Consider the following 144,179-nt stretch of genomic DNA (forward strand, 5'->3'; position numbering starts at 1 on the left):
GATATCATCAAGAATGTTGAGCATTGCAGTTTCAGTGCTACAACCCTTATGGAAGCCTGACTGTAATACATCCAGAAGGCAGAATGAGTCAATGTGTTTGTCTGGTTGGAGCAGGACGCATTTTTCGAGGACTTTGGAAAGAAAAGGTAGATTAGAGATGGGGCGTAGATTGTTAAGGTCGTTAGGGTCAGCAGTAGCATTTTTGAGGATGGGTGAGATTTGGCAAGCTGGAGGGAAACAGGGACACAACCCATGGCCAGGGAGGAGTTGATGATAGTAGTCCAATAAGGAGTGATGGTATGCTTTAAGTCTTGAACGAGGTTGGCGGGGAGTGGGTCCAAGGTATGAGAGGAGGGTTTGAGCTTAGTGATGTTGTTGAGGACTTCTCGCTCGGTAACTGGGCTAAAATAAATCCAAGATGCATTATTTTTGGGCTGTGGGCTAGGAAGGAAAAGATCCCGTGGGTGACCGTGAGCGGGAGAAGTGCAGGATCTAGAGGGGGCGAAGGAGAGAAAGGCGGCATGGGTGGGAGGACATGGAGGGGAGAGATGCACTGCGGGGGTGAGTTAAGGCAAAGGATGCATCAATCTTGGCAATTTTTTCAGTAAAGAAATTTGCAATTTCTTCCCAATTTTCGGGGGTAGCGATCAACTTGGGGATGGCAGAAGCTGATTGTTTTTTGATACTGTTGAATGGGGTCTATTCTTGGCTCGATCGAGTTGAGCACGGAAGAAGGAGGCCTTTTCATTAAGGAAGTATTTTTTGTAATTCCTCCTAGCGGATCTGAGGAGGGCGAGGTTAGAGGGAGAGGGGTGTTGTCTCAAAGAGCGCTCAGTCATTCTAAGTGCGCGTCTTTCCTTGTTGAGCTCAGCATTAAACCAGGATTTGGCTGGGATGTTTTGTTTCAATTTTAATTTGGCTGGGGCAATTTGGTCAATGAGCTCGATGATTGTTTTGTTGCAGTATTCAGTAATATCGTTAGCATTTTGTGAGGGAGGCGAAGTTGAAGTTTAGCTTTAAGTTTAGTCTCCAGTTCGCCCGGGGGAATAAGGTGAAGGTTTCTAGTTAATTTCATCTGGTTAATGTTTTTGGGGGGAGGGTGAGGAGTAATGCTGTTGATCGTGAAGAGGATAAGGTGATGGTCAGACCAATCAATGGGGAAAATGTGCGAGAGGGAGGCTAAATCTTTGCTAGTGATGATGGCATCTATTGTAGGAGAATGGCAAAGTTGAATCAAGTCAGTAACGTCCAGGAGGTCGTTGAGGGTTATAACCGAGGGATCGTTATTATTGTTCCAGTGAATATTGATGTCTCCGAGGAAGATGTTATTGGAGTAGGAAATCGAGGCTTGGGAAAGTAGGTCAGACAGATCATCTACAAAGGGCAGAGGGTCACCAGGGGAATGATAAATATTATGTAGCCGAATAGAGGGCCCCCCTGAACTTTAAGTTCAGCTACCAGGTATTCGAAAGTGGTTTGATCGGAGTTCCTAACAAGTGAGAGTGGGAGATCATTTTCATAAATGATGGCTAGGCCCCCCCCCCTGATTTTGTCAAGCCTATCTTTTCTGAGGATAGAGTAACCAGGGAGGGAGAGCATGTCAAGAAAAGATGAGGAGTGAGCCTTGAGCCAGGTTTCCGTAAGAAAGGCGATGTCAATGGCTTCACTGAGGATGGTCTCCGGGATTTTAGTTGCATGACGTGCAGCCGGTCGACAGTTGATGAGCATCCAGTTAAGGGGTTTGTGGTTGATAACAGGAGAGAATTCAGAGTGGACAGTGGTGAGTTGCGGGGGAGGCCTAGGTGAGCCAGGGGAAATGGGGGTGCGGCTTATCCCCAGGATCACGGGGATAGTGGAGTAAGGTGTAGAAGGATCCATAGTCACAGTGGGTGGTGGAGGAGGCCTGGGCAACCCTCCTGTTACCTCCTGTAAGTTCCACACAGTGGGATTGCTAGGAGGTGTTTGGAGGCCACAGCCCCTTTCTCCACCACTCTGGAAGCGCTCCTTCTGGAACACTGCTGGATGGGGGATGAAATCCACTTTACTCCTGAGGGGCCTTGGGGGCCAAGAAGCCCTCCTGGTAGCTCCTGTAAGTCCTACGCAGGGGAATTCCTGAGCGGTGGTTAGAGGCTCAGCCCCCTTTCTCTACCAGTCTGCAACTGTGACTGCTAGTTAAGAAACCTTAGAAATACACTGGGAAAACACAGGTTTCAGGGAGGTTGCAGTTAATAATTAGTAGTTAGAAAACCTTTGAAATTCACTAACAATAACCACAGGTTTCAGGGATGTTATAGTTAGGCTGACATTTCACTCATACAAAACCTGAGAAATTCAGCCATTCTAGTTACCTGAGCTAACTATAACTCGTGCCCCCTCAATGCACTGCTGATGATATCACATATTAAATCACTCATGACATGGTCAGTGACATCACTGATGACATCTCAAATAACATCACTGATGACATCATCCACAGAGTCTCTGACGCACCCACTCACCCCCTACATAACTTTTCCTACACCCACTGCAACTTCCACACTACCATTCTTGAAATCATTGGCATGCCACACCTGTACTTACAGATCCACTCACTGATTAATAGGTCTACACACACATCCACCCAGTCACCCATACAGCCAAGCATACACCAACTCACTCACTAATGCAGCAACTGATATATGCACTCATACAGCCATATAGCCACACACACTGTCAGTCACTCATAGAGCTACTCACACACCTACTTACCCACCCATAGAGTCAATCAGATAACCATTTACTCCTTTACCTTTTCATACAGATGCTAACATGTAACTAGTGACCCATACAGACACTATCACAATCCATCACTCACACATACAGTCACTGGTATACTCCAACACTTACCTATGCTGTCTTTCATATATCCACTTACTCACCCATATACCACTGACACATCAATTCACTCACCGACAGAGCCACATACCCACTCAGTCACTTATGCAACCCTTCTCTCACACTGGGAAACAGCGTTTACAACGCTGTAAACACAATGCCGTAACTTTACAACACGGTTATTTCAACGACCGCATTGTTACCACGTGTGACTTTATATCGCAAGTCGTATAAATGATTTGCTGTAGGGGGCGTGCAACACCAGGGAATGTGTTGGATTTTAAATCCAACGCCTTCCCTGCTGTTGTACAAACTGGAGTAGGAATAGTAAAAAATACTATTCCTAAGTCCAGCATGCCCCCTACAGCAAGTTGTTGATACAACTTGCGATGTAATGGCAATCATGGTAACACCGCAGTTGTTGTAATGACCACGTTGTAAAGCCATGCATTGTAAACACATGCGTTGCAACGTCACATATTCCTCACACTCACTAACCCATATACTCACTGACTTATGCACTCACTCATCCATGCAGGCAATCATACCCCCCTCTCATCCAATCACACTGACTCTCATACACCCATACAGTTACTCACACAACAAATCAATCACCCATACAGCACTTCACATGTCCACTGACAGACTGATACAGACATTCAGACAACCTAGTCAGTGAGTACCCATTCACAGAGGCACCTAATCACACACCTACTGAAGCATCAAAGTGATGTCACTAACCATGTCATGAGTGATGTAATATGTGACGTAATCAGCAGTGCATTGCCGGGGCATGAGTTATAGTTAGCTCAGCTAACTATCATGGCTGAATTTCTCAGATTTTGTACGAGTGAAATGTCAGTCTAACTATAATGTCCCTGAATCCTGTTTTTTTTCAGTGAATTTATATATAAATGCAAAATCATTTTTTCCCCAAAGGGTTCTGAAAAAGAACCAGCCACTTTGGAATTGTTGCAAAGGTAGTAATTTATTTCAGCGGTACACGTAAGATAACACATTTCAATTCACCGGAGTCTTGGTCACATGACCACAACAGCTTCTCAGGCATCTAAATACTACGTCAGTGTGACGATGCACTTAATGAAAATAGAAAATAGATGCTCATTAGGGTTTTAAAAGTGTGCCACTGATACATAAAATGAGAAAGTATGCGCACAGAGGCAAGATGGCCTCTGAGTAACACTTCGCTCGAGACACTCCTCAGGCCGGACGCCCAGCCACCAAATATCTGTAAGCCGATGCCGCACCAGCATGCTACTGGTGTATTACCTGAAAGTCAAAATTAGAGACACACACCGACACAGCCTCCGTTCTCGGGTAATCTCTGGAAAATGCAGTGAGCCCCCGGCATCTGAGCTATTCACTCAGGCATCCACTATGTCCCTCTGCCTGCAGCAGCTTGTCAAAGATCAGCTGTTCCCCAGAGTGATTTTGACGCTCACGCTCAGTTTGTGGCGCTGAATCATGCTGAACCAAGAACTGCAGTCCTCATCGTTCCCTGCTGCACTATGGAACCTGTGCGGCCGGCAAAGAGAACTTCTGGCCAGATCCGCATTGTCACAGCAGTACATTTTTCATTCAGGTATGACGGTACGCGGTGGGAAAGCTGTGGAAATGAGTAGCTCCCAACCTGCTGTGGCCATAATAACAGCAGCTGTACAGCCCCTCGCGGAAAGAAATGCCATAGAAAATCGTACCAGCAGCAAAAAATGGAAGGTTGCATCGGCAGGGGGTAAAAAGTGGACAAAACTGAAACTATCAAGAAAGCACCTCAAAAGAACTCCTGTAATGTAGAAGGCTGTCAACCACTGATCACTAAACTTTTGGGTCCCACCGGGGAGGTCTGCAAGCGTTGGATGATCAGAAGAAGAGAGATGGGGAGCAAACGGTAGCCGGCACCATGATTACTCCCTTGGCGGAAGCCGTGCCCCGCTTAATGGCAAAACCCGGTGCAGAACATACCTTGGATGCGGGAGATTCTCTCTATACAGACTTCTGCCAAGACCTCATGAACGGTGACAAAATAACTGAAACCAGACAGGCAGTAATCAAAAAAATAAGCTCTCATGGGGATACGGACGTCAGGAATAAAGCAGCAAACACCCCGTGATTACGTGCTAGAGCCCCTGATATGAATGAAAAATTCTACTCACTGACATATGAGTCAGAAATCTCAGACGCAAGCATATCAGCAACTAGTGAGGGAGAAGGGGCTAATTGGAGCAGCAGCTCCGGGTCAGATTATTCATTAAAGCCACAGGGGCAAGGGAAATCTCTAACAAAAAAGGGAAGGAAGAAAGGCCTATGTGAGACCTCCGACGGTGGCAGTATCGGAGATCTGAAATGGGACTATTTGGCCTCACAGCTAACTACTCTAACAAATCAACCAGAAAGATCTAAAGGAAATCTCACAATGGCAAATAATGGAGAGGTATCAGAGATTGGGAAGCAGAACAATCCCTCCCTGTCAATAGTTTTGCAATGAATTAAGAGCTTCCAGGAGGAGGTGAAGATGGACAATCAGAGAGCTTGTTTGGCTGCAAAAAAAACTACATAGGGCGGTTAGAAAAGGAGGCAGAACATGCATGGACATAGCCAAAAGAATGGCTTCCGTTGAAGCCTGGCCCAAAAACTTGGAAAAAGAAGTTGTGGCTCTGAACACACAGAGCGATGCGTATGATTGGATTGTTAAATACATGATGTGGAAAATGGAAGATCAAGAAAATAGGAAAGGTCGTAACAATATATGATTTTTAGAAATCCCAGAGGGGGCCGAAGGGAACGACCCTAGGAAATACATGGTTTCCCTATTGAGAGGTGCCTTTCCGGAGCTGAACACTTGAGACTGGGATAAGGAAATTGAGAGGGTTCACAGGTTTCCTTTAATACCCCAAAGCATTCTTTGAATACCCCTGAATGGCCATCGGCAATGTTGTTATACTTTGGAAATTTTCTGTTGTGACAGGCCCTCTATGACCTACCTTGACCAACAGCTAAGATAGAGTATGAAGGAGTGACCTTTTTCACCAGGCCTGATTTTGCACGTGCCACTGTTGACTGGAGGTGGAGACTTAGGCAACTTTTTTTCCCCTTTTCAACAGCTGGGGGCTGAAGTCTAACTAAAAAATCTAGCCCGATTAAAAGTTGTCTTCAGGGGGGTAACATGTAGCTTTATTTCAGAAACCCAAGCCCAAACGTTAAAGCCCAAGCCCAAATGTTAAAGGAGATTTCTGGTAGATCCGAGAACGGTGTTTAATAGGTCATATAATGGAGTACTATGGCACTTTGGTTAATGATTGTGGTGGTGTCTCAATATGGTGGTGTCTCAAATATGGTGTTGCACTTAATATGACTGGTGGTTGTTCGGCAAATAAGGGAAATACGTGATATATTGTTTTGGGGTGGCAGGTGGAGAAGATTGGAGTAGTAGCGAGGATGGGATTATTTGGATGACATCACACTGGCTCAGACTGAGCCAGGTCACCTCAGGTATAGGTGGTAGGTGGTGGGCGGGGGGAAGGGGTGGGTTTCAGGGGTGTTGGAGGCTGGCAGATGGGAGAGGAATCCAATAAGAATGTTTTTTTTTCTTTTACCTTCGGCTTTTCTCTGTTTTCTTTGCTGTCCTTCTTTTCTCCTTCAGCATGTTTGGAGTAAGGATTGGTTTAGAGACCTTTATCCTCTAAGGGATGGGTAAAAAACATATAGCCACTATCAACATCAGTGGCCTTAATGATCCTAGGAAAAGGCGAAATACTGCGACAGGGTTACATCTACTGAATGCAGATATTGTATGTGTTCAGGAGACTCATATAGAAGGGGCTCAACTGGATCTTTTGAATTTACTAGGATACAGGTTGTTTGGGGGGAATGACACAGAACACCCCGACATGAGGGGTAGCGATTCTGACATGTAATACTAATCTGCAATTTACCCGAACATTAGCCGGCCAATTAGGCCGATGGGCTATAACTGAATGTCGGAAAAGTACTGGAGAATCCTTTACTAGCTGCTCGATCTATGGTAGTATTTTGGATGATCCAGAAGTGTTCGGGCAGGTAAACAGAGAACTTGTAGCCTGGCCTGCCCTGTTGTTCTCTGTGGAGATTTGAATACAAACATACCTGCTAATAAGCAATTGAGCTCTGAAACAAATTGGACATATACTAGCAGGAAACCTAAAGTATTTAGGGCCGTACGGGTGTTATGTAAAGATCATGGGCTAAGCGGTGTATGGAACTGGCAAAATACATTGGATCCTGGTTTTACTTTCTTTTCCATACTACATAAAGTTCATGCCCGACTTGACTTTATGTTAGTATCCTATTGCCTGCTTGATGAATGCATGATAGAGAAAGCACGCGTATACTTTCAGACAACGATCCCTCAGTGGTTGAGATCAAGGGAAATGGCTTTAACCCCAAGGAAAAAATCTGGAGTTTTGAATGAGCCTTCTTAGTTAATGAAGAGTATTGTAATCATATGAGGAGCTGGATCCTGTTGTTCCTGAAAGAAAATGTAGGGAGTTCAGAAATAGATATTGTATGGGATACTTTGAAAGCTGGTATACGAGGGGAAATTCTCAGATACTTTTTGAACCTTAATAAAAGAGGCTAGCAGCAAATATACGACCTACAAATCAAACTGGCTCAAGCAGAGGAGAATTTAGTTAAGACTCTAGAACAGGGTGGAGACTTGGAGGAAGCTCATGCAAAGGTGCCAGTAGCAAAATCCTCTATTCTGCAAGTAATAGCTAAAAATGCTGCAGATAGACTTCGAGTATGGAGCGAGAAAACATATGAATGCAGTGAACAGATTGGGCACCACTTGGCGATGAGAGCTAGGCAAAAAACTACTCAAAACCTAATTCGGGATCCAACTAAGGGGCTAATTACAGATGCAGATAGTATTCAACACACATTTCATCAGTACTATCAAAACCTATATCAGGATGATTTAAAGGGGTACCTCAGAGAGATCAAGTAATATCTGTACTGGACCCCGGTGGAGAAATTTTCCTCAGAAGAATAACAACAGCTAGACGATCTCCCACAATGGATAGAAATTTTACTATGCATTAATAGTCTTCCTAATGGCAAAGCTACAGGCATGGACAGCATACCCGCTGAATTTTATAAACAATTCTTGCAGCAACTTAAAGAATGCATGACTCAGCTGTTTGTCCATGTGTTTAAGGGTGGTAGGCCGCCAAACTCCTGGTCCTCAGCAAAAATGGTAATGTTTAAAAAAAAAAGCCAGCAATAGATCCTAGTTCATATCGCCAGTTAACTTTGATCACTAGTGATACCAAGATCTATTCCAAAATCCTAGCCTCCTGTCTAGTGCCAAATATCTACAAGGTAATCTGAAACCACCAGCATGGATTCATTCCAGGACGGGGGACAATTGATCATATAAGAGGGGTTATCACACTTTTAGATACCTCGACAACACTTAGGAATCCAATGACTTTAATTCTATTGGATACAGAAAACGCCTTTGACAGGGTCTCTTGGCAATTTTTATGGGAGGCCCTGTAAAGGATAGGAATCAAGGAGGGCTTTTTGCAGGCCATTAAGATGTTCTATCACCATCCAACGACCAGGGTCTTTGTCAATGGAGCACTACCATACTCTTTTGTAATAACTAGAGGTGATCCGCCAAGGATGCCAGAGCTCTCCTCTTTTGTTTGCTGTATATATTGACCCTTTTATACGCAAGTTAGAAAACAACAGGGCCATTAAGTGTATTCAGACACAAGGTTGGGAAACAAAAGTATTGGCATATGCTGACCACATTGCCCTTGTGACCCCTGACCCTACAACCGCTCTTCAGGAAGTAGAAGAGGAAGCAGATAGGTTTGGGAGACTTTGTTTAAACCATCTCCATCTGCCATTTTCCAGGCAATGCCATTAGAGTTTTCAACACAATAGCTGAAGAAATTAGAAGACCAATTCTCTCGATTGGATGGGCCTATGCCAAACCAAGAAGAGCTTTTACATTTCTTACATTGCCCAAGGATAGAGGGGGATGGGCTTTACCTAATCTCAGACTTTACTACTGGGCCACCACACTATTGCAAGTCTGATGCTGTTGCAAGAGAAACTGGTTGAAAGGAGCATTGAAGAGTTTCCGACCCCCCTCGAACTCATAATGGAGGAAGAAGACTGGGGATGGCTTTGGCGATATCTAAACGAAAAATCATTATAAAAAAGTTCATTTTAAGACATTACTGGGGGGTTTTAAGTGTTGAAAACACTCCGGAGGTTAATTGGTATAGGCAGGTTTCATTTTTATACACCGCTAACAAAAAACCCAAATCTACCAGGGATTTCTAAGGACCAAACGACTAAAAGATTGGGGGGGAGGGGGTGCAAGCTTGGCTAACCTAGGGTCCTTCGGTTCTCCAGAGGGTTTTGTCTTCGTTGAGGATCTTAAAGAGATGTCTGAGATAGATCGGAGGGATTTCTTCAAATATCTTCAAATAAGGGACTTTTTATCCTAGAAAGGAGGCGGACCGATAGGATTCTCCAGAAATGTTGTAGTTGAGAAATTGGTAGAGAATAGGGATTTGGTAATACGGGTTATCTATAATCTCTTCAACTCATTGATGAAAGATGATTTGGAGCTATGGTGGTTGAAATGGAAAGAGAAAATTGACATTTCGGAGGATATATTCCAGCAATCATATAAAATGGCGCAGAATAGTCTAATTCCTGCTCAGCTACAAGCACAATATTACAAGACCTGTTTTTCTCTCCATTACACCCCACATAAGATTGCTAAATGGGGGAGGGGTAAAGGGACATATTGTCCTTGCTGTGCATTACACCAGACAGACCTGATTCATATTTTTGGTTCCTGTACTATGCTCACGATATATATATAGAGTATATATTGAGGTTCTCACCAGCCGCCGGGGGTAGGCTCTGGGTGGGGTTGGGGGCAAAAAAAAGGGGAAAAATGCAAAATGTTTTTGAACAATTCATGCTTTGCAATCCTTTTTTTCATGACCTTTTGATTCTAACTGATGAATTATTTAATGTATTTATGTATATGAAATACTGTGCAATAAAAAACTATATTTATAAAATAGAGAAAGTATGTGCACAGGGTGAAAAATAATCAATTATATATACAATGGATCTATCAGAAACATATATTAAACATCAGTACATATTAAAATAATCTGCGCTGCTCTATAATTCTTGCAAAAAGGAAAAACTCCATTTACCATAATGCTTTGCAATATTAAATGAAAACAAGTCTATACTGTACATAAGATCTAGGTTCATGGTCTTACCAAATGATTAGGTGGACTGTGGAGTTATGGCAATATTAGTCAAAAAGCCAATTCACGTGGCGATACATGACCGTATGTTCTGGTTATTGAGAAGCTTTGAAAAGGGTCAAGTAGCCTGACACTTTATTTTATATCTCCCTCATGTAGGGATGAGCAATTAGTGTAGATCCATTAAATGGATCCGCAGGAAGTAATAAAAAGATATATCAAAGGAACAGACCATAGTCAATTTGCCTGTAGTAGCTGAACATTCCAAAGAAGAGGTTCCACAATGCTGTTACTTCTTCGTGCAGATTATCCCTGAATCCATGGTGCCCATCGATGGGAAAGTGCCATGTGCAAATCTAAAATTGAAAAAAGATTACATAAATAATTAATTTTCATAATCAAACCACGTCTAATACATCATTGATTAATAGTCTATATACTGAAAATACTAATAAAAAGCAATTGTTGTTGACTCATTGGACCAAGGTTGGACCAAGGGAGAATGGAGAAGGAAAGCTCAAAATAAATATGGGCTAGGGTCAAAAGAAAGAAGAGGCAGATATCATTGAAAAGAAAAACCAAGTCTTTCTTTATTGTTTTATTTATACATGTTTTTAATAATACACAACTGCATATAAAAAATACATTTCTTTGAACACCCCAAGCCTCATGCTTCACAGTGCATCTGCAGTACAGTAATATGGGATTAAAAAGTGAAAAGACAACTACAACAGTCATTAAGCTAACTGTGTGTGGAGAAAAACCGAAAAAAGAAAGAAAAACATGTGGGACGATGAATAACAACAACATAGACTCATAGGTGTGAATGCCCCGGTTACTTACCGGTAATCTTCATTACTCCGAGTCCATGTCTTCCTCACCACAGTAATATACATATGAGCCTCCCGCTCCACACAGAACTCCAAGTTTAAACATCGCTCTAGTCTCCCCTCCCTCCTCCAAGATGGCCCCCAGTGGTTTAGCCAATCCCATAAAGGGACACAGAGAAACCAACCCGACCTGCAAAACTAAGCCGTAGACATGAAGCCACCACCAGGGCCGGGAGGGAAGGGAAACTATACTGTGGCGAGGAAGACATGGACTCAGAGTAATGAAGATTACCGGTAAGTAACCGGGGCATTACCTCCTCGTCCTGTCTTCCTCGCCACAGTAATATACATATGAGCCGATACCAAAGTAATCAGCTTCATGTAAGGAAAGCAGACCACACCAACAGTGCAGCGAAAAACATATTTATTATTCAGAGGCAGATCAACAAAAAGTACAACCTCTCAAGGAACCACCGCAGAAAGAACAGAAGAGGCAAAGGAAACAGAACCCCCACCCCCAACCTGAAGGCGGTAATGGGACATGAAGGTATGTGGGGACGACCAAGTAGCAGCCCTGCAAACATCCTCCATGGACACCCCTTTGAAGGAAGCCCATGACACAGCAACCGAACGAGTGGAACGACCCTGAACAGGAAGGGAAGGAACTTCAGAAACCGAAGCATACTCCAACAAAATGGCCTCCTTAATCCAACGACTGATCATGGAGATGGATGGTTTCAGGCCTGGACGAGACAAACCATAATTCACAAACAAGTTGTCCACCTTACAAAAAGAAGAAGTGCGAGACAAATAAATCAATAAGGCACGACGAACATCCAAGAGGTGCAAAAGCGACCCCTCAGCAGAGGAAGCATCAGGACAAAGAACAGGAAGAACCACCTCAGCAGACCGGTGAGAATAAGAATCCACTTTAGGAACAAACGTAGGATGAGGGCGCAAGACCACACGGTCCGACAAAACCAACAGAAATGGGGCAGAAGGAAGGAAAGCACCCAACTCACCCATACGCCTGGCAGAAGCAATTGCCACAAGAAAAACCACCTTGAGAGTCGAAAACCTCAAGTCCACCGAATCCAAAGGTTCGAAAGGAGCCAACTGCAAGGAACGCAAAACCAAAGGAAGGTCCCAAGGAGGAGGACACATGATAGGACGGGGACGTTGGAAAGAGAGAGACTTAAAAAGTCTAGCAACCAACGGTGAAATAGAAACCAAAGGGAGGACATGAAAAGCCCTAATGGCGGCCCACTGAGCCCGAAGAGTCGAAATGGCCAAGCCCAACACAAAACCATCATTCAAAAAATCCAGAATGCGAGCCGGGCCCAAAGAATCCACCGACAGGTCGTGACCCACACACCCAAGAAGCTAAATTATCCCAGTGCTTTGCGTAGGATTTCAGAGTAGAAGGCCTCAGAGATTGCTGAATGACATCAGCCACAACCATCGAACAACCTCCCCGCATCAAAGAATCCCTCTCAAGAGCCAGGCCCGCAGACCCATGGAACGGAACACAGGCAGAGGAAGAAGAGGACCCATCAGAGGATAAGGCATGAACGGCAAGGCCCATCCCGGAGAGACAGCCAATTCCAACAGTAGGGGATACCAAGGGCGACGCTTCCAACGCGGAGCAATCAGAAGCACAAAGGACCCCTCCCTCTTGATTTTCTGCAACACAGCCGGAATCAGGGGAACAGGTGGAAACGCATACAACAGACCCTTCGGCCAAAGGAACGAAAGAGCGTCCACCCTCCAGGCATCCCGGCAAGGCATAATCGTGCAAAAGCATCCGATCTGGGCATTGTCTCGGGAGGCAAACAGATCCACAATCGGACAGCCAAACATTTTTTATTTTATTTATTAATTTTGAGAGTTTTATATAGTGCGAACAAGATCTTTGCAGATAACAGAGCGCTTTACAAAGGCAGGTGGAAGGGTAAAGGAACAGGGGGCATAGTAGGGAGGAAGATCATCAAGTTCATGTATATAGCAAAATATTACGTATAGTACAGGTATGAGGTAGCAAGGCATAGTTGGAGCGTAGGCCATTAAAACGCTGTAAATAATACAGAATATTATTATTATAAAAAATATTACATATAGTACAGGTATGAGGTAGCAAGGCATAGTTGGAGCGTAGGCCATCAAAACGCTGTGAATCTGCAACCTCCTGAACATCCACCGCGTGAGGGACAAGGACCCATGGAAGGAAACACCCGGCTCAGACAATCCGCCACAGAGTTCTCCGCGCCAGGCAGGTAAATGGCAGACAGGGATTCCAGATGTATCTCCGCCCAAGAACAAATCCGAAGGGCCAGGCAACTGAGGGAGCGAACCCTGCACCCCCCTTGACGGTTCACATAAGACATCACCACCTGATTGTCCGTTCGGATCTGCACATGGTGACCCTGAACAAGATCCGAGAAAGCCAACAGACCCAGAAAGACGGCCTTCAGCTCCTTGTAGTTGGAGGAACATGACAACACCGACCGAGGCCAAACCCCCTGAGTCGTCGAATCCACCATGGTAGCACCCCACCCCACCCCAGCAGGCTGGCATCGGTAGTAACCACGCGGGTGGGAACAACCAGAAAGGGGCGGCCCCTGGAGAGATGATCCTCGACCAGCCACCAATTCAGGACCACCTGAACCTCCTCCGACACAGGAACCAAAACACTCATATCGAGGGAACAGGGGTCCCAATGCGACAAAATGTGGGACACCACCGGGTACATGTGGAGGCAAGCCCACGGCACCGTCATCAAAGACGCCGACATCAGGCCCTGAACCCGCAACCACAGACTCACAGGATGAGAGAGCCCCAACAACAGGGAACGAACTGCAGACATCAGGGACAGAATCCGGGGAGGGGGCAGGAACACCATCCCCAAATGAGTCTTGAACAGAGCCCCAATGAAAGTCAATTCCTGTGCAGGAACCAGGGAGGTCTTCTGTACATTCACGAGGAACTCGTGATGCTCCAGAACATGGCACACCCTCTGGACATGCAACTCCGCCTTAGAAAGAGAAGAAGCAGAAATTAAAATGTCGTCCAGATAAGGAAAAACACAAATGCCCTCCCCATGTAAATGTCCAATAAGAGGAGCCAGAACCTTAGTAAAAATTCTGGGCGAAGAGCAGAGGCCAAAAGGTAATACCTGGAACTGATAATGACGACCCAGGATGCAGAAACAGAGAAACCTCTGAGAATCCGGGTGAACGGGCACATGCAGATAAGCATCTTTACAAGTCTATGGAGGCCAGAAAATCTCCCCGAGAGATCAGAGGAAGGATCACCGGAAGGGAGACCATCTTGAAGGACTGATGAGGCATGAAAGTATTTACCCATTGCAAATCCATCACAGACCTGAGATCCCCTGTGCGTTTTGTCACCAGAAAGAGGATGGAGCAGACCCCCAACCCCAACTGATCCTCGGGTACTGGAACCACGGCCCCCTTCTCAACAAGGGACTCCACACCCTCCAAAAGAGACACGCGCTTCAAAGCGTCTCTGGGATAAGCAGCGGACCTGAAATAGTCTGGGGGAGTTCGGGAAAACCCAAGACGAACACCGTCTGACACCACCTGCAGCACCCACTGATCTGACACAGTCTCGCGCCAAGAATCCATGAAGTAAGTGAGGCGACCCCCAACCGGACCGACACCAGGAGCAATCCAGTCAGGACTTGGATGCGGGAGTGGAGGTGGAAGAAGCACCGGAGAACCGGGATTTATCAAAGGAAGGAGCACCCCGGCCGCGCCCCCTTCCCCGAAAGGGCTGACCAGCACGACCCCTCTTAGAAGGACCAAAAGCCCTCTGAGAACCAAAGGAACGGAAGCGACCAGGCCGCTCAGGATCAAGGAGTTTACGGTCCTCCGCTGTCTTCTTCACCATCTCATCCAAAGGTGAACCAAAAAGCTTAACCCCCGAAAAAGGGATTTTCATCAGGAGACTCTTCTGTGCAGCATCCACCTTCCAGGATCGAAGCCACAATTGATGCCTGGCAGCCACAGAGGACCCAGCTGCAGAAGGAGCGGCCCCCAACGAATCAAAAGACACATCCGAAAGTAGGCGAACCTGCTGCTCCATCATTGCCAGGGTAGAAGAGACATCCTCACCCTGGTCCAACAACTCCGATAGAGACTGAAAATCCTTAAGCAAGGACTGGATCGTGTAAGATGAATAGGCAGCCGCCCAAATGGAAAAATTGGCAGCCGCAAAAGTGCGCTTCACAGCCCCATCAACCTTCCGATTAACAGGGTCAGCAGGAGAAGAATCCTCAGAGACCACAGACCCATGGGACAACATACTGGCCATCAATGAATCCACCTTGACAGAAGAAGGAAGTTTGACAGAGAAGTCCTGCAGAGGATATCGTTTATTCAGGAAACGAGGAAATGAACCTTTGTCCACATCCTTCCATTCAGACTCCAACACCTTCAACACAGATGAATGAAGAGCTATGAATCAGGCTCAGGACGCTGATACTGCGAAAACAAATCACCACAGGAACCACAGATTCAGGGAAAACCAAGTTCCTGCGTATGTGACAAAGGACCTCCTTAAGGTCGGCCCCCTGTACAAAACGACCTTTGACATTAACCTCCTCCTCAGCGTCAGAATCAACAGCAGGAGCATCATCAACACATGCTCTCTTGTCAGGAGGAACAGGCGCCCTGTCATGCAATGCAGCTGCAACGGCAGAATCGATCGTTTTCTGCAACAAAACCATAGAAGGAACAGACATCCCTGAACCCGAGGCCTCCAAAGAGTCAGGAACAGATACATCGGGAGAACCGCCCTCCATTACACCAGCCACGAGCAAAATGCAATAGGATGCGACAGAAACACACCTGAAACCAGTAAATAGGCAACAGGTTGCTAAGTAACCCCAGACACACCCCCTGACACGCCCCCACAGGAAGGACAAAAATCTGGAAGAAACGCGAGCCAACTCTAAAGAGGCCCCCGACAACCATGGAGTCCAGAGGAGGAACCCACAAGTAACCCAGCCAAGACCCCAGGTAAGAGCAAAACAAACACCCGACCGCGTAGAGCCGCAGCATCCGGACTCGCGGACGGGAAGGGCAGAGTCACCGTAAATGCAGGCCATCGCGCCTGCAACACGCGCGCAAGAAAAAACCGCCGCACCGGCAAACATGCCTCCAGAGCAAGCAACGGCAAGAAGGCAAAACATCCGACCGCGCGGATTCCCACAAGCAGGACGCGCGGCCGGAAACGGGGAACACGCACCATAACTCTCCACCCGCTAAGCAGGAAAACAGAGGCGCGGCCCCTCGAAGCGGGAACACAAACCGAACCCGCACTAATAAGCACCCAAGTCCGCTCAGCAGGACAAGGTGCTGGGCAAAAGAAAGGGGGAAAAAAACTAATTAAACATACAACTAACTTCCCCCCAACCAAATACCAAGGCTAAAAGGGGCTGCTAAAGCAAGACCCCAGCCACACTCACCTGACCAGCAGGGGAAGCAGCACTCGGAGAAGTGCAGAAAAAAAGGACAGGTCGGGTTGGTTTCTCTGTGTCCCTTTATGGGATTGGCTAAGCCACTGGGGGCCATCTTGGAGGAGGGAGGGGAGACTAGCGCGATGTTTAAACTTGGAGTTCTGTGTGGAGCCGGAGGCTCATATGTATATTACTGTGGCGAGGAAGACAGGACGAGGAGGTAATGTAATTCTTCACTGTTATTCATCCCATCGTGGAACAAACAACCAGCTTGCAGACTGTATCTCGATTTAAGTCTATGGAGGGACATTACTCTATTACCTCCTCTGGAGTGTTTTCAGCACAGTAACCATGCAGAAGAACTTGGCCTTGGTCCAATCACGTTGGTGTGACTCACGGAAATGCCTGTCTGTATTTCTGGAACGCACTCAATAGCTGTTGGAAACATCACAATGTATTGACACATGGCAAACAACAATTCCGTACTGGTATTTAAGTCTCTGAATGCCGACGCGCTTCGAGGTTAAAACCTCTTCTTCATGGGCAGCTGATCAGAAGTCTCCCAGGGTGCTCTGCGTGCCATTTTGTCTCGTATCTTCCTATAGTGGGCGGTGCTTAGTGCTGATGCATGCTGGTTTCAGTAGTTCCTCATTGAGCAAATCGGACCCTCAGAAAGGTTATGTTTACTGAAATAGTATTAGAATAGGAAGACTTTGGGGCATGGCTCCAGAACTTTGGTACTGAATAATAAAAAACTTCAAACATGTTGGCAGTTCAAGTTTGTTATAATTTTCTCTGTATAAATATTCGATTACATATCTAATTGTATTGCAGATGGTATACATTCTATGCATTTTTGCCTAAGTCCTCAACACCTCTGCAACAAGTTACTTAGGGGCCCATTATGATGTCGGGCAGATTGCCCACGCCAGGCTGGCGGTAGCCACCGCCAGCCTGGCGGGGGCAATCCACCCGACATCCACACTCGTTTTCCCCCCCGCCATATTAGTAGGGCGGGGGGACCTCGGCGGACGGAAAGACCGTCCGCCGCTTTTCCACCCCGGTCGCCTTGGGGCCGGGGCGGAAAAGGAATAATATGGTGGCGGTGTCTATCAGACACTGCGAGCCATATTATGATGGGCGTCTGTAGGTGCCCCTCCGTGGCAGAAAGGCATACGGTCTTCACTCTGGGGGCCCCCTGCGGGCCCCCAGAGTGAAGGAGAGGTGGGGGGTGCACACGGGGGTACCTGTGGTATACCCCTTCATTTGCATTAACAAAGCAGCAGGCACCGCACGGTGCCTGACGCTTTGTTTATGCAAATGCATCAATGCATTTTTAGCATTGTGGCGGGCGGTGCAGAGAGCACCGCCCGCCACAATGCTAAAAATGCAGGATGGGCCCGCCACTCTGGCGGGCACATCCTAATACCCCCCACGGGACCCCCGCCCTTATGGCGGATGGTCCCGAATTCCGACAGGATGGCGGGCGGACAAAGTCCGCCCGTCATCCTAATGAGCCCCTAAGTGTTAAAATACAGTTTGCATAAATAATTCACAAGGAACCAGCCTTGGTGATGCTGTTCATTAATGCGCAATCTACTCGTTCGCTAGTACCTTTCTAAAACTGGGTTCTGGATTGTTTTCATGTCCGTTCATATTTTACTATGCTCCATTTTTAGAGCTGCTTACGGTATTTTAAACTACATTAGGACTAGTAGATGTCCTTCTTTTTTAATGCATAAGGCCTGCCTGATGCTTATTGCAGTGATTTTTGTTCAAGTGGTCTTTCTCCCTTAAAACCTTGTGGTATTCATTCAGCGCCTGGCTGTTCCCTCACTCTCTTTCAATAACAGCTGGTTTCACTTCCGATACAGAAGGATGTGTCTTGATTCAAAGATAAGGCTTGCTGCCTTCATCGCCCACCTTGACTTCAGGTCGAAATCACTGGAGACAGGAGGAGAAGGCAGGCTGAAGAAAACCTCAGTACTTTTCATATTTAAAAACTGAAGATTCCGATTTGTTTTTTCAAAATTAACAGGCGGATCAGGTGTAAAATGGCAGTCGAGAGAAAAAACAGAAATCCAGAAACGGGAAAAACGACCGAAGCAAGCAACAACTTGAAGAAAATTTCCGATTCACTACTAGACGGTTCAGGTCTCCTTATTTTGGATTTTGAACCTTAGGATCAGGAAATGCCTACCTGAACGTCTCTATGGTTCCAAACAACAGGTCGTAGCAGAGGAAGAGTGTTTCACGAATTTCACAAAAAGGGCGCAAAAGGGAGACACACATCCACAGGCAAGGCTCAGCACACAGTAGGGCCAGACACATGGACAGGACGACTATACAATCTCCCTGCTCTACGCTGCTGGTTAAGTAAACATGGGACAGTCAGGCAGTCTGCTACCTCTAGTCAGCCAGAGAGGGTAGAAGGTCATAATTCTGAATACTCTCTCTCTATCTCTCTCTCTCGCTCTCTCTCTCTCTCTCTCTCTCTCTCCCTCTCCCTCTCTCCCCTAACCATCTGGGTGTGAGTTCCCTCAAAGGCTATGCTCCCTAGTAAGGGCTGCTACAAACAGTTTTGTCCAGCAACTGCCATCTAGGTTTCAACCTCGAGGAGTATGATGCTGAAAACAATGCACATTTCGTTGTGTAAGAGACCCATTGGTGGTCCATATTTGCAAACTTAGGGCTACTGCATAGAAGAGTCAATAAGTTCAAGACCGGCAAACTCTATCCTCCTGTGCAAGTCTATGAACCCATGTGAGTGGCGTTGTAATGCCAATGCATTTAGATACAAATTTACTGCTGATCCAGTGCCAGAGAATGCTTGTGAAGTTGCACTCGTCAGCCATTACTTTGCACCAAATCCCTGCCAACATGTACATCAGTAGTGGGAAAACGTCTGTAAACTTAATTTCATCATCTTGCGCAACCATTTTGACATTCAGCATTATTGCATCAAGGAATTTCCTTTACAGTGGGTGAAGATTGTTATAGGAATTGTAAGCAATTTCGGTTCATTCTTTCATTATCCACTCCTTAAAATAATTAAATAGTTTGCTCTAATTTTTTCCTCTTGGCTCATTTGAAGCCCCTTGCCAGCTTTCGCTTCCGCCCTCTGAGACTCAATTAAGACAAGCTTTGGCAAAGCCAATAGGCCTCCTCTAGCCAAGAACTATTGGCTTTGCAAATGTGTTTTAGCCATGTTGTACACCAGTGTGGCTGCTGTTCAGCATGGCGAAAAGTTTGTGATATAGAGGTGAGTGACATGGAGAAGCATAGAGTGGAGTTACATTGAATGGTGTAGAGTTGCATGGAGTGGAGTGGGGTAGAGTGGAGTGGCCTAGAGTGATGTGGTATAAAGTGACATGGCCTAGAGTTGTGTGGCGTGTAATAGACTGCAGTGTCACAGCAATGTACAATGCAGTGGCAGAGATTAGAATGGTGCAGAATAGAATGGCATAGAGTGCAGTGGCATAGAGTACAGCAGCGTAGAGTGCAGTGGCGTAGAGTGCAGAGGTGCTGAGTAGGGTAGAGTGGCATAGAGTGCAGCAGCGTGGAGTAGAGTTGAGTGCAGTTGCATAGTGTGGAGTAGTGAAGTGCTGCAGAGTAGAGTGGCGTTGAGTGCAGTGGCATAGAGTGGACTTATGCAGAGTAAAGTGGCAAAGAGCGTGGTGGCGTAGAATGCAGTAGAATGGTATAGAGTAGAGTGGTGTGAAGTAGAGGGCAATGGCATAGAGTGTAGTGGCATAGAGTACAGTGGTGCCGAGAAGAGTGGCACAGAGTTCAGTGGTGGAGCATCCAATGTTGCAGAGTCAGGTGTTGTAGAGTGCTGTGATGTAGAGTGCATGGCCTAGAATACAGTGAAGTAGAATAGGTTGGCATTTAGAGCAGTGGAGTAGAGTAGAATTGAGCGGTGTAAAGTGCAGTTATATGGAGTACAATGGTGTGGAGTTGAGTGTGCAGAGTGCAGTGGCATAGAATAGAGTGTTACAGAGTAGAGTATACTGGAGTACAGTGCATTGTGCAGTGATGCACAATAGATTGGTGCAGAGTGCGGTGGCTCAGAGTAGAGTGGCATACAGTGCAGTGGTGCAGAGTAGATTAGAGTGGCGTAGAGTAGGTTAGCGTAGAGTATATTGGTGTAGAGTGGAGTTGTACAGAGTAGAGTGGCGTGGCATAGAGTGATATGTCATAGAATGGTGTGGTGTGACATAGACTGCAGTGTCTCAGCATTGTACAATTCAATCGCATAGATTAGAGTGGGGCAGAGTAGAGTGACATAGAGTGCAGTGGCGTAGAGTGAAGTGGTGCAAAGGTGACTGGTGTGCATGTGCAAAATGGGCATGGGTCCACCATGTGGAGAAGTGTGGCTCAGGGGTTAGAGGCAGCAGACCCGGAAGCTGAGATCGGTCCTGGACCAGGGTTCAATTCCCCGCCTCGGCGGGTCTTGGGCTAAAAAATTCCACGGACTCGATAATTCTCGCCCTGGTGCCTCCTCGACTCACGGGTTCACACTCTGCGACTCTGGGCAATAGCTTGCTTAATCTCCACAACGGCCCCTCGCGGCGGGATGCCTGACTTTCACCTTGTGGATACCCTGCTATCTCACAGGGGAATACCAGGAAGGGTTCCCTAAGCAAGCGCCGGGAAACCCACTGCGGGTAGCTGTGCGCTATATAAGCTCAACTACATTTACATTTACATTTACATTAATGAGAGGAGAAGGGTGGGAAAAACATATGAGCAGCATTTCGCACAAAGGGCTGGCTGTTTGGTAATGAAGCAGGATGTAGATTGTGTATTTGGTATGGGTTTGGTGTTTCAGGTGTACATGCCTGGGTGAGGTTTGACTCACCCTAAAGGAAAAGGCCAGAGTGCCCACATAAATAGTGATCATGTTCATTCTACAGTGCCTCGGGAATGTATGCCTGGGGGCTTTTAGCTCCTTGGCCAAGGGTGAAGTCAGCACTGCAGAGCACCGTAGCAGCATGTATAAGCAAGGGGCAGGGTGGGATGACAATCAAAGTGGGAGTAGGTGGGCAGTTCTAAGGTGTGAATGGTGGTAGGTAGTGAGGTTGGATGCCGGAGAGGAGTCTGGCAGCAACATTATTTCCATACTACTGCAGTGGTGCAGAGTAGAGTGGCATAGAGTTTAGTAATGGAGGGTGCAGTGTTGCAGAGTAGAGGGTCGTAGATTGCAGTGGTGTAGAGTAGAGTGTTGTAGAGTGCATGGCCTAGATTAGAGTGGTGTAGAGTAGAGTGGTGTTGAGAGCAGTAGAGCATGATAAAGTGGTGCAGAGTAAAATAGAGTGGTGTAGAGTGCAGTGATATGGAGTGGCATAGAGTGCAGTGGTGTAGAGTGTTGCAGAGTAGAGTATCCTGGAGTAGAGTGTGGTGTGTAGTGGAATAGAGTTCAGAAGAGCAGAGTACAGTGTTGCAGAGGAGAGTGGCATGGAGTAGCGTAGAGTAGAGCTGTACAGTGTTGAGTGCAGTGGCGTGGAGTGGCACAGCATAGATTGCAGTGTTAAAGAGTGCAGTGGCAGAGATGGGAGTAGTGTAGAGTGGAGTTGTGCAAACTGGTGTAGAGTGGCGTAGAATGCAGTGGTGAAGAGTAGTTTGCTTCAGAGTAGAGTGAAGTGATGTAGTGTTGAGGGGTGCACTGTAGAGTGGAGCGATGGAGGGTAGAGTGCAATGGGATAGAGTGTACTGTCATAGTGTCGAGTATGGACAATGAGTGTATTGGTTTAGAGTGCATTGCCATGGAGTGTAGTGACGTAGAGTGAAGTGAAGTGGCATACAGTGCATTGTTGCAGAGTGGAGTGGTGCAGAGTTGAGTGGAGTGGCGTAGAGTGTAGTAGCATAGAGTGGAGTGATGCAAAGTAGAGTAGAGTGCCGTGGTATAGAGTGGAGTGCTGAAGAGTAGAGAGGCATGGAGTGCAGTGGCGTAGAGTGCAGTAGCGTAGAGTGAAGTGATGCAGAGTAGAAGGGCGTAGAGTGAAGTGGCGTAGAGTGCAGTGACATAGAGTGCAGTGGCATACACTGCAGTGGCATACAGTGCAGTGGTGCAGAGGAGAGTGGCATAGAGATCAGTGACAGAGAGTACAGTGTTGCAGAGTATAGTGTCATACAGTACAGTGGTGTAGAGTAGAGAAGTATAGAGTGCATTGACATAGAGTGGTGTTGAGTAGAGTGGTGTTGAGAGCAGTGAGGTAGAGTACAGTGGTTCAGAGCAGTATAGAATGGCTTAGAGTGCATTGACATGGAGTGCAATGGTGTAGAGCAGAGTATAGTAGAGTGCAGTGGCATATGGTACAGTGTTGCAGAGTAGAGTACTGAGTCGTAGAGTGCAGTGGTGCAGAGTGGAGTGGAATAGAGTAGCGAAGAGTAGAGTGGTGCACAGTAGAGTGCAGAAGCATGGAGGGTACAGCATAGATTGCAGTGGTGTAGATTGGAGCGCCATGAAGTGGCGTAGAGTGGAGTGGTGCAGACTGGAGGAGAGTGGCATAAAGTGCAGTGGCATTGAGTGCAGTGAAGTAAAGTAGATTGTTTCAGAGTAGAGTGAAGTGGTGCAGAGTGGTACAGGGTGGAGTGGAGTGATGGAGGGTAGAGTACAGCGGCATAGAGTGCAGTGGCGTAGAGTAGAGTGACATAGCATGCAATGGGGTAGAGTGCAGTGGTACAGACTAGATTATAGTGGCATGGACTGAATTGTCACAGAATGCAGTGGCATACATTGGAGTGGTACAGATTAGAGTGCATTGACATAAAGTATTTTGACATAGAGTGCAGTGGCATAGAGTGAAGTGGCATAGAGTGCAGTGCCATAGAGTGCAGTGTTGCTGAGTAGAATGGCATAGAGTGGAGCGAAATAGAGTAGAGGGGTGCGGAGTAACATGAAGTGGCCTAGACAATGGTGGTGTAGAGTGCAGTGGCAAAGATTGCAGTGCTGGAGAGTAGAGTGGTATAGAGGGTAATAGCATAAAGTAGAGTGGTGCACAGTACAGTAGGGAGGAATAGAGTAGAGAGGTGTAAGTGTAGTGGCGAAGAATGGAGTGGTGCAGAGCCGAGTACAGTGATGCAGAGTGGAGTGGCATAGAGAGGAGCAGTGCAGAGTGGAGTGGAGTGCAGTGGTGCGGAGAGGTGCAGAGAAGAGTCGAGTAGAGTAAAGTGGAGTATAAATGGTGTGGTAGCACATGGCTATTAGAGACAACAACATTTTAATTGAAATGACCATTGTATTTGCACAGACATATCATTTTACTGATTAACATATACATCACACATACAATTATGTGTGGAAATGTGATCACCTAGTGTATTAATTTGTTTTGACCGTATTAAAATATTTGTTACCACACCTCAGAATTACAAAAAACTGTGGTTCATTTGTGCTTTACTAATTATGACATATTCTGAAATATAGGCACAGTTCATTTACAGACAATTAAATGTTGTTGTGTACTACAAAAAAGCCTTTCTTTCACAGCAAGTCACATAAATCGTTTCACTTTGAAGGCAGAGAAGTCAGAGAAAGAAAAGTAAAAACCATGCTCCCTCTAAAGATACAGTTTGACTTTTGACCTCTGTCTTTGAATGCACCACAAATGTTACAAAATGAGTACAAGATTTAAAGGCCTGTTTATAGAAAGTGAGCAATCGGTGGAAGAATAGAGGGTATGCTCCACAGGAAGGACAAACTCAAATTGGAGAGCCTAAAGCAAGTAAAGCGAGCATATAGAAAGCAAGCAAATGTGAGTTACAAACCCCAAAGCCAATACTAAGCTATGGGTGGAACGCATTCCCAGGGAAGGTTTCAGAATGTCTCCAAGATGTCTTTGGCAAATCAGACAGCTGTGCGGTGTGGTAGGCTTCAACCTAAAAAATATGACAGAGGGTGAATAGATCATATTAAAAAAAGAAAATTGCATCAAAATATCCCAGGGTTTTTGTTCTGAGATTCCCTTGGTATAAGTGATAACTAAAGTATTGTAGACAAGACCTGAGCTAGATCTTTAGTGAGTGTGGGACTTATGTTTAAGGAGCAGCTGATGCTTTTAATAAATGAGTTCCAGTTCACGTCCTCCTTTTTTACAATTCACGTCCTCCTTTTTTGTAAATTTTATACGCCACTACGCAGGCGGTGGATAATACCATTACTAAAAAATTGTAAAATTCGCAAATGTCGCCCTGCCTACTTGGTATTACAATTTTTGGAAAATAATCTGATGACCAAATCTATCGCACAGTATCTTAAATTATGTATCAGGCACCGAATGAACTTATGAATTCTGATTGAGAAGCCTCTTTCGATTTAAGATGGACAGCTAAAAAACAAAAAAAAAAAGCGCTCTGAAGACACTGTTTGAAATAGAATGAATGTTTTTTAATATTTTATTGTCTTTTTTATGTACTTTTATGGCTTTCAAAAAAATGGAAACCGAATAAAGATGATTTGATTTGATTTGAGTTCCAGGAGAGGATGTACGAGGCTACGAGGCTGCCCTTCAAGAAGATATTGCACTGCATCCCCAAATGCGATGCAGTGCGCGCAATGAAATTAGTTTTATTTATTTATATGTTTACTTACCTGTAAACCTCCATAATCCATAGTTTACTATGCCAAATTGGAAGGAGAAGCATTGGATTCTATGTAAGATTTGACTGAAGGACTTTGATTCCAGCCGACTCCCAGGACTAGCATGGGTTTCTACAGGGCCAGTTGCAATGCCCCACTTATTACCCCTGAGGAACAGTTAGAGAAGGGACCTGCAGGGGACCCTGGGTGTTTCCCCTGGATTTTCTGTGAACTGGCCCTTGACTCCAATGACAAACAGGTGCCATCAGGAATCCTGGAGGATCTGGGAACGGTGACTTTATCAGGGAGTGTGTTTTTCAGGTTGGCTATAGTGGTGCAGGTCAGGTCTAGTGCAGGGGGGCCTTAGAAACCGAATTCTCTGTAAAAGGTGCTTTCAGAGGCAAGGAGGTTTGAAGAGAAGAATCACGGTAGCTAAGGCTGACCAAAATTAGTCCTATGGGGCCAAGAAATGAGCCCTCAAAGTCCAGAGAGAAAACTGAAAGAATGAGTGCACAGCTTTCCGGCTGATTTCCTTCATCTTGCCCCAGGATGAGCCAGGGCCAGGGTGTAGGTAAAATGTTACATTTTTTTAAATATAATTTTAACCCCTTGGCAATGCTGATTGTTCACTACCTCACTTGCTACAGCCACCTTCCACAAGGACTGGAAACACTCAGAAGTCAACACCCTACTAAAGAAACCATTGGTAGACCCTAGCAACCTCAGAAACTATCAACTGGTCTCCCTGCCCCTGTTCCCTACCAATGTATTCAAAAAATCCATAATCCAACAATACTCCTAACATCTGGAATGGAACCTTCTACTCAACTATTCCCAATCTGGATTCCACAGTCAAATACTGCATCAAGACAGCCCTCATCTCGGCTACCAACAACATCCAAACCCTATTTGCCTGAGGGAGACTGTGGGTCTGATGCTCCTAAACTTCTCGGCAGCATTCGATATGGTCGCCCACCACAAGATCACCACATGGATGCATAATATAGGCATCCAACTAGCCACTCTCAGATGGATCGCCTTTTTCCTCAACACAAAAGTCTGCCTTCCCCCGGAAATCATCTGTGGAGTACCACCTCACTTAGCCCCACCCTATTCAAAACTTATATGACACACTCCTGGCCAGCATTGCCAAAATCCACAGACTCAACATCACATTCCACACAGATGACTCCAAACTCACCATCTCCCTGTCTGAAGACACCACCAACACCAAGACCAACTTCCACAACTGTATGACAGACATCGCCAACTCGATGAAGGACAACTGCCCGAAGCTCAACTCAGACAAGACAGAGGTACTGGTGTTCGGAAACTAAAGTTCCCCATAAGACGCCTCCTGGTGGCCCTCAGTATTCAGACCTACTCACACTGACCACGCTAAAAACCTAGGCATCATTTTGGACAACAAGTTACCATGATGATTCAGGTCAACTTCGTCTCCTCCTCCTTCTTTTTCATCCTCCACATGCTTTGTAAGGTGTTCAAATGTCTATCCGAAAGATCATACAATACCATTGTCCAGGCCCTTATCTCCAGCCGACTGGACTACGGCAACGCTCTCTGCACAGGGCTCGCAGCTCACCTCCTCCAACAACTAAAGATCATACAAAACACCACACCAGAGACGTTCTAGATGTCCCTAGACTAACCCATATCACCCCCTACCTCATGGAACTCAACTGGCTCCCTGTATAGAAAAGATGTCAGTTCATGCTTCTGACCCATGCATACAAGGTCCTACACAACTGCGGGCCTGTCTACTTGAACCACCACCTGAACTTCCATCTGCCTACCAGGCACCTTGGCACCTTGGCTCCACTGACCTTTCTCTAATCCTCACACCCGCATCCTACGTAGCAGATGCTGTGGTTGCTCCTTCTCCTACCTAGAAGTGAAGACATGGAACGATCTACCCTTTCATCTACGGACCTCCCTATCTCTTTCAGAGTTTCGAAAGTTCCTGAAGACCTGGATATTTAACGTATTAACTAGACCGTGCCAGCATCTGGATACCCTAACGAGTGAAAATAAGTGCTCCTCAAATCTACTGATTGATTGATTCATTCATTCATGCCTCACAGACTCCCATCTTCCTTTGGAACCAGTGCACCAACAATAGATACAAAGGATCCCATTCCAGGGTACTATAAGAAGATAAAACCACAGTGAAGATTGCCTGCCCCGCATGTGACATGCTGGCCTGACACCTTCCTGCCCCTAGTGTGAGCAGGGGAAACTGTGTTCCCAAGAGAAAAGAATGCTTTCACCCAGCAGTGTGAAAAGGGCACCGACCCCCTATTTTGCATTTGAATAGAAATGTATCATTGGTTTACGACTGCAAAGATAGACATAGTTTACACTAGGGGTGTGTAAATGCAATTTTTTTAAAATAAAATGTTGCACAATGCAATTAATGTTTTGCAAAGTTAACCTTTTAAAGTAAAATGTGTCTTTTTCATGCCATAAAATATCTCATGAAAAAGCAGTAGGAGACTGGTTTGAGCAGAAAATGTCTCTCAGCAAGACATTTTCTCTACTGACATGTCTCCTACGGGCAAAAAGTGACACAAAAGTGCATAATGCGAATTTTTTTTGAAACGTCACAGATTCATCAGAATGCAAAAATTGGAAATTCTGTGAATTTCTCTGATGTAATTCCAATTTTGCGAGACCTAGAAATGCACAAGGATACCTAAGAAAGAATGAAATATAGAACGGATTAAACATTGCTAAAAAAATATTCGCCCTCCACTGTGTTTTCACAGCCAGTAAATGAAATGGTGTGACCCATTGTCACTATGTGTGTGTGCTCAAGTCATTTCTTGTAGAAACGAAAATTTGTCGTCATTCAATAATTTGCAAATCAGTAATTTTTTGTTATTTCTTCATCAGATTTGGGATTCAACGCATTACAGTTATGGTGCATTTCAGTCCCACATGTATCGTAGCATTGTTCTTTACTACTGTATAACTTGCTAGGACCATATTGTGTCAATTTACTAGTCCATTTATCATTTAACCTCCTAGAAATAATTGTTTAATTCTTTATGTTATTCTTGTTGGCAAAAATGGTGTTACGTGACTGTTTAAATGACTGACTGAACAAGAGTTCTGTCTTACATGCATGGCCAGGGCCTAACTAATGAGGCCCTTCCGGCACCTTTGCGCAGTCGTAACTTCACTTTTTTTTTACGTTCCAGTGGCGCAATGCGCCACATCATATTTATAATTTAGGGACAACAAGGGAACCCAAAGAAGTCAGCAAGGGACCTTGGGAGTCAATATTATATTATAGGACATACCCAGCCGGGCAGAGGTCTAATATTTACTTTTTAAACAATGTAAAGCACAATTTACCAACAATATACAAGGTGGGGCACAAGTTCAGTAGTAAGACAGAACAATATTAGCACCTTCAAAAGTGTAATGGTGCTAGTATTGTTCTGTCTTACTACTGAAACTGTGCAATTAACAGGTTAACAGAACGCTAAGCTTTTGCCTAAAAGCCCTTTTGTTTGTTTCTCCACTTGTCCTTCTTCCCTTATGTCTAATTGTACCTTAAGCTGGGTACAGGCTTGTTCCCCGCCTTGTAAATTGCAGGTAAATTGTGCTTTACATTGTTTAAAAAGTAAATATTAGACCTCTGCCCGGCTGGGTATGTCCTTTTCAATATAGAAACGACTTTGTCTATATTTATTGTTTATATTTCCACGCTTGTAAGGGACCACTGTTGCCTTAATAATACAGCATATTTATAAGGCCAAGTAAAACCACTTTACATCGCTTTTCATGGCCTTATAAATATGTGCCCCTTTACGCAGAAAACTGCGTGAAATGGGTGTTCCATGGGTGTTGCGGTGGGTGTTCCCTCGCAACACCCATGGAACCTGACACATTCCCAGATTAACGAGAAAACATAAACCTGAGAATACGTACAGAACCTAATGTCAACCCAGGGGTGGCATTAGGAAGGCGCAACGAGGAGAAATGTTTTAACTTCTCCTTGTGCATTCCTTTTTAGATCTCGTCTGCGAAAAGCGCACGAAAGCGTGCTCTCGCCGCGAGACTATAGCTGTCGGCTCAGCCGACAACGAGTGGAGACAAGCGATGGCCACGCGCAGATTGAGAAGCATGGCAGTCGGATTCCAAGGCGCGCCTTGGGATTGGGTCGCGCGCGTTGACGCGCGCCTTGGGATTTGGTCGCACGCGTGAGCTTCTACCGTAGACAGCTCACGTCGCGCGGCTTGTTTTTTGTATGTAATTATGCTCTTCTGAGCAACGTGACCCGCTCATGTGACTTACAGCAACTGTTGCTGATAACTTGAGCTGCGCATCAGGTCATCCTGGTGCGCACGCGAGTAACACCGCGGCAGTAGCGGCAGCCGAGGGCTCTGTGGGCGACTGTCAAGAGAGCCATGGAGCCTGTCCCGGCCAGCTTCCTCCTGCAGCCGCCTGTCTTCCATCCGGTAGGGTTAGCGAGCTCTTGGGCACAGACACTGATAATCGCTGTCCGTGCGGTGTGGCATATTTCAGCACCTTTCAGAATGTTGCGACGTCCTGGCAAATCCAGTGTTTTTTGAAATTAATTGAACGATAGTGTTTCAGAGGACTTTGCAATGAAGATCCATGCATATTCAGTAATTGCTTACTACAGAAATTGAGTGCCAGGCGGGCTCTTTTGCTGTTGATATTAATTACGTCGTTGCCCGCCCCATAACCTGCTCCACCCCCTAGAAACTGGTTTGGGAAGTCTCGCCTGTTACACACAGCGCTGGATTCGCCCCCTTACGTTTGTAAATGTTTGAATGTCCCCAAATTCTCTTCTTACTGTAACTTTTCCTACTAGCCATACAGTGTCGAGATAAGGGCAAACTTTCGCCCCCCACATGCCAAAAGACCAGATTCAGGCGTGAGACTCCCGATTTTACGAGCCAAATCGTCACCTCCCAACATATCCCTTTCTTCGTTTAATCTCTACTCGCGAACGACCGCATAGCTGCCAAGTTTATTTATTTATAATCACCGCATGTCTAAGTTCGTTCTTGATTTTGAATGTTAACAGTAGTCGTAGTAGTAGTTTTCTATTTCACATTTGTCTTTTATTTAGTTAGCAAGTTGTTGTTTCCTGGGGCGTGAGGATGGGAGAGGGCTGATGGGAGGACGATGATTTAACACAAAGTGGGGGCATACCACGGGGGACAAATTAGCATAGCCTTTGTGCTATGTCATTGCAGAAAGCTGTCTCACAGAAAGTGATCACATGAAGCCCCTGACTTTAATGGAATGGGTGCTCCCTGATTGTTTAGTATTCGGTTTCCTCATCCAGGAATCCTATCCCTAGTTCTAAATAAGGACTAAAGTTTGCTTGTCTTCATTTATTTGTCCTTGTAAAACGCTTGATTATAGAAATAGAAAGAGCTGTATATAGATACCTGAATCAGTTTACTGGGTGAAAAAATAACAGATTCCAAGGGCCTTACGTAATTTGACCAGATTGTATTTCTTCGTGGTAACTGCAAGGAGATCAGCAAGTTCAACAAGCGGGGATCTTAAGCATAAAAGCCCTTACTGCTCCAGTACATTAAATCTAGGGAGTGTGAGTTGGCAGACCTTAGTTCTCGGACTGGCTGGTGGTCCTTCGATTTTTTTTTTTAGTCACATAGGTGGGCTTGGAGCTCTAGTAGGCCTTTAGCCAAACTCCTTTTAAAGTGGTTCTGTGTTTTGAACTAGCAACCAGTGGAGGGACTCTCAGTAGCAGAAACGGGCCCAAACTTTTTCAGATTAAAGACAAACGGAACTGTCAGGTTGTGTAAATTATGCAGTCTTTTGGGGACTTTATTTTGGAAGGGACCTCAGGTACGCTGAATTGCCAAATTTGAGCTGTGAATCAAATGTTGGCTACTATGACTTTATGCGGAAAAGAGAGGAATAGGAAATGTTCTTGAGCACGGTGTAGCCATCATTAGTTCACCAGATGCTGTATCTCCACATCCAGGGGATTAAATTGGCAGTCGTATCTCTGATGTGTCTTTCTCTTACCACCCAAGGAGTGAAAATCATGGCCCCTTGTTAGGTCTCGTCTGCGAAAAACGCGCGAAAGCGAGCTCTCACTGCAAGAACGATAGTCGTCGGCTCAGCCGACAATGAGTGGAGACAAGATATGGCCACGCGCAGCATTTTGCAATGAGATTAGGTCGCGCGCATGAGCTTCTGCCGTAGACAGCATGGCAGAAAGAATCGGATCACGACGCGCGCCTCGTGAACAGTTCACGTGACTGTCTTAGGAATGCTTTAGGTTTCGGTTTTAGTCAGCGTGCGTGGGAAGGGCAGCGGGGAGCATGGGGAGTCTGCAGAGGGGCGCACGGCGCCGATAAACAGGCAGGCTTCATCCCAGATGCCAGCACGTCCCCACGAGGTAGCGACCACCCTGTTGACATGCACAGAGGAGTCGGAGCCCACCCTGCCAACGCGCACTGGTGAGACAGTTCGCTTCCTGCCAGCTCGTATCCAGTAAGCAGTGCCCCACCAGTTGGCGCACACCAGGAACGCCGTGCACTGTCTGCCCGTGCACGGTAGGCGCGCCGCTCTTCACTCCCGAACTTCAGAATCCGTATTTCTCAGTTTCTCAGTTTCTCGACAGCGACCCTCTGCCTTCAGGTCTCCAGCCTCGTAGTTCAAGGACAGTCTCCTGTTCTCGGGGCCCAGGGCCGGTCTGCCTCTGTGCGCAGTACGAGGCTGGTGTTCCTATGTTCCACTGCTTTAGTGCCTTCCTCATATCTGTACGCTCCTCTTTCGCAGATCTTTAAATATCCCAGGTCTGTTTTCAGTTCCCCTTCCGTGGCGGGCCGTCCCCTGTCTTGGGTTGTCCCCACGTGCTCAATCTCTCTCTCTCTCCTTCCCTCTGTGTGTGCCAATCTGCTCCCAGTGCCTGTGTGACACCTCTCAGCCTCTCTTGTGTGCATTCTTCTGTGCCTCCGGCTGTGTGACCTCTGTGCCTCCCTATGCACTCCTCCTGGACTCTCCTGTATCCTCCTGTGCGCACCTATACACCCCGTCTAAGTCCCTCTGTCTTCCCCAATCTGCCCCATCCCTCGTGTTTCACCTCTCAGCCTTGCTTGTGTGCGTTCCTCTCTGCCTCCGCCGTGTGACCTCTGTGCCTCCCTATGGCCTCCTGTGTCTTCCTGTGTGCTCCTGTACACCCCCTGTCTCCGTACCTCTGTGTGCACCAATCTGCCCCTCCCTCGTGTTGACCCTCTCAGCCTCTCTCGTGTGCAGTTGTCTCTGCCTCCCGCTGTGCGCATCTCTGTGCCTCCCTATGCCCTCCAGTGCTCACCCGTACACCCCATGCCCTTACCTCAATGTCCAAAAATGCCCCCTCCTTTTGCACCTCTCAACCTCTCTAGTGTGAGTTCCTCTCTGCCTCCTCAGTGTTTCCTCTGTGCCTCCCTATGCCTTCCTGTGTCATCCTGTGTGCACCTGTACACCCCACTGTCTCCGTCCCTCTGTGTGCACTAATCTGCCCCATCCCTCGTGTTGACCCTCTCAGCCTCTCTTGTGTACGTTCCTCTCTGCCTCCGCTGTGTGAGCTCTGTGCCTCCCTATGCCCTCCTGGCTCCTCCTGTGTGCTCCTGTACACCCCACTGTCTCCGTCCCTCTGTGTGCACTAATATGCCTCATCCCTCGTGTTGACCCTCTTAGGATCTCTTGTGTGCACTTTTCTCTGCCGCCAGCTGTCCGCACCTCTGTGCCTTCCTATGCCCTCCTGTGTGCTCCTGTACACCCCTGTCTCCGCCCCTCTGTGTGCACCAATCTGCCCCATCCCTCGTGTTGACCCTCTCAGCCTCTCATGTGTGCATTCCGCTCTGCCTCCCGCTGTGCACATCTCTGTGTCTCCCTATGCCCTCCAGTGTGCACTCATACACCCCGTGTCCTTACCTCAATGTGCACCAATCTGCCCCTCCTGTTGCACCTCTGAGCCTCGCTTGCCTGCTCTCCGTCTCCCGCGGTGTGCACCTAGGTGCCTCTGGTGGCCTCCTGTGTACACCTGTACACCCCTCTCTGTTCTTCCTTCTCTGTGCACCAATCTGTCCCCACCTCCGGTTTGTACCTCACAGCCTCTCTTGTATGCATACCTCTATGCCACCGTCTGTGTGCCTTCTGTGCCTCCCGGGGGGCTCCAGTGTGCACCTATACTTCCCTCTCTCTTTCCCTCTGTGTGCATCAATCTGTCTCCCACCCTCGTGTTGCACCTCTTGCCCTCTCTTGTGTACACTCCTCTCGGCCTCCCGCTCTGTGCACCTATGCGCCTTCCTATGTCCACCCGTATACCCCTGTGCCTTTACTTCTATTCGCAAGAATCTGGCCCTCCTGCTGCATCTCTCAGCCTCGCTTGTGTGCACTTGTATCTGCTCTCGCTCTGTGCGCATCTCTGTGCCTCCCTATGCCCTCCAGTGTCCACCCTTACACCCCTGTGTCCTCAACTCTATGTGCAAGAATCTGCCCCTCCTGCTGCACCTCTTAGCCTCGCTTGTGTGCACTCCTCTCTGCCTCCCGCTCTGTGCACCTCTGCGCCTTCCTATGCATTCCTCTGTGCACCTGTACACCCCCTGTCTCCTTCGTGCTGTGTGCATCCATGTGCCTCCCCATCCCCGCTTACACCTCTCAGCTTCTCTTGTGTGCATCCCTCTGCCTCCCCGTGCCCCGCGTTTATGCGTACCTCTGCGCTTCCATTGTTTCATGTGTGCACGTCCCTGCTTCCTTGTGTGTGCACACCTCTATCCCTTCTCTCTGTGCATGTTTCTGTCATAAGAACGGACGTGGTACAGGTAGGCTGTTTTTTATTTATTGATTAGTTTTCACTTTTATATAGCGCAAACTTTACTCGCAGGTATCAGAGCGCTTTAAATCAGCATGCTTATAACAAGCAAGACTAGCACTCTATATTACTGCCAACTTAGCTTAGCATAAGCAACAGCTAACCATTCACAAACAATGTTTATATACCAATTGCAAATTAAAAAATAAATTCATGCAAAGCATTGTCATTTACTGAGCCAGTAACTCAAACTTTAATGCTGCGAGACCTATTGCCTTGGAAATGCTTGTTCTATGTGTGGTTCTGTAGTGTTTTATCTAGGAAACCTGAATCGATATTCCTATTTTATGCCCTTGTCCGGTTATAATCAATAATATCCATACAACGGCATAATAATCATATCCATAATTCAGTCGTAGCACATGCTGTCACATTAAGCAAGGCTACTTCTCCGGCCCCCTAGTAAGCACACCGAGTTCTCTAAACAAAACCAAGCCTCCAGCAACCTGGGAAATCCCCCTTGCTTTTGTTTTGATTTCGTCCTAGAACTCCTGTAAAGCACTGTAAGAATGGCCAGTTCTTAGTGACATCTTTATTGACGTCTTATGTCCAACCTTACGTCAAACCCAGGCACCTTTCAGGTATAAATATACCAACGTTGCCTTAAGCAAACACACGGTGGTGAATCTCGAGCAGAGCAGCTATCTACTTGCCCGAAAGCCCAGCTGATGCGAGAGGCCACGGACACTGCCCCTCCTCTTTGATGCGCTGAGAAAGACGCTGTCTCTTGTAAACGTAAATGTAAGCATATTTGTAGAGCGCGGCTGTCACCCAAAGGGTATCCTGGCGCTTTGACCACAAACATTTCTACAGATGTCAATTACACTGCCCTCAGAAAAAGATAGGTTTTGAGATCCTTTTTAAAAGACGGGAGATCCTGCTTACACCTTAGGGCCAGCGGTAGGGAATTCCAAAGCTTGGCGGCCGTAAAGCTGAATGAGCGGCCGCGCATCCTCACCCTTTTTATCTTGGGTACTGTCACCAAGAAAGCCGAAGAGGATCTCAAAAGTCTGGCAGCAGAGTACCAGGAAAAGAGATCTCGCAGCACGACTGGGTCCAGCCCATGCAAGGCTCTAAAAACCAAGCAAGCAGATTTGAAACAAATCAGTTTTTGAACCGGTAGCCAGTGTAAATCCGAGAGAGCAAGAGAAGACGAAGCAGACCATGGCCGCGAGAGAGCCAATTTAGCTGCCATATTCTGTACCCGCTGTAACTTCATGACTAGGGTGCTGGGGGCCCCCAGAAGCAGTGCGTTACAGTAGTCTAACCTACTGAGGATGATACTACGCACCGCTTCCGTCCTTGCTGAGTGAGGAAGTAGCGGGAGGATCTTCCGCAGCATACGTAACAGCAGCATGCAAGTCGCCGTGGTTTTGTTAACGAAGGCATCCAGCTGGAGACTAGGCCCGAGCAGGAAACCTAAGTTACGGACAGAGTCCGCCGCTGCAACAATTCCTAAGGTAGAAGAAGGCCAGAGCCCTTCTGGCAAAGGACGAGGCGTTCGATCTACAGAGCAAGAAAGAACTTCAGTCTTTGCCCCATTAAACTGTAACGAGTTCTGACGCAACCAATCCGCGGCTGCAGCCATGCATTGGTGAAAAGATTCCAGGGAGACCGCATCTCTGCCCTCGATGGAAAAAATAAGTTGAGTGTCATCGGCATAATTGATGACGGACATGCCGTATGACTTAATCAAACTTATTAGAGGGCGAAGTCCTGCCGAGAAATCCAGCTCCGGCGTTTCCAGCCTACCCTTGCGGGTTGCTGGGATATCGAGTCCTGAGAGAGAGATACCAGACCTCCTGCTTTCTATTACCCAGGTACGGAACTGACTAAACCCTTACAGAGAATTCTTGAGTCAGATTCTTGGCAAAACAAACTTAACTTAAACTGCTACTTACTTACTCCCTCCCATGTATTAGGCTTAGGTCAGGTACACCGGGGTAGGCGTATTTAGAAGCACCAGTTGAGTACGATTAGTCAATGTATATATGTATGTATATATTTTATCTATTTTAAAGTATCATATGGCTAAGAAATCATATTAATGCGTTTACAGTATTATTTTATAATCCTCCTTTTACTGTACGCTCTTTACTTTACCATGAGCATTACAATCGTGGCAATTCATTTCTCGTGTATGAGGAAGAAGACTGCTCAATAAATAACACCTTTTATTGAAAACACCCGTCTCTCTTTTCTCTGCATTCTGGTGAAACTAAGTACGCACATTTGACTGAGTGAAATAGCTGTCTTTTGTTTTCACACGACTCTAGAGATACACTCTTATTCAGGGAGAGCAAAGTTGTCATGTTTTATGGTTGTCAGAAGCTAATCCCTTCTTGTCTTTTCAGGGAGGTTAAACTCCTCCTCGTTTATTCGAGAAAGTTTCTAGTGACCTCTGAGCTAGCTGGCAAACCTTAAGTCTAATATAGTCAGTAGAGACCTAGATAACCTCAGTCCTACGTCTACACTGCTGAATATATTATTCCAATGCGCAGAGCCTATTGGGAATATAGGAACTACACTACATGGCGCCCAACGTTTGGTAAGGCGATAAATCTAACGCAAGACGTTAGAGTAACTCAGTCGTGCTTTTTCATACAGACCCTTTTTCCCGTAAATACTCCAAAAGACGTCTGGAGTGGGTAAAAGGTTAAAAATCCGCCAGAACTTAGTAGGAAGAGATTTCTATGTATAGTTTTTGGTTTAGTCAACGTTGAAGGATACAGTGTTCCAAAAATATTGTGCACCTAATCTTTGTTTCTTTGAAACCTGATCTGCAACAAAAACCTTTCTGTCAGTAAAAATGTCAGAAAATGAAGAAGAAAGGGAGACAGCTAGAATAGCAGCTCGACTCCTAGAGGAAGACACAAGTCTCCTACAGACCGACCCGAATGCTATACTCATCTCGGTCAACATAAGAAAAACTATAACTCTTAAACTTATAGACAATGGACTAACATCGAGAGGTGGTATAGTCGTATTCGTAATTGAGGCACATGAATATCGGCAGACAGAGGTATTCTATTCATGGATAAACTTTCCAGCAGCAAATGCTGTCACACACAAATTCCACTATTACAAAATAGAGGAACCTCCGGATGAATACACTCCTTTCGAGGAGGTGGAAATCCCATTAAAATACCAAGAGCACCTGCTCTGGTTTAAAAGCGCCCTAAAACATAATAATCACATCACCAGGCTCGGTCCACTAGGTAGACCAGGAGCAACGTGGCCGGTTCTAGCCAGCTACACACCACATCCAGACATTGATAAAATGTCAAGCGAAGAACTATTAGTTTAAATAAAAGAATTAACACAGGCATATAGAGAGTTGGTTCAATTGGCAACGGAGGATATAACTTTCCTCCAGAAATTGAAAGAAACAGATATAGCAGAACAACCATTTGAACTTGCCAGAATCATAGAGAAATCCTATGAAGAACTAGGAAGATTTAGTTTGGGTGGGAAACCCGTAAAACCCCAACTAACTGAAAATCCTGAAAAAATATTTACTAAAAATAATCTAAACACTCCAAAAAAGAGCTGGGATGGAAATAAACAATCCACTCCCAAAGATAAGAGATTCCAGTCCAGAGGAAGGTCTCCTCGGCGGAGAGAAAGATCTCCGAACCAAGGACACAAGTCTCCCCAGAGGGAGCCCTCTGAGAAAAGGTACAACCGTAGAAATAGGGATAATCTAAAGAAACCTGATAGATATCAAGATATTGATACACGTCCCTCTCGATCTTTTCAGACTTCCTCACAGAAATCGGAAAGAAAAGGACGGTCAGAACAAAGGGAAGAGCACGTCAAGTCCAAAGACAAAGAACCTGCTCATCAAAGTAAAAAATTACAATTTCCAAGAAAGAAGGTAGCCAGCATTAAAATAATCAAACATGCCGAGGATACTGAGGACACAGCTGAAAAACGGAGAGTGGGCCCAGACAGTGCTAGACAGCGCAGCAGAAGTGACCATAGCTCGCAAGATCCTGATGAATCATCTGGAGACAGTGGACACGAATGAATACATTCAAGTGGAAACTGCAGACAGCAGAGTTAGCAAACGTCATAAAATATACGAGATAACATTACGTATAGAGGGAGATAAGACTAGGAAAATAAGGGGTCAATTTTGGGATAACCTTTCCAAAGGCTATGACATCCTTTTAGCTGAAAAGGACTGGCCACCAGAGTTTGTCAGGGAGTGCCCTTATGGCGAAGAAATGATTATGCCTGCCTTCTCAAATCACATTCCAATTCATAAAAAAATATACACTTGCAAGAAAGTGGGCAGTAGCCCAAGCTCCTGCATTATATAGAAATCATGTAGGATAGGATGAGGAATCTCCTCCACACAAAATCCAATTAAAATGTCAACCAACTGCACAGAGGCAGTACCCAATTAAGCAAGAAGCTAAAAAACAGGTCAGGGAGATCTTAGATCAACTTGAATACCAGGGGTGATTGAAACATGCACCTCACAAATGAACAATCCTTTGTTTCCTGTCTCCAAGCCAGACGATTCATATCGTCTAGTTTTGGACTACAGACACCTTAACTCATGTTGAAAGACATTTGCAGTACAAAACTCACACAGTGCAGCACTAATGAATAACATCGTGCGCAAAAAATACAAAACAACATTAGACATCTCTAATGGATTCTTTTGTCAAAACATTGCACCTGAAAGCAGGTATTTGACCGCTTTCTCAATAATGGGTTCGCAGAAAAATTTCTGTCGACTCTCACAAGGGTTCAAGAATAGCCCAGGATTATTCTCAGCAAGAGTAACAGAGTTACTACAAATGTATGATGATGAGGCATTATCTTATGTCGATGACATCTATCTAACAGATGATGACTTGGATACTGACTTGAAAAGAGTGAACACCATAATACTTGGGTTCGCAGCAGAGGGTTACGAATTCAACTTTAAAAAGTCACGAATTGCCCATCTAACTGTCCTGTTTTTAAGATATGAATTATCAAGTGAAGGCAAAAGCCTAGCAGACAATTTCTTAGAGAAGTGTGCTGTACTCCAAGCACCAAAAACGCTGAGAAACTTACAATCAATACTAGGTTTCCTGAATTTCGGAAGAACTTACATTCTAAATTATGCAGAGAGGGTTAAACCTCTCTATGAATTAATAAAACCAGATTTTAAACCAATCAATTGGACTCAAAAACACACAGAAATTTTGAGATCATTGCAAACAGACATGTTAGCAAAAACAAAATTGCAAACTCGCGATAATACACGCAACCTTGTAATCCGAGTCATCCCAGGAAGATGCGGATTCACGTACCTGACCTCTAATGAGGGAGAAAATTTACCAATAGCATACAAATCACACTTGTACTCACAAGCTGAAAAAACATTCAGTCTTGCGAAAAATGTTGTAAATGCGGTTCAAACAGCTGTAGCAAAAGAAAGAGCCCAGGCCCAAGGCAGACGGATTACTGTTTTAACAGCAGAATCAGCCTTCGAGGCATTAACAAGCCCATGTAATTTAACTACCATGGCATTAGATCCAAAATGGATACAATGGGAGAATTCTCTTGCTACAGAAAAAGTGAAATACTATTTTGACCCGGAAATTAAAAAATTAAAATATCTAACATATGAAAGAGAATATCCCCTGCCAATCGAAATTCTGCCCATACAACTTTACGCCTGTGTAATATATACAGACGGATATGCACAACCCTCAGTTGGGGGAAACAAGCTTATAACGCTACGTGCGAGGTTGTCAAATGCCGGTGGCGCGAAGGTAAATTGAGACCACTGGTAACAATGTCACAATCTGTAAAAGACAATTCAGGTCAACAAACTGAATTAATAGCTTTAAAAATGGCGCTCGACATTGCCGATCGCGAATTCCCGACACTAATAGTGTGGGATTCGCATTCCTGCATCAAATCATACAATAATGACTTGCAGAAATGGGTTCAAAACGGTTACAAAGATGACACAGGTGCCACAATTAAGCAAAAATCGCTTTGGGAACAAGTAGTTCTTGTAAAGAAAGAACTACAAAAGACTCACGTGATACATACACTGAGTCATCAGCGTGATGGCGTTCACGCTGCAGGGAATTCATTGGCTGAGACAGCCACAGCGGAAGCAACTAATCCGGCTTCTGTAGCCACAAAAAAGCGTTCAGAAAAATACATAGACGGGGAAACTATGCTGGCGGTAAAAACGTCTTCAAAAGGCGACTGTGCAGCATTACCCGTGAACTATCCCCTCAATTATACATACATAATCGATGCAAACTCCGTTCCTTTTGCTCGAATCCCTGGAGTGGGGGATAGAGTAATTCCGAACACGAACAGGAGAGTCTTGCTAATAGCAGACGCACACATGGGTGAAGGTCTAGGGCACCAAAGGATCAAAGAATCTCTGACAGAATTACAATCAAAATACTGGTGGCCGGGAATGAGCCTGGATAATCACAAATGTGCAAAAAATTGTGAAAACTGCAACAGAGATCGCAGTGGCGAACCGGCTGAAGTAGTGCCAGAACACCTAATAGAAAGTATAAGGCGATCTATACGCATGATTAAACAGGAAACATGCGTCCCTATGTATATTATTTAAGACTAGATTAACTTAAAATGTAGACCCAGCGCTCGGCTGACGCCAGAACTGTTATAAAAGATTTGCGAGTCTATGTCGGCACATACGCAATTGGCATGCTACATTCTGACCAGGGTCCTGCTTTTAGCTCTCGAGCTTATAAGGAGGCCATGACCAGCATGGGCATTGCATTGCGGTACTCCTGTCCCTTCCATCCTTAGGGAAACGGGATTGTGGAAAGAAAAAACCGAGACATAAAGCAATCTATAACGGCGAGGGTATTAGGTACGGGTGATGGGTGGGTCCAACATTTAACAAGTGTCCAACGTAGTCTTAACAATCTGCCAAGAAATTCTCCAAAAGGTTTCAGTCCGTATGAACTATTGTTCGGGACTAGAATGCACATTCAGGACCTCGATAGTCAGACTTCAGTGGTAGAACAAAAATGCTTTGATATCAAAGATCGTTTGGCTATTTTACAGGACTTAAATGAAACAAGAAAAGACCTGAGCAACGTTAAGCTAAAACAACAGCCAACAGCTACTGAAGAGAAACCACCTGTCCCAGCAAGAACTGTCTGGATTCCAAAGATTGGGGATCTGGTCAGAGAGAAGATCGTGGTGAAGAAGGAATTTGGGCCTTCTTACAGAAAAGCAGTACCTGTCTTAGCTATCAACGGAACAAGATCAGTTGTACTACCACCCCTTACTGGTAAAAAGGAGAACCGAGTTGTATCCATCGACCTGGTAAAACCACAATCATGTGGCCGATAATAAGTAGTAGGCCCAGTGGACTCCCAAGTAATAGCAGAAGACCAAATCTTGCTACAATCCAAGAGGTTCAAACTGAGAGACTAATCACATTTGATAAACCTGCAGTGATTAAAAAGGGACTATGCAATAATGCCATGGAACTTGTGCCTCTTGAAGCCCAAATTGAAACAGTTCATCAAGAAACACCTGTCTACAACGATGTAGCCACAGACTATGCTAATGAAACAAAGAAAATTCCAAAAGCAAATAAAAATCTGGAAGCTATTCCAACAATTGATAGAACTGCATCTGGCTACTTCATCAATTTCGATGACTTTTCTGAGGATCCAAGCGAGCCTGAAGAACAGCCAACAACTAAATCTTTTAAAAACAAAGTAACAGAACTCTTTCATCAACTCAAAGAAACCTATCTGATTTCTCCATGGATTGAATTTTGGATTGTGTTAGGTGTACTTTTCCTCCTGCTTTGGCTCATCATGGTTCTTTGTTTGGGAAAATTCATTGAGGGAAAATATTGTACAATGGACACAGCAAGTCAGAACATCAACTTGGTCCTTAAGCCACACAAGTCATCTCACATCGAGAAAAGAGAACTATCATCCGTGAATGTCACAGCCAATCCAATAACCGGTGGGGTAGCTTGGGACAAAACAGATTACGATATTTATGGCTCCTGAAGTATCCACACCAGTTTAAGATTTCATTGAGTGACTTTGTAAAACCGAGCACATTCTCTGATGATTGGGACTTTGAAAGTATTAATGATATGATGTCAGACTTAGTAATGTCAGCAAAATTTACAGAACATGATTACTTGCAGGGTTCATCTAATTATGAAGACATGTACTGATACAACCATTTTGCACATCACTATTTGCATAAATCTGCTCAACCTAGAAATCTTTTAAACTATAATCAATGGGAACATTGTGCAACTCCACCAAAAGGCAGTTCAAAAACATTTTATGAAAAATTCCCATACTTCTCAGGGTTTAACACAGGTGAAGCAGAAGCCTTTTATTTCAAAATCTTAAATAAGACAGGAATGAAAACAATGCTGACAAACACTAAATGAATCTATTCAGAAGCATTTTATGAACAAATGACTACATTTGTTTTTGATTTTTGGAAAAACAATATTGACACAAAAACCATCTGGGGCACCAAAGATTGGCAGGTCCAAGGTATAGAATCATTATTTAGAGCCTGCATGATCCCAGAACAAATTATATTCTTGAATGATACCATGCAACAGACAACCTGTCTTGGCCTAGCCAAAATTAAAGACTTAAACAAACCGTCTATTCCAAAGCCAACACCTGACAGTAATAGCACTACAGATGTTGAGATAGACGTATCCCATATTTTTCACCAAAACAGAACACATCCTGATTGGAAGAAATGGTTGATCTGGCCCACAGACACAAATAACTGTCAAGATAGATTCCTGAACAAAATACAGGGGTTCAAATTGACCAGGCCAGACCCTAGATACTCCCAGAGACAACATCCAGGGATAGTTACTACATACAGTGTAGGAAAACTCTGCCTCAAATGGCTATAGAAATCCACACTGGCAGAAATTAAGCAACACTTTACTTTACTTAAAGACGGTGCTGACTTGCGTGATTTCATAATGGGACCATGCAAACAGCGTCAAAAACGTTTCATAGCGGCCGGTATATATGCAGCTTACAACGAAGTTTGGAAAGAAACGCAAATTAAAACAGCAGAAAAAATACGGGAAATTGACCGTATTAATTTGGAAAAATCACTTTCTGTTGTGGACAATGGGTTAATGACTCTGTCTTCCAGAATATTTTCACTGGACAGCATTGTATCATCTGCTATAGATCTAATAGAACAGGACTTGTTAATGTTACAACATGGTCAGTGCCAATTACGTTCTATTTTGCAGCTTGGCTGGACGTTACAAAATCTGCGTTCAGGCTACGTGCCTTGGCGTTTAATCAACACAACGTCATTATTCTCTATCTTTAACCTTACTGATAAACAAATCAGCTTGGCACAGAAAGGAGCAGAATATACAATTCTGAGCATTGAAAAACTTGAGAGATTACCATTGACAATGTCAGAACGACCTGTCATTAAATGGATAATACACGGAATAATAACTATTCCGATAACAACTTTCAAATTTAAATTCTGTCAAGAATATATACCAGCAGGCCAGTATGAAAGGTTGGGTAAAGGGTACATTAAGTCATCATGGAAATTACCTGACACACACACATGTTATAGTGAAAAGGTACAGAATGTATTTCTTAGTGGTAATAATTGTAAAAGATCACTAAGTGGTATACTTCTGTGTCAAGGTATTAACTTGCGACGGGGGGCGTGGCTTGGCGCCCGTAGGTGATGGCGGCGCCTGAGTGAGGCTCTGCCGCGACACCGGGAGGCTCGCCTGCTCGAATCCCCGGTTCCTGTCTTCGAAGCCTGAGTCTGACGTCGGAAAGCCTCCGCAATGCTCTGACGCCTTTGTGGCTTTTCAATTCCAGCGGGAGACGACAACACCGACTGCTTTCCTTTTGAGGCGCTCTGCTGCCGCAGCCGCCATTTTGCGGGACCCGAAGCGGAGCGCCATTCTCCCGCTGACGAACGCGTCTTCCTGCCTGCTTCACAGACGCCAGACCCTGGGAAACCCTTGTAACCCTCACGACGCCAGAGTTTATTGCCACACTAAACACAAGCGTCCTACAAGTGAGTTAATGCCTTCATTTTTTTTTTTTTTTTTTTTTTTTTGCGCGGCCGCCACTCTGTTCACCTCGATGTGACAGTGTGTGTAAGCTGACATGCTTATCTCGTCTTATCCACGCCCATTGACTTTGCCTGAATTCTTCTGATGCTTCAGGGTTTTATTCTCTCATGAAGGCTTCCGTCAACTTTAATCAGCGCTTTACTGCACTATAGAGGTGGCAGATTACTTGCCTTCTCTCTTTGCTTGTGCATTTTCCTCATAACTTACTATGACGTCTCAGAGGCTGTACCTTGACTGGATGGCAATTTTACCTTCACTACTGGCTTTTCCAAACAACTTTTATTTATGCTGTGTAATGCGCTTCTTTTGCCAGCTTTGCTAATATGTTTTTGCCCTTCCCGGCTCAGTTCTTGTGCCTTCGTGACCTACCTTCAGTCTACGCATTCTCCTTGAATACGTCTTCAAATTGAGTGCCTCCTCCTCTTATCAACTGTACCTGTTGTGCTCCACACTTAATTAATTTCCTCCACTTATTCATGACTGACACCGCGTAACTGCACCTGCCTTCTATTGACTTTTTCTTGTTACACCCAATGTCCTCCTCTCCTGCTGCCTAGTGCTGTTACTACCCGCTTCCTGTATATTTTCACTTGCTTCCCACGGCTGCTCCTTTTTATGGGGCGATTAAAACATATGTCTCGCCTACCGTCCAAATCGACTACAAAGGTGACTTTTGTGAAGAACTCTAAAGTTTTTTCAGCGCTTTCTCAATTAGAGGATTCCCTCGCTTCGTCTGGATCGGAGGCAGCTATGGATTCATCTTCTCAGCCAACATCAGGGAAAACCACCGTTAAGCGATTGAAATCACACCCTCCTTCGCCACCTAAGTCTTCGACACCTGTCTCTATGGAACTTTTGTTAGAAGAGATTCGATCATTTCGCCCTTTTCTCGAGGAAATTGGATCATTGCGCCCCTTTATGGAGGAAACCAATGCCAAGCTTCAGGTTCTAACAGACAATTGGTCACAAATTGAGACAAGGGTTTCATCAGTTGAGCAGTCTGTTGCATCTTTTCAGGAATCTCAAGCCACAGTTTCTCATCTGTCTTCACAGGTGGGCGCTCTTCAGAAGCAAGTGGAGGAGTTAGAAAATAGAGGAAGGCGTAATAATCTCCGCATTTATGGCTTGGTGGAGGGTCTTGAAGGCTCAGACCCGCCTGCTTTCTTTAAATCTTTCCTTCCCAAGTTGCTCCACCTACCAGAGGGTACAGCGCTCAACATCCAGCGTGCTCATTGTCTTGGCCGACTACCCTCGTCTCCTTCTATGTCACAACGTCCTAGAGGTGTCATTCTCTACTTCTTGGAGTACACCGATCTTTTGAAAGTCCTAGCAGCTGCCAAAGCCCTTCCTAAACTATCATGGTCTGATTCTCCGTTGTTTTTTGCCCAGGACTACGCCAAAGCAACTGCAAACCGTAGAAAAGCTTTTCTAGGCATGAGAGAGGTCCTTCGTTCTATGGGTGCTCGTTATGGCCTGTACCATCCTTGTTTGTTTAAAGTTACCTACAACAACAAAACAACTGCCTACGAGGACCCAGTGAGATTGCAAAGCTTCATTAATGCCCATAAGACCTCTGCCATGGATGCCTCTGGTCCTTCTTCTTATTCCCCTGGCTGATTCGTAAATTTGCCTGTCTTTGCATTATTCTCTTTCTCTCTCCGCATACTTTTTCCTTTCTGATGTTCTTTTGCCTGTTCGATTATTTCATCCCTTGCATTGTACTGTATCGCTGTTGTTTATTTCGCGTTTCTGGCTGACTCTTGGTCTATCTGTCTCTATCTTTTTCTTAAGCTTTGCCGTCATGGTTACTTCTTTTTGATGTCCTTTCGCCTATTTGACTGTTTTTTTTTTTCTTTCTTTCTTTTCTTTTCCTCCTGTTGAATTGTTACATTCCTGATTGGTTCTCTCATGGTCTTTTTATAGTTTGTTGTTTTGTAACACACTTTTGTTTTTCCTTACTTTTCTTTCCACAGGAACCCTTTCTTGTCTGATGAAATTCTCCTGGTTTCCTGCCCAGCCGACCTCAGTTGTGTTGCCTTACCTGTTGGCCCCTTCCCCCCTCGACTTCTTCACTTCTTCTCGTCTTCCTCTTTTTTGTAGGTATGTTCCCCCCATGTTTTTTGTATCTTCTTTGTTTTTTGTTCCTCCCCTCTTCCCCTTCCCTCATAAATCGATTGCCTTCTTTGCTTCCTGATGATGATTTTCTTTTCTCAGGTTGTAATTTCTCCTTTCTCCTTTTTGATCACTTCTTTTCTTTACTTTCTCATCTGCTCTCCTTAGGAACTTTTTTTATTTTATTTCGCCTCCTACTTTTTTTTTTTTTTTTTTTAAATTGTTTTTATTGTTGCAGAAACCAGGAGAATACGCACCGTCATTATTGCACAACGCGGCATCAACATTCTGCCGTTAACAGCCACTCATGCAACTTTTCAAAGAAGCTGTTACTTTTTACAACTAAACCATAAACAGGGTCTAAACAATTGTCAGTTTGCATATCAATAATCAACATTCTCACTGGAGTATAGGTTTCCCTAGGCATTTAACATTGTACAATACCCGACTGGTATCATCCTCATACCTTTTCATCAGGCTCAAACATCCCGCCTCCCCTTACTTCCCTTGTCCCACCCCTACTCCTCCCTTTCATGGTAACTCCTCCTCGTCCCCTTCACTATCAGTCTCTTCATCCTCGGGTAGTGGCTCACATATCTCCCCCCTATATACATTCCACGGTGACCATATTTTATTCCATTTTCGTGGGTTGAGCCTCTGTTGGTAGACTGCCCTTTCAGTAATCATTAGCATGTCCATGTTTCTACTCCATTGAGTCAGGGTCGGGGTAGTGCGTGCTCCCCAGTTCAGTGCTATGTCACGTTTCGCTAGCATCATCCCAATGATTACCCATCCCTTCCCATGTAGTGTGAGGTCTGTCGGCTTCCATACATTCAGTAGGCATACTCTGGGATCAGGGATCACTGAGGTGTTCAATGCCTGGCCCATTGTGCGTGTAATTCTCCGCCAGTAGCCCTGGATATTTGGGCAGTCCCACAATGTATGGAACAGCGTACCCTCCTCCCCACAATTCCTCAGACAGTAGGGGTGCTCAGCCCTCCTGATCCTGTGCAGTGTCGTGCGGGTGTAATAGACCCTATGTAGGACCTTAAATTGTACTAGTCGAAAGCGTGTGGATATACCCGCTTCCTTGGGCGATGCCAGTGCTGCATTCCAGTCAGCCTCATCCAGATCCCCAACCTCTTCCTCCCAACGTTCTTTCAGTTTTACCAGTGGGTCTGGCAAGTTATTGATCAGCTTACGGTATGTGAGTGAGGTAGCACTTGCTTCCATGTAGTCTGTCAGAAGCCGGTCCTCTAACGGAGCCGATTCTGGGATCGCGGTGCCCGGCTCCACCACAGATAGGAGTGCATGTCTGATCTGTATATATCTGTATGTTTCAGTTATCCCCATCTCGTATTGTTCCCTCAGGGCCGCGAAGGAGATCACCCCCTCCCCTGTCCACATGTCCCCCACTGTGGAGATCCCAATGTCGTCCCATTGGTCAAACCCCTTACTACGTCGCAAGTTACCCAGACTCTTGGCATCCCATAGTGGCGTTAGCTTGGTAATCACACCCTCCCATCCCAGTCGCCTCTGAGCTTTATGCCACAGAGTCACCGTGTGTTTGGTCGGGCCTATCAACTTCGTTAATAAACTTTTATTATATAACGGTGCTAGCAGAGTATTTATGCCTAGTTGCCTCCTGTCAGCCATGTACGCGGGATCGTTCTGTGGCGCATGTAGCCACTGATTAATCACTTTAAGGTGCGCTGCCCAGTAGTACAATTCAAGATGTGGGAACGCTATCCCCCCGCTGTACCAGTCCTTTACCAGTTTCGCATGCGCGACCCTGGCCGGTTTATCACCCCACAGTAGGCCTGATACTTGCGCCGCTACCTGTTTGAAAAATGTTTGTGGAACAATAGCCGGCGTGTTTTCTAGGGCATACAGAAAGCGTGGCAGTGCCATCATTTTGAAAAGCGCCGCCCTGCCTAGCAATGTCAATGGGAGGGACTTCCAGTGGCGCACATCTGCCTTGAACCTATCTAGCAGTGGCTTTAGGTTCATGTCTAGGAAGGTCGCATGTTCCCGGGTGATGTGGATCCCCAAGTACTTGAAGGAGAGGGGTTCTATCAGCAACGGGCAGTCTGCCGTCAGGGGCGGTGGGGTGCCATTCAGCATGTAGAGGACTGATTTCGACCAATTAATTTTATATCCTGATGCCGTGCCATGTCTCTCGCATAAGGCCAGTAAGGCCGGTACCCCTTGCTCGAGGTCGGTGAGGTAGACCAACATGTCGTCGGCGTACAGGGAGACCCTGTCTTCCCAGTCGCCTCCCCACCGAATGCCCTTCAGCAGCTGTGTGGTCCTGATGACTGTCGCCAAGGGTTCCAAAACTAGGGCGAATAACAACGGCGAGAGTGGGCATCCCTGCCTCGTGCCTCTCGCTAGCGGGAACTCACTCGATATGTGGCCATTGGCCGTCACTCGTGCCACGGGTTCAGTATATAGGAGCCTGACCCACGATATGAATGTCGTGCCGAAACCCATGTGTGCCAGGACCGCCAGGAGATAGTTCCACTCCACCATGTCAAACGCCATCCTGGCATCCAAGGAGAGCACCGCCGCTTGTTCCTCCAGCAGTGGGGCGCGTGCCATTACGCCGTGAAGCCGGCGAAGGTTCATCGCCGTACTCCTGTGCGGCATAAACCCCGATTGGTCCGGGTGTATCAGGTGCGCCAGCTGCGGCAGCAACCTATTGGCTAACAGTTTCGCCAGGATTTTACTCTCTGCGTTCAGGAGAGATATTGGGCGATATGATCCGCAGTCTTCCGGTGGTTTACCTGGTTTTGGTATCGCTATTATGGTGGCTGTACGCTGATCGGGTGGTAGCCGCCCCTCCCCCAGACACTCTTTGTACATTCGGAGTAGGGGCGTAGACAACGTCTCCGCCATGGTTTTGTACCACTCAATCGGCACCCCATTGGGGCCGAGCGCCTTCCCTGGGTGTAATGCCGTTATCGCCGCCCGTATCTCCTCTGTTGTCAGGTCCGAGTCTAGCTCGTCCCTTTTATCCTGCGGTAAAGTATTAGTATGTATGCCCTCTAGTGACCCCACTGCTATTTCTTGGGTAACTACGAAGTCAGGGGAGTACACTGATTGGAAATACTCCGCCAGTACCTCCACTATCCTTGATGGGCTGGTCTGCATCACTCCGTCAGGGTCCCTCAGCTGCAGAATGGCCTTTTGTCCCCCCCTTTTCTTCTCTAGCCAGGCCAACAGTTTTCCGGCCTTATCGCCCACGTCGTACACCCTGTTCGTTGTTGCTGCCATTGCGTCCGCTGCCCTGCGGCGCTCATGGTCTGCGTGACTCTGTTGACACAGCCGGAGCACGTGCCGCGTGTGGTCGGTCGGGTCTCTCTCATGATTTTGTGTGGCCTGTTCCAGTCGGTCCTCCAGGTCTAGCAGAGTCCGGCGCTTCGTGCGTTTATGGTGTGTTATAGCGGAGACGGCCTGCCCTCGCAGGACCGTCTTGTAAGCTTCCCACAATGTAGTGTGTGAGCGCACTGACCCTGTATTCTCAGCAAAGTAGGACTTAGTGCCCCTTTTTAGTGTTTTGGCTACTGATGGCTCGTGAAGGTAGCATGGGTAGATAGGGTAGATGCGTTTGCGTGCATGTTCATGACTGGAAAGTACCATTGTCAGTGGGGAGTGATCTGAGATCCCTCGTGGATGGATTCTAACTTCGGCTACAGTGAGGAGGCCCCCCCCCATTGTGAGGAGATAATCAATTCTTGATAAGCTGTCATGTACCGCCGAGTAATATGTGTACTGACGGTCCCCGGGGTGAGACTGCCTCCAGACATCCACCAATCCCTGTGCCTCCATGAATTCATGCAGTCGGGAGGGCCCCGGTGTTTGTGTGCGCACCGGGAAGCGATCCATCGTGTTATGTGCCGCTGCGTTGAAGTCGCCCCCTATGATGAGGTCCCCTCCCGGCAGTTCCAGTAGGAAGTTCCCCAGCTCTGGGAGAGCCGTGGTATGCAGTGCCGGTGGGACATAGACTGACACCACATTAAGCGGTCTCCCCTCCCATCTCCCGTGTAGCGCCGCAAAGCGACCCTGTGTATCGATTTTAGTGGATTGGACTATGAATTTTGACGTGCGGTGCATTAAGATCCCCGTACCACGGGACCCTTTGGTAAATTCAGAGTGCACCACCATGCTGTACCCCTTTCTATCCAGGGCCCGTGTCGCTGTGCCCGTTAAATGTGTTTCCTGCAATAAAACCAGAGCAGGATTCAGTCTCTTTATGCCCTGTATCACTAACCCTCTCTTTATTTTATCTCCTAGACCCCTCACATTCCAAGACATAATGTTCAGCGGGATTGCCTGCCCCACAGTATCACCTCCACCCACCATGATTGGACTGATAGTGAGTCGGCATGTCGTGCCATGGTACCTGTACCCTACGCGCTTGCGCCCTGTTTCTTGTGTCCTGACCCTGTAAACGAACCAAAACCCCAACTATTCCCCTCACCCCAACTCCCCCCCTCCCTGCCCTCTTGCTCAACGGACTACGAACTGCCCGCCCCCCCAACTTAGCAGAGTGCCTGATCCCCCCCCATAACATAGTACTTGCTCGCTGGGGCGAAGTACTCTCCGCAGTCGGCGGCCTCCTTCTTGTTCGCGGAGGCCCTCTGCCCAGTGTCCACAGCGGCATTCTCGGTCTGCGGCGATCACTGTCCAATTGTTCAGGTTCCGGGGCTTACTGCTCTCCCTCATTGTCCCCCTCTGGAATACCGCTCAGAGGTGACAACGACTCTTCTTCTCCCCCTGTCGACTGCGTGCCCCGCTGTGACCCACCATTGCGGTGTTTAGACTGTCTGTTTGATCGACGAGGGGCACCTGCCGTCCGCCAGCCCTCCAGCCAATCCTGTGCAGCCTCCGGGGTATCGAAAAACCAAGTCTTATTACCGTCCACCACCCGAAGTTTGGCTGGGAAGAGCATCGAATAAGGGATTTCCCTGGCGCGAAGTTCTTTTTTGACCTCGAAGAATGTTCTCCTTCTCCTCGCTACCTCCGCCGTGTAGTCCGGAAAAAAGGCAATCGTTGCGTTTTGAATCTTGATGGGGGGTGATGTCCTCGCTGCCTGTAGAATGACATCACGATCCCTGAAATTAAAGAGCCGTGCTATGATCGGCCTGGGGTTGGCTCCCGTTTGACGGCGGCCACCAGGGACCCTATGGGCTCTCTCCACAGTGAAGAAGTTCGAGAGTCCCTTAGGTTGTAGGTGCTGCTTGATCAAGTTCTCAACATACAAATCCATTGTCCTTGTGTCTTCCGATTCTGGCACACCTATTATACGGACGTTGTTCCGCCTCGAGCGCCCTTCTTGGTCATCGAGCTTATCTCTCAGTTCCTTATTCTCCTTTGAGATACGTTCCATCGTAATCTGTAGCTCTGAAACATCCTCCACCAGGGCTTTCGTCACAACTTCCATGTTATTCACCTTCTCCGTCATCTTGTGGAAATCCGCCCGGATCAGCGTGATTTCGGTTGAGATGGTCCCCACCGTCGCTTGTACCTGAGTGAGAGCTCGCATGACGTCATCCAGGGTAGCCTTTTTGCCTCCCGTCGCCTCCACTAACTTGCCCCCCTGCGATCTTGCGTCCGGCGGGGGGGTGCCTGGTTTCTCATACGCGAAGCGGTCCAGGCGGGACTGCGTCGCGTTGTTTTTCAGCCCCTTGCCGGCCATCTTGGTCGTGGAGCTGCTCACGTCGAGTTCTGTCTGTTAACTCCCGGTTCTGTAGACTGTTCTGGGGCTACCAGCCTTCCGGGAATAACCGGTCCACAGCCTACTCTCCGCCGTGGCCCCGGGCGCCCCGGCCTGTTATCCCCGGGCTCGTCGTAGGCTCCACAACGTCCCTGCGTGTGAACCCCCTGGCCCGCTGTGTGTGTGGCCGCTGCACTGTGAGTTGCCCCCTCGAGTGGTACGGGACTATTATCTGGCTATGGGTGCGCACCTTCAGCGCCCCCCCAACGCCCGTCGCTGTATGCCTCTGCCTCACCCCCCCGCTGCCTCCGTGGGGCGATCGACACTTCCTGGTGTCCCTGTCCGTATTTGGGGAGTAGAGGTTATGTGGGCTACTCGGTATGTCACTTAGGCCTCAGTGCCCGCCTGTGCCCGCCACACTCACTGTGCGCCTTCCCTCGGCGATCTCCAGCACCCGACCTGCCACTGGGTCCCCGCCGGGTCCACAAGATGGCGGGCCCCGGATCTGATTCCTCCGCTCTGGGCGATTCTGCCCGTCTCCTCCCGTCGCCTGCACCGCCCCCCGCCACTCAGCGCTGGGGTGCCTGGTGTCGCGCTCGGATCTCCCTGAGCCCGTGAAGCTCCGTTGGACGTCTGTGGGTTGCTCCACCGATGCCGTCGCGGGCGGTCGTTTCCGGCGGCTCACTGCCCAGGTTGACTCACTTCCTGTCGGTTCGCCAATTCAGGCAGGTCCCCGGCTCAGGATCTCCACAGGGGCCCACTCTGGGTCTACTCGAGCTCGCCTCTCCGGTCCCGGATTTTGTCCCCGCTTCGCCGTACCTCTGCCGCCCGGTCCTGGGCATCAGTACCTTCCCGCTTGGGAAATAAGTGTGCGGATCACTGGTCGGATATCCTTGGAGGCCGCTTCAGCCGCGGAGCTCTCCCTCTAAGCTGCCGCCATCGTCGGCTGCTGGCCACGCCCCCTCCTACTTTTTAATCTTGGGTTTTTTTTTCACTTGTATATCTATCTTCTTTGCTTTTGCCTTTTTCATATTCCACTCTCTTGTTTCTTTCTTCTGATATTTCTGGTAATTTTTCTTTTCTTTCTTGATTTACTTAACTTTATTGAATGCATTTGTGATTTCTTCCTCCATCAATCTGTTGCCTTAATCTACAACATATGTCTTTAAATTTAATTTATTGGAATGTTAAGGGTATTAATTCTCCAATTAAGCGACAGCGCATTTTATCCCACCTAGCTAAATTAAATATTGATATTGCTTTTCTTCAAGAAACTCACCTCTCTGATATTGAATCTGAAAAGCTTAAAAGGGGATAGGTGGGTGAAGTCTTCTACTCACAAGGTGATGGTAAGCGAAATGGTGTTGCTATTTTATGTCACAGGTCGCTCCCTTTCACAGTTATCTCCCAGGATTCAGATAGTAATGGTAGATGGACTCATGTCAGACTATCGATTAGAGGTGTTCCAATCTCTATTCTTAACGTTTATGGTCCCACAACAGGTGAACCCCTTTTTTGGGCTGAGTTTTCTCCCCACATAACCCAATTCATGGATGATAATTTCATCCTTGCGGGTGATTGTAATCACCCTCTTGATCCCTTCTTGGACAGGAAGTCTGATGCCACTTATATTCCCACTAAACCACATAAGCTATTTACTCAAGCTATTTCACAGCATAAGCTTGTTGACTCTTGGCGTCTATGTAACCCGACTTTACAAGAGTTTACTTTTTACTCGCCCCATCACCGTTCCCAGTCACGACTTGACTATATCTTTGTTTCCCACTCACTTGCCCAAACGCTTCTTGCCGCGGAAATTGGTCCGATATTACTCTCTGATCATGCTCCTGTAGTAGTTAGTCTTGAGGTTCTCCCCAACATTGATGGCCCTCGAAGATGGCGTTTTAATAATGCCCTTCTTCTTGACCCCAAATTTTCCACTTCCTTTTCTACCTTTTTTGATGAATTCTTCCTTTTTAATGATGTCCCTCCAGTTTCAAAACACATTCTTTGGGATGCTTTTAAAGCAGCTGCACGCGACTTTATTATTAATTTTGTCGCTAAGAAGCGTATAATAGCTCGTCAATTTACTAAAACCCTTCTTCAGGACATCAAGAGATTGGAACACGCCTATTTCACTTCACATTCCTCGGATAGTCTGACATCTCTGGTTGCTGCTAAGATCAAATTTAATGAACAGTCTACTAATGATGCCTCTCTATATCTTCTTAAGTCCAGTGCCAAATTTTATGGTGGTAGGAATAAAGCTGGGAAGATTCTTGCTAACTATTTAAAGGTCAAACACAATAAAGTGAACATTGAATCGATCTATGACACTGATGCACGCTTACAGCACAAGGATGCTGATATTCTTACCACTTTTTCCCATTTCTATGAGACCTTATACACTTCCGATACCCACTCCTCCCCCCAATCTCTTGCTCATTTCTTTTCCACCATTCAAACTCCTACTTCTTTTCCTCTTGACCTCTCCTCTTTGGAAACTGATATCTCACAAACAGAACTGATTACCACCCTCCGACGCCTTAAACCCAACAAGGCTCCTGGCCCAGATGGCTTTACTGTAGAGTTCTACCTTCACTTTTCCAAATTATTGATTCCAAAACTCCACTCCCTTCTCCACTCTTTTACTGAATTTGGCTCCTCTTCTGGCACTTTCTCAGATGCACACATTTGTCTAATACCTAAACCCGGGAAGGATGTTCAGCATTGCAAAAATTACAGACCCATTTCCCTAGTTAATATTGACTATAACATTTTTGCCAAATCATTAGCGATCCGACTTGATCATTTGCTCCCCGACCTTTTAGGCGATGAACAAGCAGGGTTTGTTAAAGGTCGTTACATTACTGACAATACTAGACTTCTATTTAACATCTTGACAAAATCCTCCCATCTCCAGCATTCTCTCGCGGCAATAGCCCTAGACGCTGAAAAGGCATTTGATAGGGTTGAATGGCCTTACCTGTTTCATACCCTTGGTTGGTTTGGGTTTAGCCCTAAATTTATTTCCTTAATCTCCTTATTATATTCACGCCCTCGAGCTGCGGTTTATGCTAATGGACGAATATCTCCCTATTTTGACCTTGGTAGAGGTGTTCGCCAAGGATGTCCTCTTTCACCTTTTCTTTTTAACCTAGCTCTAGAACCCTTTTTGTCCAGACTGCACCAAAATCCCAATATTCATGGTTTTCAAACTAAAGATCTCTCCATAAAACTTGCTGCATATGCAGATGATATTTTACTTTTCATTTAGAATCCTGCTGTTTCCGTCCCCGCTTTTTTGGAGGAAGTGCAAACCTATTCCTCCATTTCTGGTTATAAACTTAATCACGACAAATGCGAAATCTTGCCCTTGACAAAGTTCACCTTTAAGCCTGACTTTAGCGCTTCCCACTTCACCTGGAGCTCTTCCCATATTAAATATTTAGGATTGCATATTACCCCTTCCATCCCTGATACCATTTCCCTCTGCCTTACTAAATGTATCCAGAAATTATCCGACCTTACGGCTAAGTGGCATCCTCTTTACTTGTCTTGGTGGGGTCGCTTGGATACTATCAAAATGATGCTTTCTCCTATTGTTCTTTATACCCTTTCCAATATTCCTACTTCCATTCCAGCTAAATTTAAAAAAAAAAATCAATTCAGTTTTATTCTCCTTTTTATGGCATAATAATAAACCTAGAATGTCTCTTGCCAAACTCACCCGTCCTGCATCTGAAGGAGGTGTCAATTATCCTGATTTCCTGGCTTATCATAAGGCTTTTTTATTGCGTCAATCCTCCCTTTGGCTGCAAGATCCTGAGTCTCCTTGCCCTCTAAGGACTAAGGTTGAGCGCCTTTTTCTATCCCCTTTTTCCTTTGCTGAATGTATCTCCTTTTCACGCAAGCCCTCTTCAGTTCTTACTCCCATTCATAAATTCACCCTCAAACTCCTTCTATCTTCTAATCCTTCTCCTCCTACTTGCTTAGCTGACTTTCTTTCTTCCACTATTTGGCACAATAAATACCTTTTACTCCGGGGTAAACCTATTTTCTGGAAATCTTGGAGAACCAAAGGTTTGCTTTGGATTTCACAATTATTTTCACAATCCACTTTTATGCCCTTCCACACTCTTTGCTCCATTTTTGATTTGCCCCCCTCTTTTGCTCCTAAATACCTCCTCCTTAAAACATCAGTCATGGAGGTTTATAACAAGCTTTCCGCATCCACCCCCTCTCCCACTTTACTTGATCCTGTTACTCAACTTCACTCTACTTTACGCACGTTTCCTAAAGCCTCTGTCATCTATAAACACCTTCATACTCCCACACGTCCTAGACCCAAATCCAAGGTGGAAGAGCTCTGGGAGAACGATCTCTCTACATCATGGCCGATTTCTCTTTGGGACAAGATTTGGACAAAAATTCGCAAAAAACTTCTAGGGCTGCATCTCTGACACAATCCATGTTTTTTATTTACAACCGTTTATTGCTCACCCCTTCCACCCTCCACAAACGCTTCCCTACCACATCAGATTCATGTTGGCCTTGCACTTCACCTAATGCTACTTTGTTTCACATGTTGTTTACTTGCAAGGAAGTACATACATTCTGGTTGCGAGTTTGGGCTCAAATTAATGTTATTTTTTCTACTAGTATTCCATTTTCTCCTACCCAGATTTTTTTAGGTAGTTTATCCTCTTATTGGGACAACACCGATTTCAATGTTCGTATTGTTGACTTATTATTGGCTGTTGCATTTCAACAAATTACTGTTAATTGGAAGTCTACATCTTCTATTACTTTCAAAGCATGGTGGTATAATGTTTGTCACAATCATAGACTCGATACTGCTTTTGTTTTTCCTGCCCAGTTGGCAACTAAGCGTGCTGAGTTATGGCTTCCTATTTCATTGTATTTAGATAATTGTACAACTCGCTCCTTTCGTCCCAGACCTGCTCAGCAGGAGGTTTCTAAACCCCCTTGATACCCTTTCTCATTCCTTACGTTTGGTCAACCTGTTTAATTGCACAGTTATATTTGCATTCGTTTTTATTGTACACTTCCTGATACCCAGGATCAGTTTCTTATATTTCGATTTGCTAATTTCACTTTGCATTGTTTCTCCATTATCATTTTTCTGATTCCCCCTCCCTTCCTATCCCTTTATTATTTTCCCTCATAATGTTTCACATGTATCTTGTATTCTTACCTTGTATTACTTTCAATAAACTTATTTTGAACTAAAAAAAAGGTATTAACTTGCATGGGGCCTGTGAGGGGACTTCAAATAACCTTTCATGTCACCAGCATGGCACACCTGCAACTCGAATAGAGCCATTCTTTAGACGGCTTTCTAACAGGAGTTATATTCTAATAGTGGATCACAGATGTTGTGGCATGGTGCCAGGAAAAGCTTATCTAGTTAGCGTTAGTTCCATGGTCACTTGCTGTATGCAAGTATTGTTTCCAAACAGAACTCCAGACAGGGAGGAAAACATTTGGCCATTTTTGAATATCTCTTCTATTCGAATTGATACTTTAAGCAGAATGAAGTCTGTCCTTTTGCAGACAACTGTGCCCTTGACGTCATCAAAAGAAACGTATGATCTGCAAGTCGCAAGGACAACGGCAGAGATACATAACCTTTTATCCGCAAATTGCCCCCTACATTTCGCAGAAATGTTAAGCCAAATCCTAAATATGTCCGATACTGGCGGTATCCCACATATATTTAAGACAATTTTTTCGGGACTGTTAACACCCTTCACAACAGTTCTGGGCATTTTTCCTAATTTTGTCCATTCTGTCTCTGGCGGCCTACCACTCCTGTTGGGAATCGTAGCAGGCATTTTATTTTTGATACTTCTGCTTTGTTATGGCAAGCCAAAACGCAGACAAGACTCCTGCAACAATGGAAGAAACGATCCTAGCTATACGCTATCGGGACCGCATAACTAAAGTCCTTGGATTAGCCCGGCTAAGAGATCTGAATATGACCTGGTTTCTTTCATTCAGACCCATCTAGCAGAATTGTATCTTACCTGTGCTTCGATGTATGCTATGCGGAAAAGAATGCGTGTTGGACGTCTGTCTTACACTACAATCAGCAGTACCATTGGATACAGATACCTTGCTAAGTCCTGTAACGGCTCATGCATCGTGTTGTCCCCAGCGGTTACCAATCCTGATGACGGCATTCGTTGTGACTTCACCACTGCGACTAAAGGGTAGTGAAGTACGAGATGAGAGCAACATCACCCAGGTACGACCTTCTGTGAGCACTGCTGATCCTGTCATCGATGATAGCAATCATGCTCACGACTGCACAGTTGCGGCATTTTCCAACTTGGTCGAACTTTCACCTGAAGCGGTAAACCACTTTTTTGAAAGTCTGTCTGAAATGATGTTTTCCCTCAAACAAAAAGAATAACTTTTAAGCAAACTAGTACACAGCGTTCCCTGAACTCTGAATTCTGCCTTCGACTTTGATAAACAAAAGCTACTGAACATATTTGGAACTATATTTTTTCTCTCTCCCCTGAAAGCGAAATTATTTTTTTTCCAATTCCAAAATATTTACCTTTTTTTTTTGGCACATGTACTCTGCTTGAAGTAGAACTATTCTTAGAGAACAGAGCTTCTATTTTAGGAACTCTAAAGACAATATATCACGTCAGCCTCTAGCACATTTACAGCAACTGTATTTATATGTGATGGAATGGTCTCAACCCTTTTTTTCTGTTTTAAGAGCCATTTCATGTGTAAATTTCGCAAATCATTCATGCCGATATATATGCATCCTTTTTAATGAATGATTACACTGCTTGAAAAGCGTACAGTACCTATAATCATTTTCATGTATTTCGCATACACCATTTCAAATGCAAAAATGTATTTTGGGGTGGGTTGGTATACACATGCACCTTTTATGTTTACTATTGCTTAAGTTTTAGTAATGATGGACATTAATTCGTGGAGTGGGTGTAGTGTTTTATCTAGGAAACCTGAATCGATATTCCTATTTTATGCCCTTGTCCGGTTATAATCAATAATATCCATACAACGGCAAAATAATCATATCCATAATTCAGTCGTAGCACATGCTGTCACATTAAGCAAGGCTACTTCTCCGGCCCCCTAGTAAGCACACCGAGTTCTCTAAACAAAACCAAGCCTCCAGCAACCTGGGAAATCCCCCTTGCTTTTGTTTTGATTTCGTCCTAGCACTCCTGTAAAGCACTGTAAGAACGGCCAGTTCTTAGTGACATCTTTATTGACGTCTTATGTCCAACCTTACGTCAAACCCAGGCACCTTTCAGGTATAAATATACCAACGTTGCCTTAAGCAAACACACGGTGGTGAATCTGGAGCAGAGCAGCTATCTACTTGCCCGAAAGCCCAGATGATGCGAGAGCCCACGGACGCTGCCCCTCCTTTTTGATGCGCTGAGAAAGACGCTGTCTTTTCTCCTGCCGAAAAATCCAGCTACGGTGTTTCCAGCCTACCCTTGCGGGTTGCTGGGATATCGAGTCCTGAGAGAGAGATACCAGACCTCCTGCTTTCTATTACCCAGGTACGGAACTGACTAAACCCTTACAGAGAATTCTTGAGTCAGATTCTTGGCAAAACAAACTTAACTTAAACTGCTACTTACTTACTCCCTCCCATGTATTAGGCTTAGGTCAGGTACACCGGGGTAGGCGTATTTAGAAGCACCAGTTGAGTACGATTAGTCAATGTATATATGTATGTATATATTTTATCTATTTTAAAGTATCATATGGATAAGAAACCATATCAATGCTTTTACAGTATTATTTTATAATCCTCCTTTTACTGTACGCACTTTACTTTACCATGAGCATTACAATCGTGGCAATTCATTTCTCGTGTATGAGGAAGAAGACTGCTCAATAAATAACACCTTTTATTGAAAACACCCGTCTCTCTTTTCTCTGCATTCTGGTGAAACTAAGTACGCACATTTGACTGAGTGAAATAGCTGTCTTTTGTTTTCACACGACTCTAGAGATACACTCTTATTCAGGGAGAGCAAAGTTGTCATGTTTTATGGTTGTCAGAAGCGAATCCCTTCTTGTCTATCCAGGGAGGTTAAACTCCTCCTCGTTTATTCGAGAAAGTTTCTAGTGACCTCTGAGCTAGCTGGCAAACCTTAAGTCTAATATAGTCAGTAGAGACCTAGATAACCTCAGTCCTACGTCTACACTGCTGAATATATTATTCCAATGCGCAGAGCCTATTGGGAATATAGGAACTACACTACAGTTCATTTTGCAGCAAACATAGAAAAAGAAAATCGCCTGAATTGATGGATATTTTTCAGGAAGGAGTCCCTTCCTGCACAAAATCAATCAGCCCCACAACCCAGGCACCCTTGCACCATGCCGCAAGGGTGCCTGAGTTGGCGCACGGCAGACCATTGCGTGCCGGCGCTGGAGAAAAGGATAGGAATGCGCTGTATCACATAGATACAGTGAATTCCTGCCCTTTTGTATTGACGTAGGGCAGCGCAGCAAGAATCCCTTAAGCACTGCCCTATTCCAAAATCCTATCAATGAGACCTTTTACAAGCCCCTTGCGCCACCAGTGCATCACTTTTAATATGGGAAAAAGTGAAGCACCGGCGGCGGGTTCAGGGCTTATTTACAAGCCGTTTGTGCCGCCGTTGCTCACTTTTTCCCATATTAAAAGTGACGCACCGGAGGCGCAAGAGGCTTGTAAATAAGCCCCTCAGTTTTTCATTATAATGCTTCCTTAGAGCCTAAACACTTATTATACAGTGATTTAAGTGTTTATAGGTGTAGTTCACTGTCTCCTACTCTCATATTGCATATCATCATAACTGTTTCATAATACATTAGACTTGTGCTGTCGCTGTTGTATTATCGTTGAAAGTGTTGGTTATTGAGTAGCCTTGATTTTGATTCAATATGGACTGAAAAAATCACACTGACAAAATATTTTTTCTCACACGGACAATCCAGGACATAAACTACAAAGTCGTTTTTGTACAAAATATTACCTTCTGTGGTCTAATGTGGTTCTAGCTTTATTGGGTTTTCACGTATTTCATTTTTTGCCTAGAAAACAAAACCCTGGCTTTTGTCATCCAATATTCCCTCTGGTCACTATAAGCATGAAACAACATGTATTTTCAAGACGCCGATGCGATTTGATGGCTGCAAAAAATATATGTTATTCCTGATCAACTCTTCAGTTTGTAAGAGATCGAACGCGTTTTTTGCAATGATCGTTCGTATTTGATCTCCCATTTATTTCTTTTGTTCTATTGTGAATCAGGAGGCAGGCCTCTTCATTTTTCATCAGTTCATTTTCAGTCTTGGATAGCCTCTTGCAGTGAGCCTTTCCAATGAGTCCTTTATTTCTTTCTCAAATGCATTTACAGTCCTGCAATTACGTTTAATTTTAGTGAGTTCCAAATGGAAGATGCTCATTTTGGTAGTTTTGAATTTGAGCTGGAGGTGGGTAATAGGCTATTGGCTGTTTCCATACCGTGAAATGAAGTATATCAATTATTGTTAACTTTGTAAATTAGTGTATTTTTCCATTTATTGTTATCTTTTTAATGAGGTGATGGTGGGGAGACGCAGCAGCGGTTTCCAGACAGACCTAAAAATGCAGTGTTTGTGGAAAAGTATGTATGTAATTTTTGTCACCTTGATCCCTGTTCCAATTTTTTGGGTTCTCTTACATCCTCTATCAGTTGGTGCTCCACTAATTGTAGGAGTCTTCCTCTACTGAATAGTAAACTGGTAAAAGAACATAGGGTCCCTGTCAGCACTCCCGATATGCAGTCTTGTGTATTACCACCATTTACGCGCAATAAGGACTTCCTGGTGCATATTCTCAAGGAGCTATCGCAGAGTTAACAGCACTTTATCACAGCAAAAGTTGCGATAAACGCTAATGAGATGCAGAGTAGGCGTTCCTGAGCAAAAAGCAGCAACAACACCACTCTGCACCATTCTCAACGACCAGCCACATCAGTGATAAGAACATAAAACATGAGATTAGGCACGTTAGCAGCAGGAAACTAACACCTGATCTGACCTGGTCTAAAGTCGGACCACAGCCTGCACCATGAACAGCAGCCCAGCCCAGAGCCACACCTGAAGAACAACAGATGCCATGGAGCCACTCATCATGCTGCCCGGACACCCAGGAGGGCCACAACACCCACCGCCATCACCCCAGGACCCCCACTCCCTGCCCCCCCAGACAAAGACATGCCACATCGACTACACAGAATCATGTACAAAACATTCCGCCTGATGACGCACAGTCACATCTGGCTACATGCATGTGTCGACACAAAAAATGAGCATCACACATTCACCTTCGAAGCACCAAGTGAAAATGTATTAAAACAAACACAGAACAGAAATGGAGACACTTGGCGACACCCCTCGGGACACTCCGTAGGTCACAGCCTGCATGACAAAAACCATGATGAGGTGTGTCCTGCACACATCAAGGGACAGAGAGAGAGCGAAGAAGAGAGGGGGAGAGAGAGATAGACGGACAGAGAGGGGGAGAGGGAAATAGAAGGACAGAGAGGGGGAGAGAGCGATTGACGGACAGAGAGGGGGAGAGAGAGATAGAGGGACAAATAGGGAGAGAGAGAGAGAGAGACGGACAGAGAGGGGGAGAGAGAGACACAGAGAAAAGAAGAGTGGGACAGGGAGAGAGAGTGCCGACAGTGCGCACCCAGGCCACACTGCTCATCTGCTGCCACTGGTGTGTCTCCAAACACGTGCCGGTATGTAGTGCAGTTCACCAGGTCCCACATCTGAGACAGAACCGCCATCTGAAGTCTAGATACCTGATTGGCAAAGTACATACAATTGCACACAACATCATCGCCTGTCCGCCCCTGTGCACCCTGGCAGCTGCACCTCAGCCCCTCCCAAAGCCCAGCGTTGCATGCCCACCCCTGGGCACCAAGGCAGCTGCACCCCAGCCCCTCCCGCCGCCCAGCAGTGCATGCCCACCCCAGCGCAACCAGGCCTCACTGCTCACCTGTCGCCACCGGCGTGTAGAAATGAGGGCCTACCACGTGCCGGTGCAAGCCCCAAGCCCCGGGCCTGTGGACATGGCACCCTCCACATCATGCATCTCTGCTCCGCAGGCCCCCAGGTCTCACATTTGGTGCTGGGTCTCCATGGCAGAGGATATACCAGTGCATCCAGCATCATTACAGGCCGCACACCCACTCAGCCTCATGGGTACCACTAACTCTGTGATCCAGGAGGCTATGCCACGTGGCGGTAGGGCCGTGCTGCCTGCTGGCTCAGGCCTACACTGCAGTCCAGCAGGGCACACAAAACATGAGCCGTCTGGACCACCGGGACGGGGTATCATTGCAAGCTGCACACCTGCTCAGCACTTAAGGTGCCCCTACCTCAGTGCACCGAAAGTCACCGTCCCGTGGCGGTGTGCCTGTGCCAGCCGCAGTGTATCCGGTGCCACCAAGTCTGTGCCCCGCTAGTCATGGACCCTCTATGATTGGGTATCGTGGTGCGGACGCCATCATGTCACCTCCAAGCCTGCAGAATGTGATGTTGCAGACCCCTGCCTACATGCACACCACACGGATACACCCCGAGAGAGGTTGGAAATGGCATTGTGCGTGTGTTCCCGCCCCTTTTTATTGGCAGGGTCACATGTGCTGTGACGCATGTGCTGGATGGGTGTGGTGTGGTGTGGGTGTAAACCAGCTGTGAGGAAGTGGGTGTGTCATGCTGACACCTAGACCTGTGACCAGCAGATCACTACAGGGAAGAGCTGGAACATGTAGCATTGTTGTCCCCCCCTGGATCATTAGCGTAGTGGGCTGGCCTGGCGTATGCCAGTCCAGCGTAAGGGCTCGAACAATGACCCTGGGTCTTTGAGCGTGGTTCTGTATGGGGCTGGACAAGGAAGGAACTAATGTGTGTATCCCCGTTGTTGCTTCGGCGCCACCCGGACAACATTCGGCAATGTGTCACCCTGTGATCCAAGTCCAACGACATGAGCCACATGGATGTAAGGGGAATTTACTGACCCTACATTCATCAATACTACCACACATGATGAGATTCGGAATGTTTAATGCACATTCAGTGGAGTGTTGCATCTGGACCAGTACAGGGCCATGCATGACCCACATGCGGATGTTGGCCCGTGGAGGGCCAGCCAGAGTCCTTCAGGGAATGACAAGTCCAAACGACGAGGAAGGTTTCAGTCCGCAGTCTGATTGCTGTGTCATTGGCAATCAAACAGGATATGGCAGTCCATTGCGAGGTCCAAGGTGAGTGTTGCAGGGTGAATCGGGGGACAGTGGAAGGTGATGATGCAGAGGGCAGAACTAAGCTGAAACCGGCCATTTGGCGGAGATGAATTCTACTGCCTCCTTCTTACCACGATGGTGCTTTCATCTGCCTCTTCGTCCTCTGCTGTACCATATGCCTCACGTGTGGGTGGTGCTGGCCTTTCTCCAGCACTGTGTGGCAGTGACACCTCAGGGGCCGGAGGTGGAATGTCTGCCGCACTGTGTGGCACTGACACTTCAGGGGGCGGAGATGTGGATGTAGTGGTAGCAGCAGCATGCATCAACACCAGGCCTTGTGGCAGCAATGCCATGAGGATGGTTTTGACATCATGGAGGAATCCAGCTACCACTCGCTGGTGTGCAGCTGTGGTGGCCGCTCTTTCCGCATTGGTCCGCTCCATGGTCTCCATGAGCCTTCGCATTTCCCATCTCCCATCTCCCGGGCGAGCTCGATGAATTCCCTCTGACTAGTCAGTCATTCTTGTCTCAGAGTCAGGACTCTGGTGATGTCAGCCATGGTTTGTTGGAGAGCATGGAGTGGACTGTGGGTGTCTCTGATGGGACTTAGACACCCACGAATGGCATCTAGTTTGTCTGCCATGCGGTCGAAGCCCACCTACACCTGTTCAGCCAGCTGCTCCTGGCATCCCAACACACGGCATTGGAAGGCCATGTGTTCTTCTTGGGGGTCCTGGGAGGCAGCCGTGGTGGTGGGTGCTGCCTGCTATGTGGTCTGTGCAAGGGGTGGGGTGTCCTCTTTGCAGCTTGGCTGCCCTGCTCCTGGAGTTGGGGTGGGAAGGCTGTCAATGAACTCTTGGAGGGCATCAGAGTCGAAGCTGTGGTGGTCCTCTTCGTCATCAGAGAAGAGGGGGTTGGGCTTCTCAGCAGGAGGTGTTGATTGTCCCTCTGCAATGTGAAGGGGAGATGCAGTTTAACAATGTGTTCACATGCGTGTTGTCGTATTGTACATGTTTACATACAGACTGCATGACTGTCTACATCGTGGCTGTTTGGGAGGAGCTGCCTATTTGATGGGGGACAGTGGACATATCGACAACAGACGTGTGTGTGTTTGTACTTGTACATAGTCGTCTCACATTTCCCTGCAATGCCACCTGTGATTGGCCAGCGTCTGCACCCAGTTGGCACCAGTTGTGTCTTGTGTTCTTTTGCTGACCTGTTGCGGTTGTGCCACATTGTTGTCAGTGTTGCTGTGCTCTGCATGTTATGTGTGTATGCTGTATTTCGGGCGGGGTGCTCTGTTTTGCTGCCCCTTAACCCTTTCTTGCAATGTGCATTTGCCTCTGTGCTTATACAGTGCTGAGCTATTGCATACTTGGGTACATTGGTCTCTTGGTGAGAGTTGGGGGTCTGGGGCATTGTTTGTCTGCAGATGTGCTATACTTAATTATGAATGCGTCCCCCCAGTCCCTGGTTTTTACTCACCCCGTTCCTGCTGTGTTTATTCATGTTGCGCAGCGCCAGGTCCCCCGACTCCAGTCACTGTCTCCCCACTGATGACTGTGGACACCATATCCTTCATGTCGTCCAGCTCCTCCTGTGGCACAGGACTCCCACCTCCAGTCTGCATTGCTGCCTTCCGGTTGTTGGCGAGTTTCAGCTTGGTTTTGCGCTTGACGTCACTCCAGCGCCTCTTGACCTTTTCTATTGTCCTCTTCAGCACTCCCACTGCATTCACCTTGTCCACGATGGACTTCCATAGTCCATTTTTGGTTGCCAATGACACGGAGGAGGTGATGAACAGTTGTTGATGGTGTGCGACCACCTCCGTTATCAGGATCTTGTTTTCCTGCGGACTAAACCGCTTCTTCCTACTCTTCTTCTCCTTGGCCTTCCCTGACCCCGAGGTCCCAGGCAGGTCCTCCGGGGGGCTTGTGGGGTTCTGGTTCTCCTCCGTACTTGCTCCGGCAACGTACATTGTGCTTTGCTGTTGTTTGGCATTTGTTTGTCAGTTTTTTTTCTACGTTTATGGTGATTTTTCCCGCCTGGCGCGTGTGACTTCCAGGCCTGGAGCTGGTTTTCGCTGATTTCAGTATTGGGATTGGCCTCATCGCAGTTTTTTTGCATTTGCGTTTCATATTTTTGCAGTGTGGCGTTGATTTTAACGCAGTCAGTTGATGCATTATCTGGAGACTATTGCATGGTACCGCCGTGTTGAGAAAGCTTGGTTAACACAGCGTAATTTTCCCGTGATACACTGCGATGTTGGAAGTTGCATTAAGTAACTTTTGCGATGGTTATCACACGTTCTTGAGAATATGCCCCTCTATGTTTTAAAAGTCTTTTACTTTGTCTCACATTAGTACTCTATTGAGTAAGAGCATGCTGAAACAAAAAATGCACTACAGAGTCTGAAGTCATCAAGGGACAAATTTATCGTAGTGTCGCGTCACCCTTGAGCCATGCAACAAGGCGCAAGGGCAATGAAACACTAAAGTCAGATTTATCAAGCCACACAAGGTCACCTTGCATGGCCCTGAGTGGCTTCATCAATCTAGAGTAACACAACGCAGCGCAAATCACTACGTTGAGCTTCTCTGTCCCCGGGACGTGTTCCAATGGGTTGAGCGTGGGTGTTCCCATGTATCCCACCCATGGATTTTGGCACATTGCCAGATTTACCATTACTGGTAGACCTGGGAATGCATTGAAATGCCATGCCTACCTAGGTGAGGTATAACGCAGAGAAATATGTTCATTTCTCCTCATTTTTTCCACTTTCCTCGTGTGCTGCAGAAAATGCCTCAGATGATTGTTTTTGTGCAGGAAGCTGTATCTTCTAGCCCATAAACAGTCATGCCTGCAACGCAGGCATCCGTGCACTATGGCGCAACAGTGCCTTGATTGGCGCTAGGCAGCACGTGTGCAACAGCAAGGAAAGGACAGGAATACTCTGTATAATATTAAAAACAGTGCATTCCTGCCCTTTCCCTTTCACGCAGAGCAGCGAGGTGGCTTGCTGCACTGCGTGAATTCATGATAAATCAGCCCCCAAATCTGATTACAGCGCTCCCTAAATCATTACCTTAGCAGAGCGAATCTATAAAGCTCATTCCTTTATACACTATTGTGTTCCATGGAATTTACCGGGACCTTTGATTCTTAACATGTTTAATTGTCTTCGCCACTTATACCAACTGCACTTACAGAGCTAATATGAACATTGTAAAATCTTGAGGAACAAATTTGTTAAAGATTTTGCATTGCCCTGCACCACCCAAGAGGACGCAGGGAGATGCAAAAGTGAAAAATTAGATATGTGAAGCCACACAAGGCCACCTTGTGTTGCCCTGCGTGGCTTGGTAAATTGTTCTAGAGTAATGCAAGGCAGTGTAAATCCCGTAGGGAGTCGTACCATGGGTGGAGAGCGGGTGAACCCATGCATTCGCTCATGAATTCTGACACATTTCTAGATTCACCAACACTGGTAGACCCAAGAATGATTCAGAAGTGTATGCCTACTCACCAGAGGTGCAACGAGGAGAAATATCTTTACTTCTCCCTGTTTTATCCTCTTTCTACATGTGCTGATTGTGCAGCATACATAGAAATAGGAAAATGCATCTGATGATTGTTTTTGTGCAATAAGCTGTCTCTTCCTGCATAAAAACAATCCTTTCTTAAAATGCAGGCACCCATGGTGCAAGGGTGCCTGTGTTGGTGCTAGGCAGCACACTGTGTGCCAGTGCAGACAGAGAGCAGGAATGTGCTGTATAATATTAAATACTGTGCACTCCTGCCCTTTCCCTTTCACACAGTGCAGTGCAACAAGGTACCTTGCTGCATTGAGCTGTGTGAAAGTTAAATAAACCTGCACCTTCCCCTGAATTGCAAAATGTTTGGTAACGTTCCGCCCCATGTCCAATTGTTTATGAATCACACATTTAATACAACAATCTTTTATTTTCTGAACATCTGAAAAAATACTAATTTCCTTTCACAGCCTGGAGGGCCATTTTTAATAATAACATTGGGGCATATTTAACAAAGATTTGCTTCGCCCTTGCACCATGCAAGGGCAATGCAAAACATAGAATGATATTTACCAAGCCAAGCAAGGTCACCTTGTGGTGGCCCTGCATGGTTCGGTGAATCTGGAGTAACACAAGGCAGTGGAAGTTTCTGCCTTACATTACTCTGCCCCAGGGAGGCATTTCATGAGTGGAGCAAGGGTGTTCCAACCCATCCGCCCATGGATCTTGGTGCATTCTCAGATGTACCATTGCTGGTAGACCTGGGAAAGAGTCAAAATGCTTTGAGTTCCCAGGTGAGGCAAAACAAGGAGCAATATTTCTATTTCTTCCCGTTTTTATCTCTCTCTACTTGTGCTGTATTCTAGAAAGAGGAAACAATCCTCAGAGGACTGTTTTTGTGTAAAAGTGTGTCCCTTCCTGGGCAAAAACAATCCTCTCTGCAGTGCAGGCACACTTGCACCATGGTGCAAGGGTGCCTACTTTGGGTGCTATCATAAAACAAAACAAAAGCCAATGCTGGAACTCCCTGTTCAACAACCAATATTTTTCAACAATAGCTGCTTTGAATTAAACAAAAACAACTTGCTTTAACTTTAGCACCATGCGGGATTTATTCTCTTTAGTAAAGTTTTTCTTTTTTTATAGCACACTATTTTTCGTGCATGGAAATACACAATACAAAATACAAAGAAATTTTTATATACAATATATACATACAAATTTATAACTCATAAACAACATTTTACAGATTTCATACACACTTGGCCATACAATCATACACAAACCACTCATACAACTGGAAGTAAGAAATAAACAATGAGTCCACGTATCGGTGACGTATTTGATGAAAAACAATTCTTTTCGTGATTTCTAATTCTTAGAGTCTGTTTTAGTCACAGTCACGAAAAGAATTGTTTTTCATCAAATACGTCACCGATACGTGGACTCATTGTTTATTTCTTACTTCCAGTTGTATGAGTGGTTTGTGTATGATTGTATGGCCAAGTGTGTATGAAATCTGTAAAATGTTGTTTATGAGTTATAAATTTGTATGTATATATTGTATATAAAAATTTCTTTGTATTTTGTATTGTGTATTTCCATGCACGAAAAATAGTGTGCTATAAAAAAAGAAAAACTTTACTAAAGAGAATAAATCCCGCATGGTGCTAAAGTTAAAGCAAGTTGTTTTTGTTTAATTCAAAGCAGCTATTGTTGAAAAATATTGGTTGTTGAACAGGGAGTTCCAGCATTGGCTTTTGTTTTGTTTTATGATATTGGTTGGACTCAGCCTTGCTGAGTTAGGAGTCAAGACCCTTCTTTGATTCTTTTACTTTGGGTGCTAGGCAGCAGTTTGTGCGCCATGCAGCAGAGAGCAGAAATGCACCATGGGCCTCATTTATGAGGCTATGCGTCACTTTTACGCCGCCGGTGCGTCACTTTTTGTGACGCACCAGTGGCGTAAAAAATGCGCCTTGTTGAGTCATATTTACAAAGTGACGCATCTAGGTAGATGCGTCACTTTGTAAACCCCTGCGCCACATTATACCGGCGCCAGGTATAATGTATGCAAGGGGGGCGTATTGACGCAAGAAAGGGTCGTAGAAGTGACGCAGTGAAATCTATTAGACTTCACTGCGTCACTTTTAGGACGCCGTTGCGTCAAAATCTTGCGCCTGCCTCCCAGCAAGCGTAAGACTGACGCAGGCCCTTTCACATGGGGCTTGCCCCATGTGAAAGGACGCATTGCTGGAGTTGCGTCACTTTTGTGACACACTCCAGCAATGCGTCACTTTTGCGCTTACAGATACGTCAGAAATACTGACGTATCTGTAACTCCTTGCGACATGATGCGTCATACATTAAATATGACGCATCAGGAATGTCGCAAGGAGGGCGCACTGAGAAGTGACGCATCGCTGCTTTCACGCAGCGATGCGTCATTTCTCATAAATGTGGGCCCATATCCGGATAGAAATGGCACTTCTCTGCTCCTTCACACAAGGCAGCATGGTGTCTGTGCTGCGTTGCGTGAGCTGGTGATACATATTTTCCATAATATTAAAGACGGAGAATATTTTATCATCATCTGCCTTCTTCCCCATGATTGATGCTCGGCGTCTCATCAGGCTTATTGGCTGTACCAATCTGCACTTCAGTCTCAGAGGCATTACCCTGGCCATAATGCTAAATTGTTCTTTGAGTTAATCTGATCAATGCGAATGGGTTAACCGTGAGCCTCCAACGCCAATGTTATTGCGCCCGTTTTGTTTATTGGATCTCATTCACCCAAGGTAAAAAAAGTCCGTCGATTGCTGGAAAGGATACTCTAGGTAATAAAAAAGCAAATATTTGAAGGCCATTTTTGACGATAAATATTCTATGAGCTGTCTTCTGTGCACCTCCATATGATTACTTTCACCTCCATATGATTACTTTCGATTTGAAATATAAAATATTTGATCTGGTACTCAAGGAGAGTGGCACATGTTAAAAAATCTCCTCATGAGAAAGGTTGTTTACTTGCTTAAACTCATCAATGTACTTGGAATGTACCCCTGCATGCTATGCATGGGCATGCACAACATCCTCAGCACTTTCATACAATATGTATGCCCACTTTTTAGGTCTAGCTACAGAATATTTTAATTGTAACCCAGAATTGTACACAAAGAGGGGTTTTCAGTCAGTCAGCCCCCTTATGCTTACTAATGGCTTGTTTGAGTCAGCCACTTGATGAAAAAACAGTCGTTACATGTAGTATAAGACAAGAGGATTATTTAAGTGTCACCACTGAGGAGTTTTTTCATAAAGCTTGTGCGGGTTACATGTTAATCAGTAGTCATTTTAATGAAAACCTATCAACTCAATAAATACCTCGTTTAAATGGCTCACATTGGGGTTACCAACACCTAAACCACTGAGATTGAATATCTTATACCACCCACCTAGCAGCAGACCGCGTTTTAGTGATGGTTTCTTAATTATATCACTGATCAAATCATTCCCTCCTGTGATCAGATTTTTCTTGGTGATTTCATCTATCTCTGGATAAAAGTGGACGGTATACACGCACTCCCTCTGAAATCCTTCCTACTTAGAAACACCCTCCAATTACATTGCACTTTTCCTACCGGCAATAAAGGGTCTATTCTGGATCTAATCTTCATAATAATTTACATAACAAACCATCACTTGCAATTCTCTAAACCTCTCTGGTAGCATGCCTCTGTTTTTCAAAGCAGAGGAGGAAACGGTAATATCTAGAGACTTCAAATACATTAACGAAAAGCATTGACAAAGCGTACATGTGCTGATTTAAAGTACAAATGCACTGCAAACATAGGCATGTAAAAATGCCAGTCAGTCAAATTATCTTTATTCGATTTAGTTAAAAATCATACAAAGAGCATAAAAATATATTATATACAAGTAAAATACAATTAAGGCATGTAAAAATGCGCACAGACTATCCATGGCATGTCTCTGTGCAACCTTCCTCTTTCTGTGCCTCCTGTGACCGTGCACTGCTTTTTATTCCCCAGGCACATACCTTCTCCTCCTATAGGTGTATTGTTTACAGATGCACTGTTCCTAGTCTGTTAATGGCATCGACTGATGGTGTGTTTGCATGAAGACTCTATTCACTTTTCTGGACTGTTTAGACTCCCCTCTACATATAAGCTGAGATTATTGTGCATATTGAGTATGTATTGTAGATGTGCTTCAGGTGGGTCCTCTGCTGTAGACATGCTCATACTTGAATTGCATTAATACTGTTTCCTCCATTGGTCCTAGATTTAGCGGGATGCTCTGTTTTTCACACATTCTTGCAAGAAGGATGTATGACATTACAATGCATGCTTTTACCACGCATGCCTTTACATCGCAGATTTTACAACGTATGCTGTTACAACGCATAGCGCTTAGGGGTGGTGGGTAGTGAATAGTTTAATTTATTATTCCACCTCCAGTCCCCATGGATAGTAGGGAAGGTGTTGGATAGTAAATTAAATCCATTCCCTATCCTAGAGCGCCACGCAGCACAATGCGTTGTAATGCCATGCGTTGTAATAGTTGCGTCGTAAAGGCACTGCGTGGTAAAAGTTGCGTTGTAAAGGATGTTTCCCTTGCAAGAATACCAATGTTCCCCAGTCTGCCAGGAACAAAGAGATGCAGCATGTGGCAGTAAAACAACAGACTTCCAAAGAGCATGTTGTCTTAAAGTGGGCCCTTTACTACTTTGGCATGCTGCTTGCCAGAGTAAATGTTGTTGTCATTATTACAGATCTTATGGATCTATTCATACCACTTCCAAGCCCTTATGCCTTTCTCCCATGAGCTTTACGCTGTGTAAAACTTTGATACCCCCTTCCTCCTCCCACCCTGTTAGTTTATGTTACTCCTACTTACTCCTCAAAATGTATCACTTGTGAGGCTAGAAAGCACAATTTTCCATTCAATAGATATGTTGGTATGTTTGGGCTACTGTTACAATCCTAGCCCATCTCTGTATCCATTGCCAATTGGCATGTAGGATCATTTGACAGTATATGATCTTGAATTCAGTAGCCTTTTGGCTACGTTTGTGCTACAGAAATACCTTCTACAGGCATACATACATACTTGAGCCGCACATCGTACGACTACAGAATCATTAGTCAAATATGTGTCTAATAAGGCTGTCTCATGTAACCTTCTGCATGAGTAGGTAGGAGCAATCAATGAGGCTGGATTTTTATTTGCAAATATTAACATTTCACCTTTGGAATACACAGGCATTTTGTCAACTCTCACTTGCCTCTTGTGCTACATCTTCTTGACCCCTTGTTGGTCGTGGCCATTGCTTCTAGAGCTGGTGTTGCTGGTGAAGTCCACCCTAGTACTAGATGTGCTCATGCCTGCCAATGTCGAGTGTGCCATAGAACTCTCAATAGGTCAACTTGGAGTTATGTCAAATGATTTTTCGTACTACATTTGTATGATAGTTTTGATGGCCACCAGGATAGAGGCTCATGCCTCTATCCTGGTGGCCTTTTTTGTGAGTGTACTTTGTGCGTTTTCGTGTGTCTATCCATTGCAAAGTTCTCTTTGGATTAGTTCATGCACTTAGTTGTTGATGACTCAGTTGTGCTTTACTTCAGGCATATAATTTACAACAAGGGGTGGTGATGGACAGAGTCTCTGAATTAAGCAGAGTACTCTCACCCAGTCAAGAGATCAGGGCTAGATCCAACACCGTTTTTTAGCTCATTGCACCATCCCAGTTTCAGAACCTGGCTGTATGCAAATTAGTCTGTCCCTGGCCCAGTGCATCATGGGAACAGGGCAGACCAGACTACAAAAGCCAATTCTTACACTGGGAAGGAAACAAGCTTCCGGGGACCGGTTTCTGCCATTTCAGGCGTCTTCGGCCCGGCTTGCTTGAATCCTGATGGTGCAATGAGCAAGGGACTCACATCTGAGTATACCCTTCCACGCTTAGGGTGGACAAAATAATTTACAACAAGGGGTGGTGATGGACAGAGTCTCTGAATTAAGCAGAGTACTCTCACCCAGTCAAGAGATCAGGGCTAGATCCAACACCGTTTTTTAGCTCATTGCACCATCCCAGTTTCAGAACCTGGCTGTATGCAAATTAGTCTGTCCCTGGCCCAGTGCATCATGGGAACAGGGCAGACCAGACTACAAAAGCCAATTCTTACACTGGGAAGGAAACAAGCTTCCGGGGGCCGGTTTCTGCCATTTCAGGCGTCTTCGGCCCGGCTTGCTTGAATCCTGATGGTGCAATGAGCAAGGGACTCACATCTGAGTATACCCTTCCACGCTTAGGGTGGACAAAATAATTTACAACAAGGGGTGGTGATGGACAGAGTCTCTGAATTAAGCAGAGTACTCTCACCCAGTCAAGAGATCAGGGCTAGATCCAACACCGTTTTTTAGCTCATTGCACCATCCCAGTTTCAGAACCTGGCTGTATGCAAATTAGTCTGTCCCTGGCCCAGTGCATCATGGGAACAGGGCAGACCAGACTACAAAAGCCAATTCTTACACTGGGAAGGAAACAAGCTTCCGGGGACCGGTTTCTGCCATTTCAGGCGTCTTCGGCCCGGCTTGCTTGAATCCTGATGGTGCAATGAGCAAGGGACTCACATCTGAGTATACCCTTCCACGCTTAGGGTGGACAAAATAATTTACAACAAGGGGTGGTGATGGACAGAGTCTCTGAATTAAGCAGAGTACTCTCACCCAGTCAAGAGATCAGGGCTAGATCCAACACCGTTTTTTAGCTCATTGCACCATCCCAGTTTCAGAACCTGGCTGTATGCAAATTAGTCTGTCCCTGGCCCAGTGCATCATGGGAACAGGGCAGACCAGACTACAAAAGCCAATTCTTACACTGGGAAGGAAACAAGCTTCCGGGGACCGGTTTCTGCCATTTCAGGCGTCTTCGGCCCGGCTTGCTTGAATCCTGATGGTGCAATGAGCAAGGGACTCACATCTGAGTATACCCTTCCACGCTTAGGGTGGACAAAATAATTTACAACAAGGGGTGGTGATGGACAGAGTCTCTGAATTAAGCAGAGTACTCTCACCCAGTCAAGAGATCAGGGCTAGATCCAACACCGTTTTTTAGCTCATTGCACCATCCCAGTTTCAGAACCTGGCTGTATGCAAATTAGTCTGTCCCTGGCCCAGTGCATCATGGGAACAGGGCAGACCAGACTACAAAAGCCAATTCTTACACTGGGAAGGAAACAAGCTTCCGGGGACCGGTTTCTGCCATTTCAGGCGTCTTCGGCCCGGCTTGCTTGAATCCTGATGGTGCAATGAGCAAGGGACTCACATCTGAGTATACCCTTCCACGCTTAGGGTGGACAAAATAATTTACAACAAGGGGTGGTGATGGACAGAGTCTCTGAATTAAGCAGAGTACTCTCACCCAGTCAAGAGATCAGGGCTAGATCCAACACCGTTTTTTAGCTCATTGCACCATCCCAGTTTCAGAACCTGGCTGTATGCAAATTAGTCTGTCCCTGGCCCAGTGCATCATGGGAACAGGGCAGACCAGACTACAAAAGCCAATTCTTACACTGGGAAGGAAACAAGCTTCCGGGGACCGGTTTCTGCCATTTCAGGCGTCTTCGGCCCGGCTTGCTTGAATCCTGATGGTGCAATGAGCAAGGGACTCACATCTGAGTATACCCTTCCACGCTTAGGGTGGACAAAATAATTTACAACAAGGGGTGGTGATGGACAGAGTCTCTGAATTAAGCAGAGTACTCTCACCCAGTCAAGAGATCAGGGCTAGATCCAACACCGTTTTTTAGCTCATTGCACCATCCCAGTTTCAGAACCTGGCTGTATGCAAATTAGTCTGTCCCTGGCCCAGTGCATCATGGGAACAGGGCAGACCAGACTACAAAAGCCAATTCTTACACTGGGAAGGAAACAAGCTTCCGGGGACCGGTTTCTGCCATTTCAGGCGTCTTCGGCCCGGCTTGCTTGAATCCTGATGGTGCAATGAGCAAGGGACTCACATCTGAGTATACCCTTCCACGCTTAGGGTGGACAAAATAATTTACAACAAGGGGTGGTGATGGACAGAGTCTCTGAATTAAGCAGAGTACTCTCACCCAGTCAAGAGATCAGGGCTAGATCCAACACCGTTTTTTAGCTCATTGCACCATCCCAGTTTCAGAACCTGGCTGTATGCAAATTAGTCTGTCCCTGGCCCAGTGCATCATGGGAACAGGGCAGACCAGACTACAAAAGCCAATTCTTACACTGGGAAGGAAACAAGCTTCCGGGGACCGGTTTCTGCCATTTCAGGCGTCTTCGGCCCGGCTTGCTTGAATCCTGATGGTGCAATGAGCAAGGGACTCACATCTGAGTATACCCTTCCACGCTTAGGGTGGACAAAATAATTTACAACAAGGGGTGGTGATGGACAGAGTCTCTGAATTAAGCAGAGTACTCTCACCCAGTCAAGAGATCAGGGCTAGATCCAACACCGTTTTTTAGCTCATTGCACCATCCCAGTTTCAGAACCTGGCTGTATGCAAATTAGTCTGTCCCTGGCCCAGTGCATCATGGGAACAGGGCAGACCAGACTACAAAAGCCAATTCTTACACTGGGAAGGAAACAAGCTTCCGGGGACCGGTTTCTGCCATTTCAGGCGTCTTCGGCCCGGCTTGCTTGAATCCTGATGGTGCAATGAGCAAGGGACTCACATCTGAGTATACCCTTCCACGCTTAGGGTGGACAAAATAATTTACAACAAGGGGTGGTGATGGACAGAGTCTCTGAATTAAGCAGAGTACTCTCACCCAGTCAAGAGATCAGGGCTAGATCCAACACCGTTTTTTAGCTCATTGCACCATCCCAGTTTCAGAACCTGGCTGTATGCAAATTAGTCTGTCCCTGGCCCAGTGCATCATGGGAACAGGGCAGACCAGACTACAAAAGCCAATTCTTACACTGGGAAGGAAACAAGCTTAGACCTTAGACAGGTGTGTCTGCACTGCGGATTAGTGTTCATTGTTTATGGGGGGGGGGCTGCTGAAATTCTGCCGGAATTCCAGAACTAAGTGAACCATTTGATTCATTGTGTGTGTGGATTTTCATGTGGAGGTTGGATTTTGAATTGGAATAGGCCTCTGGTGCCCTGCTCTCTTATTTAGGGTTTCATACAGTATCTGCGTGGATTATATAGCAATGTTCCTGCTGGAAGTCTGCGGGTTCCCTTAAATTGATGCTTCTTCCTTTCCAGAAAGTGCTGCCCTTCAGTGAATCAGGCAGATGGTTGGGCTGGTAACAGAGCCCAATCTGTGCAGGTCAGATATCTGACATGCAAAAATCACCAACTACATTTTGGGTCATGAGCTACCTATTTAGTTATGCAAAAGAGTTACTCCACCTGCACCTTTGCAAATGTTAGTACCTCAAAGAGTTCAGAACAGATTTATACCAAACCACAAAAGGATCACCTTCTGAGTGGCGGTTGACTTTCAAGTCAGGTACGACATACATTTGTTCTGTGGTTGTTGCTGAAGAGGTGAGCAAAATTTCTTACTGGAGATGCAACTGGTAAACACTGTTTTTGACCACTGGTGGACCACGGCTATGACAGGTATTTTGAATGGCCATAGTAGTATTCATACAACAGTGTCTTTACTCTCATAGATACGTCGTATCTTTCGCCCCAATGGCCAAAAATGTTTGTCCTGCATGAGGCTGATGAAATGTTGAGCAGAGGATTCCAGGATCAAATATACAAGATTTTTCGAAAGTTGAGCTCAAACATTCAGGTGGTTGTGTTGTCTGCAACAATGCCAACTGATGTTTTGGAAGTGACCAGATGTTCAAGACCGAATTTACATACCCGTCCAGAAATAAAAAGTGTCCCTTGAAGGCATCAAACAGTTCTACATGAATGTAGAGGGAGAGGTATGGTTGTCATTTTCACATTACTTTGGGTTTAGATATTTTTTAATGTGGCTGGTGCGGTGGTATTGGTTCTGTGTCCAAGGTTGAGCATCAGTGCTGGTCTGGTGTTCTTCACAGATTCATTTTGCTTACGATTAAGTTTGCACGTGGCGGTACTGCTTGCCTCTTGTTTTGGTCTGGTTGTATTAATGCTGGAGTGTGCACTGGTCATTTTAAGCCCTGTAGGAGTCACCTAAGATCTCATCAGCTGAGGACCACTTAGTCAAAGGCTTTCTGGTGATAAATGTTTTATATACAAAGGGCTTGTACTGAACAGAATCTGCCAGCCAGCAAGGTCTAGTGGATTTAGTGGATTTGGTGCCAGGGCTGTCAAAGCTTGCGTGAAGCAACTCTGTTCCATATTACTTAGAAGATATTATTCACAATCATTTGAAATCAGAATTCAGATTGCCGCAATTCAAAAGGCTTACAGTAGGGGTATGAGATTCTTGCACAGGCTCAGAAGTTGAAACCACACCGGCTATGTAATGAATAGCTGACACTAAGTTGGCACATGTAGGAAAGGCTTGATCAGCCTAAACTGGAGAGATGCGGGCAACATTGAGCACACTGGTGCATAAAACCAAATCAACGAATATAAGTCTCCTGTGCTGAGAGATTGCATTTACCTGTTTTGTAAATAGGCTACCCTGGTTGAAACCATATGTAGATTTTAATTTGTATTTAAATCCAGATGTTTGCACAAAGAAATGTGTATTAAATAGTGTTGGTTTGGCATAAACATTATAGTCAGTACTAATGACTTGTAGACAAGTCTCTTACATGCTGTCCAGTGGCTTTCTTTAATCTTTGGGCTTATAGGATAAATATCCTAGCTTTACAAATCAAACCTCATGAGCGCCATCTGCTAAATAAGATGACTTGATAATATGTATTTTCCAATGTATTCTAACTTTTTGTTAACTGTTTTGGAATCCAACGATGGCCTAGTGTATCTAGGAAGCTTCTAATATCCTAATACCGCTAAAAGCAACAAACTAGGAGAAAAGAAAACAAGCACCTTGGATAAACGCTGAACTAAAAAAGATAAAACTGCAGATTGCAAAGCTGCAATGTACGTAGCTCAAAACAAATAACAATCTCAAGACACACATCGCCTACAGAAACTTAGCATAATATATAAGTCAACAACCAAAAAGCTAAAAAAAGGTACTATTCAAACAGAATTCAAAATGCTAACTGTGCTAATAAATAATTTTATTTAATTCTCACTGAATTTTGTAAGCCTAATTGCACAGAAGGAACTCATTCCATTTCTCAAGAATTTACTGACAAACATACAAATCATTACAGAACCAAAGCATATGTGTTGGACTCCTGTTTAAAACAAAGGGAAGAAACACCAGGAGGAGATCAGGAAAGAACAAAAAAAGAATCCCTACGCAATAGGCAATACAAATTTTCAATTCATCACAAGAAAAAATGGATAACAACCTCATCATTAATTTGTCTAAACTGACATTATATGAAGATCAAATTAATCTTCTCAATGAGGGCTTAACTTTTTGTCCTGAAATACATTATGACTATGTAGAGACAAAAATTGATATATACAAATTCATAAGGTAATTAAAATTAGCAAAATTGTTTGCCAAGATGGACGAATATAAACCTACACACAAGAAGGAAAGTATCCCTGAAACCAATTTACTTATTGAACAAATACCGGATTTGAAAACAACATATGATCTAATGTTAAATCAACAAGATGATGAAGTTATGCAAACTCAAATCTTACAGAAGTTAGAAATCAATGCTCTAGGCCATGGATTTACACAATTCAAAGGGAAGTCAAAATGTTTTGCTATACTAAACCCTGGAAATAGAATACTACGACTTGATCATATCAGACCTGGAAAAATTGGGAAATAAGACCCAAAGGAATAATAAAAGGAAAAAAGAAAATCTGACGTGTGGAGAAAGGAAAACACACCCAAGAAATTCATGAAAAATTGCATGATTTAAATGAATCCTGCGGACAAAGGAGGCAATTAGGTCATCATGGATAAGCTGCAGTATATGATCGAGGCAAAAAGACAACTAAACAATGCAACCAACTATAAACAACTGAAACAAAAGCATATTGATGAACTCACAACAACTCCGACATAACAAAACATAAAGAGATGGTACGAGGAAAAACGAATAAGTGAGGAGGATGCCAAATTATTACAGAATGACAGTCCGATTATCCCACCAATATATTTTCTTCAGAAAGTTAATAAAATATTGTATCCAATCCACAAGGGAGACCCATAATTTTGAGTTGTGGGGCTCTTATATGAAAATGTGTCTATTTATATGGATCACTTTATCCCAACTCTAATGATTTTATTAAATTCCTCTATTAAAGACACTGGTGACTTCTTAAGGGTCCTTGCAGAGTGGCAATATGGGCTTTTTCTTGTCACCATTGATGTAATATCTTTATATATGTCGATTAACCAAGAGGTAGGTCTAAAGGTAATCAAATACCTTCTATCTCAGAGAAACATCCAATTTTTTAACCGCATGCGCGTTAGCGGGTTTTCCCGCTGCGCGCTGCGATTTTGAAAATCGTGCGTTACGTGACAAAGCCAGCTCGTCATGCGCGTAGCGTAGGTAGCGCCCATGATGAGCTGGCTTTGTCATGCGCGTCGAAGGGGTTAAACACTCAGAGCTATTGATTGATATGATAGAGTTGTGTCTTCATAACATTTTCTTATTTGATCATCAATTTTACTCCCAGATATGCGGAACAGTTATGTGAGGTCCTTCTCTCCAAGCTATGCAAATCTCACCTTGGGGTGGTGGGAGAAAACAATAGCTTAGACAGAAGGCAATGAACAGTATACAGACAAAATAAATCTGTGGTTATTTTTCATAGATGACCTATTCATAATTTGGAGTGGCACCAATGAGGTATTCATGGAGGACTTTACCAAACTAAGTCAGAATGATGTGGGTCTTTCATTCACTTGTAACACCAGTGTGACATCAGTGCAATTTCTAGATGTAAAAGTATATATAGAGGAGAATCAGTTTAAAACAACCATCTATCGTAAACCGACAGCGACAAACCGTTTATTACATGGTTCCAGTTTTCATCCACAGTCACTGAAAAGAAGCATTCCATTTGGGGATTTCTTAGAATGAGATGGAAATGCTCTGAAGAAAAAGAACTGGAAGTGAAACTGAAACAAAATTTGTACAAAGAGGAAACAAGATGCCAGATATTAAGGAAGGAAAATGCGAGCTAAAGCTGTCCCAGGGGCACAAACCTTAATGACTTAGAAACAGATAATGACGATCAGAAAATAAGAAAGATATTGAGCTATAGCAAAGAAAACAGTCAAATTATCAATATCATGAACAGAAATTAGGACATACTGAAAAAAGAGCCATTGAAGAGAGACTTGGTAATAGACCGGATATTTTATATCAGAAAGCTCTTCTCTGAAAGATAAATTAGTCAGAAGTCACTTCAAAAGATCAAGAACTGAGTCTTGGCTAACCAAACATCAAAAGGGACTCACAAAATGTGACAAATGTAAGGTGCGTAGCATTGGGAGAAGATCTGCGACTTCAAGGGGAAAACATTCATCATCAATGATAAAATCACATGCAAAACAAACTAAGTAGTATATATGATTGAATTTAAATGTGATTAAAATATTTAGGCAGTACCATTAAAGAAAAGAATGTTGGAACACATTTGAGCGATGCTAAACAAAGATACAAACTGTGCCATTGGCCAAACATCTAGAAACTTATGCTGGTTACAATTGGCAAAAAAATGTATACTATCGCACAGCATGTATACCGAGATATAAAAGGGGAGATGATAGGACAATCAAATTGAGGTGGCTAGAATTCAGATTGATTATACAATTCAGAACAAAACAATGATATGGTTTAAACGGGGAAGAAGAGTTATATTTACATCTGTAAACATAATGATCTTGTCAATGGCCCTATAGCAGATTTGCTAATATATAAACTCCTATTGTGAAGATGTGATAATGTCGAGTGGCAAGTGAGGAGCAGAACTAAAAGAGAGAATCATTAAATTAATTAAGGAGGGAAGTAGATATACAAACTTTGTGAAACAGACCACTAAGGAATGAGAATAAACAAGACTGTGTAGAATGGAAGCATCCACAAATAATATAACCACAATGGTATTTATTAATATTATAGGCACTTAGCCCAATAATCATAGCATGAATAGGGGATGTTGAAATATAATAAACACTTAGACATGCTCAGCTGAATTTACCGATTTGGTAAAAGGAATGAACTACACTCAGCATATTAAGGTAGTTACACATATAAAAGGACATATCCTTGATCAGGTCTGGACATCCAATCTTGAGATTACCGACCCACAAATCCTCCCTTGCACATGGTCTGATTACCATTCTATTTCCTTCTCTATTTCTATTACCCCTCCCACCAAAGACCTTCCCCCAGATACCTCTATGGCCAGAAACTGGAGCCGGGTAGACACTACAGCACTCTGCACCCTTTTAGCTACCTCCATTCCCCATACTTCTTTGCCTATCGGCTACACGGCATCCCCTCACACTCAGAAAAAGATAAAAAAATAAGAGGCCCCATAACGCCCAACGATGGTTCACCAACAACCTGAAGGATAAGAAACTAGCCCTGCGTCAATTTGAACGCAAGTGGAGACTGGACTACTGCCCTATTACAAGTCAGTTTTCACAATGGCCCTCAAAGACTATAAAAGACCCATCCTCAGAGCCAAATCAGAATACTTTTCCTCGAAAATCTTAGAATCCACGAAAAAAGCTACAGACATCTTCTCCATTGTGGATGAACTCATCAAACCTGACCGTGTTACTATTAAACCCACCCCTTCACAACCCCTATGCTACTCCCTTTACACATACTTTACCGATAAAATAGCCATCATCAAAGGCTGCATTCTCAAGGCCACCTCTCCTCCAGACTCCGGCTGCTCACACCTTTACCCTCACTATTTTGATCAAATCCCACCTATTACTCAGGCGGTCTTTCTCCCCCTACTCAAAAGAGTACGTTCCGGCTCTCCGATGGACAGCTGTCCCCCTCATATCACTCGGGAAGTCTTTCTCCACTTCCCTGAACCCCCCCTATCACTCCTTAACAGCTCCCTCATTAAGGGTATTGTCCCCAACCTCCTTAAGAGCGCGGAATTCGTACCTATCCTAATAAAAAACAGGCTCTGATCCTCTAATCCCCAGTAACTTCCGCCCCATATCACTGCTGCCCTTCCTGGGCAAAATCCTGAAGGCCCATGTTGCGAACTGCCTGAGCACTTCTGTAGAGCACACCCACTACTTAGACTCACATCAAGCGGGCTTCAGACCCGAACACTCTACTGAATCTACTGTTTTGGCAGTTCTCGATGAATTAAGGAACCGGGCAGATCAGAACATCACGCAGGCACTAGTGCTCCTGGATCTTTCGGCGTCTTTCGACACCGTTAACCATGGTTTATTGGTCTACCGGGTCAAGAGCGCCGGGATCCGGGGCCTTCCACTAAAATGGATTGCCTCGTTCCTTAGTGACCGCTATCAAGCGATCCGCATTGCCAATTTCTCCTCCAAGAAAAGAAGACTGACCTGTGGAGGCCCACAGGGCTCATCTCTATCCCCTCTTCTTTTTAACTTGTACATCTTTCCCGAAATAGAGAAATCGGCAATCTTAACTACGCTGACGACCTCCAGCTAGTCTTTACCATCGACTCATCGCCCTATTCTATGGAGAACTTTCAATCCACCATGAGTTTTATCAGCAACTGGATGAACTCAAATCAGCTTAATCTTAATCCCGACAAAACCGAGCTGGTTCTTACCGAGGCCTCAGCCAACCCTTGGAACTACAATTTTTGGCCTCAATCACTGGGATGTCCACTCACCGCAGTCAGCTCAGTTAAAAGCCTAGGCATCATATACAGTAGTCACCTCACCATGAAGGCTCAGATAAACTCAGTGGTCTCCGCCTGCTTCTTCCACTTGCGAAGAATTCGGAAAATCAGCAGATTTCTATCCACAGAGGCGCTGATCCAAGTCACTCTTGCCCTTGTAATGTTGCATATTGACTACGCCAACTCTCTGTACACTGGAATTCCAGCTTACCAATCACGCCTGTTACAAATTGTGCAGAACCAAGCCGCAAGGCTTGTTTATGGCCAGTCAAAATCTCACCACGTGAAACCATCTCTCAAGAGCCTTCACTGGCTCCCTGTGACCCAATGCTGTCTTTTCAAACTTAGCTGCACGATCCACAAAGCCCTTTCGTTCCACGGTCCTGTTTTCATCGCCACTAAAATACAACTATATGTCCCTTCCCGTGAGCTACGCTCCTCTAACATGAACCTACAGACCCCCCTGCCCATTCAAACGAAAAAAACACGGTGGTATAAGATTCTCGACTCGAGCGCCACAATTCTGGAATACCCTTCCTCCTGAATTGCGCCTAGTCCCCTCCTATTCTAAGTTCAGGAACTCTCTTAAGACATGGCTCTTTGCTCAGGCCTATAACTAATTCATTCTCACTGTGTCTGTCTAGCATTCGTCTCCGCTCAGCGCCAAGAAACCGTTGGTGAACGTGTGCTTAAGAAATTATTTTAACATAACATAACATAACATAGGATCATAATTAAAAAAATAACTTTTCAGTACATTGCACAAACCCAGAATCAAATGGTAAAAAAAAAACAGAATGTGATAATGCATAAAGCAGCAAGAATTTAAAGAACATCATATTCCGAAAGAAAGAAGAATGATTGATATACTCATAAACAGGAAGCCCAATATTGTGGCAAAACTATTTGATGACAATAAGAATGTAAACATGCAGTCCTCTGAATCACTGACAAGCACTTAATTGAGCAAGAAGATGCTTTGAAAAAATTGTTATGTGTTGTTTGTAAATAATGTTATTTCTAAACTACATATCCCACAATGCTTGTTTGTCAGCCTAGTGGGCTTGTTGGTATAAAACGAGAAATGAAGGAAGGACTCCCCTAACCTTGATCAAGACTTTCAAGTCGAACACATTGTTTTTGGTCGTGTAAATAAAGGATTTTGGATACCAAACTCCTGGAGTGCGGCGTATGCGCTTTTGGTGATATCATTGCTAGTGTGGGCATGCTGGCCCAGATCGTGAGCCAGTTGTAATGGAAATTCTTTGATGGTATATATATGTATATATATATATATATATATCCACCATCCAATTTGTGTCGTAACCCAAACCACTCACAATGAATCCAATCCGTATCGTGTTTGTAGATCAAATAAAACAACACATCACGGCCACACAAATCCTTGACAGCGTGTATTTTATTTAGTTAGCCAAGTCTCTCTACGCGTTTCGGAGCATCCTGCTCCTTGCCCATGAGGTATTATGGGACACGTGTAGTTCTTAATATCAGTAACTAGAGTTACTTCAATTTATGTTTACTAGTCACAAGATGGCTGCCATCACTTCCTGGTTTAGAGTGAAGCTCATGCTCGGGAGGGTTTGCGAATCCACTGCGTCCCTAGATATCGAAACTTTTTTATTTTTGAATTTCTCAGAAACTGCTGAATGGATTTACACCAGTTAACAAAAAGGGATCTTTCTGAACCAAGACCTACCTTTTTGCCAAATTTGGTGTAATTCCGTTCAGTAGTTCGGGCTGTAGCTTTATCTAAAGTTTCCTATGGAAAATAACATAGGGGAAAACGCGTTTTGGGACCCCCCTTTTTTCTCGGCCCCTGCTTGACAAATCACCCCGAAACTTTCCAGACAGGAGCTGACTGGAGAGCTCCACTAATTTTGAAAAATGTTTGAATACTTGTCAAACGCCGCCAAAGGTATTGTCAAATCAAAAACCGCTTCTCCTATGGTAACTAGGTCCTAACTATAACTACCTACTGGCGACCGCCAGTAGGTAATCTATATATATATCATACTGTCAGTAGCTAGTTATAGAAAAGGACCAACTTTTCCCATAGACAAATGTTTTTGTTTTGCTAATAACTTTGGTGCCGTTTCACGAATCTGCAAGAAATGTTCAAAATGAGTGTACTAATTACTTTAGCTGCTGTCTGGAAAGTTTTGGGGTGATTTGTCAAGCAGAGAAAAAGGGGGGTCCCAAATGCTTTTTCCCAGGCAATGTCTTTGGGGATTTAGCAATTTTTTAACGCAACTACATCACGAACCCTTGAATGGATTTACACTAAATTTTGCAGAAAGGTAGATCTTGATAATTTTGTGCCAATCTGTTCAGTACTATGTGAGTTATTAAAGAAAGAACATTTTGAGTGTCTATGGATGTGGATCCTTTGCAGATCCACCTGCAAGAGATCCGACGGTACAGAGGCAAAGCAAGGGCATCCTGAAAGGAAAGTTGCAGCTGCCATTTTGTTTCTCGGTTAGCCGGGTAAGGGGGAAGAAAATTGAAAAATAGGATAAAGGGTCAGGGTAGAGGTATCCTGACCCCATAGGAGACTTAGAGGAGTCTGTAAGGGTTGGGTGCGAGTGGGGGGTTGGCCATGGGGTCTAGGTACAGGGCCTGGCTGCAGGCCAAACTCTGTGGCCAACACCAGCCACGCATGGCCAAGGCCATACATGGTGGTAGTTGTATTAACGTAAAACAATGATATATTACTATACGTTAAAAAAATAGAAAGTCACTGAAAAAACAACGGTTACAGGATTGTTATAGTTAGGTTGACATTTTACTCACACAACACCGTAGAAAGTCAACAGTTAAAATTATAGTCGTACTTATTGCAAGAAACTTTAACTCATGCCATTAAGTAATTTTAGGCCATGAATTATAGTTTCTTAACCTAATCATAACTGTAACTGCTGAATTTCTATGGTTTTGTGTGGGTAAAACATCAACCTAACGTCCATGTAACCCTTGTTTTTTTCTCATATATATATATATATATATATATATATATATATATATATATATATATATATATATATGTATATCTATCTATCTATACATCTATCTATATATTTATATATATATGTATATTTTTACTCACATATATATATACACTTTATAGACACAAGTTGCAGCTACTTGCGATATGTCTAACTGGTGCAGTTTACCGGCTTTCTTTATTTAAATCAGTATGTCATACCGAACTGTAATATCCCTCAAATGTTTTTTTTCCCAGTGAATTTATAAAAATGTTATAATACAAAAAAAGATATAATTACACAGTTTTCTCATCAATCATTTCACAGCAAATGTTGCACTGATATTATCAATGATGTCATAGAAGATGTCATGAGTAATGTAATATGTTGGGTTATTAACAGTCTATGGAGAAGGCGCAAGTTATGGTTGCCTTAGCGCACAAGTTATAGTTACTTGAGATAACTTTAACTATATCAGCTACATTTTTATGGTATTGTGTGTGTAAATACTGAAGCTAACTATAATGGCCCTGTAACCTTTGTTTTTTTCAGTGAATTCCTACGTTTAAAAAATATATATTTCCTAACTATAATGTCCCTGTAACTTTTAGTTTTCTCAGTGAATATATATAGTTGCAACTCCTGTCATCAGTCATTCCGCCATACCTCCATGCCTCCACTCGCAGAAAAAAAGGGTGGCACAACAGTTTGTGTTATTTTATATTGCAAATATAAATATATAATTTTTTTTTAAACTTTATTTTCCAGTTTTCATACACAATAATCAGGAAACAATAGTAAAGTGGGACATTATCAGGCATTTCGTATCATGGCAAAAAAATTCTATGACATCCGTAACCCAGCATTTGGCAACAGTAAAGCAAAAATCTGTCCAAAGGGCAAAGGAATAAACAGGCTTTACAGTTCTAGTAAGTTCGATCAGTAATGCAGTAATGTGAATTAACTTTGTATATTGTGGCGTTTACATCATCTGTAATCTATTGCATTCAAGAACATAAGGATAATACAAAAGTGCTGTAGAATACACTAAATCTCCAGAATCGCATGCCCATATTATAACATCTCAGCCGACCCCTTCAGGCACAATACAGCATTCAACTTGTGTGTCAGTGTCTCTGCATCTCTCGGCGATATACGCCCTGTGTGGGCCCCATATGTCTTTTGGGGGTGAGGAGCTTGGCATTAGTGAAGTGTAGTTTTCACTATTTATGTTACAATAAGCTAGGCTGCGCAGCCAGGCCTTCAATGTGGGAGCTGGTCTCCTGCCCCATACTAGCTCTATTTCATGCTTAGCCAGTAGAAACCCAAGAGCCGCAAACCTTCTTATCTTTTTGGGAAAGTTGATCATGTATCCCATGAGTGCGATCTCCGGGGTGGGGGTCAGCGACAGGGAAGTAATTTCACCTAATGTAGTGTGAACCTGTTCCCGGGGCGGAACACTTCAAGCAATGGTGTGGCCTAGAAGGATCTATTTTGTGTGACCAGGCAGGAGTGTGATACATTCTGCGTAGGGATTTAAAACAAATGAGTTTGTGCCTGCTATTAAGAGGTATTTCCTTTGTGACGGTGCAGCACTGCTCCCATTGATCATCCGATATGGGCCGGCCTAGGTCACGCTCCCATGCCGTGCGGATTTTAACATCAGTGACTGGACGTATCTTGAGGCATGCTCTGTACATTTTGGAAATTAGATGAGCTCCCGTCTCACTCTCTATTATCAGTGTTAATGGGGGCGCGGGTTCAGGTGCCACTGGATAAGTAGGTAGAGCCGCCCACAGAGCTGAGTGCATGCGTCTCATTATGAAGGCATCCATGAAAAAACTGCCCTGAAACCTAGCGTCCTCTGCCATCGAGAATACATGATTATTGGGGAATAGATCACCGATCTATCAGACATCAAATTTAGCCAGTGTGCGTTGCACTAGTACTTCACCCGTGATGGGGAGCCATGAAGGGCTTGGAAGTGGCAACACCGGGGAATAGATAAGATCTAGCCCAGCAGTCTACGTAGCTTCTCCCATGCCCAGCTAGTAGTGGACACTGTTTGGCTGTCAGGTGGGTCTCTAGGGAACCCCTTGGGAAGTACTGTGGATAACGTCTGAGGGAGCACAAGGTCCGCCTCCGGTCTCAGGAAGGGGATCCGGGCATCTGGGTGATGCCAAGCATAAGCATAACTGCACTGCGCTGTTAAGTAATATAAATACATATCAGGAACGCCAAAGCCTCCCCTTTCATATGGGAGAGTCAAGATCTGCCAAGCAACCCGAAGCCGCCCGCCCCCCAATCCAATCTAACAAGGTGTTGGCGCAGCTGCAGGAAAAAGGCTTGAGTGAGGGGAATGGGAATATTGTTAAAAAGATATAGAAATTTAGGCAACACAATAATTTTAATAATGGCGACCCTACCCGCCATAGACAAAGGAAGACAAAGCCATCTCTCGACCTGTGTCTCCAAGGAGCTTACAGCTCATCCGTAGTTTAGCCTAATTATAGTAGATGTGTCCATATGTATATGAATGCCTAGATATTTGACTGTGTCGTGACACCACTCAAGTGGATACCCACAATTCCATGGAGCAGCACTGCGCGTCAGAGGAAAGATTACAGTCTTGTGCCAGTCTATGCCAAGTCCCGAAAAAAGGTCAAATCACAAAATGTCCCTAATAATTGGTTCAAGGTTAGTCTGTGGATGTCTCACGTATAGAATAGTGTCATCCGCATAAAGTGATACCAATAACGGACCAGTCTTGAACTGTAACCCTCGATGCAGGTGACGTTCCTGGAAATGTCTTACTAAGGGGTCCATGGCTAAAATAAACAATAATGTGGATAAAGGGCATCCCTGCCATGTTCCACGGGCCAAATGAAAGGATTGAGACAGTGTGCCATTTACACGCAGTCTAGCAGTGGGGCTAGTGTATAAGAGAGCAGTAGTGGCAAGAAAACCCTCCGGCATCCCCATGCGGCGGATTACTGAAATAAAAAATGACCATTACAAGGAATCAAAAGCTTTTTCAGTATCTAATAGCACAGCCGCTGCCGGGACCATTGGATCAATCCTGTGTATAACTGAAAAAAGGGTTTGGAGATTAAGCGAAGTGGAGCGATGAGGAATGAACCCGGACTGTGCAGGGGAAATAATATACTCCATTAACAAAACGAGCCTAATTGCAATCACCGTGGCTAATATTTTGTAATCCAGATTCAATAAAGAAAGGGGCCTATACGAGCCACACTGAGAGGGGTCCTTACCCGGTTTAGGAAGTAGATTATAACGGCCTCTGTGAAAGAGGGAGGAAGAATGTGTTTTTCCAGGGCTTCTGCGTAAACCTCTATCAACCGGGAGACTAAAATGTCTTCGTACGCCTTGTAAAAATCTGCCGTAAATCCATCTAGCCCGGAGCAGAGGAACCCCGTAATGCATTGATGGCTTTCACAACATTTTCTTGGGATATTGGAATGGCCAGGAAGTCCTGCATATGTTTCTCAAGATAAACCAGTGCAATTTTGGATAAATAGTCTTCCTGTGCGCTAAGGTCTCCGTCTATTTTGGAACTGTATACGGATTTAAAATGAGTCAAGAATGTGGTACTTATCTCTGGGGTAGAATGTACCGACTGACCAGCTGAGGTTTTGATTTCAGTTATGTATGCTCTGCTATAAGGGGGGCAGAGTATATATGCTAGAATTCTACCAGGACGTTCACCCTCTGCATATCTCCTGGCCGTGTGATATTTACCCAAGAACAATAATTCCTTGTTTGCTGTATCCCGGAATTCCACTAATAGAGTCAGGTGGCAACTTTCTGCCTCTGCAGAGGCGTTCTCAAGCATCTCTGCGTCTAGTGCCAATATGTCTTTCTCAATGCACGCTAGGGAGTTACGTAAGACTTTTTAGGACACCTGCATTTTTGGCAATACAAACCCCACGAATATACGCTTTAAAACCCTCCCATAGGACCACCCATGTATCCACCTACCCGGTGTTAATTTCAAAGTAGTCCTCTATGTCAACCCTGACTTCTTCAAGGAACACCTGGTCTTGAAGTGCCTTACTCGGGAATCTCCATTTTCATTCGATTCCCCCAGGTCACGGTATAGCAAGCCTCAGCACCACCGGGGAATGATCCGAGTAGGTCCGTGGAAGAGTGTCGAGCGCCCGGAACCAGCGAGCTATTCCAGGTGAAACCAACCAATCGATTCTAGTCCAGGTGTTGTGATAGCCGGAATAGTGTGTATATGAAGTAGCAACCGAATTGTGTGTGAGCTCAACGTCTACTAAAGTGAGTTGCTGGCAAATGTCTAGTAATGCAAGGCGAGAGCGGGTTTTCGTGTCCGGAGAGGAGGAAGTACTGTCCCTAATGGGATCTAGATCTAACAACAAATTGAAATCACCTCCCATAATAATTAAAGAGGGATTTAATGTCAATAAGTGTACCTGTAAAGAATGGAAGAAGGAGTCTACTTTGGGACCATAGATGCCTATTTCTGCAACAAAATGACGCATTAGAGTACCCGTGACAATCAAGAAACAGCCTTTCGCTATCCTTAATCACTCTACCTGAGGAAAAGTATGGTGACCCCCCTAGCGTAACTTCTATAGTTCGAGAAATACCTGTGCACTCCCCAGCTTGCGGGCACTGGGGAATTGTCTGATTTGGACAAGTGCGTTTCCTGCAGGCAGGCAATATCGATGTTATGAGGTAGTAAGTAGTTGATCACCTGGCATTTTTTACGGGTGTTATTTAGGCCCCTGACTTTGCATGACATAAGGGATATCCCAGAAGGTCCAGGCAAGTTACCTAACTGTGCCATACTAGGACTAGGATATTAAATCTGTGTGTAAATAACCAAACACCATGTGACAATGACTTGTGTATCTATTACCTGAAAATGTTGAACATAATGTAAGCAACCCCACCACCACCCAGCCTCACCCTTCCCATAGTGAGGCAAATCCATGCCCATCAGAACATCTGGCGGCACCAGTAGTATGCAACTCTAGAAATAGAAATAGCAAACCAACACTGCAATTTCTGGGAAAAACAGAAACTAAAACCAGGTGTACACCTTGAGGTGTGGTAATGCCACGCCGGCTGGACATTCAAATTACAACTTCAATGAATGAGAAGAAACCATATAACTATAGCATCAGTCCCAAAAAGCCCATACATTACTGTCACATTATCCAGTCCCTGAATTGGAGAAGAGTTCCATGCTGGCTTCAGAGCCGCTTCGAGGAGGAGACAAAACTCTCACTGCTGCTGCCGACCCGTTGCTGTCTTTTTTGTAAGTGTGACAAAACTCCTGCGCTTCATTTGGAGTGTCAAATATACGAGAATGGCCTCCCACATCAACGTTAAGCCTGGCCGGATATAGCATTCCATATCGCAGCCCTAGATTTCTCAAGTCAGCCTTTACCCATTACATCTGCGGCACCCGTCCTAAACCATCACAGTGAAGTCTGGAAAGAAGGATAATTTAGAACTTTGTCACTGCACTTTACCGGGTTCACGGGCGGCGCGCAAAATGGAGTCTCGATCCCTGCAGTTCATAATTCTTGCAATGATGGGTCTCGGAGGCAGACCAGTATTGGGGCGGGGGCACAACAATCTGAGTGAAGGACTCCCTGCCAAATAGATCAGATAGCAACTGTTCAATGAAGCCTTCAATGCGGCCAGCTGTGGCCGTCTCCGGGATGCCTAGAATGCGCACGTTGTTGCGCCGACTGCGCGCTTCCAGGTCCTCGTTTTTAATCGCCACCTCCTTTAAGATTCGTTCCACTTTTTCAAGTCGCTTCTGGGATTGTGCCGCACCAACCTCCACATCTGATATCCTAGCCTCTGCCACGTCTAACCGTCGGTCATGTGCCTGAACCTTAGCACCCATGTCTGCCAGGTTTTTATCCAGTGCATCAAACCTGCCGTCCAGGGCCCAAAATCCTGCTCTCATTTCCTGGAGCATAGCAGTTGACAGTGACTGAGGGTCCTCCGCATCTTTGGCTCTGTGTGCTCCATCCGCCATGTAGGTAGTGTCATTGGTCGTATTGTCTGCAACTTTCCCAAAGGGTAAAGTCCTTTGCTTGGGATCGTTACGCCCCATGCCGCAGGGTAGTAAAGGGGCACTACCAGGGGAGGACAGGCGGAGGTGGCGTGTAAGCAGGGGCCCGGGTTGGGCCAAAGGACTCCACCGCGACGCGCAGTCTTAGATGGAGATAGGGGCAGTGATCACAGTGTGCAGGCACCCCAGTAACACCCGGAGGCAGATGCGGCGGGGAATCAGTCACCGGTAAGCTGCAGCGTGAGCCAGCCAATCGTGATCAAGAAGCTCTTGGGCCGCGAGTGTCACAGCGTGTTCATCCCCTTAAACCAACCAGGGCCAGGAGTGAAACAGTGCGGGGATGGCTCTTGTGGTGTCGGCAACTCCCAGGTCAGCACATTTTGCAATGGCCTGTAAACATCATGGAAGACGTGGAGTTACCTGAAGATCTGCGGCCCCGTGGAATTGAGTAACACATGTCCTCTGAGGGATGAAAGAGCCAGATGTTTAAAGCCACAATGGAAGGTGAATGCCAGCACTTGAATGGTGAACATCCTCAGGGTAGTCAGGGTGACGCGGCGTTTCTAGCTCTTCAGTGTCGAATGCAGCTGCAGATGGGATCCCGGGGCTCCCTCCATAGGCCTAGGCCTCACCCCGCAACCAGCCATGTCGTGCCTATCTAGCCTGAGAAGGGGAGGAGGGAGCAGGCGCCACACAGCCGCCCCAGCAGTTGTATCGGCCCTGAGCGCAGAGTCAAGAGCGCCACGCCCGCACACCCGCCGCACCCCCTGGGTATCTGGGAGACCCAAAGGCCCTGTCCCGATGCGGTCTCCCGGTAAAGCCGTGAGCACCTGGTCGGGTCGCACTCTAGTCATGCTGCGCCCGCAGACGGGACAAATGCTCACCATAAGGGGGGACAGCCTCGCAACCACGAAGAAAGCAGTACCTACATTAGGCGCCGGCCAGCGGCTCCCGCTCACCTCGCAGCCCGATCTCCGCAGTTCCCAGTAGGGCCGCAGGCCGCAGCCCCGGCTCTCGGCGTGGTCCTGCTCAGCAGCTGGGAACTCCGGTTTAGAACATTGTGGAGGCCTCTGGAAGTTGTTGCTGAATTCCGCCTCGCCTTGCGGGATCAGCGATGGGCTTTCCGCTACATTAACTGCGGTCCTTCATGCAAAAAAGGAGCGAATGGCGGGTCCGGCCAGCGGAGCTTCAAACACAAGCAGCCATCTTGGACGCTTGCATGGCCACGCACCCCAAATATAAATATATAATTTAAAAATGTGAGGGAGTTCTAATAGGACTTTTTGTTCCTGATTATATAGTATATTTCTTTTCAGAATAGTTGCGTTCTTGAGAGGCAAGACAAGGTAGATAGTATCAATAACATGAAATCTAATCTAATCTCACCCTGTATAGATTTAGAAGCTAGTTGCCCCCGCTTCCTTGAGAGGGCCATTTAATTGACTGAAATTTGGCATTAAGGGTGTGAAGATCTTTAAATCCTTTCACTTAACAAGTGCTCATGCACAACAGCTCTGTTTTATTGACAGTGCCTTTTTTAAAACTATTTCAGAATGTTCCCACGCATATTTAGATTACGAAACATGTCTTTTCTTCACAGATCCCTTTTCGGCTTTGCCTTCCTTAGAAAATCACGTATGAATTTTACACAGGCCAATCAAGATTATATTCTAAAGTGGTAAATTTTGGGCAAGCAGCCCTTAAATAACATTTAGAAGCAGACATAGTCAACAAGCAGAATTTAGGTGCTTATTTAAATATACAAACACATTCATACGTAAAACAACATATATTTAAAGCTAATTATGGTTTTGTTTTATATGTTGAAATCTAATCATATCCCAAACGACCATGTATCATGTGTGAGCATATTTTGAAGACTTCCTCCTCCAAGCTTTATTAAAAATATATTTCATCTCACATTCATCTCATCTCAAAGGTGTCACTGCATATGCGCCTCTAGGGGATAACAATTAAATGTTTGATAAATGGCAGTCACCTTGCTTCAAAATGAAAGATTTCCAACTATATTTATCAGACTAAAGGATTTTTAATAAAAATATGGCATGCCATCAGCAGGAGAGCAACATCTTTAAGTCAACATGCCTTGTTCTTTTCTCTAATAAACATTTAAATATGACTTAGTGTGTTCTCTGTGTAGGTCGTGTGCTAAAGCCACGTTCGATAATGCAAAAAAATAAATCTATAATGAGATCTAACATAATCTAGTTATTAATATAACTATTTCAATCCAAATAACTTGAAATTCGGAGGTTAATGTGCGTCTGGTTGTATATCATAGATCGCAGTTTAATTTTACTTTTCAGGTTGGACCTTAGCACTGACTTAGCTGCCCCTGGGTGGCTTTGTAGAGCTGAGCTGTATGGATTGTGGGGCATATTATCAACAAATAGCAATATTTATCGCTAAGCGGCTTAGCGGCAATTTTTTTATCACCGTGCATCACCGGATTTTATCGCTGAGATAACGTGCTATTAGCAACGTTTATATCAAATGCGATAAAATTCCTGGCGATAGCGGCAACATCCGTGAATATCGATGAGAATACAGCGATATTCATGGATTATCGCTAACAGGGTCTTAGCCATTATATCCACCTCCCATTGGATATAATGGCTAAGAACTGGTCTGAGCAGGCGTTAGATTTTTGGAGATATTCGCGCGTAGCGCAAATATTTCCATCGCTACGCCTGTGTTGGTAATAGGCGATAGCAATGTTAGCGACTGCTTTCAGTCGCTAACAGGTTGGGTACGCCCACTTTGCATGTTATTAGCGAAAAATATCGCTGACATGCAAAGCGGGCCCCAAACCGCTCGCTATCGCCTACAAGCTGTCGCTAACTGCTGTTAGCGACAGCTTTCTAATAGGGCGGTAGAATTATCGCCACTTAGCAGCCAAAAACGGCCGCTAAAGCAGCGATAATTTCCTATCGCCCCCCTTGATAATATGCCCCTCTGATCGTAATGTGGTTTCCGCCTACAGAGAAGAGCCGTTGAGCTTGTGAGTGGGGACTCCAAATAAAGGGGGTGGGGAATGGTCTGTTGTCTGGGGTTTATGAGCAGGGCCGTAGCGGGCACCAGGCATTTCCCCAGTGGGCCACTCAATTAATCATCAAAGCTGGATCCAATCTTAACAGAAGTACATAAAAGCAGCTAACGCCATAAATAATCATCGCACTTGATATCAAAAGCAGCTCTACAACTAGTATATATGTTTACATTTGACGTGAAATTAAAGATTTCTGTATGATATGGTCCTCAACAAATAAAATGAATATTGTTTTTGTTTCTTCAGAATTTTAATCTTATTTTCTATTTCCTGCATATGTTGCTCAACTAAATTAAAATTGCACCTAACAAAGATGGACCTACTTATTAACTGCCCCTCTCATGTCAATCGTCAGTGTGGCACAGTTTAGGAAAACAACACCCTCCAAACTGTTTATGAGAAGTCACATGTGACATTGTCTACCTTGAGTACCCAACTCCATTTCAAGTATGCAAGAATAACAAAGGGCCATATGTAGAAAGCCTAATTGCACTCGCAAATGCTGAAACTCGCAATTAGGGCAGTGTGCTATGGAGCACACAAAATCCCACATGCAAAATAAGGAATCGCAACATTTGCGATTCCTTATTTTGCTATTGCATTTAGGAATCGTAAATTGTGATTCCTTACATGCAATGTAGGAAGCACCCAAGTTGTGCAAATGTTGGCTTAAGGAATCGCAAAATACCACCAACTTCAGGTTGGTGGTATTTTGCGATTTCTTTGAAAAATTCACTTTTTGGCATTTTTCAAAGTGCCATGTGGGTCACATACATGCCCTTAGGCCATGTATGTGGGCCACATCTGTACACATGTTAATTTCAGGGGTGCAAAAGGGTGTCCCATTGACACCCTTACAACCCTGAAATTGCATTCTCAATTTGCGATTCTCTAATTGAGAATCCCAAATTGAGAATGTCTTCCCATTCATTCCTGTGGGCCTTCTAGCCCATAGGAAGGAATGAGAAGGTATTCCTTATTTGCGAATCTCAATTTGCGATTTGTGAATAAGGAATAAGTGGGATTCGCAAACATTTTTGCTAATCCTACCTACATTGCGTTTTGCGATTCTCTAATTGCGATTCCCAAAAAATCTCAAATTGAGAATCGCAACACACAAATTACCTACATATGGCCCAAAGTTCTGTACTAGGGAATCATCACATGAAGAGGCGAAAGACTGTGGTGCATGCACTAATGAGTGGTGCAGGGTGATGCAAAAGAATCACAAAGATGAAATGTGTGTGCTTAGCCCCTGGGTGAGGAACTAACATTCTGCTGTCTCTCAAGGGGCCTGAATTGTAGAATTCTAACACTGCATGTCTGTTTTACCTGCTCGACAAGGGCTTGGTGTTTAATGTCGCAGGGTTGGTGGTGGGGAGGGCGAGAGACTGTGGAGGTTCCTTTTACAACAGTTTGTGACTTCAGATTACATGTTCCAGAAGTATTATCGTGCGTGGCAGCAGCCATCTTGGATTGCTTCCTGGTATCAAAGCAATGCACAACAGATCACTTGCGCTCAGTATTCTAGAGCCTGAAGCACAACAGGAGTGCCATTAGGCTTTTCTCCAGAAGCCTCAATAGGGTGGCCAAAAAGCATTTGGAGACAGGGTAGTGGAGAGTTCACTGTGTTATTCTTTGTTTATTTTCTAATGGCTGAGCACTCATTTGGTCTCAGATGAAACTATGTGTATGAACCCAGGTTGGATCTAGGTTTATGAGAGATGTATTACAAACTTTGAAGACATCGTGCAATCCTTTGTTTTGGAACTCGGGAGAAAACTTGAAAAGAAATTTAAAATTATGATGATTCATTTTCAACTTGAAAGCATGTTTGATAAGATAGTTTCTGAAGGAAGAGACTTATTCGATGAAACATTGTCAGGAACATTATGCTATTAGTATTCAAGACTCCCTATTTGTCAAGAGTTTTAACGCTTGGACAGAGACTTCAGAAAAGTATTTTTGGTATGTTATTAGTTAATCGTTGTGGATGGAGGACATTTAGTCATCCTTAACTAACTTGAGAGAGTACAGCTCCTAATTTTGAGTGCCCATCATTGTTCTAGAACTAAAAAATCGTGGTTATCACTTGTCTCTTCCTACGCTGGCAGTCAAAGGAAAGATCATGTTCAGTAAGGTGGGGAAAGGTTGGAAAATATCAACATTATTGTTTCTTGAATTTTTCAAGTCTGGTTCCCCGCTGATCGCATCCCAATCACCTTACCCTTTTCTGGCCACTTCAAAACTCTATTCGTCTTAGAATTCAGTGTTCATGGTGCCTGGTAGTGGGCCAAATTGGACCTTGACACCTAGGTGGTGGTGTGCCATAGATACCATTTGTAGACCTTGCTGTCTTACTTTTCTCCCCTACGTGTCCTAATGCTGCTCATCCCTTTCTTGTCTCCCTGCACATCTCAGGGTAAATCAGGTTTATTTAGGCCTGATTTGGATCTACAAATGTTTCAATAGAGCAGAAGAATGAACTTTGTGTTAACTATCAATTTGAGCAAGATTCAGAAGTACAACCTGTGCCCAATTAGAAGCAACACATCTGTACTCCAAGTTCAACACATTCAAAAAGTGGTGCAACTGAATTCCAAGAACAAACAGCTGAGTTTGCAAGCAAAAATGTGCCTCATTTAGAGAAAGGCACATGAGATGTCTATTGGGAAAGATCCACACAATTCATAAACTTTACAGAATGGCAACTCATTCTTGAAACAGTCTCATGAAGGAACAGATCATAGTGATTCAAGAAGCAAACACTAAACAACATGGTAAAGTGGGTTGAGAGCAAAGAGTAATCAACCAATGAGCAACCGATTGGCAATAGTTATAATCTGTAGAGTGTAAATACCATGACCACTTCCTACATCACTCCACCTTTTATGAACTGTACATTTTGCTGGTATTAGAACTCTGTGAACTTTACCCCTGCTAAACAGTAGTAAAGTGCGCCCCCTTTAAATGTGGTTAAATTGAAAATCTCGAAATCGGAACATTTAACTTGCTGATAGGTCTATAGTGTGTGGTACAAATGCACTCATGGTTTGGAAGTTAATGCCACTTGTGTACTGCAGCACCTATTGTGCCATCCACTAGAGTGGCAGTGCATACGTTGCTTCAGGTCTCTCAGGGTAGCCTGACTTTGACAGTGTAAAAACAGCAATTCAGCATTGAAAAAAGAACTTTTGACTGGTCAAAACCTTCCTTTTAAATATTACTAATTCACCCCTATGGGGGCCTTATACCCCATACATCAGGGTGCATGGTATTTAATAATTGGACATGTAAGGAGTTAATGTTAAACATGTCCTTACAGTGACTAGCACCTCAAAGCTATTTTCAAAGTAGCAAGACTGACTGGCTGTTGTGTTAGAGGCACTCTTGTGGTCTGACACCCTGTGATGACCTTTGACTACCATTATTATAATTGACTTTGGTGTGTTATTTTATCCTAGCATGAATGTACAATCTTCTGCATATGCCTTGTTTCTCTTAAAGGTTTCTTTCTTGTAATCCTGCAGTCTTTCAGTGAGAGCTGTCACGAAGTAGAACAGCCTTGCCAAGAACAGAATGTGTGAGATGTGCATTTGAAAACAGGAGAGAGAGAGACAGGTGTGGAATGTACTTTTTTGTCTCGAAGTGCATTATTATGAGCAGTGGTGCTCAAATGTGCACTGTGGTGTACATTGAGAGATGAAGTATGTGATGCTATAAGCAGTGGTGCACAAATGTGCACTGTGTTGTGCATTGAGAGATGAAGTATGTGATGCTATAAGCAGTGGTGCACAACTGTGCACTGTGTTGTACACTGGGAAGTATTATTGATTTCTTACTATTGGCTTTGACATGGCCTCATGTCATCCTGAATTCTGTCTCTGCCTGGCTTGAGCTTTTTCTGCAGGCACAGACATGCTTGCAAGTTGTTTGGGTTAATCACATTCAAGGACTGTTTTTGTGAGAGATTGTGTGATGTGCCCTGGAAGACTTTTGTGAGCTTCATCAAGATAAAGGCTGGAACATGCGAGAATGTAGAGGGGACGTGGGGACTCCTTTATGCCATGGAATGCTTGCCTTGAAGCTGGCCAGTTCCAGTAAGATTCCTTTGGCGCAGAGCGGAAGACTCTTGAACCTTCTATTGTGTGTTTTGAGACTATAAAGCTGAGGTTTGTTGACAACTGAGTTGGGCGCTCACTTACAGAGTGGACATACTGCTATAAGACAAACAGTCGAGAGTCCAAGCCAGCTGTGAACGGCCCCCTGCTTGAATTGGCAAGGATGTCGAGTGAACGATTGGGTGGTGTGACTTGTCTCTCACTAGTGCCATTGTGATGCGTGGTTCCAGTAGCTGTGGTCATTTGAAGCGTTGAGTTTTGATTATTGCCATTGTGATGTGTGTTCAGTGGCTTTGATCATTTAAGTTGTTTTCTTTGTGATGTGTGAATGAGTGAGGTGCACATCCAAAGTAACAATTTGATGTATCTAATGTATATATCTTTCTGATCTCTTGCAGGACGTCCAATATTTTTTGCTTCAGTTTTACCTCATATTATTTGCTACTTGTTTATTCATGAAACACACCAGGTTGCCCCAATGGAAATGTCACTCGTGGAAGGATTACTGCACACAGCCTCCGTCAGCAGCAGCCGCACCTACCCTCGCACTCCCCTCTTGAAATCTGCCAAACGCGTTTCGAGCCCTGCAGCTTTTGATCACTGACTTTCAACAAACTTATGGAGACAGAGATGTAGGTCAAATTTCCATATTATTCAATTTGGGAATCAGCAGCATGGCATCATGGTTATGGTAGTCCATATAATTGCCAAGACTTAAATACCATGAAAACCCCGGTAGGTATTGCATACTCCATACCAAATTCTGACCCCCGTGGGATTAATGCCTCAATGTCTTTAACCCCAGTGGGTGGAAGTGACAGAGGAGATCGCTGTTCTGCTTACCAATACAAACCCGGAGGTCAGGCCCCCTCCACTCCATGGAGTGCACGCAGTTGCGAGCACTCCAGATCTGCTAAGCAAGCGGCGGGACATCTCCGCGGCCAGACCAGCCGCTTAACATAAAACACACCAGGTTGCCCCAATGGAGATGTCACTCATGGAAGGGTTACTGCACACAGCTTCCAGCAGCTGCACCTACCCTCACACTCCCCTCTTGAAATCTGCCAAACGCGTTTCGAGCTTTTGATCACTGACTTTCAACAAACTTGCGGAGACAGCAATGTAGGTGAAATCGCCATTTTATTCAATTTACAAAGTCCCACCCATCAGCAGCATGGCATCATGGTTATGGTAGTCCGTATAATTGCCAAGACTTAAATACCGTGAAAACCCTAGTGGGAATCGCATACTCCATTCCAAATTCTGACCCCTGTGAGAAGAATGGCTCAATGTCTTTAACCCCAGTGGGTGGAAGTGACAGAGGAGATCACTGTTTTGCTCACCAATACAATCCGGAGGTCAGGCCCCCTCCACTCCATGAAGTGCACGCAGTTGCGAGCACTCAAGATCCGCTAAGCAAGTATTATTCATGCATTTAACTGTTCCAAATCAATGTGAATACTAAACTTAATCTAGAGCAGGCGGGTATCCTTACATATAGATATAACTTCCAGTAACTCATTTTAAACCCCCCTCCAAGAATATGTCCTTGTCCATCCCCACCGTCTCCATCTTTCCTAAGCCTCAAAAATGTACAGGACTCACAGTCTGCTATCTGAATACCCAATCCATGGTGAAACACGAAGTCGAAATCTCCCTGCTCCTACAATCAGAAAACCCTGACATACTCCTTCTAGCCGAAACGTGGTTGACCGAAGATTGTGCCCCAGATATCCCAGCAGCAATTCTGGAAGGCTAGTGTATTCTTCAAGCAAACCGGGCTCCAGGGAAAGTTGGAGGCGGGGTTGCAGTCATCATCCACAAGGAACATTAGTTTACAAACTTAGGGGCTACTGGTCTGCCCTCAACTGATTTTCTGATTTTAAAACTTGATTCTCCTCAGTCATCCTTTATTTGTGCCCTCTTTTATAGAACCCCCCCTATAATATGCCTACATTCCCTCAGGCATTGGGTGAGATGATATCTCACCTTGTTATTATTCATGCTAGGATTCTTATAATTGGGGATTTTAATTACTGGCCTAGTGATGATCGGGAGAGCTCTAGTTCGAGGAAATCTGCAGATCTTCTTTCTGGGATGAATTGTACTCCACATGTGAGGGAAGCTACCCACATAAAAGGGCATATTTTAGATCAAGTCTGGACATCAAACTTGAAGATCTCAACTCCTTTGATAGCCCCATGCACCTGGTCCGACCACTACTTGATTAGATTTACTCTTCAATTTGTTCCTTCCTTGAAAGCCCAACTAATAGGGAAACAAATGACCATAAATTGGAGATGAGCAGATATGGACCATTTCCGGTCACTTTTTAAATGAGCACATCCCCCTCTATACTAGAAGTCTTTCAGACTCAGGCAGAGAGCATTAAATTATGGCTGGAATCAGCCAGCGATTGTGTCGCTTCCCTCAAAAAAACAAAGATCATGAGACCTCACGGCGCTCAAAGGTGGTTCTCTGATGATCTAAAAATAAAGAAACTTGAACTTAGACAAGCAGAACGCAGATGGTGCCATCACTATCTCCCAGATAAAAAAAGCTTCTTACCTAGACTTGATGAAAGAATACAAAAATCTGATCATACAAACTAAGGCGAACAATTTTTCTCAAAGAATTGTCAATGCGTCAAATAAATCTAAAGAGATTTTCTCTATAGTCGACGAACTCTCCAAACCAGATAGAGTTACACCAAAACCTGTTCCTTCACAGTATTTATGTGGTTCCCTCAATTCATATTTCCTTGACAAGATAGCTACCATCAAGGCCAGTATACCTTCCGCTGCTTTTCCTATACAGGATCCAAACATTGACACAAGTCTACACCGTCTTGACCTAATTCCTCCGATCTCGGAGGAGATCAGTTCTGGCTCTCCTATGGATTGTTGTCCCCCCACATACTCTGAGAAGCCTTTACTATGTGCCCAGACCCCCCTGATCATTTCTGAACAACTCGCTTGAGCTTTGCATTGTCGCTGATTCTTTTAAAAGGGCAGAAATTATTCCAATCCTGAAGAAACCGGGTGCCGATCCGTCGGCTCTTAGTAATTATCGTCCTATTTCTATGCTGCCCTACCTGAGAAAAGTTTTAGAGGCTCATGTAGCTAACTGCCTCGGTTCCTTCGTTGAACGCTACCAGGTTCTGGATGCCCATCAGGCCGGCTTCAGACCCACACACTCAACCGAGTCGCTCATTCTCACTGTCATGGATGTGCTCAGGGGGGGTCGGATAAAGGCACTACCCAGGCCCTGATTCTCTTGGATCTTTCAGCAACATTTGACACGGTCAATCATGGTTTCTTGATCGACCGTGTCAGCAATGCCGGAATTCAGGGTCTGGCATTAAAGTGGCTTTCCTCCTTTCTGAGTAATCGGTCCCAAGCAGTGTGCCTCACCAACTTTTCATCTAGCAAAAGAGAAATTACCTGTGGGGTCCCTCAGGGCTCCTCTCTCTCTCCCGCTCCTTTTTAATCTCTACCTTCTTCCTTTAATTCATTCTTTGAGCGAAAGAAATGCTGGAATTTTTAACTAAGCAGACGATCTTCAATTGGTGTTCGATAATAATTCATCCATATCATCAGAGTCTAATGTTCGAGCCACTATGGTTTTTATAAGTGACTGGATGAACATCAACCAATTGAAGCTGAACCCGGAGAAAACTGAGCTGATTCTTATGGGTGGGTCAGCAAATCCATGGCATTCCAACTTCTTGCCCCCAAAATTGTGCAATCTTCCTGCGCCAGCTGCCTCCTCTAAAAACTTGGGGATTATCATTAGTAATGATTTGTCCATGAAGGCCCAGATCAGCTCAGATGTCTCTTCTGATTTCTTTCAGCTGCGAAGAATAAAGAAGATCTGTAGATTCGTAAGTAAGGAAGCTATGATTCTGGTCACTCTTGCCTTGGTAATCTCTCGCCTGGATTATGGCAACTCATTGTATGTTGGCACTCCAGCATACCAACTGAAGCGCCTTCAACTGGTTCAGAACCAGGCAGCCAGGCTGATTTTTCATCAGCCTAAGCACTGTGCGTTTAAGATGGGGTGCACCGCTTTTAAAGCACTACATGGCAACGGCCCGGCTTTCATTTCGGCTAGACTTCATCGCTACATTCTTTCTCGATACATTAGATCCTCCCATTTGAACTTGCTGGAAATTCCATCATCCAAATGGAAGAAGTATGGCGAATTAAGGTTCTCAGTCCTAGCCCCACAATTGTGGAATTCCCTCCCAGTCAAGATAAGGTCTCTGACCTCTTTTTAGCCCAGTTCAGGAAACAGCTAAAGACCTGGTTGTTCATCCAAGCATACAATGATTAAGCGATCTACCTGTCACTGCCTTGATCCTCACCTGAGCGCCAGGAAACCGTTGGTGTACGTGCGCTTAATAAATGCTTTTAACATAACATAACAACAACATAACATTTAACTGTTGCATTTATCAAGTGTGTTATTACTGCATGCATACAAATATACAAATGTGATTCATTTTGGCATCTGGGAAAGCAGAGAGCATTGCATGAATAAACACCAAGTCTTATTAAAAAAAAGGAGAATCTATGCATTTTGTAAAATAAAACCCTTTTCTAGGTGTTGGGTTTTATGTCTCCTGCTTCGCCGTGTTTGAGCCAACGTGTGGGAGATTCTGTATTATCTGAAAGGCATAGCAAGACACTGGCCCATAGAGAAAACCAGAGTCCAGAAGAAAATGCTAATACTGTATCTCAGGAATGGCAATCACTATTAAAATAATTAAGCATCTATTTTGAAAATGTATTAAAAATACATTTCAATGGTGAAGTGGGATTTATAATAAATGCTGAGGAAAAGTAACATTTAGAAAGTTACCTTTTCCCTGCCTGAGGTTTTTGGAGCCTATTTTGTATTTGTTCTCAAACATCTCACAGAGAGGCAGACCTGGATGATCAGAGATGGCACTTTTGACCCTCACAGACTATGCAGGGTTGGGGCTGTGAGCATCCTTTTTGACTTTACAGTGCCAACTCCTGCATCACTGTTCTGCTGGGGTTTACATACAACACTGGGGGCACAGTTGAAGGGACAGGAACAAGATGGCAAGACAATTCTTGTGGATTCACTGTCTGGTTGTAGATGAACACTGTTTTGCTCTACCCAACTTCTGCATCTGAGTTATCGGGGGTAGAGTGGCTGCCTCAAATTAGATTTTAGTTTTAAATGTGGAATGACACTAGGATTACAATAGTACACTCCCTATATATACATTCAACCCTTAGTGCGCAAGTCTATTGTTGCCGAAGACTTTCACCATCTTAAAAATGGTCAAAGCGGGTAAGGTTGGCCTCAGGAACCTTTACTCCATTGGTTAGGGCGTGGTCAGGAGTAATTGCTACTCACTTACTTGTGCCATGCATAAATGTGGCATCTCTAGGCACCCACTTCAGAACATTGCTGGATCTGAGGAAGAACGGAAGAGCACTGGACGTACTTCCTGTGACAAGAGAGGAGTGCTGAAGGACTGGACCTGCTCACTCTTGTACCCAGGACAAAGAAGTGGACTATAAAGTTCATAAGGCTTACCTTCTGTTCAATCTACAGGGATACATCAAGCTACAAGCAACAAGAGTCCTCACCAGTGGCAACTGGACCTAAACTGGACCCTGTTGTTGGCGTCTGCCTGATGCCTTTTGGTTCGCTAAGTGCACCCCCTTAGGTCGTCCTGTGGGGGCCATAGGAAGTGTACTCCTGTGCTGGATGAAGACTTAAAAGACAAAGTCAGAAGGTAATATCTGTGACCAGGACACACCTGTTTGGAGTATTTAACCTCCACTCCATCAAGGCTAGCCTCAAATTGCATCTCGATCCTGGTCTATCAAGACCATTGATTGTCATTAGCACTTTGTGCTTCTTGGTGCTATTAGTACTTTAAACTTTAGAAATTCATAGCTCTGGTTCCCCTTATTAGATTGTATCATGTCTGTAATATTTAGTTTCATAAATGGTACTTGGGCTCTATTACATTTTTGGTATTGCATAAATATTTAATTCATTATCCTACGTTTTGCCTGTCTGCCTTGTGCCCTAGCTTACAGGTGGCTAACCTCAGGTTAATCAAGTTACTTTAAAGTTCACCTTGACAAGCGTTATAATTATTCCTTGAGGGGGGAAGTTACTCACCCCAAATAATAATATCATTTCTTACAATAAAATATAGACGATCGGGCCCCCACTAACTCGTTCTCAGGAAAGCGCTTTCCCAAGCGCCGTGATATCCCTTGGGATGAATGTTGCTCTTAATAAATACAAATACAATAAAAGATACACAATGGAGTAAACTAATAGGGTTCAATTCATACCATGGCCAACATGAACTAACCTAGAAATTCTGGCTTTGTGAAGGCAAAGTGGAAAGCCAAGTCACTACAGAGCTGGGTACAGGTGTGATAGAAAAACGACCCCAACCCTATATGGGAAACCCGAGGACAGAATGTGGGGCCCGTGGGGGGAAGCACTGGAAAAGGAGTTATAAGCGGAAAGGCTCTGATGATCACTCTCTTGGATCTCATCCACCTGCGTTTTAAGGTAACTTGGATCTCATCCACCTGCGTTTTAAGGTATAATAATTTATGATTAATTACTCTATTTTGGCACAAGAAGAATGGCTTTTTAGAGATCTGTTTGTCCCTAATCTCTAATCTGTAAACTTTATGTACATCTTAAAGGTTTAAAGCTATAATATAAATTAATTCTCTGTTACTCTACATTTATAGGTATCAAGAAACCCTAAATATCGATCCACCTGTTATATTTGAGCCAAGAATTAGGTTTGAGTTCGCACAAATTTTTGTAAGTATGGGTAAAGATCATTTGTTATAAGTACAGTAGAGTAATCTCATATGATCATTAGAGAGATGCTATATTATGGATCTCTCCATCCTCAGATGCTGCGGCCAGGTACTAAGTCATACTACTACTCAATAATCACGATATGTGTTGTTGTAAAAACCATACAGGTGCCTACTTATCTAGACCTGGTACTATTTTAGCTTCTGGTCATACTGTCAATTTTTGGTCTTGTCATGTGATGTCCGTAGAGTTCCACAACATATTCATTCCAACCTAAGTGATAAACTGTTTGCTTTGGCCTCATAGCTTTGTCACAACTAAAAGAATGTTATTTTCTAATATGACTACAATGAATATGTTTGGGTAACTGATCAAATCATGGATGTTTTCAGTATTGATCAACATGTTTCTCCCATTACTGTTTGAATGAATGATCTTGGGGTTTAGCAAAATTGTTATGTATATTAGATAACGTCATTCGCTAACGTCACTACATAGATTTTGCGTGTAGAAGTGATCAAGTCGAGTGATGTTCTCCTGAGTTACTGATATGCTTTTCTTATGAATTGAGAAAGTACTTGTCTGGTATAAGTATGTTATAATCAGAGAATGTCATCCAATTTGGGTCCTATTGCAACTGTCATATTTGTTAAATGTTTATTCATTCTTTGATACACAGACCGTGTGAAGAGGTAAATAGAAAGAAAATATTCAAGATGGTGCCAAAAATCGAAATTGATGCAATATATATATATGTGAAAGACATACTTGTTAAATAATGCTCTTACCTTGCTGCATATATGAAGACACCTAGCTGAAAAAAGTGTATATATTATGTGTATGTATTTAAGTCCACTGTAAATAATACGTTTGTCATGTAAATTTATTGATATATGTTTTTTACAATTTAAAGAGCAATAGACGGTAACCTGAAGAAGGCTCAAGAGCCGAAACGCGCGTTGTGACATCTACCGCTTTGCCTTCAACATTTTGTTCAGCCTCATGTCTATTGATTATGTACTTTTTCTAATATGTTTTTAACTGATTTTTTGTTATATTGAAAAACAACTATAAGATAAGAAAATAAAAACAGAAGAGAAAAACAAAAAAAGAATATAAAATATGTAAATCTTAAAAGAATTGATAAATATATATAATATATACCAATAAAATCAAAAGAGAAGATTTCATTGTTTGAGATTATTTACATACAGTTGGACTTTCCACTCTCAATCTCATATGTAAGCTATATCACCTAAAACATATTTCGATTATGTCACTTGGCTATAGACGTTCCTTAAAACTTAGTTTGTTCCCTATGTATAGCAGGTGCAACAGTAATTTATAGGGGTCCCTTTTTTCAAAATACACCCTAAATAGAAATACCAGTTGAAAGGAGATGCCTTACCCTGCGTCCAACCCCCCACATGCAGCCAACCCCACACTGTGCACTGCCTGCCTGTGGCTGTGTGAAGTAGGGTGCTGGTCGCAAGGCCAACTACCCGAAAGGCAGCCAAGACCACGGTACATATAGCCCTCAGCTGTGCTAGGTAGAGGGTTGGCCACAGGGTCTGACTCTGTGCACCCCATCCCTCAGGGCCATTTTTTAAAGGGGAGCTTTGGGGAGCCCACCCCTAGGGTCAAAATGTACAAAAAAGGGGAGTCTCCCTGAGTGTCTTTAGGCCCTGGGTACCTCATTCTCCAGGGTCTTTTTGAAAATAAAGGGGAAGGGTGCTGTGTGTTCTCCCACCCCAGGCCTTGTTAGGCCCTGGGGACCACATCCCCTACAGCTATTTTCCTTAATTAAAGGAGAGGAGGGCCACATGGCCCCCCTCCCCGAGCCTTGTTAGGCCCTTGGGACACCATTCCCCAGGGCCACTCCTAAAATAAAGTGGAGGGGAGCCACTCGGCCCACCTCCCCAAGTCTTGTTAGGCCCTGGGGACTCCACCCCCCTCAGGGCCACTCTTTCAAATAAAGGGAAGGATGGCCAGATGCCCCCTCCCTAAGCCTTTATCGGCCACAAGGACCCCTTCAAAATAAACCCCTTTTTCCTCCTGGGCTCTGGTCTACCCCAAGGGGCAGGGTTTATAAACAAGTGCGGCAACCTGTGCTTGGTTTGTTTGTTTTTTATTTAATTTTGCCACAGATTAGTGGATTGTTTGTGAATTTGCATGCTCCTCTGAGAATTACTGACAAAATATAGAAAAAAATGTGTGTGGCCCCAGGTGGGGTCCCCCATCACAAGGCCTAGGAGGTCAGAGTATCCCTACCCTGCACTCTTATGTCTTTTTTAAAACTTGTTTTTTAGGACATAGAACTGAGTCTTGAATATTAAGATGGCTGCCACCACTTACTGTTTGAGGTGGTGGCAGCCAGTCGGGTTTCAGCTTGAGATCTGTGAGATCTGCAGGAGGCTCCATGTCCTAAGATAAACACATTTTTTGAGCATCAATTGCTCAAGAAACCTCTGGGCAGATTTATCCCAGTTCTCCAAAATCACTCCTTGTGGACCAAGATTCAGCTTTCAGCCAAATTGGGTGTAAAACCGTTCAGCTGTTTAGGCTGTAGATGTGTCTAAAGTTCCTATAGAAAAATAAATGGGGAAAACTCATTGTTGGACCCCCTTTTTTTTCAAGCCCCTGCTTGATGGATCAACCTGAAACTTTCCATACACAAACTAGTCAAAAAGTTATAAAAATTGTGAAAGTTTCATGTAGATTCGTCAAACGGCATGAAAGTTATTTAGCAACACAAAAAAATGCATTTTGTATGTAAACACAGTCGCTACTGGGCAATGGCTGGTGGGATGAGAATGGCAGTCATACAGCATATGGTAGCAGCATGACAGACACCGTAAAGCTTCTCATCATGAATATGCCCTGCTCTGACCAAGTGACTTGAGGGAAAGTATTGTATATTAGTTCTTCATGTAACATGGCTGACAGTGGTCATTAGCCCTTCCTTTGTGTTCTTACCTTCTCAACCTCTCAGAATACTTGTGAGTGTTCTAACTTGTACCGGAGTGTTCTACTCTTGTCAGTTGATGGTCTGGTCAGCTGGTGAGGTGTGCGCTCAGCTAAAGCTACCTGTAACTTACTTAGAAGTGTCCTGACCTACTTACAACAGAAAGCCTTTCCTATCACTATAATCCTATAGCTGTCCCTAGGGAATACAAACAATGATGTGCTGCCTCGACACTAAACCACCTGAATGACTCACTGTTAGAAGGATGTAAGATCACGAAAAGGAAGCAGCCTGGATTGTAAGTAAAAAACCTCAAAGACCATGGTCACTCATGATGGATTATTATAACAGGTGGGATGTCCACCTCCGCACAGTGGGGTTTATTGTTAAATTAAACCATGTTGATGAATATATGGGCCTAATTGGTTAAGGCGGCATGCTTCACTGCCTGAAAACAGGTTATGCAGTTTAATGAGGACTAACCTTACATTTGAACTCTAGAATCACTGCACAACTGAGATAGACAACAGTTCCCTCCAGTCATGGGCAATAGGCGGACCCAAAGCCCACTGTAGGCTTATTGCAAACAATAGATCTCTCTACAGCCGAGACCCCGAAGGGCGTCAGATTGCAGGGCCCTGTTAGCTTCTTCGTTTACTGGATCAGTAGCAGATTTTCATGTAATCCACAGGAGATACATTTCTACAAAAATAACGACTACATGGTAATAACTTAAATATTCAATTTGTTTCCGAAAAAACATTTTGATTGCAGCGCTTAGGGAATTGCATCAAACGCCCCTGAAACAACTTTCAACACCCATGCCAACATCTGATAGCAGCTAGGAGGGAGATTTAGAGGAAAAAAACGTAGGGGCATATTAGCAAGGGCAATATCGCCGCTTTAGCAGGACTTTTTCCCACTAAAGAGGAGATATTTTTATTACCCTATCAGCAAGCTGCCGCTAACAGCAGTTAGCGACAGCTTTTAGGCGATAGCGACCAGTTTGGGGCCCGCTGTGCATGTCAGCGATATTTATCGCTAATGACATGCAAAGTGGGCGTACCCAAACTGTTAACGACTGTAAGCAGTCTCTAACACAGCTATCGCCTATTAGCAACGCAGGCTTAGCGATAAAAAATGTTGCGCTAAGCACGATTATCACTAGAATCAAACATCTGCTAAAAGGATGTCTTACCTGAATATTCAATGGGAGGTGGATTTTCAGGTTAAGCCCCCATTGGCGTTAATGCGTGAATATCGCTGGATTTCCAGCGATATTCAAGCATTTCGCCCGCTATCACTGGATATTTTAGCACAATGGAGAAAAACGTTGCTAATATCAGGTTTTCTCCGCTAACATATTGAGCAATAGGCAGCGATAAAAAAAACACGTTAAGCGCGTTTTGCGATAAATATCGCAATTTCTTGCTAATATGCCCCGTAGAGATTTAATTTCCCTTGTGCTTTGTATTGAAGTAGAGGAAACTGTCAATGGGAGAAAGCTTTAAACATGTTTGCCTATCTCTTTCTCAAGTAGGTCTCACGAAGAAATGTTATTTAATTCTTGGTTGCTAGGACACCGACAAAGGGTCCATTGTCATCACAACCAGCCTATCCAAATGCTATTACTCTCCTGTCTCAGAAGTGCTTAGAAGCGAGTCCTGCAGAATGCACTACACAAAACAATACACTGCACAGAAATAGGTGCTTTTTCTCTGGTGCTCGGTTTGCCTTGCTTGATCTTCCACGCACTTCCAGCGCATCACATGCTTTGCTGGAACGAAAGTGTCAGACTTAATAGTTTCCTTGTATACGGTGCGAGCAACAGGTTTACTTTGCTGCAAGCGATGGCAAAATTCGTTCCACTGGGGAATCACTTGAACACCTTTTCCCACTATTCCCATAGCGACAGGGATTTCCCAGTGTAAGAATTGGCTTGGTAGTTTGGTTTGCCCTGTTCCCATCATGCACTGGGACAGGAACAGACTAATTTGCATATAGCCAGGTTCTGAACTGGGATGGTGCAGTGAGCTAAAAAACAGTGTTGGATCTAGCCCTGATCTCTTGACTGGGTGAGAGTATTCTGCTTAATTCAGAAACTCTGTCCATCACCACCCCTTGTTGTTAAATATTTTGTCCACCCTAAGCGTGGAAGGGTATACTCAGATGTGAGTCCCTTGCTCATTGCACCATCAGGATTCAAGCAAGCCGGGCCGACGACGGCTGAAATGCCAGAAACCGGTCCCCGGAAGCTTGTTTCCTTCCCAGTGTAAGAATTGGCTTGGTAGTTTGGTTTGCCCTGTTCCCATCATGCACTGGGACAGGAACAGACTAATTTGCATATAGCCAGGTTCTGAACTGGGATGGTGCAGTGAGCTAAAAAACGGTGTTGGATCTAGCCCTGATCTCTTGACTGGGTGAGAGTATTCTGCTTAATTCAGAAACTCTGTCCATCACCACCCCTTGTTTTTAAACATGTTTGCCTATCTCTTTCTCAAGTAGGTCTCACGAAGAAATGTTATTTAATTCTTGGTTGCTAGGACACCGACAAAGGGTCCATTGTCATCACAACCAGCCTATCCAAATGCTTTTACTCTCCTGTCTCAAAAGCGCTTAGAAGCGAGTCCTGCAGAATGCACTACACAAAACAATACACTGCACAGAAATAGGTGCTTTTTCTCTGGTGCTCGGTTTTCCTTGCTTGATCTTCCACGCACTTCCAGCGCATCACATGCTTTGCTGGAACGAACGTGTCAGACTTAATAGTTTCCTTGTATACGGTGCGAGCAACAGGTTTACTTTGCTGCAAGCGATGGCAAAATTCGTTCCACTGGGGAATCACTTGAACACCTTTTCCCTCTATTCCCATAGCGACAGGGATTTCCAAGCTTTCATCACATACGCGTGGGGGCTTGTTTAGACTGGAAATAGATGTGAAGAGGTTAGAAACAGTCAAAAATATGTGCAGTGAACTGAAAGTGTTTCCGATTGTGCCACAGCAACATTCCTGTTGTGATCTGGTAACTTAATGATGGAGCAATCATGGTTCTTATCTGTGCGCATTCCATTCTGTCTGGCGACTCCACAGTTTCTGCCTGGGCACATATCCAAAACCACATCCCCCCTCCCCCAATGGCCCGACATAAATCCATAAATTCGAACTCCCCTGCCCCCGCAGACATGATGCTTTTTTAAGAAAACTCTGCTCTTTCCAGCCCGCTCTAAGGTTCAGCTCTCCTTCACAAATAAAGAATAAACGCGCAGACATCCATCATAGCTGATGCTGTGTAACATTTGCCATTTGTACATTATTTTTCGCTTTACACTCATTCATTTTTTCCCCTGCCACTGTGCTCAGATCTTGCCTATAACCAAGAGTGGGAATAAAAAAAAATGGCTAAAGCAGGTAGTTCTGTCGAAAAATATGTAAAAGAGCCTGCAGCAAGTAAGCCCCATGAAATATTCAGCAACTCGGTGGAATGATATATTTGCTGTGCCACAAATTGGAATGGAAAATAAGATTAGGCTAATCCCTGGCACAAAGGGAGGCTGGGCAGGGAGGTTACTGTTCAATCAGCACTGCTCGCAATCTCGACCTTTTGTAGTATTATCAGGCAGTTTTTATGGGATAACGATTTTTAAACATGGCTGTTCTTATCTAACTAGGCAGACTCTGAACGCTGTGTAATTGTTAATGCTTTCAATGGGGAAAATGTCTGGAGCCTGAAACAAGCTGTATTTTTGTGCAAATTAAAGGCATATAATAGGATTCATTAAGTGACCATGGCTCAGACACGTAAATAAATTGAACTGGCAAGGGTTCAAGTTTTCTTTCCATGACTGGAATCGAATACAAAGGCACAAGCATTATATTTATTGAGGTTTTAAAATCAGCATGGAAAGAGTAGATGGTTGCCCTGCTAATATATGCTCAGTTTAATCATCACAATTGCGTGCAAAAAGTGTGCAAAATGATTCAGAACTAATTGTGGATGTGTCGTGTACAGTTTCAGTCACTGAATTTTCCATGCTCACCTAGAATGGATGAGTAGACTTGTATCACAACTGAATGCCTGAAGGTAGTTTCATTAAAGTAGTTTTTAGTGCAATTTTGGAGGTGACATGGTTTGCCTCAGTGCAAGGTGCCGGTAAGAAGGTGAGCCCGCATCTTCTGGATGTGACAGATTGTTCTGTGCCACAGTGCCTATTTTTATTTCTGAACCATATAAGCGCTTTATGAAGACGCATGAGTGGATGATGCAGCGAGAGGGGAAAAGGAATGGGGAATTTTGCCCTGCGAAATTGTGTTTTTCAAGCTGAACTGTTCAAGGAGACATGAAACGGGGTAAAGACTGAAGAGTGAGAATAGCATTACACGAGCAAACACAATGGCAGGGGAACAACAGCAGGAGAAATGGGATTGAGAAACAAGCACTGGCAAAGCTAATAGGTCTGGTCTTGGCAAGCTGTTGTAATGTTTACTTTTATATATTTTTTTGCAAGCACATTCCAAAGAAAAAGAAAGAAAAACACATTTTACGGCTTAAATATGTCAGACATTTGATTAAAATAAATATTCACGTAAAACAAACCATTGCATGAGATTTTACTAGAACAGTATGGTTGCTTTCAAGCAGGCAGGTGTACGTCGATATTTTTTTAGTTTCAATACTCATGCCAGGTAAATATGATTCTTATTTGGGCAAAGAAAAGCTACTGTTGGCTCTGAAGTACTCTAATACGAAAACATTGTGTGATGATTAAAAAAAAAAATAACAGGATAAACAATGCAAAGAAAAACGCATTGGCAAAAAGTATTGGCCCCAAAACCCTGAAAAGCATTAGCAAAAAGTATTGGCCACAAAACACTTACACTGTAGTGCACCGAGGTGGATGTGCACCCATGATCAGCAATAAAAAATGCTTTCACTCAGCTTACAACAGAGTTAGTGGCTGAAGCATAATTATCCATTGCCTGTGCAATATTCTGTATTGGGCAAACGAAACATATAATGACAGCTAAACAGACCAAATTGATGAAGTGTGCTGACATTAAGCCCTCCACTATATATCTATGTATAACGATATGTAGTTCTTTATTAATGAGGGTGTTAAAATAGCATAAGATTTTTCTATTTCCAGATCTAAAAAAGAAGGGATTAGGGCAACAATAAAGTTACATGATGTCTTGAATAATTAAACATAATGAGTGGGGGGAATAAAATACCAAAGAATGAAAGTTTCCTAAATTCAGAAAACTAAAGTAAACATATCAGTGTTATTATAACAGGTAATTATTTGTTAGCAGTATATTCACTTGCAGGTTGAAGAGGTGTTGAGGATGTGGTTTAAAGGCTTCAGTGGCTGACTTTGAAGCTGGGGAGCCAGGTTTGAGTTTTGTGAGCTGCTCCAACATCCAGTGATGAATCTCCCCATGCCTAAAAAATATTTTTTATATGTCCCCCTGTAATGCAACTGCTTCTGAGTAGTTAACTAAGGGAGGGGCTTACAAATGGGCCAATTGGTCGGATTACCACATGAAAGAAAGATATTAATAATGGCTTTCATTTCCAATGCACAGAACTGACTGCCACAGCAAGGGTGACTTCATGAATATCATCTTTCCATAAAGGAAGTGACTTCTAATGGGAGAACAAAGAACGAAGTGTTCTGATCCTAAAATGCTTTTGTCGCACCCAGTGCAGGAAATGAGAGGGATCCAACTGGATCCTGGATCTATCTACAAACTACTATTGAGCCAGACACAGGTTGGCCCCAGTGAAAAATACTTGATTTGTCCCAAGGTAATTTGCCAACACCAGGTCACATCCAGCATAGCCCCCACTTTGCTGGTTTTTGTTTAAGAGCTGCAACCTTCAGATGTAGATGGGGCTTTCTTATTTTCACTTCCAGCTGAGGCCAAAACAAAAGTATAATTTAAAGAGCCATCAGCCCTCCCTTTTTTGGAGTCTCGTCGTGACTGTGAGCTAATTGGAACCTGACATATCGATGCCACTGAAATAGAGAGAAACAGGCATTCAGCTTGTTATCACTTCACGGATGCTTAAGAGAAACTATGATTTGGAGGCAGGTTTTTGTGACATTTTTCAACCCATGTACATTAGAGATATGCATGCACTGTAAAAATGTCAGATGTATCTGTCTGCAATTATACTAATAATAATTTAAACAGAAGATATTAATTATTTGTTTAACTTAATTTCTTATAAGGTGCTACTCATCCCACTGTGGGTTATCAGGGCGCTTTACATTACACACACGTTATACTGAGAAAATGATTCATACAAGTGTGTAAATCAATGTACAGGAAATGTTACACAAGGGTAAAAGTTAAATAACATTCATAATGATACGGCTTCTGAGTTAAGAGTTTTTGGACTGGAGAAACAGTATTTAAATTTAAAAAGTAATGCAGTGGTTTGGGTTGCCTGTCCTAGTAAGACTTCATTAATACCCAAAGGAACCAATTTAGCAACCTTTGAATAACAAACCTTTGAGAAAAAACAATACATTGTAATTCCATGCCTTGGACTTTTCATGCAACTCATTGATGCAGATTCATAGCTCACTGTGCTATATTTCACGGATTGTAACTTATGAATTCTAAGCAACAAAAGGATATTTATGACAAAAGCAGGAGCCCACTGAGCTATCCACATGAAGTGTAAATATCCCATCTACAGGTCACACATTGCAACAAGCACATTAACCCTCTCAGCCACTTTATGATAAATCAAAACTCTGACTAGAACCAGTACAGATATCTGCAGCAAGTACATTAAATACCAGAGTTACTTTACTATTATTAATATCCCCTGGAAACTGCTGGGCACATAAAGAATTCTTCAGCAGGTGTATTAAACTCATAAGACATTTTAAAATGCAGCTGGTTTGTGACCAATTAAGCAAGCCAGAACAGATTTGCTGTCACATTTGTTTTTTTTTTCCAATTTCTTTGCAGCAGAGTTAAAAAAAAATATATAGGTACTTTCACTGTCAGGCTCTGCTTTTCATAACTTTGCCTCTCATGACTCTTACGCATTTCTGCTGCCACTCTTTAAACCCCATTGTATGGGATTCTAAAGCATTTATATTTCCAGTACTGCTCTCACCTGGTTAAGGTGGCCCTATGTTTATTTGGAAGCAACTTGAAAGACATCACTATAGGGGAAATGTAATGCATCCAGTTCTCTAGGACCTGAGTACCATAGAGTTATTGAGCAGTTCTTGTGACAACTATTGGGGTGATGTAGCAGGTTGTTTTGCAATCTAGGTGGTCACGTCGAGGAGTTTTTCATTGTCATGGTGTGAGTGCCAGATCACTGTCAGGGGAAACCCAAACTGTGGAACTCTAGAGGCAGACATTATTTGCAGTGAGATTCTACAGGTCAGCCATAAAAGCTCACAAGATCATCGCCACAGGACTGTGTTGTCTCTCTTTTTTGCAGATCATCATCTCCAAACGCCACATCCTTCTGATTTTTCATCCTTCTAATGCAGTTCGAGACCAGCAGAAAGTTGCGATGACAGCTGTGTACCTGGAAACACGGTCACCAGATGAATAAGTACATATCCTTCATTGTTTGTGTTGCACAATCCCCTCTCACCCTCACCATGGAGGTTTGAGATTCTTAATACTTTGGCATTTAGGTTTGTGGGACATTCAAACTTTGAAGGCTGCAGGGGTTTGCCACACAAGGACCTTGGGCATACTAAGACTGGTGAAGGGCAAGATATTAAGGCAGTGCAAGAAAAATATGTGTTTGAAACTTATGTCAATGACCAAGACTTGTTGGGCTACTGGTTTCTCACTGTGCTTTGGGACCATCGCAGCATAGTTTAAAGGGTCAAAAGGCATTGGCCTTTTCTAATTGACTGCTCATGGGTGAAGTTGTATTGACGCATTCTTCAACAGCATCAATACGCATTGCTCTTCGTAACCCCTCCACTACTGGGCTCATTGTGGGTTTTCTTTCCATGTAATAAAAGTAACCCTTTCATGGAAACTCCCACTCCACAGTAGTGTCTGCATCTAACTATGGGTTTGTGTTTTGCTCAACAAGTTTGTTATCTTGCTATAATGATTCCTGTGAAGATGTTCTACCCCTGACCAATATCAGACTGGTTCCCGAGTTTCCAATGGTTTCACAGAGATAAAGCTAGAAACAAGAGGGAGAAAAACTGGACTAGAGAGGTGGAGGAAGTTGTTGTCTTCAACCAAAGACAGAGAGTGTTTCCACGGTGTCTCTATTCCTGTCACTACAACCTACAAATGTCTCTACAATTGACAAGACAAAACCCATTCCTATACTGCTACAAAGGCGACAGTGATAAACAACCGGAGGTGATTTGGTCCATCTCCAAAGCTGCCAGTGATATAATTTTCCTTTTCCCTTCACTCCGCTATGATGGCTAAACCTCTGTTCTCATTCCAGGGTTTAGACTAATCGGGGTTGTAGAGTTTCTGAAAATTCTCAACAGTCTGAGGGTACACAGCTACACTTTCTAATAGTGGGTGGTGCAGATGCCTGAAGAAGTGCTTCACCAAGGAGACATTCACAGGCACAATATGGGAATAAAAAGATACACCAATCATGGTCTGTCTTACACACAGTGTGGACCACATCAACAATGTAGTCAGCAGCATATATAACCCTCCCTTGTATCCTAGTGTGAATTGCATGCTATTGTGTAGCTAGTAAAGTCAGGTTTTTGTGAAGATGAGCATCCTGCCCATCCAAAATTCCATCCAGAATCTGACCTCTTCACAATTGGCGAATCCTTCCTCTGGCCATATTTAGTTAAAATGTCAAAGAACTGGTGAGTTGTCAATACATCAGTATAGGTTCATTGTAGAAATCCTCCTTTTCTGTATGATCAGTCTGGATTTCTTACCTTTTGCTACACCTTACATTTTTGCTGGCTTAAGAACTCTGTGCACTTTAGCCTTGTAACCAGTGGTAAAGAAGCTCACTTTCTTTATAGTGTAGTAAAAAGAAGCACATTTTGCAGAGTCCAGAGAATCCCAAAATGGTACACAGAGGTAAAAGTATATAATTCTAATGCTCTTTTTGTGGTTGTGTGCAGTTAGACATATCAGAGGGTAGTGCTAAGCATAAATGAGACACCCACAAAAATAAATCTGAGACCAATGTGTAAAAAAAAGTAGATTTTTATGTATTTTTTAAGACCAAGAACACATTTCTAAGGTAAGCACTTTTGGAATTTTTGATTTTTCAAACTTCGGAAAATATATCACTGCTGTGCGCAATTACGCACCATAGGAACCATTGGGAAAAAGAGGAAAATGCATAAAAAATCAGGCAACGCTTTCAGGAAGTACATCTTCTTGTTTAAGGTCGATGTCGGGACCAAGCCCAAAGTTCCAGCAGGTGAAGTTAGGAAGCGTCCTGGATCGGGTGGGAGCAGAGTGCTGAGGCTATTGGAAACTGGTGCACAAAGGGGGTCACGTCAAAATGCGCTGCACAGGTGGACTTACAGGTAAGTCTGGTGCATCTCCTTGGTGGGAGGAGGTTGCAAGGGCCTGGGGACCATGGGAGCAGAGCTGGTTAGTCAGTGCTGGGGCCAGTGGAGCCGGTTGCAAAGCGAACATGTCAGCCGGGCATTGTGAGTCTTTAGAGTCCTTGCGGCAGTGGCGGATCCTCCATGGGGGGCGTTTGGGCGCCGCCCCACTGCTTTCTCGCCGTGCGAGAAGGCAGAAACAAATAGTAGAGAACTACCATTTGTTTCTGCCTTCTCGCACGGTGAGAAAGCAGAAGTTCCTGCTTGAGAGAGTGGGAGGGGTTACTCGAGGGCAGGGGGGAGTGGCTTTCCCCACTGTTGTTAATACTGTCTGTTTGGGCAGCCTGAGAGGCTGTCCAAACAGACAGTATTAACTGTATTAATAACAGCGGGCAAGCCGCTCCCCCCTGCCCTCGAGTAACCCCTCCCACTCTCCCTGTTCTCTGTATGCTGCAGCATACAGAGAAATGACGTGGTGTTGGGGTAGCCGGCCGAACCAATCACAGCGCTGTGCTGTGGTGGAGGGGAGGGAGGCTGCCTGGCTTCCTGCGTGACGACGAATTCAAGAACAGGACGGCGGGATTCGGAACTGACTTGAAGGCGCCAGCGGGAAGGTAAGGTAAGTTAAGTTTATTGACTTTGTTGTTTTATTATTTTATTTAAAATTATCCCGCTTCCCCCCATCCCTCCCCTCAGCAGCGCGACAACACCATTTCCACCCCCCCACCCGTATTGCCGGCAGCAACTGTTTGTGTGGTAAAATTGACAAATTCACTAACAGGGACTCACATGTATTGAAAGTGTCTCCTTCCCGTAGGTATCTCTCTGGTAAAGAGCTTGTGACATTTTACTGTGAGGATAGTGAAAGCTCTAGAGCGGCACATAGATGTCTCGACTACCTCCCGGCATCATTCACACGAGCACGCACAACGCACTCCCTTCTTGCACCATATCCAGGGGTAAACGGATGAAGGCTCGAGATCACCCCTCAATCCTCTGCTCTGTACATCACTAGACCGCCCAGCCCATAGGAATTGCATTAATAATGCTTACACTTTTTTTGCATTAGTAATATAATATTGGCAAAATGATAATTCCCTCGGTTCCTAGGTGCGCACATTGCAAAGGAAAAAGTTCAGACCTATTGTGGAGAATCAAGGACCTTGTTCACAGTAAGACCGTGTCTGTGTACGGAGTGTGAATTGCTGTGATTAAGGCTTCAAGTTTTCGTGTTTTTGTTGCTGCGATTTACATATAAATATATACAGAAAACAATGTGTGCCATGCCGGGATTTATTTTTGAAAAAGGAAAAATACAGCTGCCTGATTTTGTATTGAGTGTCGCGTCGTGCTGTCAAGCATGAGTGGAAAACCATATTCGTGATTACAGTCCCAGTCTTGTTCGTGCCTGGCGCCCAGGTCTCTGCCTTTATAGATCACGGATATACATTTCCAAGTCAAGGCTTTATTTCGAGGTTATTTTGAGTCTGTTTAATGTGTCTGTCCCACCAGGCATCAGGAGAAGGGTCATGTGAAGAAATGCGAGGTGCACCCTTGATTCGTTCATGTTTGCTGGCTGCGCTTGCTCGCCACAGTGCGCCGTCCACAACTTTTACGCCCCGCCACTTTCAAATGTCACCAGCCGCGACTGCCTTGCTGTCAGGAGCAGACACATTGGAGAGGTGATTTCGGGACAACTGGGCCTCTCAGGGAGTGGGCCTTAGGTGTCTCATTGTCCCTCAAAGTGTGCTTGCTTCTGATGCTTTGGGAGTCTGGAGTGGACTCATCTTCTTGGTTTGTGCTGTTGGGGGTCTGGCATCCTGGATATTGGTATGTTGCAACTTCAGTAGGTCTTGGTGCCTCCAAACTTGGTGGAGAGCAACCACTTACTGTGGGAAGAGGCATTACTCTAGCCCTGATTGGAGTTTTTCTCACCATCTCAACATGGTGGAATTTTAGGGGAGGGCTTCACCTTGTCTGCCCCGCTTTAGGGGTGGTGCAGACTGAGGGAGGAACCTCCTCCTCATCTACCATTTTCCCACCTTTCACCCATCAAAGGGAGAGCAGGAAAGGGGGCTTGGCCTCCCCTACTATCTGGGGTTTCCTGGGTTGTATTTCAAAGGCGGCATTGGCTTTGAAGCTTCCCACCCAGGTAGGCCATCCTGCCCTGGAGGAGGTGTGAAATGACCTTGCCCAGAGTAGGTATTTCTTCACTCCTCTGAGAGCGCTGGCTCTCACCCCATGAGATCAGAAACTTGCCTGGTGGTGGCAGGCTGGGGAAATCCAGCCAGAGACCTCACTAGTATTTGGTTAAGTTTATGCGGACCCTCTAAAAGGGTCTCCGGTGTGAATTTATTAATAAATCCAACACTGGAATCAGTGAGGATTTAGTAAGACAAGATGTTTAATACCAAACATCTTAGAAATCAGTGAAGCGATCATGGAGCTAGGAACTTGTGTTGACTAGTATCCAGCCCCTGGACTCTTCATGGCTTCCCTGTCCACAGAATGGACTGGACATTGTAGAGGCATATCTGCTCTTGCTGATATCCCACACCTAGTATATAGTGCACCCCGCCTTAAGGCTAAATTCCTGAAGTAGGGGTGACGTACCTCTATCGTATGCAGTGTATGGTTGGCATGGCACAAAGGGATATGTACCATGTCAACCCTTCGGATTTTCCAACACCAAGGCAAGTAGCCAGAAATGGCAGAGTGCATAGCCTTGGTGAGGGACCCCTGGGGTGGCACCACCGGTGCTGCAGCTCCAGAGGATCCTCTTCAGTACCCATACCCTAGGTAATTGAAGTTGTGCCAACTGTGTTATAGTTCTAGGGGAAGAACACTGGTACTGGGAACCTGGTTAGCGGGGACTCAGTACACTTCAGTCCAAGTTACATTGAAAGCTAGGCAACAAATAGGGAGTAATACTGCAACAAGCATCCTTTACCTTCCTGAACTATCAGTCATTCTCACCCACTGGCTATTCCCAGGCAGAAATGTGGCACCTCCAGGCACCTGCTTCAGAACACTCACTGGAACTGTGGAAGATAAGAACATGACTGGGCCTGCTGTCAATGACCTGGAAGAGGACTGAACCTGCTCCCTCTTGTGCCCAGGACAAAGAAGTGGATCATAAGGGTCATAAGGCTAACCTCTTGTTCAAGCTACTGGGGTACAACCAGCTAAAAGAGACCTTTTCCTGTAAGTAACCAAATGTAGCAACTGGACCTGTACTGGACTCTGCTGTTGGTCTCTGTCTGACACCCAGCGAGTCTCTAAGTGCCTCCACTGAGGTCGTGGAGATTTGGAATTGTACACCTGTTGTAGATTGGGACTTGAAGGACTAATGGGCTGATTAAAATCTTGGTAGACATGTTACTATGGCTCACCGGTGACAGATATATCATCTGGCGAAATATAAATCCCATCATATCCTATTTCGCTGGACGGGATATCCGTCACCGTTGTGACAGAGTAACCCGTCCACCAAGATCTAAATCAGGCCCTAAGTCTGAATGTAAAATGTTTGACTAGGACAAATCTAGTTGCTGTTTCTGAACTGTGCACCATTGGAGGCAGCCTCTAATTGCCTCTATATCCTGGTCTTGTGCAACCAATGATTATCATTAGCAGTTTGTGCTACATTGCGCTATTTCTACTTAAAACTTCAAAGATTTATATCTCTGGTTACGCTCATTTGATTTTTGTCATTTGGTCTCATTTTGTTTATTAAATGTTAATCTATTTTCAAATTATTATTTTTTTTTCTTTCTCATTGTGGCTTTACCATTGTTTTTGTACTGAATAAATACTTTTTTCACTGCCCTAAGTTGAGTCTGTATTCTCTGCCTGCTAACAAGGGGGTGAGAGCTCAGGTCACAGTGACCTTGAGGGTGCACCCTGACATGGGTTATGATTATTACTTGAGGTGGGTAGTCACCGACCTGAAAAAATAATCCGATTTCTTACACTCGCCTTGTCACTAGTGAGAAATCCACGTGTGGATACAATACAACACTGGTGAGAGGTGTTCTCATGAAAAAGTATACTGTTATAATACTGGCTCTCTTTCTAAAACAGACATTTGGCTGTGTAATCAATATTTGATATGGTATAGAAGATCTTTGATGTCTCATATTCTGCCTCTATTTGGAGCTATAGCCACTTCGTAGAGCTGCAAACCTTGGAACTGCAGTACCAGGTTCGAGTCCTGCTGTTGACTCAACATCCTGATGTTTTGGGCAGATCCCTTAATTTCCCCGTGCCTGAAACCCCAAAAAATGCATCTGCAGAAAACTGCAAAAATGGATCACTCAGAAACTAGTGATTTATTATCCGCGAGCATTACAAGAAACAGTTTTTTTCCTTTAACAGTTGTTGCTTCCGGAGAAGATATTCTGAGAGGTGTCACTGTGTGCGTGACATTGCTGTGCCCACTGCTGCAGATAAAGATAAACCTTTTAGTGCTAATTGTCTCTAGTGTCCGCTCTCTGACGCAATCATCTGCTTGGAGAGGCCTTGAACAAAAGCAATTTTCGTCTGGAAAGCTGTCATTGTCGCACTGCCTAGTACAATCGGTTTTCTAAAGGCATGGCCTTCGACAGAGCAACACTGTAGCAAGAAATGTTCAAGTATCTAGTCTCCCATTCTTAAACAATTTTTGAGCGGCTTAGTTTAATTTAGTAGCCAAATAAATATATCAAAATACTTCTTGTTGGACACATTTTCATCTTAATAGTGCTTACACATGCCTGAATGAATGAAATTTGGGTAGTCAGCAAATACTAAAATGCATCTTTTTTTGGTTTTGCTGATGTGCTGTTAAAAATCTGCCACTTTCAGTGTTCATAACCTTCCTCTTTTTGTGTGCAGTGTAACAGCTTCCGCAATTCAGCATCAATTAGTCATGGAGAATATAATAATAACATAGGGGGGAATAGAGTTCTAAAATAATAATAACATAGGAGGCATGAGAGGCTATACTGTAGTCTGTAGGGACCTACCTTTGCTGGTATTTTGTCCTTACTGATGTGGTTCAGTTTAGTTTTTCAACCTGGTGTGTGTGTTTTTACTAGTGTGGCCTAGAAGCTTTCATTCTTCCAAGATTTTCTTCTTACATATTTTATTCACGTATCCTACCTCTCTATGGCTCGGGGACTCATTTCCATTTGTCAAGCCTTTTCTATATAATACATAGAAGCAATAAATCCCTGTATACACTATGTCCCTAATACGAAATGATTACTGTTTAGTTGTGTCCTCATTACTCGCCTGTAATAAAAGACTATCACAATGCCAGACTAGTGGCACAAGCAGGAAAGAGTTTGAAAGACAGGTGACAGAGCAACTGCTGTTTAAAAAGAGAAAAAGATAGCTATCTTTTCAGCTCTTATTGATTTTTTCCCTGAAACATTATCAGTTGATAAGGTGAGATTTATGGTACTTTGCCTACTCCTTGCGCTGCAGAATTCCCTTACAAGAAATCAGCAATCTACCACACACACTGAACCACAGGCGTTTTTAGGTGGCTTAAAACTGTTCAAAATATGCCTGCAACCAATCATCAGCTGCCTTATACTGTATTTCTTGTGACTGTCCAAATTTAATATTTATCCTATGCATCTTTAACTATGGTATATCTTATATAAGAAAGAGCACGAGGCAAGTCATTTAAACAAGCATTTGCAATGCAATAGGTCTCGCATTTAGGCGAGTTTAAGCTATTGGCATTGTAAATGACAATGTGTTTTATTTGTGTTTCAAAAACCAAAACATAAGTAAAAGGCTTGTCAACCACTAGAAGCATTATTTACCCAACAGCACCCACTGGCAAAAGTTTGCGTTTCATTCCAATCAAAATCTGATATTAATAACAGGGAAATATTAAAAACCTACACGAGCAGGTACAAACTGGAATTCGACCAGCATCCCAGGATGCAGCTAAAGACAGGCTACAGAACTCAGACCATTTTCCGAGTCAACTCGGATTATCTGTTACAGACATAAAAACTTCTGCCACTGCCAAACATGCCTGTTACTTTGGAATTAATCACTGCTTCTCCAGTCAGTTGCGTTTTCTCGGAACTTGCTTTTAGTGTGTTTCTACGCACATCTTTGATGCAGCCAGGAACAAGGATAGCCCTGCGCATCTGTCGCCCAATGCACCAGCCTCCACAAATTAAATCCAACCATCTTGCAAACACCACAGGTGCAACAATTTCAGGCCTGCCTCTATAAATACCTATGTTGACGGCCACTTCATCATTAGTACACTAATAATGTAGGGTTATGTGGAGAGCAACTCTCCACATAACTTGAGCTCTAACCCCACCGGTTAGGGATTTTGTTTCAAATACACACTTTTCAATTTTGCTATCCATCTATTTATACAACCAAGCAAAGGCTTCTAATTTAATAGGCTGGGCTGTAGACAGGCGAGCTACTTATGGGTAGCTTGAGGGCTTGCAAAAGCGCACATGCTACTTATCTGAGTAACCTGATCGAGATTCCTCTCTGGCTGTTGTAGCTCCCCAGGTGATGCGCTGGGCTCTACCCCTCTAACCACCCCCCAGCCCTTCGCACCCAAAGCTCTTAAAATTCTTGGGCCCTCAGTGGCATGAAGTCTTCTGCAAAGTAGTCCAATACTGGACCCCAACACTGCCCACAGTGCTGTTTCTCCTCTACTTCAGTGTAGGAGATCTGGTTCATCCCCATTATATAGCATACCTTTCCATTTCAGTCTTGAATGGTGGGGAGCAACCATTTAACCCATTTGTTGAGTAGCACTTGCTTAGCAGTAAGCAACAGAGAGTTTAAAAATGCCTAAGGTGCTTCCGCAGTCCCTGCGCTGGGCCTCAGGCATCCACCCCAATACCCCACTTGGAGACATGTATGTCAGTAAGTATCTCTGTTGCCTGCAGTATCTCTAGTGAAACACTTTTGAAAAGGAATGACATGGTGAGAGAATGGCAGGCCTCTGCATTAAAGGACCCCCAGTTCCCACTACAAATGGATAAACGAGTATTTATCAAAACACACAAACAGGCCGCCGTAAAGGAAAATATTTTCTCATAGAATTAAATGGAAGACTATTTTAAGAATGCTAAATGTCCTAAAACATGAACAAGGACCAAAATGTAAGCAAAGAAGGAACTCAAAATTGTACACGTGGCAGAAGAGAAATACACTATGTATAAAATTGACTTTTTTCCAATTGCTTTCCTTCCTTGCGGCAGGGAATATTAATCGAGAGCAGCTGGTCAAAGCTTAGTAGAAACACTGCAAATCAAAAAGGTACTGTGCTAATCATACCACTTCTTTTCCATAACAAGAAATTACTCCAGTACACACACACTAAAGCAAAAAACACAACAATAAAGCCACGAGACCCAGACACACCTGTTCTCGCCTTCAGGAGCAGCCACAGTTGTACGTTGTCCCTGCACAGCAAGGAGATGAGGTTTAACGTCATGGTGTCGCCCGTGGGTGCAGCTTGTGATTAGTGAGCCGGCTAGGCTGGAACCGGCCTCCGGAGCCACTGTTACAGTCTGAGCCAGGCATCTCTCGTACGGGGTCCAATACCTTTCTACGGATTACACCCGCCAGGACTCTTTTCAAGCAGGCTTGGGGAAATAAAAAGGGGATGCTTCGCCCAGCTCACATCTCGCCATCTACAGTGCCACCAATAAACAGAAGTAACTCACAGACAGTTGTGTACCTGCTCATGACGTGGATCGTCCTACCAGCTCAGGGGGCTATAAACAAAACTCATTCTTGAAGAACCTGTCTTATTCTCGGTGCTGGCTGCAATCTGGAGCCTCCCTGCGGCACCCCCAGGATTAGCAAATGGTGACCTACCCAATGAGGTGGCTTCAGCATCTGCGGTGAGATGGACAGCTGTGACAATCCATTGGGAGGTTTAAGGCCAGGCTGCTTTCTTTAAAAAACGCACACCTCTCCGTAATAAAAAAATAAGAAATTGCCATGCTTTAGTTGTCATTGCAAACAAACGGCCGCCATTGTTCCATTGGCTACAAAAGTGTAAGGGGCATGGCCCGCCAACTGTAAGCGAAGCACGTCGTTGTGCCTAACATAGGAAAAACTTAATAAAGGAAATAGTACGCGTACCATGTAACAACCAATTAAAGGGGCCAAGTAGCCATGGGAGGTTACAAATGACGACATGGCCGTATTAATGAGGGACTAACAAGCCTATTCAGGAATCAGAACAAAGCATTTACGGAGGACAAGGACACAAGCCAATGAAAAAAATGGGCGGGGGAGTGGGCAGGACTTCTCTTCCTTGCTGAACTACAACAGATCATCACCAGAGCAGCACTTCTGCCCTGGCTTAGGTTCGACCTAAAAAGAGGAATGGAAGATGGACTGTGCAATCATGTATTATAAGGAATAAAATATCGGCTACCATACCTTAGAAGGATATTGCCAGTCACCTAGGTGTCCTCTACATGGACACTAAACTCCCTGTGACATGCAACAACCATATTAAGTACATCAGGAAGTACTTTATCCCATGTATAGCCTAATGCTTGTACACCACTCTGACTTGAGTCAATTTTCTTTTTTGGATAAAACACAATGGGGCAAAAGTAGGTCACATGGCGCAGGTTCTATTTCCCACCAATATCACAGAGACAAATTTTTAATTCCTTCTAACTTCAGTCATTGAGCTCTTTCTTCTTAAGAAGAAGTGTTTTCTCATGATAGTGCTACCGTCAATCCAGCTTTCTGGGATGTTATGTCCTGAAGGAAATGGGCTTTGGAACATTCCCTATCAAAGACCTTTGGCCAAGAGATGAGGTAGACATTGTTGCCACACACAAGTCTATGGAAATATCTTTTACTGACACTTGTTAACTTTGATTGCGCTCTCCTGTTTGTGTCAGCCATAAATATGACTCACTTGGCTGTAACATCCATGAATGATATCTCGTTCTCCGTTATATGTCTTTGGCTTGGAGTTCAGTCAATGAATTCTGCTCACCTTGTATGAACTAGAGTCGGTTACGACAAATTCATTTTTATGTTTTTCAAAGGGTGTACACAGCCAATCTGACTCCAGAACTGGTGACAGTTAGGCTTGCGGCAGCTGACACATTTCCTTCCATAACATGCGTGGCACACAACCACGAATATTGCCTTCATTTGCAATACCCTTCAATCCAGTCCCTTACAAGAGACAACTACTGACTTTGTCTGAAATTATAATGATGTCGCTCAACATTTTTGATCTGCATAATTTCATAAGTGCGGGGTCACTATCTATAAGTTGCTTGGAAGATAAGACCTACTCCATGCCCCCATGCAAAAATTGGAGCAAGGTCACAGAAGGGCACCTCAACTCCACCTTCAACCACTCTTCCCTTCCTGCTACAAACTACGTCAACTTGGCAGCCAACAAAGTCCACAGATGGATCATCGACTGCGCAGACAAGCTTGCCCCCCTCCAGAACCCCGACAGACAGGGCCCTGCGAAAGCCGCCTGGTTCACCACTGATCTCCGAGAATCCAGATGGCCCTGCAGACCTCTCGAGAAAGTATGGAGAAACAGAAAAACCCCAGAAGCACGGACCAGCCACAAGAACACCATGACAGAACACCACTAGCAAATCAAATCCACTAAAAAGGACTTCATCCAGGACAAGATTCTCGCCAACTCCAGCAACTCGAAAGAGTTCTTCAGCATCATACAGGAATTCACCAAGCCCCCGGCAAACCCTCAGATGTCACGCCCTCCCAGGACCTCTGCAACAAACTCAGCTCCTATTTCCATCTCAAGATCAAGTCCCTCTATGACAACTTCAACTAACAGATACTAGACACCGAAAACACACCTACCTCCAGTAACACGAGCCAGCCTACCATCTCTGCCTGGATCCTGGTCACTACAGAAGAAACTGCCATAACCATGAAGAGCATTCGCTCAGGGGCCCTCAAAGAACCCCGCCCACCTCACATCTTCCACAGAGCCGCCGCCGCCGCCATAGCACCCGAACTAAGACGCACCATCAACTGGCACATTTCCAGACAACGGGAAATGTGCAGAAGTTAAGCCCCTCATCAAGAAGCCCTGCATAGACCCGACGCACCTTAAAAACTACAGCCCCATCTCTCTTCTCCCCTTCGCAACCAAAGTCACTGAGAAAATCATCAACATCCTGCTCACAAGCTTCATCGAAGCTAACTCCATCCTTAACTCCCCCAATCCGGGTTCCACCGCAACCACAGCAATGAGACCGCCCTCCTAGCCGCCACAGACGACATCCTCACTCTCTTCGAGCAGGGCCACATGGCAGCTATCATCCTAATTGACCTCTCAACAGCCTTCGACACCGTCTCCCACCGCACACTCACCGCCAGTCTCCACGACACTGGCATACAGGAAAACCTCCCTTGACTGGATCTGCTTTTTCCTCACTGGCCAAACCCAAAGAATCAGACTCCCACCATTCCCCTCTGAACCCACAGAGATCAGGTGCGGAGTACCCCAAGGATCATCGCTCAGCCTCACGCTCTTCAACATCTACATGGCCCCCTCGCCACTTTCATCAGACAGCTTGGACTCAGCATAGTATCTTACACCGATGACAACCAGCTCATCCTCCCCCTCACAAAGGAACCAGACACCACCAGACTCAGCTTCCAGGAAGGAATGAAAGACGTTGCTTCCTGGATGAGCAGCAGCTGCTTGAAGCTCAACTCAGAGAAGACAGAAGTCCTCGTTCTCAGACCCACCCCCTCCGCATGGGACAGCACCTGGTGACCCACAGCCCTCAGCAACCCCCCACACCCACAGACCAAGCCCGAAACCTTGGCATCATACTCAATTCCTCCCTCACCATGCCCCAACAGATCAACACCGTCTCCTCCAAGTGCTTCAACACCCTCTGCATCCTCCGAAAGACCTTCAAATGGATCCCCTCCGAATCCAGAAAGACCGTCACCCATGCACTCATAACCAGGAGACTGGACTACAGAAATGCCCTGTACACCGGAATCAACAAATCCCTGCTCAGAAAACTCTAGACTATCCAGAACAACACCTCCAGACTCGTCCTCGGCATTCCACGACAAGACCACATCACCCAGCACCTACAAGACCTCCACTGGCTCCCAGTCGAGAAGAGAGTGACCATTAAGCTACTGACCCAAGCCTACAAATCCCTCCACAACACCGGACCCCAGAACCTCAATGAAAGAGTCTCCTTCTATGCACCCAAGAGAAGCTTCCGATCCACCAACCTTGCCCTTGCCGAAAACCAGGCATCCGCAGAGCCAGAATGGGTGGAAGAGCCTATTCCTAGATTGCATCAGAAGTTCACCCACTCTGCAAGCCTTCAGATAGAGCCTCAAGACCTGGCTTTTTGGGTGAGAAAGAACTGCACAATCTCCCCCCCCAGCACCGTGAGACCCTCTCGGGTTAGTAGTTCACTTCACAAATACCTGATTGATTGATTGATTAGGAGATGGAGGATTGGTCAGGGTTCAAAATGTCTTTTGTCTATGAAACTCTTGCACCGCCATACTTATTATAATGCCGGGTTTTCAGGGCCTTTCCATGGCGGCGATGCTGCCATGGAAAGGCTGGTGGGAATTGCTTTGGGGGCCCATTGCGGACCCCCGGGGGGATGGGGGCTGCACTTGGGGGTACCTATGGTACCCCCCTACATTGCCATGCTCAAGGTGTCAGATACCGCGCAGTGCCTGCCATGTTGTGCATGGCGATGTATGATGTGCCTCTTTGGCAATGTCAAAAATACAGACTGCGACCACCACAGAGGCAGTTGCATCCTAATTTGCGGGAGGAATGCCGCACCGCTGGCGGCCGGTCCCAACACCGCTAGGATGGTGGGCGGACTAGGGTCCACCCGCCATCCTAATGGGGCCCTAGGTTCCCCAGTTCTAAAATTGATAGCTCTTGCCATTAAGGCACATCTCCTCTCCGAATGTGTTACCCAAGCACCTATCCCTCCCCACCTCTTCTTTCACATGAGCAGGATTCCTGAAGAAGGAAGTGGAAGCTCTTAGTTGTGCTCACTGCTACCTCCTGTTCTTTCTACTTTCCATCCCCAGCGACATGAAGTAATCCCATTTTAGGTGCTCATTAAGTGTATGATACAGATATCAGGTACCCTTCCACTTCTACTTCCACAGGTACGTGGTGATTGAGAAATGGCAAGGGTTTATGAATAGGAGCCTGGCAAAGATTGTTATATTTAGAGTTGACAAGAGTGCATCAACTGGGAACTAGCAAGAGTGAGCAATTTGGATACTTAAGAGTGGGTGATCTAAAAATTGACACATGTTCAATCTGGGAACTGGTGAGGAGGTGCAAACTGGGACCTACCTAAGGAGTTAAAAGTGGGAACTAATACGGTGCGTGAACTTGAAGTATGTACTAATTGAGAATTGGCAATGGTATATAAACTAGAAATTGGGACGGTTGTGCAAACTATGATCTGGCAAATGTATGTAAACTGGGATCTGGAAAGTATTTGCAAGCTGGAAACATGTGGTTAAATACAAACTGACAATGATGTTAACTGTTAATGATCTTGGATGTCATTTAGGGGCCACCGGGGGCGCAGTTGTGACACCTGGCTTGCTCAAATCAACCATTGGCCTTAGAGGTGGCAAAATCAGTGCCAGAAACACAGGGGCATCTTGTCCTTATGGACATCAATTGAGGCTCCACTTTCTGCATTTTCAGACAGTTTTTTTATTACTCTGATAGTGAATAATAATATAAAATTTACTATTAGTTTAATTAAAAAATGGAATACAATTAGCTGGAATATGATCTTTACTGGTCGCTGAAGTAAGTAAAAATGCTTTTAAATTTATTTTGTGTGCGTGTTTGCGGGTGACAGTTTGCTTATGTAAGAGATGGGTTGTGCATGAGTGAGTGTGTGTATGTGTAAGCATGTGTGTGAGTGAATGTAAGATCAAATGGTGTGTGATGCTACTCCCACCACCCCAGACATTTTGTTGAATTGACATCCATGTTAATGATGTGTGATCACTGAAGCGGAGAAGGTCAAACACTGTGAACTGGGGGACTCTGGTGGAGATGTCACAACTCCCCTTTAGGTCCATACTTGAGTATTGGATGGTAAGTCTTCACGGAAAGAATTTAGAGATATTATCACTCCTTCCTGCACATTCCTTGATAATTGCTACCTGCCAGTCCTCAGGTTATTCTATGGCATGTAAGGTAAATTTGGAAGTTTGGAGGGAATGTTCAAAGAGGGGTGACATCACCTTTCCTCAAAACCGTCCACTACCACCACTTGAGTGATGGGAGGCGGGGATAGGAAGGACAATAAGGTGAATCATTCCATGTGCTTTTACTTCAGGCACACACCTTACAGCCCACAGAGTTCTTCTGAGTGTGCAGTGAGATAGGTGGGAGAATATAAAGTCTAACATTTCCACAAGGTAAATTAGATAGTCTAAAGTTCTTAATGCGGTGCGAACAACCAATGGATCTTATGCGGTGCAGCAGTATGATAGAAAATTGATTAATTTTGTGAATTTATGAAAAATCTGAAATAATAGATTTTGCATGACCTTCCAAACTGTTGATTTATGAGAAGACTGTCTGCTATCCAATGACAGATTCTCAAAGAGTGCCTTATTAGAAAACAATGATTTTTGTTTTAATTGCTGACCATCATGTTGTTGTCCCTCATATAAAGGGCCAGAACTTTTCCAGTGTCCATAAGAATATTATGGGGCTGGGGTAGTATCATTCATGGCATTTTGACAAAAAATCTGAAAAATATATATTGAGGAGCACATATATTGAGTTTAAAATATCCCGAACGTCGATCATGTTTTGTTTGTTTGTCCGGCACTGGCCTTTCACCGTCGTCTTTGGCTTAGGCTGATGTTTTTACAAAATGGTGTTAAGGACGTAGCCTCAGCTCGCAACTTTCTTTTTAATCCCAAAAATGAAGCTGTGTGTGCAAAATTGTTTAACTTCTTTAGTGAATTTATGTACATATTTTAACTGAATATTTTTCAAGTGGGATTTAATTTTTGAACAGCTGATCTTCTTTTTAGTCATATTATCCTCTCTTGATTATGAATGTATCTTGCACTATTTGGTCCTTATATTATAGGCTGTGCTTATTTAATTTTGTATCCCAAATTGTAAACTTGCACATGGTTAGGCTGCTTTTACTTGTTATTTGCACAGTTCAGGAAATGCTTTGTTCTCTCATTGTTTGCTGCTAACTCTAAACTTTGCTCCTCAAAAGTGCTTTACGTTGTCTCGGTTGCTTTCTAATTGCTATTTGCACAATTCTGGAAATGCCCTGTTTCCTCATTGCTGGCTGCTGGATCCCAAACTTTTTATCCCTTGAAACTGTTGTATCTTGAAATGTATTTTGCACTATTTGGTCCTTATTTTGTAGGCTGTCCTTATTTAATTTTGTATCCCAAATTTTAAACTTGCACATGATTAGGCTGCTTTTACTTGTTATTTGCACAGTTCAGGAAATGCTCTGTTCTCTCATTGTTTGCTACTAATTCTAAACTTTGCTCCTCCTTAAGTGCTTTACGTTGTCTCGGTTGCTTTCTATTTGCTATTTGCACAATTCTGGATATGCCCGGTTTCCTCATTGCTGGCTGCTAAATCCCAAACTTTTATCCCTTGAAACTGTTGTATCTTGAAAAATTGTATTATCTTGTTTCTGCTGCATTACCACATGGTTTTATTGCACTTTATGTATTAATTGGTGTGTAATTTTTAAGTGGACCTCATTGGAGTTCCAAAACTTTAATAAATTGAATTGAATTGAGTTTAAAATATCATGATGCACAAATATTGTGTGTAAAAATATTGTTGACAAGAATATCGAATTTAAGGTAAGTAATATCGAAGTTAGAAATATCTATGGGGCTTATTACAATGTCGGTCGGAGTTTCCTCCAACCAACTTCATGGCGGAAATGTAACCGATCGACTTCCGATCGGCGGTTCCAACTGCCTAATTATGATGCGCCTGCACATGGGGGCTGATTATGATATCGGGCGGAAAGCCTCCATCCGACAGTCGGAATCTCCTTCACCGTGTTGGAGCCCTTCTGACCGACTCGGTCAGTTTACAATCCGCCCACCAGATTACGATGAAGGTAAACCGTACAGTCATTGTGAATCGGTTCCGACTGGCTCTCGAAGTATTCGTATTGGTCGGAATTGGATTGTACACCCCTATGGACAGCGTTTCCGTCCTCTGGATTAGGATGTCGGATTCCGACAGCCTTTCTGTGCCAGTCTGTCTGACATGGAACAGCTGTCGGATGGAGACTTAGGGGGCCCCTGGTAGGACCCCCTCCATCATGCGACCTTTGATTGGTAGCCAAGGGGGTACCTAAGGGACCCCCTATAAACCCTCACTGTGTGGCAGGCACCATGGGGTGCCTGCAACAGGGTAAGGGTTTTACAGACACACCCCATTTCCCCATAGGAGCCTGTGTTACGACCGGTTGTAGGGCGGTATACGAGCACCTATAGGAAACAATGGGAATCTGACCGAACAGTGTTTGGTCACATCGTAATGCGGCAGGCGGAACTGCCGACCATGAGTCGGTTGATCCCGATTCTGAGTCGGTGTTGGGAGAAAGCTTTCCGCCAGACAAATTGTAATGTGCCACATGGTGCAGTCACATTCCCACATTTCCCTATGGGAGCAAGTGTTATAGCCGTAAACCGCCCATAGCACAAGCTCCCATGGAGAAATGGGAGATTGTGTTAATCCCTGCACCCCATGGCAGGCACCTCAAGGGGCCCCCTTGGAACCCAACCAGAGGCTGCAAGTAAAAGGGGGCCTCTTATGGGCCCCTAAACATGCTTTTCGACAGTCTTTCCAAGTCTGCTGGAAACCGTGAATCGTTATCCATAAAACGCCGTCCATATGGATTACGGGCCTGTTCATACTGGCTGACAGGCTCCAGTCCGTTTTCAATTCTGACCCGCTGTGTTGTAATCAACCGGTCAGAAGTGAAAACGACGATCTCCATCATGAAGCCTCCGACCTCAGGTCTGAGGCTTTACGACCAAGATCGTAACAGGCCCCTATGTTGTTAAAAGCGATGTTAGAAATATCTATGTTGTTAATATCGCTTACAATAAATATTGTTGTTAATCGTATCATTTTTTTTTATTATTTTCATGTATTTTAGTACATATCCTTTAATTGCAAATGTTAAAAATTGTTTGCATGATTATTGTTAATGTTTTTTAATATAGTTTGTACATTTTGTTTAGTTTTTACATGTATTTGTATTTCTGGTACCATAGCAGGATTTTGAAGTTCATAGGGATACAGGGAGGGAAGTAAATTCATTATAATTAATGGTTAATTTTTTATTAATATTAAATGTTTAATTTATATTTATTTAAATTAAATGTGTAATAATATTTTTCAATTACGTTAAGTTTTAGTTGCAGGTTGTGTTGCTTGTAGGGGTATAGGGTGAGAAGTTTTTTAATTATAATTTTTTAATTGTTTGTTTTTAATTATTATTAATTATTCAATTGATAATGATAATTGTGTAGTTAATTACATTTTTACCAATATTCTTGGTGTGGGATGGTGGGGGCTGATGTGGGTTGTGGTCCTTGTAGGGGTAAAGGGTGGGAACGAAATGAATTATTATAATTAATAACTAATGGTAATTATTAATAATTATTTTATTGGAAATTAATTATGTACATTATATAATTAAGAAATGTTTTAATCTATATATCTGATGTGGATGTTTGTGTTTGTAGTGGTAAAAGGCTGTGAAGTTAATTAAATATAATTAATTTATTATTAGTTAATTGTTATTAATTGTTCCCACAAGAACATGTGCTTGCTACAACTCTTGAGCCTGACCCCAACCCTGATCCCACTATGGCTTGTCCCCTTCATGCGGGTTTACCCCTAGAAATTGAGCCAATGATTCTCACCACAGTCCCCCCCCTCCATTCTACAGAGTCTACTGTAATAACGAGAGAAGATCACCGGGCTATAGGCAAAACTATATGCAGCTACACCATGCCTCCGGTAGTTGAAATCTATGTTCTATCTCCGGGTATCCTCCGCAGCCAACAGACCAGAAGGAGCTTAAACAGCCTCACAGAATGTGGCTGGCAAAAGGGGCAAATTATGTCTACCCCAATGACTTGAGGTCATCAATTCACATGACATCTGTGTCTTGCAGGGAACCTGGAGCCTGGCCCCTATTCACATTCCAGGATTCCTGACACGCCATAAATTGGCAGTTCCATCCAAACAAGGCTGCCCTTCAGGAGGGCTGCTAACCTTGATTAGTATTGCACTAAAATGCGACATTAAGGAGCTTTCCATTGATAATCCAGATATCCTTGGGGCCAGGTTAAGGGGCAAAACAGGCAAGAGTTTAGACATTTACAATGTCTATGCAAGGAGCACTAGAGGTGACGCTAGACACCAGGCAAGCTGTCTATCCCCTAATTGTGCTTGGCGATTTCAATGTCGCATTTGAGTCCCTTGAGAGGGAAGATATCCAAGAGGCCAATGAGGAGGATAGATTGTGGTCTGTCCCGATGCTGGAGCTCCCACCAATAAATAAGTGGTCCCAAGCAGCCCTCCAGCTGAAAGCATTAACCTTAGAACATAGGCTGCGGGCCACGAATGGAAGAACCCGTTCTGACAAAGGAGGGGAGTTGACTTATATTTGCCCAAATGGTGCAAGTCGGATAGATTATATACTTGTGGCCTTACTCTATGGCCATTCGTAGTTGATATGTCCATAGTCCACAACTGTGAAAGCGGTCACTATCTAATAAGCCTGACTCTCGAACATCCATGGGGCAAAAAGGGCAGGACATCACTTGCCAGACTTGCCACAAAAGAGGTGATACCATCTAATGATAAACTTCGCCTCAAAATGGCCACAATTATGATGGACGAGTCCAAGCTTAATACCTTAAAAAAGATCTCGAGATGCACATGGTAGAGATACAATCTCCATCAGACGAGTTTCCACCATCTGCAAACACTAGTGCCCTGCACTCGAAGTTCTTTGACCAATTCGCTCAAAACTTTATTGTACATTTACAAAACCATGGGCCAAAACAGGAAAGACGAGCTAAAACAAACTCCTGGTTCACAAAGGAGTGTAGGTTCCTGAGGAGACGCCTAGCTATGGCCATAATGCATAGGAATATACCGCTGATACACGATTTAGGGAGCAATAAAAATTGTTCCAAATAAATGCAAAGAAATTGGGACGAGAAGAGGTGGGAAGAACTAGGGGAGGCTTGTTCCCAACCGAATGCAAGAAAATCTGGGTACTTGTGGGAAAGGGCAATCTTGAAAGCTTATCCCCTCTTGCTAATATTATACCACCTAATGTGTGGGGAAAGCACTTTGGCACCTTGCACTCGATTTTTCATAGCCATGACATGGGGTCTATCCACTTCGATCCACTCCATTCTTCACAAGGCCTCTTATTCACTTAGAAGGAAATCTTGACCTCTATAGTGGCAATTGTACCTGCTCACTTGCCTGGACCAGATGGCATCCTGCTAGATCTCTTTAGCGTTGACAGGGACAATTGGACAGCTTATATATTGTCACTGTTCAACGATATTGCTAGGGGGGGCATCCCAGAATCGTGGAAGGGGGCTGAAGTGATCCCCAATTTTAACAAGCATTTACAATGCAACGGTCTCGCCTTTGCAAAAGTTAGAGCTATTGGCATTGTAAATGACAACACTTTTACTTAAGTGTTGGTTTTGAAAACAGATAACTAAATGGCATTGTCATTTACAATGCCAATAGCTTAATCTCTCGCAAATGTGACACCTATTGCATTTGCACCCACACATACACATACAGAGAGCCACACACACACTCAGAGAGACACACACACACAGAGTCACACACACACACATAGCGCCACACACACACACACAGCCACACAGAGCCACACACACAGAGGCACACACACAACTATATAGCGTAGCTCACTGTCAACAACAAAACCGATGTCAAATGCATTCTGTCCGAGTTATAGGCTCAAGCCACAGGCCAAGTCCTGTAATGAGTGAGAAGGCTTAAAGGGCACGTACAGCCAGTGTCAGCAAGGTTACAAGAACACGCCACCCACTGTGAGCACAAGGTTTTGCATTGAAAAGAGCAAGATTACTACAGCACATGGCTTCTGCCTACAGTCAGTCATCCTCTTCCAAACCAAGGTTTCAAATAAGCTCCCAGCTTTCCAATGTGCTAATACAAATTCATTTTTAGGAGGGTGTAAGTAGGGGGTGCAATAAAAAAAACATTTGCCGGGACATTGTTTTGGCTCTGGGAGGCTGACACTATTGGGTAATGTCTACAGTTAGCCAAGTCACACTTGGGGCTTCACGTTCATGCGTGTATAAGTAACCTCAGCTGCCAATCAACCCCTCCGAACATTCTGAGCAACTGTGAGGCCGGGCCAGTATCGCTTCATGCTGTAGGGGTGGAGGTATATTTCCTGGGCCATGGCTTTGAGGTATGGAGCAAACCCCACAAAAAGCCTGCATCAGATGATAACTCTTCCTGGTAGCTCAGTGGGCAATCAGCTGTGTCGTCTCGTGTATCTCAGGTAAAATGTTAAGGCATCTCTCTGAGGTGTTTGGTTATGCATACAGCAGTGCGTGTTTCACGGATGTATGACGTTACAACGCAGGCTATTACAACGCCTGCCTTTACAACGCGGTTTTTACATCGCGTTCCATTACAACGCATATCGCTTTTGGGTGCTGGATAGTGAATAGTTTAATTTACTATTCCAACTCCAGTCCCCGTGGACACTAGGGAAGGTTATTGGATAGTAAATTAACCTATTCCCTATCCTAAAGCGCCCCCCAGCGCAATGCGTTGTAATAGTTTGCGTTGTAATGACTGCGTTGTAATGGTAGTGCGTTGTAAAAGTTTCGTTGTAAGTGATGTTTACCGTGTTTCACACTAGACAGACGGTAGTCAAGCACACCGTTTTGCCAGAGTGATGCCTCGTCCTGTTGTGGCATCCCTCTGCTGCAGCCGTGGGCGAGGACTGCTGCAGATATGAGTACCGAGCGCCTCTACAGGACTGCGTCAGATTATCTCAGACCCGCTTCCGGTATCCAACAGCATTTTGACCCGGTCCTGCATATGGAGGGTCAGTCGTTATTCGATGGGTAATGTGGATGCAGGGCGCTCCCTGCTGCTGGAGAGCAGAGATACAAGCTGTTTACCAGCTGCCCCAGGCTCTGCTGTGGGGCAGGAGTAGGCTCTCCCTGGCCGCCCCCCCTCACTCCATCCTCTCTGCACCATCAGCTTCCGACCCGAGCAGCCATACAAACAAAATAAACCACTCCCAGCCAGGCGCTCAAGCGAGAGCCCATCACACAGAAGAGCGATTAGAGATGGGCTAGCGGAGGGGGGCTACAGATTGGAAAGCGCTTAGTAGCAAAAGTGCTGGACTACCTAGCTATTTGGGGAAATGTAAATTATTCACAATAGTAATCACAACTTAAAGATGGATGTGGAAACTAATAATGCAACCTGCACTATAAAAGAGAAGGAAGAAGGATAAGAACGGACAAGAGAGGAAAACGAAGGACACAGTGAAAGGACAGGGGACAAGGAAAAGAACCAGCGATGGGGTGGCGTGACTGACGCTGGGAACACCTCGTCTCCGAGCCTCTGGTGGTGAAGGAGTCGCTTCTGTAGCAAAGAGGCAGGAGTGTCCGGTCGCCTGAGGACGGCTCGGGGGGGCTGGTCCTGGCGCAGAGCGGCGAGGCCAGCGCGCCGAAGGAGTGTCGGGTCCTCAGGGGTTGTCTCCGACGGTAAAAAACTTCAATAGTAGTCTGATGTTGGTGGAGTTAGGTTGGTTGTAAAATTAGGGGTGGATGGCCGGGTATGCAGCGAGATTATTACTGATTTTAGTAATCCCTGACCCGGGCCTACACGGACACCGGTCGGACCACGCCATGAACACCACCATGTTTCTACAAGGTCAAGCACAAAAGAGACTGAGAAACGCCCCATCATTTTCAGACTGGGGGCGTGTTTTTGTTTCTCCCCTCTTCTCCATTGGTTGGAATGTAAAATAACGGGCGTGTGTTTGACTTGTTGTTTACATTCCAGCCAATGGAAAGAGTAGAGAAAGAAACGAAAAAACACACCCCTCAATCCGAAAAACACAGGGCTTTAATGGAAAGAATGATGTCACTGACACCTCTTCTCCAATGGCTGGCCACCATTTAGGAGGCCAGCCAATGGAGAAGAGGGGCGGGGTTTACCCTCGCTACTCAGAGACATTAAATCTCGCCAGTGAGACTGCGCATGTGCGCAGCCTACGCTAGCCGAGACCTAAAAAGGGCATTATGAGTAATCACTCGAACTACCGGCCCATCAGCCTGATCGACTGTGTTCAAAAAGTCTTCTGTCGCTCACTTTTAGCGAAAGTCCAGGGCTGGATGGATGAGAATCATATCCTCTCATCCCTTCAAGCCGGGTTTCGCCAGAAAACTGGAACAATAGATCAGGTCTTCCACCTCCTCCTTCTCTATTGGAAGGTGGTTCTACTAGGCAAGGGGAGCTTATACATAGCATTCATTAATCTAAATTCAGTAATCGACCTTGTGCCCAGGGATAAGCTCTGGCGGGTGCTCATGGAGATGAGCATCACCCCGGGAATCCTGGCGCTGCTAATAAGATTACATGAAGAGAACTTTGCTAGGGTAAAAAGAAGTATCCAGGGACAAATCACCGATCCCATTAAAATCCAGTGGGGGGTTAGCCAGGGCTGCATCCTGGCTCCAACTGTGTTTTCACTATGCATCAACCAAGTGGACGAATACTAATCTGTTAATCCAGCTGATGCTCCCTCTTTAGCAAATCGGAAAATTGCCACTCTCTTATTCCCAGACGACACCCTTCTTGTTTCCAAAACACCTATGTCATGCAAAAACTACTAAATCGATTCAAGCTTTTTTGCGACGAGAGGGGCCTCAAAATAAATACCATGAAGACAAAACTGATGTTGATGAACCCCCATAAATCCTTCAAAGGGAGATTGACCCTGGGTAACATTTCCCTAGAGAGAGTGAGTTGATTTGATTACCTAGGAATTAAATTGTCAGTAGGAATGGCCTGGAAACAACATCTTAACAAGGCCTACCTCAGGTTCTCACAGGTAACTGGGGCCCTAAGAATGGAAAATTGTCTCTCCCACACAAAGCCAAATACACCAGCCCTGAAGCTATATAATTGCAAAGCTGTGAGTACTGCCCCATATGGGGCTGAGCTTTGGAACATAGAAAAAGTAAGTGATCTCACAGCATCTGAGAACAAGTTTCTTAGGAATCTGGTGTCCCTTCCGCGAAGCACTCCACTTTGCCACCTAAGCTCGATATGGACATTAAACCAATTAAAGATCTAGCGAAGCTCTGTCCCCGCCTATTTTGGCAGAGGCTAGTCACCACCCCAGAACTGGCATCATATGCAGCTGCGCTTTAGATTCCACGAACAAAATAGGCGTGATTAAGCACATTAGAAACCATTGATAAATACAGAAGACTTCCACAAGAGACTAGACAAAATGCTGAATACCTTTCTGTGGAGGGGGAAAAGCCCAGAATAAGCCTAAATAAGCTCAGGCTGACAAAAGAACAGGGAGGCCTAAACATAACGAACTTCAGAAGATTCCAAACAGCGTGCATAGCAAGACAGGGACTATACTGGCTCGCACCAAGCACAGAATATACTCCGGCGTGGTTAACACTGGAGAGCGAACTACTGAAAGGAATGAACCCTATCGCCCTACTGACAGCCACCCGCCACCCAGCAATCAAAGAAAACCCCATCCTAAGCAGCACAAAGAAAGCTCTCCTAAGCATAGTCAAGCTATTGGGGACAAGCATAAAAAAAACGTTTTGAATCCATATGGTACAACCCCACAATAAAATATAGGGACAAGACTTTAAACATGCACACATGGTATAAACACGGCATCACAACGACCAGCGACCTACTGAACCAAGGCACAAACGCAACCTTCGACACACTCAAGGCTGAACACAATCTAGAGAGCCTAGAGTTGTACAACTTCCTGAAGATTAAGGTAGCTATAAGGAAGGCAAAACTGAACGGACTAACACCATCTCTCATACAATATGCCATTAACCTCAACAAATTAGGACACCAAGTCGCACACCTCTACAAAGCCCTAGGCCCAAAATCCACCAAACTGGATGATAAGGTCAACACCTACTAGGGCACACTAGTGGGTAGAGCGCTGAGTGAGAAGGAAAGGGCGGAGCTATGGAGGTCCACCTCCAGGGGAAGGGTGACCGCAACTCTAAACCAGACTAAATTCTGGCTCATACACAAGGCATACTGGACCCCCGCCCGCCTGTCGTCCATGGGTATCCGCGACAACGATTGCTGCTGGAACTGCAACAAAGAAAAGGGAGACCTTGCACACCTACTCTTCCACTGCTCCAAAGTTAGAACCTTCTGGAACACAGTAGAAACACTGATAAACGAGATCACAGGGGCCACCATGCAACTAGACTTCCACAGCCTGGCACTGGGGTTCACGTCCCCCTCACTAACAACCAAAGAAGACCGCGACCTCACAGATCTTCTGCTGACAGCAGCAGTTAAAACAGTTCTGTACTACTGGAGAGACACAGGGAAAGCCACACCTAAAACATGGCTCAACTGGGTCACTTTCTAAGGGGGGCGGACACCATCACAGCGAAACACTCACCCAAAACACACAGGCAGTCAAGCATGTGGGAGTCCCTAGACAACTACCTCTCATCACACAAACCACCATAGGCAGCAAAGTCAGCCACCCACTAACAGCAGCCGTGCAGCAGACCTCCAGATAAGGCACACACCAGGAAAGCGCGACGCTCCTCCTTTTCTTCTTCTATCTATCTCTTCCGCTTGAGGCGGGGGTGTGGGACTGAGAAGGACAATCAACGCTACCTGGGGACACAAACCGAGCTCGAACGACAGGATTTGGACTAACTCCAATAAGACTGGAAGCAGGGAATGAACAAGTCCACCTCCGCCCTCCCCCCACCCACAAACCCCCCCTCCCACGGGCATTTTCCCTTCTTCCTTTCTTTTCTCTTTCTTTTTTTTCACCCATGTATATGTTATGCTCCATGTAAATATATATTTTTTCTACAATAAAAAATTACGGAAATAAAAAAAAGAAAAAACTTCGCTTCGAGTATTGGGCTACCAGGGCATAGCATTAATTGAGCACCAATTCATACTAAAAAACAATTCAAAATATTGCTTCGGGATTGGGTTGAGCAGAATGTTCGTATTAATAGTAAGCAGGGCAGATTTACCGAAGAATTTAGAGACTTCAAGATCAGTTGCTCCTTAGAAAGCTATCTCGATCTCATCAAGGTGCCGGTTGACAGGAAGCTCTACATACAATTTAGGCTCGGTAGTCTTCCGGTTAATGCATTTACAGACGCTTGGCTATGTAATGCCCAACCCAAAGGTTGTCCTTGCTGCCCCGCCTTGACCAAATCAAAAGGCCATGTTCTCTTTGCTTGCACTGCATACACAAAACCAAGGGGCTAATGGATAATTCTCGTTTGCAGACAACTTGGAATTCGCGATTTTAGAGTTGCTTTGCGCATACTAAAATCTGACACAAGACCATTGTTCGTGTTCGCAACCACAAAGTTCCTGGGAAATTCTTGGTGAATTAGAAGAAAGGCCCTGGCACAAGCTCCGATTTGTCCTTGAGATGTCCGAACAATGGTGGTGAAG

The sequence above is a fragment of the Lissotriton helveticus genome, chromosome 3_1 (genome assembly GCF_964261635.1).
Source record: "Lissotriton helveticus chromosome 3_1, aLisHel1.1, whole genome shotgun sequence".
NCBI classification, from domain to species: Eukaryota; Metazoa; Chordata; class Amphibia; order Caudata; family Salamandridae; genus Lissotriton; species Lissotriton helveticus.